Source organism: Carcharodon carcharias, chromosome 14, assembly GCF_017639515.1.
Source record: "Carcharodon carcharias isolate sCarCar2 chromosome 14, sCarCar2.pri, whole genome shotgun sequence".
Lineage (NCBI taxonomy): Eukaryota > Metazoa > Chordata > Chondrichthyes > Lamniformes > Lamnidae > Carcharodon > Carcharodon carcharias.
In genome coordinates, this window is record NC_054480.1 from 15,478,156 (window position 1) to 15,622,334 (window position 144,179).

The 144,179-nt window shown below is 44.0% G+C and overlaps 2 protein-coding genes across 3 annotated transcripts in view; both read right to left on the reverse strand.

Annotated features, from left to right (window-relative positions):
* Window positions 1-24,938: 24,938 nt before the first annotated feature.
* samhd1 (SAM domain and HD domain 1) lies at window positions 24,939-90,773 on the reverse strand. Of its 2 annotated transcripts, XM_041205457.1 has the most exons (17): window positions 90,527-90,773; window positions 86,592-86,658; window positions 84,753-84,822; window positions 83,696-83,856; window positions 79,444-79,559; window positions 63,051-63,121; window positions 61,779-61,958; window positions 60,307-60,407; window positions 54,738-54,846; window positions 50,953-51,044; window positions 50,297-50,412; window positions 48,937-49,076; window positions 43,656-43,748; window positions 40,470-40,574; window positions 39,978-40,115; window positions 35,513-35,667; window positions 24,939-25,006 (listed from the first exon to the last, which is right to left on the reverse strand). In XM_041205457.1, exons 1-16 carry the CDS (start codon window positions 90,714-90,716, stop codon window positions 35,518-35,520), a joined length of 1,899 nt encoding a protein of 632 aa, XP_041061391.1. In that variant the 5' UTR covers window positions 90,717-90,773; the 3' UTR covers window positions 24,939-25,006; window positions 35,513-35,517. The 2 variants fall into 2 exon arrangements, with proteins under 2 accessions (XP_041061391.1, XP_041061390.1); XM_041205456.1 differs by lacking the exon at window positions 24,939-25,006 and having other exon boundaries at window positions 31,717-35,667.
* A 26,140-nt stretch (window positions 90,774-116,913) lies between these two features.
* The window catches only part of gss (glutathione synthetase), a 30,406-nt gene continuing 3,140 nt past the window's right edge, over window positions 116,914-144,179 (reverse strand). Inside the window, exons 3-10 of the mRNA XM_041205423.1 lie at window positions 143,593-143,709; window positions 136,005-136,085; window positions 133,666-133,743; window positions 133,251-133,320; window positions 127,686-127,880; window positions 125,958-126,039; window positions 122,723-122,912; window positions 116,914-118,400 (exon numbers count right to left, since the gene is read on the reverse strand). Of these exons, the coding sequence (XP_041061357.1) occupies window positions 118,277-118,400; window positions 122,723-122,912; window positions 125,958-126,039; window positions 127,686-127,880; window positions 133,251-133,320; window positions 133,666-133,743; window positions 136,005-136,085; window positions 143,593-143,709 (937 nt within the window). The 3' untranslated portion in view covers window positions 116,914-118,276. The remainder of the gene's footprint in view (window positions 118,401-122,722; window positions 122,913-125,957; window positions 126,040-127,685; window positions 127,881-133,250; window positions 133,321-133,665; window positions 133,744-136,004; window positions 136,086-143,592; window positions 143,710-144,179) is intronic.

Sequence of the window (144,179 nt, forward strand, 5' to 3'; positions counted from 1 at the left end):
CCAAATTTTACTCACCAAAGGCTCTTGTGAAGCTGCTTGAGGCGCTTTGCAACATTAAAGGGGCTTCATAATTTCAAGTTGTTGTAAACTATTTTATAGAGTCTTATAACACAGAAGGAAGTCATTTGTAAAAGCTATCCAAACAGACCCACTCCTCTGTCCTCTCACCACATTCCTGCAAATATTCCCCCTTCTAATTATATTTTGAAAGTTATTATTGAATTTCCTGGTCAGGCAGTGCATGAACTGATTAAACTTTCATAATATAATAAAATAGAAACATCGAATGGTTACAGCCCAACATGTCGGTTGCAGATCTCTGATAGACAAAGCTCAGCTGGTCCCACTCCCTGGCTTTTCCCTGGAGCCCTGCAAATCTTTTCTCTCCAGATAATTATTCAATTCTGTGGGGAAAGCCACGTTTGAATCTGCCTCCACTACACGATCAGGTGGTGCATTCCAGATCCTAACCATTTGCCCTGGTAAAAAATAGTTTTTCTTCATGTCACCTCCAGTTCTTTTCCAATCACCTTAAATTGGTGTCCTCTTGTTCATGACCTTTCTGGCAAGGGGAGCAGTTTTGTCCTATTTACTCTGGCGAACCATTCAGTTTAAAATAAATAAAATAAATTCTAATGGAAGAAAGGGAGAACAAAGCCATCTTGCATCGCATCAGGTGGCCCTTCCCCTGCCATTAAATCACCCACTTAAACATGTAACCATCGTGACATAAATAGTATGCTATTTACACAAAGAGAGAGCAAAACAATTCAAGCTTGTGTAGGACAATCTCCCTGGTGTAAACCTGCTTTGCAATTCCTGAGACTATGTAAGTCCATATTGCAAAGTTGCCATTCAAAAGATCAAAATCATGTTGATTTCGAACACCTCTATCAAGCATTCTTTCAATTGCCTCAAAGGAGAACATATGTATACATATATACATATGGGGAGATGATGGCGTACTAGCATTGTTGCTGGACAGGTAATCCAGAGATCCAGAGTAAGGCTCTGGGGGCTAGGGTTCAAATTCCACCATGGCAGATGGTGGAATTTCAATTCAATAAAAATCTGGCATTAAAAGTCCAATGATGACCAGGAAACCATTGGCAATTTTTGGAAAAACCCATTTAGTTCCCTGGATGGAAACCTACTGTCCTTACCTGGTCTGGCCTATGTGTGACTCCAGACCCACAGCTCTTAAATACTCTCTGGGGATGGGCAATAAATGTTATCCTTGCTAGTGATGCCCACATCCCATAAATTAAAAAAAAGCCCAAACTTTGCCCATTTATCCATGTAAGTTCCTCATGGAACCATTCTTGTAATTTTTTTCTGCACCCTTTTTAATCCCTTTACAATCTTCTAAAAGCGTGCTGTCCAGAATTGGACACAATACTCCAGTTGCAGCCAGACCAGTGTTTTATAAAGGTTCACCATAGCCTCCTTTGATTTTGTACTCTACACCTTAATTATAAATCCCAGGATCCCATATACCTCATTAACCATTTTCTCAATCAGCTCTGCCACCTTCAGCAATTTGTGCAAATATACCCCCTAGGTCCCTCTGCTTCTGCAACACCTTCGAAATTGTTTTTATTGTGAGGGACTAAGACTTCACCCTGTATATTTTTCTTTAAAAAATATATAGAGATATGCTCATTGCTATCTCTAAAAATTTAAAACTAATCTATGTCTATCTGTGACCCTCGAATTAAAGGAGCCAACCAGCAGTATCAGGGAAACGTGCAGGTTATTATCTCTGAAGAGACGCTAGCGACACATTGTGGGCTGCACAGACCAAATTCAAAGAGAACTATACCAAGGCCATCTGCATTTCATAAACCAGGCTAGCCAACAGGATCAACTTGTCTGCTAAGATAAAGGGCCCTGCAACCTCCCTTTCAATTCTTAATAGTTTAAACATTCTACAACCTGGAGGACGCAGATGAGGGATACACATCCCTTGTCAAATCCAGAGTGGAGAGGGTGAATCATGTGTCGTGGGCCCCCTAGGTAGTGGAACCAGTAATATTGCCTTAAGTCAGCCTGCCATTTTACTATCTAACTAGCAGCCTCACAGACAAGGAGCTCTGGCCAGATTGGACATCTTGGCCCCATCTACACGGCTTCTACTAGAAATTCTGTACCATTGCCTATAGAAGTGATTCATCTATACATGGCTTATCTCATCATGTGAAGTCACCATTACCAGAAAAGTGAATTATCTAGCATTGGTTTTTAGCTCAGCAACCTCTGTGAAGGAATACCTCATTGAACTTTGACTCTGGATGCTGGAACCCATGCGAAACACCATTTCTTTTCTCTGTGTTCTCTGTAAATCTTTCTTTTCTCTATCCCTCCTTTTTTATTCATTCATGGGATGTGAGCATCGCGGGCTAGGCCAGCATTTATTGCCCATTTCTAATTGCCCTTGAGAAGGCGGTGGTGAGCTGCCTACCTGAACTGCTGCAGTCCATGTGGTGTAGGTACACCCACAGTGCTGTTTGGGAGGGAGTTCCAGGATTTTGACCCAGCGACAGTGAAGGAACGGCAATATATTTCCAAGTCAGGATGGTGAATGGCTTTGAGGGAAATTTGCAGGTGGTGGTGTTCTCATAAGTCTGCTGCCCTTGTCCTTCCAGATGGTAACCATTATGCATTTGGAAAGTGCTGTCAAAGGAGCCTTGGTGAGCTCATGCAGTGCATCTTGTAGATGGTACACCCTGCTGCTACTGTGCGTTGATGATGGAGCGAATGAACGTTTGTGGATGGGGTGCCAATCAAGCAGGCTGCTTTGCCCTAGATGGTGTCAAGCTTCTTGAGTGTTGTTGGAGCTGCACTCACCCAGGCAAGTGGAGAGTACTCCATCACACTCCTGACTTGTGTCTTGTAGATGGAGGACAGGCTTTGGGGAGTCAGGAGATGAGTGACTTGCCACAGGATTCCTAGCCTCTGACCTGCTCTTGCAGCCATAGTATTTATATGCTAGTCCAGTGCAGTTTCTGGTCAAAGGTAGCCCCCAGGATGTTGATAGTGGGGGATTCAGTGATAGTAATGCCATTGGATGTGAAGCAGCAATTGTTAGATTCTCTCTTGTTAGAGATGGTCATTGCCTGGCACTTGTGTGATGCTAATGTTACTTTCCAATTGTCATCCCAAGCCTGGATATTATCCAGGTCTTACTGCATTTGGACATGGACTGCTTCAGTATCTGAAGAGTCATGAATGGTGCTGAACGTTATGCAATCATCAGCAAACATCCCAATGTCTGACCTTATGATGGAAGTTAGATTATTGCTGCAGCAGCTGAAGATGGTTAGGCCAAGGACACTACCCTGAGGAACTCCTGTGGTGATGTCCTGGAACTGAGATGATTGAGCTCCAGCAGCCACAACCATCTTCTTTTGTGCTAGGTATGACTCCAAACAAGCAGAGAACTCCCCCCCAATTTTCATTGACTCCAGATTTGCTTGGGCTCCTTGATGTCACACTCGGTCAAATTCTGCCTTGATGTCAAGGACAGCCAATCTCATCTCACCCCAGCAGTTCAGCCCTTTTGTCCATGTCTGAACTAAAACAGTAATGGGGTCAGGAGCTGGGTGATCCTCGCTGAACCCAAACTGAGCATCAGTGAGCAGTTTATTGCTAAGTAAGTGCTGCTTGATAGCACTGTTGATGACCCCTTCCATCACTTTATTGATGATCAAGGGTAGACTGATGGGGTGGTAATTGGCCGAGTTAAATTTGTACTACTTTAGTGCACAGGACATACCTGGGCAATTTTCCACATTGCCAGGTAGATGCCGGCACTGTAGCTGCACTGGAACAGCTTGGTTAGGAGCGCGGCAAATACTGGAGCACAAGTCTTCAGTACTATTGCAGGAATATTTTTAGGGCCCATGGCTTTTGCAGTATTCAGTACCTGCAACTGTTTATTGATATCACATGGAGTAAATCAAATTGGCTGAAGACTGGCATCTGTGATGCTGGGGACCTCCAGAGAAGGCTGAGATGGATCATCCACTTACCACATCCGGCTGAAGATTGTAGCAAATGCTTCAGCCTTAGCTTTTGGACTGATGTGCTGGGCTCCCCCATCATTGGGGATGGAGATATTTTGTGGAGACTCATCCTTCAGTAAGTTGTTTCATTGTCCACCACCGCTCACAACTGAATGTGGCAGGACTGCAGAGCTTAGATCTGACCTGTTGGTTGTGGAATCTCTTAGTCCCATCTATCGCTTGCTGTTTATGTAGCCTGTGTTGTAGCTTCACCAGGTTGACACCTCATTTTTAGGTATGCCTGATGCTGCTCCTGGCATGCACCCCTGCATACGTCATTGAACCAGGGTTGATCCCCTGGCTTGATGGTAATGATAGAGCGGGCGATATGTCGGGCCATGAGGTTACAGATTGTGGTTGAGTTCAATTAGCTGCTGCTAATGTCCCTCAGTGCCTCATGATTGCCCAGGCTTGAGTAACTAGATTTGTGCAAAACCTATCCATTTAGCATAGTGCTAGTGCCACACAACAGAATGGAGGGTATCCTCAATGTGAAGGCAGGACTGCGTCTCCACAATGACTATGTGGTGGTCACTCCTGCAGATACTGTCGTGGACAGATACACCTGCGGCAGGCAGGTTGGTGAGGATGAGGTCAAGTATGTTTTTCTCTCTTGTTGGTTCCCTCAACACCTTCCGCAGACCCGGTCTAGCCATTCTGGCCTTTAGGACGCGGCCAGCTCAGTCAGTAGTGCTGCTACCGAGCCACTCTTGGTGATGGACCTTGAAGTCCCCCAACATTCTGCACCCTTGCCACTCTCAGTGCTTCCTCCAAGTGGTCTTCAACATGGAGGAGCACTGTTCATCAGCTGAGGGGGGTCAGTGTGTGGTAATCAGCAGGGAGTTTCCTTGCCCATGTTTGACCTGATGCCATGAGAATTCATGGAGTCCAGATTTGATGTCGAGGACTCCCAGGGCAATTCCCCCCTGACCTCTGTTGGGTCTGTCCTGCCGGTGGGACAGGACATACCCAGGGATGGTGATGGTGGTGTCTGGGACATTATCTGTAAGGTATGATTCCATGAGGATGACTATGTCAGACTATGTCAGGTTGCTTGACCAGTCTGTGAGACAACTCTCCCAATTTTGGCACAAGCCCACGGCTGTTAGTAAGGAGGACTTTGCAGGGTCGACAGGGCTGAGATTACTGTTGTTGTTTCCAGCGCCTAGGTCGATGTCGAGTGATTTGTCTGGATTCATTCCTTATTGACTTGTTTTTAGCAGTTTGATACAATGGATTGGCTTGCTAGGCCATTTAAGGCCAACCACATTGCTGTGGGTCTGGAGTCACATGTAGCCCAGACCAGATAAGTATGGCCCATTTCCTTCCCTAAGAGTCATCAGTGAATCAGAAGGGTTTTTACAACAATGGTTTCATGGTTATGATTAGCCTTTTAGTTCCAGGTTTATTGAATTCAAATGCCACCATCTGCCATGGTGGGATTATGAACCTGGGTCCCAGAGCATTACCCTTGATTACTAGTCCAGTGACAACAGCACTATGCCACCGCATCCCTCTTTTACTATACGAATGCAAAGGAGGCAACGTTGGGACCCCTTCTGGTATTTTAAGTGCATGCAAATAAACTAACCCTTTGAGTTCATCCTATCTCGAGTTTGCTGTGGGGTTATTAATGGAAAATTGGATTGCACCAAAACTGAGGGTTGGGAAATATACCACTGCATATAAAGAGGGAAACAAATCAAAAACACCTTTTTGTTTATGGACAATTGGTGAGAGGAGAAATTAATGCTGTTAAAATTAACCCTCTTCCTGTCCATATCATTATATTACCTTTGTTCTTCCTACCAAAGTATTTTCACTTCACAATTCTCTACAAAAATTTCCTGCCCATTCCACCAGCCTGTCTATGTCCTCTTGAAGTCTATCACTATCCTCCTCAAAACTATCGTGTGCAGAGAGAGAGTAGCGTCCGTTAAAGAGGTGAATGAAACCTGGGGACCTTAACGTGGGTAATTAGGGAATGGTTATTTCCAGTAATGGTGAATGGGGAGCAGCGGAACAGAGACTGAGGATTCTCACAGTGCACAGGAAGCTGCAACCACTGATTCTACATCACGAGCTCCAACACATATTGGAGCGAGGTACAAGAGGGCAGAGCACTGCCAGACATCGACCCACTCCTGCTCCTCCATGCTCCACAGAGCGGAAATAAAAAAAATAATTCTATACTATTTCTTCAGGACCATAGTTTTGATTGCTGTAGAACTGGAAAAACTAGTCAGAGTTTGCACAGACTTGCATATTTAACTTGATTCACCACTGATCTTTACAGTATAATGGGTTGATAAGGTAGCTATGGTAATGAGTGATGTAGACCATGATGTAACAGTGACATCAACTAGACACTCAGGAGAGAGGATCGAACAGTCTATACTCAAGAGAGAAATACCTACTCTGTCAACTATCTTATACATAGGGCAGAATTTTCTGCCTGTCAGGCGGGCAGGCCCAACCCAATCTCCAGCGGGGAGCCGATCCCCACCGGAGAAGCAGGCCCCACCGCCATTTCACGTGAGCGGACCAATTAAGGCCCGCTCAGCATGACATCCGGCGAGAATGCTGTGCGCTTCCTCTTCGGGCGGGATTGCCCAAAAGCGAGAGTGCGCTCTTGCACGCATGCACACGACAGAGCGCCCATCTCCCTGAAGCTAAGTGCTGCCTCAGGGAGATCGCTGACACTTAGAAAAATCTGAAAAATAGAGAAAAAAAAAATCCCTAACATATCCCCCTCATGTGATAATGTCACGTGAGATGGGACGTGTTCATAATTTACATGATAACTTTATTAAACTTTTTAAAACCCTACATGAAACCTCATCCCGCTGGTGGATGAGGTTTCATGTTTTTTCTATTTGCCACCGGGGCTCCTGGCCTACCCGTTAACCTTAAGGTTGGACGGGCAGGTCCTTTAATTGTATAATTGATCTTGTCAACGGCCTCAATTGGCCTTTGACAGGTCGGCAGGTGCACAGCTGATTTTGCTGCGGGCCCCCCTTCCTGAAAATTTAAATGGGCTGGGATGACATTGGAGGTTCCACGTCATTTTACGTGTCGGCGATGGCAAAATTCGGCCCATAGTGTTAACAAACCAGTTCGAAGTAACTACCAGAGTATGACTAGTCTTTCCTGATAAGGTGGGACATACAACCAGCACATGAAACAATCTTGGGCAGGCAGAGGATGCCAAAAAAAGCTAGGATCAAGAATTTGTCAGCTGTGCCACCAGTGCAGATTAGGTGGAGGACATCTCACCCAAAAATTGGAATACATTGTGCCAGCTTTACACCTAAGAAACAGGAGCAATGCATACCAACTACTACCTCTGTGCATCCAAATAATTTCCAAAGGCAATTCTCAAAACTATTGTCTGTATTTCAGTGTTAGCGCTGTGCACTTTCTGAAGTTGGTAGTGTTAGTGCTGTGTGTTTTATGAATTCAGTAGCTGCCTGACATTAATTGGGTAAAATTACACATTCCAGTATAGTACCGTCCTCCCACTGATTTGCCAATGAGACTAAGAAGCTGGCTAATTGCAATGCAGTAGTGGAAATAATGACCTCCAACAACAGGTTGTTTTAGACCTGGTAATGTGGAATGAGACAGGATTAATTAATGATCTCATAGTTAAGGATTCTCATGGTAAGAGGAATACTAACATGTGAGAATTCCACATTCAGGTTGAGGGTGAGAAATGTGGATCTGAAACTAGAGTCTTAAACTTAAAAAAAGGCAATTGCATGGGTATGAAGACAGAGTTGACTAAATTGGACTAGAAAAATAGATTAAAAAGGTAAGATGGAAGAGAAGCAGTGGGAGACATTTAAGGACATATTTCATAACTCTCAAAAAAGATATATACCATTGAGAAAGAAAGACTCTACAAGAAGTATGCACCATCCATGGCTAACTAAGGAAATTAAAGATGATTAGGAAGTTAAGGTATCAAATTGAAAGAAAAGATGTACAATGTTACAAAGATTTGTGGTAGCCAAAAGAATAGGAAAACTTTAGCAACCAGAAAAGCATAATGAAAAAAAGAGGGCGAAATTGGTGTATGAGAGAAAGCTAGCATGAAATATAAAAGCAGACAGTAAAAGATTCTTCAAGTATATAAAAAGGAAGAGAATAGCTATAGTGCAGGTTAATTCCCTTAGAGGGTGAGACTGTGGAATTAATAATCGGAAACAAGGAAACGGCAGAGACTTTGAATAAGTATTTTGCATCTGTCTTTACCGTAGAACACCCAAAAGGCATCCCAAGAATAATAGAAAATCAAGAGGCAAATGTAAGGGAGGAGCTTATAAGAATCACGATCACTAGAGAAAAAGCATTAGGAAAACTAAAGGGACTAAAGACTGACAAGTCCTCTGGACCTGATGAGCTGTATCTGAGAGCCTTAAAAGAAGCGGCTGCAGAGATAGTGGGCAGAATAACACCGAGGGATGGATGGCACACTCCTAGAAACCACATCAGTGTGGGGTCGACAAGCTTCATGCTGACTCACCCTGCAGCCATAAAGCACTGCGGGGCTGGTTAATGAGGGCAAATGGGACATCCATGCCACTACCTGGCCTCCTAAGCCATTGGATTGGCAGCACTGCAGGCAGTGTAAGTGGAAACGTAACATTGCAGAGATAGATTAAGTGAATTGGGAAAATTGAAAATGACCATAAAGGCCTTTAAGGTTAGAGGACCAGAATACAGAAGGGGAGAAGCGATGTTTCACTGCACAAAGCCCTGGTTAAGCTCAAGGCCTGGGCGGGGGGAGCACAACATGCAAAATGCGATGTTCCGTGCCCTTGGTGGGGGGACACCCGAGGCCCCAGACTTAACTCGCAGCTTTTGCTTTGCTGAAGGCCCTGCCTGTCTGTTCAGGTTGCCACGGCAAACGGCCATATTCACAGGCCGGACTGAACGCACATCCTGACTCAGGAGTTCAGTGAAAGTTGACTGCATGGTAATGAAACAAGACTCATTCTTAAGATTAGAACTGGAAATCTTACATTCCAGCACCAGATTTAAGCGCTGCTACTTTGTGATCATGATAGGTAGAAGCAAAGCACATTCCCATACAGAAGAATGCTTAGGTGGAGGCTACTTTTAATACTTTGTATTTCCATTCCTTCTTCTTTTGCTATTCTGTAACAATTCCACAAGTATTGACATTATGGAAATAATGATGCTTAAAAGTAAATCTCTGAAACCCGGCCACTGTCCCGAATTTGCCAGAGCTCCTGAACACAGCATCCTAATTGGCTGCTTCCAGGGAGACCTACCTGACAGGTGCACCAATGCCAGTGCACCCCACCCCTGGGCCTTGGCCAGCTCCCCGGCTGTGTAGTAGTGTCAAGTTTGAAGGTTGGTAAGTCTAACTTTGGGGGCAGTAATATGAGGGGGTTGAGATGAGTGGGAACAGCTTATGATGGTTTCAGCTTGAAGCTCAAGCTATTGTTGCGCCTTAACATTGTCTCTGCTTGAACCTAGCAGAATGGCAATATGAAGCTGGAGGGCAGGAGCAATACCTGGCACCAAGGTAAGTGATGAGTTGTGTATTTCCAGGCTGCACCTCAGTCGGTGGGGGTGGGGGAAGGTGTAAGGTTTGCTCATGGGGCCTGGAAGACCACACCTGTTCCTCCTGGCTCACAAGAAAACCCTCAGAAAGTTAAATATTTGAATATTTCTGAGCCTCTTTTGGCTTCTCTGTCTCTCTTTAGCACTAATTCTTAAGCAAAAAGGCAAAAGAGGTTTTATGAGTTATCTCTACTGCTTGGCACTTTTCAATGGATTTTATTAATTACTCACTTTTTAAATTTATTGCTTTGACATTGTTTATTTTGTGGTCAGCAAGCTGTTTATGTTTTCTTCATACTTTAACTTTTTTTTGAAACTTGTGTTTAATGTTGTGCCAAACCAGATCTCAGGCAACTGCTGTTAGGTTTCTTGCTCAAGGGGAATGAGATGCTCACAGGAAGTCTGATTGCCTTTTTGAGAACTGGCAAAAGGGGTTATTATTCCTCCAGTAGAAACAGGAAGTGTTGGAAATGCCCAGCACGGCCAGCGGTATCTGTGCAGAAAGAAACAGGGTTCAGTGACCCTTTGTCAGAACTAGTGCAGATCGTGAACCTGAAGCGTTGACTCTGTTTCTCTCTCCACAGATGCTGCCTGGTGTGCTGAGTATTTCCAGCGTTTTCTGTCTATATTTCAGATTTCCAGCATCTGCAGGACTTTGCTCTTTTATTATCTTTTCCATGCTGGGCATTCGTAAGTGTGGTATGTTTCAATTTAAAATGAGAAAATACTTATCAATCAATGCAAAGCAATTTTTCTGTTAAAAAAACTCACTTGTGTGGGTAGAAATAGCACATTGTTGCAGGTGAATTGGTTGATTTTAACTTACTGGAAGGTTTTGCCATTTTTAAACTTGGAAGTGAAACCAGAAGTCATGCACCAATTGAATGTCTCACTGTTAATTTAAAATATTTTCATTTGTACATGGGATTGTTGTTTGCGGTTCTTGTGAGGTTCAAGTATTTTGGGAGTTGCTGTCCAGATGTTGCATAGGGCCAGGTTCAAAGAAGCAGAGCTGGTTGCATTAAATGAACAACCAAGTTATATGCAATTGTCTGACAAAGTTGTGGTTGTCAGCATACTGAAACCTGAGCTTTCGATGGACTTTATAAATAGAGGCATAGAGTACAAAAGCCAAGAAGTTTTGCTGAACCTTTATAAAACAGTTTGACCCCTACGGTGACTATGGTTCCTAATTCTGGGCTCCTGAAGGGTGTGAAGGCTTTGTAGTGGTTTCAGAAGAGATTTACTAGAATGACTCCAAGGATGAAGGATTAAGGAGAAGTTTGTGCTGTTCTCCTTAGAATCAAGAAACCTGAGGGGATTTGATGGAGTCTATAAAATGATGAAGGGTTTAGATAAGAAAAAATAGAATCTGTTTCCAGTGGCTGAAGGATCTATAATCAGATGGCCCAGATTTAACTTCATTAAAGTTGATTGGTAAAAGAACCAAAGGTGACATGAGGAAAAGCTTTTACATGAAGAGTGGTTAGGATTTGGAATGCACACCCCCCACCACCACCCCCTTCTCCACCCCCCACCCCCCCTACATTGTGGTAAGTACAGATTCAAACTAGTGTTTTAAAGGAAATTGGATAAGTGCCTGGAGATAAAAGTGATAGAAAAAGAGCATGTGTGGGGTGAGTGGTAGGATTGACTGGATTTCTCTTCAAAAGAATTGGGGCAGACTCAGTGGGCTGAATGGCTTCCTACCGTGCTGCATTATTCTATTTGATAGGACCCAAAGTGCATCATGAGCATACAAATTAGGAGCAGGTGTAGCCCCCTTGGCCCCTCGAGCCTGCTCTGCCATTCAATCAGATCACGGCTGATCTGAATATAACCTCAACCCCACATTCCTGCCTACCCCCGATAACCTTTCACCCCCTTGTTAATCAAGAATCTATCTAGTTCTGCCTTAAAAATATTCAAAGACTCTGCTTCCACCAACTTTTGAGGAAGAGAGTTCCAAAGACTCACAATCCTCTGAGAGAAAATTTTTTTCCTCATCTCTGTCTTAAATGAGCGACCCCTTATTTTTAAACAGTGATTCCTAGTTCTAGATTCTCCCACAAGAGGAAACATCTGTCCACATCCACCCTGTCAAGACCCCTCAGGATCTTAAAGGTTTCAATTAAGTCGACTCTTACTCTTCTAGAACTCTACAACTGAAGCTGTTGAGGGTTAAAAGGGAGGATAAGGGACCCAACTCCCTACTCCAGAATGCAGAACTCAAACCCCACACTTTCGAAGATTATCAGAAACCATCAGAGATAGAGAGAAAAAAAATCGAACAAATGTAACGAAGTTGTCCCCTTGAGCCAGCTGCAAATGATGTGAGCAGGGGACGTACAGACAACATGAAACAGAGTGGGACACATTGGAGTTAATTTGTGCAGGTTCAGGTGGAATCACAGAGAGGTGTGGATCCTTTTCCAGCTCACTGTTCCTCCACAGCAAGTGATCAGGTAGGCAAAAGGAATGCTGCCATTTATTGCTAGGGGAATTAAGTATAAAAGTAGGGAAGCTTTGTTATAATTATACAGGGCATTGGTGTACCATATCTAGAGCACTGTGTACAGTTTTGGTCTCCTTACTTAAGAAAGGATATGAATGCATTAGAAGAAGTTCAGAGAAGGTTCATTCAACTGACACCTGAGATGGGTGGAGGCGGTGGGGGGGGGGGGGGAGGGGCGGCATTATCTTATGAGAAAAGGTTGGGCAGATTGGGCCTGTATCTAATGGAGTTTGGAAGCTTGAGAGGTCTGATTGAAACATAAGATCCTGAGGGGACTTGACAGGGTGAATGCCAAGAGGATGTTTCCCCTTGTGAGAGAGACTAGAACTAAGGGACGCAGTTTAAAAATAAGGAGACTTTTTTTCTCTGAGGGCTGTTAGTCTATGGAATTGTCTTCTCCAGAGAGCAGTGGAGGCTGGGTCATTGAATAGTCTTAAGGTTGAGTTAGATAGATTCTTGATTCACAAAGGATTCAAAATGTATAGTCGGGAGACAGGAGAGTAGAGTTGAGAACACAATCAGATCAGCTATGATCTTATCAAATGGCGAAGCAGCCTTGAGGGGCAGAACAGAGTACTCTTGCTCCTAATTCATACGTTCATATTGTTACGATCCCAGCTGATGTTAATTCTCGACAAGTCATATCTTGAAGTGAAACCTGGCTTGATAGATCCTAACTTTTTTTTGAAACCGTGGAGGAAAGTTACTGAACAAATTCCCAGGAGTCTGCTGATGAACTTTTAACACAAAGAATAAAATATTTATTAAACAAGAAAATGATTTATATTACACCAGACAAAAAGGCTGGATAGATCTCAATACAACAAGAAAATTATTCAAATATTCATTATTCCTTCATTCCAGCTATCTCTTTACAGACACACACATTTAAAAAGATAAGACAACTTATAATATCAATTCTATACTCTAATATTCAAGGTGAGTATGTGGTACATGTGAATCAACCAGTGAACTGTGGTCAGACACAGCACACTCCAAAGTAAATGACAGATGCGACCCAAGAAGATTTGATGGATTCCTCAACAACCCACCCCGCCCCCCACCCAGACATTCGTCAAACTGTGAGCCAACTAGTCTCACTGAAACTCTGCCTTTCTCGCGAGGGTTTCCAATCTCCACATTTGAAGAACTCACCTCGAAATTCTTCCTAAATGTCACTCCCACTCGTATGGCTTCAACAAGGGTCTACCTCCAGGGTTTCAATCTCGCCTTCTGAGACTCCTTTCCCCTGGAGCTCCAAGTACACTTAAGCTTCGCCTTCCAAGCACATTTTCAGATCTCTGGCCATGCCAAGCACAGAATTACAGAATTGTTACGGTGTAGAAGGGGGCCATTCAGCCCATCATGTCTGCACTGGCTCCCTGAGCATTTTAACTTAGAGCCAATCTCCTGCCTTTTCAGTGTAACCCTGCACATTGTTCGTATTTAAATAATCATCCAATGCCTTCATGAATGCCTCAGTTGAACCTGCCTCCACCACACTTCCAGGTAATGCATTCCAAACCCTAACTACTCGCTTTGTGAAATAGCTTTTCATCACCTCGCATTTGCTTCTTTTGCAAAACACTTTAAAACAGTGCCCTTTGGTTCTTGATCTGTTTACAAGCGGGAACATTTTCTCCCTATCTACTCTGTCCAGACCTCTCACGATTTTGAAAACTATCAAGACTCGTATTAGCCTCCTCCTCTCCAAGGAAAACGATCCCAACTTCTCCAATCTTTCCTCATAACTGAAGTGTCTGATCCATGGAACCATTCTGGTAAACCTCTTTAGCACTGCCTCCAATGCATTTGCATCCTCCCTATAGTGTGATGCCCAGAACTGTACACAATACTCCAGATGAGGTCTAACCAGTGTCCTATATAAGTGCATCATAACCTCCCTGCTCTTGTACGCTATGCCCCAATTAATGAAGCCTAGGATACTGTATGGGTTAGAAACAGTTCTCTCTACCTGTCCTGCCACCTTTAATGACTTATGTACATACACACCCAGGTCTCTCTGCTCCTGCACACCATTTAGAATAGTATCCTTTATTTTATACTATCTCTCCATGTTCTTTGTATTGAAGTGCATCACCTCACACTTCTCCACATTGAACTTCATCTGCCACTTGTCTGCCCATTCCACCAATGTTCAACGTCCTTTTGAAATTTTACACTGTCCTCCTCACAGTTTACAATTCTCCCAAGTTTTGTGTCATCTGAAAACTTTGAAATTGTCCCATTCACATCAAGATCCAAGATTTATATATATCAGGAAGAGCTAGGGTCCCAATACTGACACCTGGGGCACTCCATTACAAACCTTCTTCCAGGCCAAAAAATACCCATTTACCATGACTTCCTATTTCCTATCCCACAGCCAATTTTGTATCCAAGTTGCTACTGTCCCTTTCATACTATGACATATTGCTTTCCTCACAAGTCTGTTGTGTGGCACCGTATCGAGTGCCTTTTGGAAGTCCATATGCACCACATCAACGGCCTTACCCTCATCAACCATCTCTGTTACCTCTTCAAGAAACTACAGCAAGTTAGTTAGACACTATTTTCCTTTAACAAATCTATGTTGACTCTTTTGAATCAATTCACATTTTTCCATGTGACTATTAATTCTATCTCGAATAATTATTTCTAGAAGTTTCCCCACCACTGACATTAAACTGACTGGCCTGTAATTGTAGGGAAGGTCTTTACAACCTTTTTTGAACAAGGGTGTAATGTTTGCAATTCTCCAGTCCTCTGGCACCTCCGCCGAATCCAGGGAACATTGAAAGATTATTGCCAGTGCCTCTGCAATTTCCACTCTCACTTCCTTCAATATTCTTGGATACATCTCATCCAGTCCCGGTGCCTTATCAACTTTAATTACCAACAGTTTATCCAATACCTCCTCCTTATCAATTTTAAACCCTTCTAGTGACTGAGTTCCCTCCTCTGTCACCATGGCCTGGGCAGCATCTACCTCGTAGGTAAAGGCAGATGCAAAGTATTCATTTAACACCTCAGCCGTGCCTATGTGTAAATCCCATTTTTGGTCCCAAATTGGCCCAATTCCTCCTTTTACCACCCTTTTACTATTGATGTGCTTATAGGATACTTTGGGATTTCCTTTTATGTAAGCTGCCAGTATTTTTTCATAATCCCTCTTTGCTTCTCCTATCTGCTTTCTCACATCCCTTCTGAACCTTCTGTATTCAGCTTGGTTCTCAATTCTTTTTGCTACATGACGTCAGTTATAAGCACATTTTGTTCTTCTTTAACTTAATTTCTTTCACCTTTGTCATCCAGGGGGCTCTGGATTTGTTTGTCCTACCCTTCCCTTTTGAGGGAACATATCTGGATTGTGCCCAAACCACCTCTGCTTTGAAGGTAGCCCATTGTTCAGCTACAGTTGTAGAGATAAGCCAGGGAACTACAGGTCAGTGAGTCTCACATCAGTGGTAGGGAAACTATCGGAGAAAATTCTGAAGGAGATAATCTATCTCCACTTGGAGAGGCAAGGTTTGATCAGGGATAGTCAACATGGCTTTGTCACAGGGATTTGATTGAATTTGATTGAATTTTTTGAGGAGATGACCAGGTGTGTAGATGAGGGTAATGCAGTTGATGTAGTTTCTATGGATTTCAGTAAAGTCTTTGACAAGGTCCCACATGGGAACCTTATAAAGAAGGCAAATGCATATGGGATACAGGGTAATTTGATAAGGTGGATTCAAAATTGGTTTAGTTGTAGGAGGCAGAGGGTGATGACAGAAGGATGCTTTAGTGACTGGAAGCCAGTGTCCAGTAGTGTACCACAGGGATCTGTGCTGGGTCCCCTATTATTTGTCATTTATATAAACGACATAGATGACTATGTGTGGGTTAGGGTTAGTAAGTTTGCGGATGACGCAAAGATTAGCTGGGTGGTTAACAGTGAGGCTGAGTGTCTTGGGCTACAGGAAGATATAGACGGGATGGTCAAATGGGCAGATAAGTGGCAGATAGCATTTAACCCTGAAAAGTGTGAGGTGATACACTTTGGAAGGAGTAATTTGACAAAGAAGTATTCAATGAACGGCATGACACTAGGAAGTTCTGAGGAATAAAGGAACCTTGGCGGGTGTGTCCATAGGTCTCTGAAGGCGGAGGGGCACGTTAGTGGGATGGTTAAAAAGTCATATGGGACACTTGCCTTTATCAATCGAGGCATGGATTACAAAAGTAGGAAGGTCATGTTGGAGTTGTATAGAACATTGGTGAGTACTGTGTGCAGCTCTGGTCGCCACATTATAGGATGGATGTGATTGCACTAGAGGGGGTGCAGAGGAGATTCACCAGCATGTTGCCAGGGATGAAACATTTAAGTTATGAAGAGAGGTTGGATAGACTTGGGTTGTTTTCGTTGGAGCAGAGAAGACTGAGGGGCGACCTGATCGAGGTGTACAAGATTATGAGGGGCTTTGACGGGGTGGATAGGGAGCAGCTGTCCCCCTTAGTTGAAGGGTCAGTCACGAGGGGACATAACCTCAAGGTGAGAGGCAGGAGGTTTAGGAGGGGAATGTGAGGAAAGACTTTTTTACCCAGAGGGTGGTGACGGTCTGGAATGTGCTGTCTGGGAGGGTGGTGGAGGCAGTTTGCCTCACATCCTTTAAAAAGTACCTGGATGAGCACTTGGCACATCATAACATTCAAGGCTATGGGCCAAGTGCCGGTAAACGGGATTAGGTAGGTAGGTCAGGTGTTTCTCATGTGTCGGTGCCGAATCGATGGGCCAAAGGGCCTCTTCTGCACTATGTGACTCTGTGATATTGTTTATCCCACCAACCTTTGGTTCCAGTCCATCTGGCCCAGCTCTGTTCTTGCCTCATTGAAGTCCACTCTCCACCAGTTGATTATTCTTACTCTGGATTGACCAATGTCATGGTCCACTGTCATCCTAAACCTCATGATACAATCATCACTGTCACTTGATCTACTCGGCCCACCTCAATCCCAAAAGCTACGTCTAGCAGTGCCTCCTTTCTTGTTGGACTAGACACATACTGTTGTAGGAAATTCTCCTGAACACAATCTAGGAACACTCATCCCTCACTGCCCCTTACACTACCACTATCCCAGTCTACATGCAGGTAATCCAAGTCCCCCATTCACTCTATGATGTTTACACCTCTCTGTAATTTCCTTGCAGATTTGTCCCTCTTAATCTTTCCCACTAGCTGGTGGTCTAAATATTACACCGAGAAATATAATTGCACCCTTCTTATTCCTTAGCTCTAGCTAAATCGACTCTGAATTGTCTAACACATCCTCTTTCTTTAGTACTGCAATACTCTCCTTAACCAAAGACCCCTCTGCCTTTTTTCCCTTTCCTATCTTTTCTGAACACCTTGTAACCAGGAATATTTAACACCCAGAAATGCCTTTCCTTAAGCCAGTTCTCCATTATCGCTACAATATCATAATCCCATAAGGCAATCTGTGCCGGTAACTCCCCAATTTTATTAACGCCCCACAAGGAACTCAGTTCCAGCTCTGTTTAGATGCAACCTGTCTGGCTTGTACAGGTCCCATCTCCCCCAGAGACAGTCCCAGTATCCCAGGAATCTAAAGCCCTCCCTCCTGCACCATCATTCCAGCCACACATTCATCTGTCTTATCTTCCTATTTCTGTACTCACTTGCACGTGGCACTGGAAGTAATCTGGAGATTGCTACTTTAGAGGCCCTGCTTGTTCATTTTCTACCTAACTGCCTAAATTCCAATGGAGGACCACATCCCCCTTCCTACCTATGTCATTAGTGCCAATGTGGACCACGACCTCTGGCTCTTCACCCTCCCCCACAAGAATGTCCTGCAGCCGTTCTGTGACATCCTTGACCCTAGCACCAGGGAGGCAACAAATCATCCTGGAGTCACATTGACTGCCACAGAAATGCTTGTCTGCTCCCCGAACTAAAGAATCCCCTATCAGTACAGCCCTTCCACTTGTCTTCCTCCCCTCCTGTACAGCTGGGCCACCTGTGGTGCCACGGGCCTGGTTCTTGCCGCACTCCTCCAAGGATCCATCGGCCTCACCCATATCCAGAATGGAAAACCAGTGAGTGAGTGGGACTCCTGCACTACCTGCCTGTTTCTCTTGGGCAGCCTGGCGGTCACTCATTCCCTATCCGCCTGCTTGCCCCTAACTTGCGGTGTGACCACCTCTCTGAATGTGCTATCCACGTCGTTCTCTTCCTCACGGATGCACCTCAGTGACTCCAGCAGAGCTTAAGCTTGTGCAGTGACACTTCCTGCACATGGGCTGGTCTGGGTCACAAGAAGGGTCCATGACTCCCCCACCTGCCACAGGATGAGCATTCCACTTGGCTGAGCTGTCCTGCCATGCCTTAGCACCATAGAAATGTTACAGCGCAGAAGGAGGCCATTCGGCCCATCTTGTCCATGCCAGCCCGAGGACACCAGGTGCCCTTTCTAATCCCACCTCCCTGCACCCAGCCCATAGCCCTGCAGCTTACAGCACTTTAGGTGCAGATCCAGGTACTTTTTAAAAGAGTTTAAAGTTTCTGCCTCTACCACCAACTTGGGCAGCAAATTCCAGACACCCACTACCCTCTGCGTAAAAAAGTTGTTCCTCATGTCCCCCCTACACCTTCTGCTACTTATCTTGAATCTATGTCCCCTGGTTCTAGAATTCTCCACCAAGGGAAACAATTTTATCCTGTCCACCCTATCTATTCCCCTCATAATTTTATAATCTCTCAGCCTTTTGTTCCAAAGAAAATAACCCCAACCCATCCAATCCCTCCTCATAGCTACACTTTTCTAACATTGGCAACATTAACCTTAAACTTTTAAACCACTTTATTTACTTTAACTTTACTTACTTTAATTTACTTTAACCTTACTCTTGTACTATTAACTACGAACTGGAGATTAGCAGAAAGTAGAAATTCTTCGCCCTTACTCAAAATCTTTTCCCTCTCCTGTGCCGATAAATTCTTACTTTCCCCGTGCTTGTTTAGAAATTTACGTTTTTCAAAATACCGACTTGAAACATTAACTCTGTTTCTCTCTCCACAGGTGCTGCTCAACCTGCTGAGTTTTGCCAGCATTTTCTGTTTTTGTTTCTAAAACGAGTACACCTTTTTGATATAAAATTGAGAAATTGCTCACAAGAGTATGACACCAGACCTCCCTAGGAATTTTCTGCTAGCATGTACTGAACATGATGCTATTGAGAAGGTGTGGGTACAATTTAAACATGCTGCCTACACACCACATGTTGGGCACACTTGCAGCTTGAGTTGTGGCCAACAGATGGCCTGCTGGGTGTTCAATGTAATCACAGTTGCAAGGAAATTCTGTAGAAGTGGTGCCTTTCTGATGAAGTGTCTGTCGAGGCCCCATCTGCTCTCTTACATAGGTGTAAAACATCCATCGCTGTACTTAAGAGCAGGGAACTTCTCCTGGTGTGATGGTCAATATTTATACCTCAACCAATATTAAAACAGGTTATTAGGTCATTTATTGCACTGTCGCGGGGATTGCTTAGCTCACTTCAGTAGATAGCGAGAATGTGATGTAGAATCCAAAGGTGCGGTTTCAATCCCTGTGCTAACTGTGATAGTTCATTGAGGCCTATCTCCTCGCATTGCCCTAAGCTCAATCCTGAATAGTGCTCCTCAAGCTATACATAACCAATTGTCTCTTTAATGAAAAGAGATGACTATGGTCCTTTATGGACCACAGCTAATTACCAATTACTATCTCATTCTTGTATGTGAGATCTGCAAAGAACATTTATAGGCAAACTGAATAGCACATTACCTTCATTTGCCAACTCTACTTGAAGATCTGCAAAGAAGTAAACATAACATTGCCCGATTCCATCCCCAGGCCAGCTCATCCGCTGCTGAAGCCCTCATCCGTGCCTTTACTCCCTCAACTAGACTTGACCATTCCAATGCACTCCTGGCTAGCCTCCCATCTTCTAGCCTACATAAACTTGAGCTCATCCAAAACTCTCCTGCCAGTATCCAGACTCATGCCAAGTCCTGGTCTCCCATCACCTGCAATGGCTCACGATCCAGCAATGCCTCAATTTTATAATTCTCATCCTCGTTTTCAAATTCCTCCATGGCCGCACCCTTCCCTATCACTCTAATCTCCTCCAACCCTAAACCCTTCAAGGTCTCTGCCGTCCTACTGGCCTCTCTTATATCCTGAGTTCTGTCACTCCACCATTAGTGGCCATGCTTTCAGCTGCCTAGGGGCTAAGCTCTGGAAATTTCACCTTGCTGTCCCAATATCTCCCTGTGAAGCACTTTGGGACATTTTAAGTACTATACAAATGCAAGTTGTGCACCTGTGTAAGAATGGGTAAAAACCAATTCTAAAAAATCCTGCAGATTGATGCCACATTTATCTTATTCAAGCTCAATGCTTTTCTGAGGACTATGCAATCACTTTTGGCTTCTATTTAACCTTGGGGAGGTCTTGTGGAACAGTGGGTAGCGTCCCTACCTCTGAACCAGAGGCTCAGGGGTTCAAGTCCAACTCCAGGGCTTGACAGCCAAGGAAGATACAGTCATAACGTGGTCAGACAGGTTGAGTATCAACCTGCAAATCCTTCCAAAACATGCCAACGGCAGGCGGTACGAGCTGGAGAGATTTCTGGTCAGCCATGTGATGAAAGAAATTTGAGCCTCTTCCATCACCATCCTTAGCTCCTGACTACATCATGCATGGAAAAATGGATGTTGCCATAGCAACTCAGACTCCTCGGGGGCCTGGTTGGCTCACTTGGCTGGATGGCTGGTTTGGATCAGATTGGTGCCAAGAGCATGGGGTTCAATCTCTGTTCCAGTTGTTGTGGGTTTAGGACTTCCCTCCTTGCCCTGCCCATGGTGGAGATCATGGTGCTGTGGGTTGATCGTACCTTCAGCAGAGATCACAAGTAGAAAACTTGACTAAATAGTTTTAACCAGTACACATTGATCTGACAATTTCTCACCCTTAAAATGATATAAACATACACTGCGTTGTCAACATGTTGATACAAATTGAGGTGCCATGTAAAGTAGGGTATGAGATGGTTGACGATGTGGAGCCGATCGTTGTCCAACAGTGCAATTGGAACTCTGGGTTGAGTGTGTGTGGGAGAGTAGGAATTTGAGTTCTCAGTCAGCTTCCCATTCAGAGTTTGCGTGGTGCTAAACCGTTTTGGAGTAGAGTTGGACGATAGTTCAGAAGTGGAAGTTGGATGTCATTGTTCTTTCACGGTGCGCACTCCTCTTACAGCTTTACCATTGGCTTGAAGGTGAGTTGGAAGTATGACCAAGTCCAGACAATGCCATGAACTCTTTAAAGTGTTCAGTGGCAAACTATAGTCCGTTGTCTGAAATTACAAGGTGTGGGATTCCATATATTGCAATTATCTCCTTCAGTGATGTAATCACTGCTTCAGAAGTGTGATCTGCCATTGCTCACCTTCTATTTATCTGGAGTAGTAGTCCAATACGATCAAGAACATCATACCTCTGTATTCAAAGAGATCCATCTCAAGACGTTCCGTGGTTTTGATAGAAAGAAAGATGACATCAACAGTTCTCGTCTTCTGACGACGAATAGCACAAATAATAGCGTTTGATATCCAGTGACTTTGAGAGACCTGGCCACCAAACAGGATATTTTGCTGTGGCTCAACATTTTGTGATGCCTAAATCTCCTTGCTGCAATCATTGCAGGTATTACCATCACTGAATCCCCCACTATCAACATCCTGGGGGTTACCTTTGACCAGAAACTGAACTGGGCTAGCCACATAAATACTGCGGCTACAAGAGCAGGTCAGATACTAGGAATCCTGCGATGAGTAACTCACCTCCTGACTCCCCAAAGCCTGTCCACCATCTACAAGGCACAAGTCAGGAGTGTGATGGAATACTCTCCACTTGCCTGGATGAGTGCAACTCCCACAACACTCAAGAAGCTGGACACCACCCAGGACAAAGCAGCCCGCTTGATTGGCATCACATCCACAAACATTCACTCCCTCTACCACTGATGTACAGTAGCAGTAGTGTGTACAATCTGCAAGATGCACTGTAGGAATTCATCAAGGCTCCTTAGGCAGCACTTTCCAAACCCACAGCCAATACTATGTAGAAGGACAAGGGCAGCAAATTGATGGGAGTGCCACCACCTGGAAGTTCCCCTCCAAGTCACTCACCATCCTGACTTGGAAATACATCGCCGTTCCTTCACTGTCGCTGGGTCATAAACTTGGAACTCCCTTCCTAACAGAACTGTGGGTGTATCTACACCACATGGAGTGCAGCGATTCAAGGCAGCTCGCCACCACCTTGTCAAAGGGCAACTAGGGATGGGCAATAAATGCTGACCCAGCCAGCGAAACCCACATCCCGAGAATGAATAAAAAAAAATTTAAATCGAGCCTCAGAACTCCTGGAATGACCACTCTCTTGTCATAGATGAGTAAAACATCAACTACACTGAGGTGTCCTCTCTGATCATAGTACTGTCTGAGAATAGGATTGTGTGGCATGTGTGCTGGACACCCTTTGGCACAATACTCTTTGACCTGAGCACATTTATCATCAGATTTATGTGCAACTTTGATTTTGTTCAGTCACTCCCAGTTGCTGGGAGACTTTTGGTCATTATCGATGCAAATTCCTCTTCAACAAGGAATGCAGCACCTTGTCAGGACTTGCTACTAGGATACAGGACAAAGCATCTGCTGTTTTCCTGTCTTTGCATCAAACCTCATCATCCTCATCTGAATGACATTTTTGCTAATTCCTTAGAGTTTAAGAGTGTTATTAAGGGTTTGTCATCTGTCTCTATCTTGAAGTGGAGACCAAGAATATAATCTGCAAACTTTTCACAAGCCCATGTGGCAGCTAATGCTTCTTTCTCTTTCACTGTATATCCTCTGTTCATTCTCTGTCAGTGAACAGGATGCATAGTAAACTAGTTTACACTTTCCATCTGCCTGTATCTGAAAGAGTGCAGCTCTCAATCCTGTAGAAGGTGCACCTGCAGCAATGATAGTGGGTAGCTCTGGGGCAGTGAGCTAAAATATCAGGTGATATCAGCATTTCTTTGATTTTCTCCAAAAACTCTGTTGTGCTTCCTCCCAGCACCATGTCTTGTCTTAACAGCGGATGTGGTGGTTCACAGTTAGATTGGGCAAGAACTTTCCAAACTGGTTTACTATACCCATGAATCTTTGGAGCTGTCAGGTTGTGAGGGGTTGGAAACTCCTTGATTGCCCGTCTTCCGTGGATCAACCGATCCGGACACCAGATGCATCCACAATATGCCCAAGTAATCCAACAATTGGCTACGAGAATTCACATTTGTTGTTGAGTGAAAGTCCTGCTTCCTGTAGGCATTGCAGCACAGCTCGCACTCTAGTGTCCTGTTCTGTTTGAGTGGTTCCATGTATCAGGACTTCATCCATGTGACATGCGACCCCATCCAGTCCTCCTAGGACAGGAAGATTTCAGGCGCTGATGTAATGCCGAAACGTAAAGTGTTGAAACAAAACTTCCCAAACGGAGTAACGAAGGTGATGAGCAATTTAAAATCTTCATCAAGGGATAGTTGCCAAAAAACACTATTTGCATCTAACTTAGTGAACATTGAACTCTTTCCCAATTCTGCTCTCATCCACAAACGATGTAGGATGAACTTCACGTTCAACTGCTGTGTTCAGTTGTGTAAGATCTACCCAAATTCTGATGGTTCCATTGGGTTTTGGCACTGGGACCATCCCTGGGCATCAGCTTGTTGCTTCTGTCACAGGTGAAATAACCCCTTGCTTCAATATAGAGTCAATTTCCTTCTTTACCTTTGGCAAGAGTGGATGAGGATCTGTTCTGGGCGTAAACAGACACTGGCTTCATTTCAGGATGTAGAGTTACATGGCACACTGTCTTCAGTTTTCCTAGTCCTGTGAAAAGCTGTTGAAATTCAGCTCTGAAAATTTTAGACTGATCTTCTCAGCTTTCCAGTTCCTCTACCTGCAAGTCAGATGCAAGTTGGCACAGGCTTTCGTGCTTAAGAGTGAACAGCTCTGGTTCTGTTGTCCAGCACTCTACTAACCAGAATTCTGGAGTTGGGGCTGTCGGGTCTGTTTTTTTGATTGGAGATGTCAAACTCACTGCTGATAGTTACGAGCAGCCTCTCCTAGCTCCAGTCTCAGCCTCCACTGCTTGCAGCACCGTCTCCCCTCAGCACCGCTTAATCAATTCGCGCACTCCCACACCTCTTGTGAGACCTCAATACACAGGTGATCATCTGGGAGCTTTCTCATTGAATGAAAACACAGAAGTCACCTTACATCACAGTTAACCAGCTTATTTGATGAGCCGGCACATCCCATTTCCAGAGTGTCGGATAACAAAGATTATCCTGAGTAAGGTTTCAGTGATTTTTCTCTCTCTATATTGAAGGGTCGCAATCAGTTGCCCTATGATCTTGACTTCTATACTATATATGTATATATATATATATATATTCTTTATGGCCTCCTGGTCATGTAGTTTTTCACATGATGGCTGAAGAGTATTGTTCTCCAATCACAATTCAGCATCAGAAAGAGCTGAAACTGCTGCACCTGTGCCTAACTTAAAGCACATCTTGTTCCCTCTATTATCAGCACTCCAGTATCTTCTGCTTGGTTCCTGGATCTCTCCAGTGAAAGGCTGCTTTGATTGACAAGCCATCTGGTGACTTAAGTGGAAGGTGAAAGGGCAGCACAGGGTAGAGGTGGAGATCCGTGACAGTCAACCTCCTGGGAAGATGATGACACCAATGAACAAATGAGAAAACAAAATAGCTATCTGTTTTTGCAGGTTCAACAAGTTTCATTGTTTGCATTTGCAAGGGCTTGTTTTGACAGCTGAGGCCATTATGAATGCTTGGCTGATTTTCAAAAAACTTGTGAACATCTTATCTCAGCAAGCAGGGGATGGAGGTGCGGGTTGTTGTGTAGACAGTTTGACTGTGTTTCAAGTGGTTAAAGGAGTAACTATCTTTGATGTGGTTACTGAATATATGTTTGTTTTTACAAGATTAAATACTTGAAGGGATTTACCTTTTTTGAATGGCTCTTAAGTTTTCTTCAGTATGATGTGTTTGATTGACAGCTCAATTAGATTGTTAGCAGCTTTATGTTTTTCATCTCCTTTTCAAATACTTGGCGCCTGCAGTCTGCCCATAGTGGGTACTGGATGAGTGGCTATGGAGGATACATGGGGGCATGAAGGAGAGGGTTTAAGGGGCCTGACATTCATCATTACAACCGAGTCAATGTCCAAGTAAATGGCGGTAGATGTTCTAGCCTGCCAGCCTCACAAACTGCCCACCTCCATTGCCACTTTGGACCTGCCTCTTCAGGTGGCAGGTCCAACTCTGTCCCGCCCTGTTTCCTTGAAATGAAAATATGGCAGGCGGGGGCCTTTTCTAAAGATGACAGGTCTGGCAAATGGAGAAATTTCTTGACCTGACCATCCCAACTCCTCCACAAACATCTTACCCGTTAACTCCGCTCCTCTCTCCTCAGACGCTGCCTGACTTGCCGATTATTATATTTTTATGATGAATTAAAAAAGTGAATAATGGATACTTAATGACTAGGGGCCTGGAGGGGGGGGCAATTGCAAATGTGTTTTAATGATCCAAAGGAAATGAATCTTTTTTAATACCATTATTTCATTTTCCTGGATGCTCACAGCAACATCATGGGGATTAATCTTTTAATTCCTATAGACATTTGGACAATCTGGATACTATCATAATTACCAATGAAAGGGTACCCAATGCTCTCCCAAATTATTCCTTGGGCTTCAAATTCTGAAAAATGTGTTCAATCCCCTCTTAACTCTCAGCCTCTGAATAGAAGGGCAGCTATTTTTAAAATCCACGTTAAATTGTTGCATGTTATGCAAATACGTTAAAAAATTCACTTTCCATAGTGAAATCTTGATAAGTCAAACTTGGATGACACGAAATTCCGCTGGTGTCGATTGTGGCTCTCCTTGCAAGAGAGTGACTAAACGTAGGAGGAGACAGTTTAAAAGTAAGGGGTCTCCCATTTAAGATGGAGATGGGAATTTTTTTTCTCTGAGGTTTATGAATCTTTGGAACTCTCTTACATGGAGAGTGGTGGAGGCAGGGTCATTGAATATTTTTTAAGGCAAAGGTAGATAGATTCTTGGCTAACAAGGGAGTCTCAAAGGTTATCGTGTTTAGGTGGAATGTGGGGTTGAAGCCACAATCAGATCAGCCATATTTTTGAATGGAGCAGCAGACTTGAGGGGTCGAATGACCTGCTCCTGCTCACACCTTGTATGCTTGTACATTGTCAAACACTCCCACTGGCAGACTAGCAAATGCCATAGAACAATGCCTGTGATTAGCCAAAATTCCACAGCAGTCAATCAGGTTTCAGGGGTCAAGAAAAATAATGCCAAAATCCTTCGCAAACGGGCTGCTTTGGCAGCGCAATTGAACCAGCCTCTTCCACCAGAAGTCATGTGACCACGCCAACCAATCAGATCGGAGTGGTTAGACCTCAGAACACTCAAATATGGAAACACTGGGCGAGCCAAAGTGTGCAAGTGTGGCGAAACCAAAGTATTGTCGATCAGAGAGAAGGTGAAGTTGATAGAGTAAGTGGAAAACCTTGCTGTAAAGAGGAAAGCTAGCCTTTTTCAAATAAATGAGTAGTACGACGAGCAGTTAGTTACACTTTCGCTGATGTCCGTGACATCACAACGCTCTGCTTAACCTGAATTTCAAGGTGATTCCCCTGAGATTTGACTCACAGAGTTTACTGTAATTGGATTGCACTTTCCAACATGGAAAGTCCCATAATTAATCAGAGAGCCACCATGTGTAAGAACATCATTTATTAGCCAACTGCACACTTTACAACACAGAAAACATGCCAGAGTCTATCATTTCACAAAATCTGACCAGAATGAACAGGTTTTATAATAAAAGGCACGGTGTAGCTAAGTGCATAGATGGGAATCCCTGTTGGCAGCAATGTACAGTATTGTCACTTTCAATTCACATCACCCAGCCTACAGGAATCCTGCTAAAAATGGGTCACAAAAATACATTTACAAGTGCTGCCTCTCCAAGTCACTTGTCATTAAGCATCCATTATTCGCTTATAGCTGGATTCTAATTGAAATGAGGAAGAGGATAGTCAGTTTGGATGGAGGCACACTTCTGGAGCAGAATTAGAAGAGTATCATACTCTCCCTTTCTACATTATATAGAAGTGTCGGGGGAGCAGCACTCCCTAACCCATGATATCCATGTGCTACTCTCCCCAGTCGTAACTTTGCTTCCAGTGGTCTCCAAGTCAAGCCCAGAGCCCCACTGCTTTAAGGAGGAAATCTAGCTCTGTGCTGTTGTGTCTCTGGAAATTGGATTAGTACATTAACAAGGACCACACGCCTTCAGCTAATGACCTTGTTTCAAAATAAAGTTGGTTTTAGAGGGATACAATGGAAACAGTTAGCAAACTATTGGCTAAGGAAAACAAGAGTTAGCATATGGTTAAAATATTCAAAGAATGTAAAATAATACAACTTTCCAAAACATTGTAGTGGGTTTACTGTTATAATTTTTGATTAAGTAAGAGGCCACCCTGCTTCCTGCACTGACAGACTCAGAACAAGACATCATTGCCAAACTGAAAACTGTCTAGTTTCGTCACTTCAGAATAGATACTTAATATGACCAAATGTCAATTAACACGTGTGCGCATGTGCTGCAGCGCAGATCTGAAGTTTACTTGCTCAGTAGTAGGTGCCTGCTAGCTGGCCTCACCCCAGTATCAAGTTACACTCAATGAATATAATCACTGCACAATTGCAGGGTCCAACTGAGCATGGGGGAAGGGGGGAGAAAGGAGAAGGGACGAGAGGAGGGGGAGTGCTGATCCTGGGGTGTGCAGTGAATGCTGATACTGGGGGTGGGGCGGGGGTGTTGATTGATGGGGAGGGGGAAAAGAGGGTACAGGGGGAAAGGTATGATTGAAGACCCAGTGGCAGGCAGTGGGTAAAATATCAGTGGGGGTTTCTCAGGTAGGTACCTGGATCCAGGAGGTAGGTGTCAAGGCAGTTACCTCCCGAATCCACCATTACCTCCCAATCCACCAAGTCCTCACCACAGGGAAGCTGCTGGGTTTCTTGGCACTCAGCAAACCAGGCCAAGAGCAGTTCAAGTTAGAATCCTGAATACAGGAAATTGACACATTTGGCTCCAGAAACAGGTTTTCTTCGGCTCTCGCCTGACCCAAATCCCACTTTTATATTTGGTTGAAATTCCCTCCCTACCATCCATATGTGGGGGAAGCCAAAAACCAGGGGCCATGAGTGTAAAAGACAGTCTCCAAGGGCCAAAGGGAATAACACAGAAACTTCTCTACCCAGAGAGTGGTGAGAATGTGGAACTCTCCACCATATGGAGGCACTGAAGTGAGTAGAAGAGAATGCTAAAAACAAAGGACAAGGGAAAAGGAATAGATGGATAAGCTGAGAGTGAGTGAGGTTGGAGGTTTGTGCAGCATAAACACCAGCACAGACAAGTTGGGCAGAATGGCCTGTTTCTGTGCTGTACTTTCTACGTAATATGACCTCCCCGCTCCCAGAACAGATTCTCCACCTCTTGCTAGAAGATCAGAACTATCAACAAATGAGATTTCATAGCAGGCTCACTTTCAGAAAAAGGACAGAGGCTCCTCGTCAGGCTGGAATCAGAAATTATCACAGGTTTTTGTAGCAAAAAGGATTCTGCATAAATACATTCAGCAGAATAGGGAGGCCCCAACCCATTGCAACGCATGTAAAGTGCATTAAAGGCCTTAGGTGTGTTCCTCATAACACCTTCCCAACAAGTTCTTGTATTCAAGAGTCAAATGCTCTGAAGGAATGAAATCACTCAATAGGCTGGCAACCATTTTGTTTTATTCCCCATAAAGCACATAAAGTGCAAGTTTCCTATGCCATGAACTGCAGATTAGATCTAGATTCTCGCTATCACTCACTCAGCACTACTGCAGGATTCTTTTCCACAACTTTCAATCCAAGACATGAGGTCCTAATGTATTGTAACTGGAACACTTCCAAAGGCTGGTGCATGTAGAATATGTCTCACACCAGTCCTGGAGTGTACTGTTTATACTAAAAGTGGCGGGCAATGCCCTATTCATCATAACTGTTAAATTTACATACATTAGAGTATGGCAGTCCCTCTCATAGAGATGTAAAGTTAATCCTGTGCCCAGAGTGCCAGAGTCAGGTGATCTTGCAAATTCTGTAACACCACTGCAAGGTCTGATCGTACAGGGAAATGAAATGTTGAAATGAACTCCCCTTGGGGTTATTCATTAAGCAAGTTTGAACATCATAATCTTTTGTTGAGGATGACAAGTCCAAACATCAACCATTGATCAAGGTGTTGCTGTGAAGCTCACCTTACACTTTCTCCAAGGTTAAACAGGCCAGTAACACTCACCACCTGGACTCAGAGGAATAAAATGATTAAGTACCAGGAATAATGTAAAATTCACATTTAACCTATGACGTACCAACATAACTCGTGTGATTTGGACACAGGTCTTACTTATTTATGGGTCACAGTCCCTCTGCCAACTCAGGACCATCTTCTGGTATTATTAAACGCAAGGTATTCAGCACATCAAAAGGGCTTCAAGTATTTTTACTCAATTACTCTTCCTTCCACCAAATGTGACACAAAATGCTTGAAAGGATCAATTTATCAAAACAGCCTGAAAGTCCCCATCATCAACGGGCAACGCCTAACACGTGTTACATTTCTCTGTCCCAGTCCTTAACAGAGGCAATAAGCTGTTAATTTTAACCACATTAGCGCCTCTGTTTAGAGGAAATGGCATTAACCATTTGTACACCAGTGCTGCAAACGGTATTTTCTAACTGATGATGCCAAAGAGAAATGTTCAACCCATTTAAACTGGGTTAATTGAAACAGGCAAAACCTGATGAAAATTTCCATATTTAGAATCAGAATGTTAACAATCTTCTGAATGATTTAAACTGGATTTTCCATTTTTATTGTTCATCTTTGCCGGGGGTAATAAATCACACCAAACCTTTTCCCCGCGGATTGCCCGTTTCCACCATCATACTGATAACGTATTCTTAAGGAAGCGTTCATGGCCAATTCCTAACTGCCCTGAGAAGGTTGTCCCTGGTCCTTCTCAGGGGTTTATATCTAGTGAGGAACTTAGGGCAGAAATGAGAGCTGCCCCATGGTCACTGTCACTTGGGACACTGCCTGAGGTGAGAATTTAAAATGGCTCCTCAAGCAGACTCCAGGTAAATGTGATCTTAACCCTTGGATCGCTTTCCAGTGCACTAAACCATTTCTTGCTGGTCACAACGCCTTCCCCATTCATCAAAACTGACCAGATCCAGGCTGTCAGGAAGAGATATTAATATATATAATGTTATTGGAAATTATTATTTTTTAAATAGAGGTTTAGTCTGTGTGTGTTAATTGGATTAAAGCCAGCTAGTCTAGGTGCATTAGTGCATAGAAAGAAGTAGGTTTGAAATGGTAATTAGATAAACATGAGGGCAATTTGCATTTTTAAACAGAGCATTCAAGAGTGGGAGTGAAATCTTGCACCTAGCTAGGAGACACCAAGCGATGTTTATATTACCAATAAAATTGGTACTATGAAAGGGGTTCAAAGGGCCTGGTGATATAATAACAATTTGCATTCGAAAGGGAAGGCTAGGTATAACTTGAGAGGAGTTTGTGCGTGCAGGTCAGAGGCATGTAATATCTAAGCAGCTGTAAGCCTACAAGTGTCTGCAAAGGAACCAAATTGAAAGCTACCTCATTTTGAATTCGTAAGGTGAAAATACTTTGCCTGGTGTCTGCTTCAGTCTATTGGCTACTGTTGCGTTAGTTGGGATCAATTGGGGAATTTGTTAAAAGTTATGACAGTAGTAATTTATAGCCATGTTTACATGTTTAATTTGTTGTAAATTAATAAATGTCTCATTTAATAACCTCTCGAGAATTGGTGGTCTTAGTCCTGAATTTAGAGCTGCAACTTCAAACATACCAATTGAAAATATAGGTTATGACAGTTGTTTAAAGTTTCCCTCTGGGATTTTAAATAACTCAGCCTTTACAAAGTGCAGTGTCATAACACAGGCTTAACATTTCAATGCAAGACAACGATCACAGTATAGAGTGGCCAATGATGGTCACCCTGAGACACAGCACAACAAAAGAATGAATAAGTTAGGGGAAAGAAACCATGCTTAGGCAAGAGAGAGTTTTTAGGAGATAAGAATTCTGGTAGGCATTCGAATACCATTGCAGCTGATAAAGATTCAAAAAAGAAGAATTTCTAAAGAGTATAGAAAACGGTACCAAGTGGATAACTCTTTATGAAAGCCAACAAATTCAAGATATCAAGTCTAATACTTCTGCAAAGGATAGATTTTATTTTCAACTTTTCCCCTTTATTGCTGTATAATTAAACAGACTACGTTATACAAAATTGCAAAATGGCTATTTTAACTCCTAGTTTGTAAAATACCTGATCAGAACACAATTGGTCCCAAGTACAGCATTTAGAAGTATTTGTAAAAATATGATTAGCTAACTAATATTCTAGAACTTTTAACCATCCCTAAAAATAATGAGGGACATAAAAAAAAATGAATGACTGTGAGTTAAACTGTATACTAAAAAATTAGAAACTAGCTAATTACATGACCTGGCTTGAAGGAGATATTTCTCAGGCTGACAGCATCATGTGGTCAACAGTCAGGTCACTTTTATTATTATCCTCGTCTCCAATAAAATGGAGGAACAAAAATAACAATTCAGCACCTGGAACATGGCACTTAGCTGTCCATGGAGAGGTCAATAACAAACATTGTCTTTCTGGCATTATAGTGAATTATTTATGCATTATACTATTCCTGAATATATTCTAATATAATTATGTACAGAGAGTAAATGGAACAGTTACAGCCAGAACTCCCTCCCAAACACCACGTCCACCCACATTAACCCTTGTGCCAAGGGTAGCTATGCCATCCACTCCTGGACCTCCCTCACTGCCTCTGGGCGATGCCAGGATTCAACTGGTTTTTGCAAATGTGTTTGCCCTGAGAGGGCATGTCTTGCTTCCATACAACAACCTGCATTTATTTAGTATATCGAAAGCCACCTAAGAGACATTAATGGAAGGAGATAAGGGAACCTCTGCCCAAATGCTCCATACTACTTGCTTATTAGCAAGCTAAATCTGATTGTGATACTGATGGTACTGAATTGAAAATCCCCACTATTGTCTGTACACATGGCTAAACGTTCAAACCAGGAAAAGAGGAGGCGCCATATTGAAAATTAGATTTAATGTGTGCAGTTACATGTACGCTGCACACATAACTTACAAAATATTTAGAAGGAATAGACAGGGTAGATGCAGGTAAGATGTTTCACCTAGCTGGGGAGTCTAGAGCCAGGTGACACAATTTCAAAATAAGGGGGAGGCCACTTAGGACCAAGGTGAGGAGAAATTTCTTTAACTCAGAGGGTTGTGAATCTTTGGAATGCTCTACCCCTGAGGACTGTGGAAGCTCAGTCATCGAGTATATTTAAAGCAGAGATTGACAGATTTTGAAATACTAATCACATAAAGAGATGCAGAGATAATGTGGGAAAAAGACATTGAAGTGGATGATCAGCCATGATCATATTGAATAGCAGAGCAGGCTTGATGGGCTGAATGGCCTACTCCTGCTCCTATGTTCTTATGATTGTGTGTCGTCTTGGAACAGTACGCAGTGGAGTTAGACCAAGTTGGTCTAAGTTTCAGTTTATTCATTAGGAACAAGCTGCCTGTCAAATTCTTATCAATTGATCTGGCATGGTCTACAAGCCTGGTCTGGTATCATTAAACTGCATAGAATATGCTTGAGCTGTTCAACCAGAACACTTTCTCCCTTCTCCCACTTGGCAACAAAGCAAGAAAACAAAAGGAAGATGGTGTGGGGAATAATTCTAGCTGGTTCTGTATCATGCACACGCCCCCTTAGAAACAGACAGCAGGCAGTTCAGTGTCTTAACAAATTATACCCTTTGTCCCTAATCTAATGAATTTAGGACAAAGGCCCACAGGTTTATTTTCCTTGTAGTTGTGGAGTTACTGAATTCTGTTACCAACATTATTTATAACTTCTTTAAAATTCCCACCATTGTGTGTGTACATGGCTAAAATTTTACACAAATCAGGAAGAGGAAGGACTATATTGAAAATTAGATTCAGTGTGTGCAGATACAGGTATACTGTACATGAAAGCACATCACAGTACAATTGTTAAAACCGAAATGCATACTTTCTATTTACTCCCAGGGTCAGTAAACACCCAAGACTTTGGGGTATAAAAATATTCATCATTCCTTAAAAATACTTGGTGTCTGGTCACATTCTCTTTTAATGCCCATGGGGAAAAGGTCTTTGTGATGAGAGGTAGCTCTTACATGAAAAATCTCCACATTTGGAATAAAGATTTGTATGTGATAGGATCTTATACTTCAGGGCTAGGAATGATAAATTGTGGATTGACATTAGACTGGAACAATGTGTTCCTATTCAGGTCTCTAGAGGAAGGTTTTGGGAGTTGAGGATGCTTTCCTACACCAGCTTGGAGTTCTCAAACAATACTTAAGCCTCATTTGGCTAATGCATTACACCAATTTCCCAAATCAGAAATCAATGCTGTTCTGCAGTGGAGTTGAGAAACGTTGGCTTAATTTAAATGCACAGAAGTTACTTCCGAGACGGCTGAACGTCAAGGGACAAGAGAATATGGGAAGGGGGAAATGAGGAGTTTTTGACAAGTTTTACTGATCTGAATTTTTAAAAAAGCTTACACACTTATTCACCCTACATATATGTGTAAGTATCTCAAAGCTACATGTTCAGTCCACTGGCTTCTACAGTGCAACAGAAGCTTCTCATCTTAAGCTTATCTCAAAAAAACTCCAAGTCATAAATCACTGTAAACGTCAGGTGATTCCACCTGTAAAGTCCAGAAGGAATTCCAGTCAAAGCAAAATGCAGCTTCAAACCCCTGAAAAAGGTTACTGGTCAAACCAGGAATGTCATTTGTCCTGGGTAATCCGAGTGGTACAATACCTACAATAACTAAATGTACAAATGTGATCCTAACCTTGGCAATAGAAATACTTGCCAGAATAATGCAGCTCCTAGCAACCCTGGATTATATTCAGTGCAATGACCTGGATCTTCATCACTGGGCCATATACTGACCACTGACCTCCCACGGCAATGTTCACCAATCAGATACTAACAAGGCAATTACATTAGGAACCCAAACCACAATCAGCCTCGCTTTAATTGTGCAGGAAGAGGCACCATTACTGGCTTCATCTAATTTCCCCAAGGCTCCAGTTGACTAAAGTTGGGCATTAATTTTGTATTAAAATACTTTAAATTGAACATTGACAAGATAACATATTAAGCATTCACAACGTCGATAACACTAGCTATACTTCCTCAGATAAGCAATAATATATAGTTGCAGGATGCCATGTCCAACACTCTTCTGCCTATTTGTTCAATGATGTAAAGGCAACCAAACCTATGACAAAAGCTTCTTACGACCTTAAACGCGCACATTTCTGTGGGCAGAAGACACTAGGTCACATAATCCTTAGATTTGCACATTGATGAGAAACAGGCAACTCCCCTCCTTTCACAATGCTACATTCTGTCTTAGCAATGGAAACTTCATTGCTCCCTCCGAGCACTATTTAACCAGAAAGAAACCAAAGAAATAGCAAATAACTGGCAGGAAAAATGCTTCAATTTTAGGAGTGAATCCCATCAAAGGCCCCTCAGCAACGTTCCCATGGAAACCAGCTATGACATGTTAAGCGAAATGGAAAAAAAAATTTCCATTTCTTGCGGTTGATGCCTATTATAATGGGCAAGCAATTGCTCGCTGAAGCATTGGTTTTATCAAACCAAACATTCCTCCTTAACCGAACGGCCTTGAAGGCATTTAGATTTAGATTTATTTGCATGAAGGTTACTTTTCTTCAGTTAAATGAGAAAATATTCGGAGCCAAACAATGGTTTTAAAAGCACCAAAACATCCTGAGCTGTCCAAGTGATCCTACATCAATGCAACTCCATTATTGGAATATAACAAATCCCTTGGAATTCACAGGAAATTCTCACTCTCTCTACTTGAAAAGCTGCATCTTGGCCTTGTCACTATTGGCATGACCATGGAACCGGGGATCATCTTTGGCATCGGAGTCATCGCTGTCACTGCTGTCAGCATTCCAATCGGGCTTCAGTGGAGTTAGCTCAGGAGCAACAACATCACCATCCTGCAGACAAGGCATGAAAGCGGAAAGTGGAATTATTAACAACTGCTTTTTGTGAAGGGTGAGTAACCATCTTGCTTAAACATCGCATCTTAAAATTGCTTTTATAAAATGTTCTTGCATTTGTAAGTCATCCAGCCACCCAGTGTGAGCACAGAATCCAGGCTTGCATTAGCGGTGTCTGAGATGCCACCTTCTGAATAAGACATTAAAATTAAGGCCTTGTCTGCCCTCTCCCGTGGGTGTAAAAGATCCCATTGCACTATTTTGAAGAAAAGTTGAGTTCTTTCTAGTGACTCAGCCTGTATTTATTATAATTTTTTTTATAATATTTAGTAAATTATCTAGATGTTATCACATTGCTCTCCTTAAAGTGGCTGCCAAGTTACATACGTGACTGTACTTTAAAAGTGCTTCATTGGTTATGAAGTGATTTGCGACATGCTAGGGTCGTGAAAGGTGCTACGTAAAGTGCTTAAAAAGAAATACTTGCATTTTTTTAAAAAATTACTTTTGGGGATGGGAGCACCACAGGCAAGGTCAGCATTTGTTAATCACTCACAGTTGCCCTAGAGAAGGTGATAATGAGCCAACTTCTTGAACCAATGCAGCCCAAGTGGTGTAGGTACATTCACAGTGGTTTTTCTGTAACCGTTTGATACCACCAGTTGGCTTGTTACGCCATTCCAGAAGGCAGTTAAGTCAACCACATTACTGTGCATTTGGAGTCACCTGTTGGCCAGGCTGGGTAAAGATGGCAGATTTCCTCTCTTGAAGGACATTAGTGAACCAGATGGCTTTTTACAACAATCTGATAGTCTCATGATCAGCATTTTATCCCAGATTTATTAATTGAATTTAAATTTGAACTCATGCCTCTGGAGCATTCCTCTGGGTCTCTGAATTACTAGTCCGGTAATATTATCACCATTCTATTGCCCCTGCGCCCCCCACCTCCCCCCCAAACCCCCCGCAACCCCCCCGCCCCCCGATGCAATACATGAAAACAGTCACCGACTCCTGTTAGTTACTCATGGCTGAGCCTTCACTTAGCATGGTCATGACCAGGATCTCTGAGGGTGCAGAAGCACTCTGCTCCCACGCCCTTCAAATATTCCTTTAAGCTGTACAATTAGTTCCCCTCGAAATGAAAACAGATTAATGGAACAATTCAGTGACAAGCAGGGGGCATTCCCTTTATGAGCTATATATAGCAAAACCGCAAATTAATTTACAAAGAAAGGAAATGATTGTGCATTTATCTAGCATCTTTCACAAACAACATTAAGCTAATTAACAAATAATCTCTTGATAATGTTGGTTTAGCAGTAAATATCAGTCAGATCACCAGGAGATCTCCAATGCCATAGAATCTTTCAAGGCCACCTGATAGAGTAGACAGGGCATTGGTTTCATGCCTTATCCAAAGGGCAGCACCTCCGACAATACATCCCTCCCTCACTACTGCACTGGATAGTCAGCCAAAATAAATATTTATGATTTTATGAGACATCACGCACATAGGAAATCTCCCTTAAACACTAAATTCTTCTTTAGGAAGGGCTTTTTCTTGACCACAGCATAAACATGAGGGAATAAATATCTCTGATTACAAACACATTCTAAAAGAACACATGTAACAGTTTGAGTAATAAATATCTTCAGAAGAAATCTTTCTGCTCTGTCTTTATGGGAAGAATGTGATCACATGGAAAGAGAGCATTTAAGAGAAAGTTGCCAGGAATGGAGAGGACATCAAGGGGAGATTTAATTGAGGTGTATTAAATGATGAGTGACCTGGATAGCGTTGGCAGGAAGGGCATATTTCCCTTAGCAGTGGGTTCAATAACAAGGGGGGCTTATATTTAAAATAATCGATAGAAGGATTGGAGGAGAGCGGATGAAAAATTCTTTTCGCCCAGAGGGTAATGGTGGGGATCTGGAACTCACTGCCTGAAAGGGTGGTAGATGTAGAAACCCTCATCACATTAAAAAAGGAATTTAGATTTGCACCTGAAGTGTCTTAACCTAAGGACTACAGACTAAGAACTGGAAACGAGAATTCGGTTGAATTGATCTTTGTTGGCCAGCATGGACATGATGGGCCAAATGGCCTCCTCCTGCGCCATTAATCATCTATGTTTCTATGCTTATGGTTTCACCGAAATCCAACATTTATACTCCCCAACAAACAGCACGTGGCATTTCGCACTAGTTACTTTAGTACATCAATTACTTGCTGTTTTGTTGCTTTTCATATAACTAATAGCTAAAATTCTCCATTCCTGGCAACATTCCCATAACTCTCCTTAGTGCTCTCTTTCAGTGTGATCACATCCTTCCTGTAAAGACAGAGCAGAAAGATTTCTTCTGAAGCTATTTATTACTCAAACTGTGATATGTGCTCATTTAGAATGTGTTTGTAATCAGAGATATTTATGCCCCCACGTTTATGCTGTGGACAAGAAGAAATCTTCCTTATAGAGGAATTTATTATTTAAGGAAGATTTCTTGTCTGAGGAGCCCCATTTACCTACAACTTCAGGCATCATAGGAGAAAGGTACATAAGGTATGGGTGCTATTCGAACCAATTGTTCAACGTGTACATAATGGAAAGTGAGGGTAATAGTGAAAGAACTGGCTACAAAGGATCCATTCAGAAATGCACAATTGAACACCTGCTGCTGAAATCTATGTCCACGCTTTTGCCACCTGCGGACTAGACCATGTCAGTCCTCTCCTGATCCGCCTATTTTCCTTCACACTCCATAAACTGCAGTTTATCCAAAACTGCGTTACCCATATCATCTTTCATCCCAAGTCCCATTTACCCATCACCTCTGTACTTACTGACCTACTTTAGTACCACAATGCCTGTGTGTGTTCAACTCTCCTTGTAGTTTCACCCTCACTAACTTCCCCCACCCTCTCTGTTCCTTTAACTCTGGGCTCATGTGTATCTCCCTCATCCCACCCTTCAATCACCATTGGCAGCAAGGACTCCAGCTTTCTAAGTTCTTTGCTCTAAAATTCCCAGCCATCCGCATTTAAAACCTAACTCTTCAACCAATCTTTTGGTCATTCCTTCTAATATAATCATCTTTGTTTCAATCCCCATGAATACAACATTGTAAAGTGTCTTGGGATGCTTTTCTACATTAAAAAGGTGCTAGACAAATGCAAGCTGTCATTATTGAGTGAACTTCCCTTATCTCAGTCATTCTTCTCCTCCCCTGTCCTGCAGGTACCCAACTCACCCGAGATTCAGTCCAACAGCCTTCCAGAACCTCACCTATATCTAGGCAGAGGAGGGGATGTGGCTGGTTTTTAGAGTGGTGAGGATGATGATAATTGCCTTACCCTCTCCTCTCTCAATATCCATACACTTGCACTCACCAGTCGGGGTCACTGATAATAGGAAACTCTCGGTAATTTTTCTGCCCTTGTCTTACTGCTCATCTAACTCAGTACCAACTGGGATCAAATGTGGGACTTTATGATCACTAATTTATTGCCAAACCTCATGCTGCTTTGAGTCACTAAACCACCCAGGAAATTCCCCACCCACCAACTTACTTTTTTTAAACTGTGGGGGTGGGATACAGTTGAAATGAATAGCTAGCCCATGACATCATCCACACGAGGATTTGGGCTGTTGTGTGTGTGTCACTGGGCTGAATTTGAATAGAAGGAGATTTGCATTTATACAGCTCCTTTCACAGCTTTGTGACATCTCAAAGCGCTTCATAGCCAATTAAGTATTTTTGAAGTGTAGTCACTGTTGTAATGTAGGAAACATAGCAGCCAATTGGCACACAGCAAGCTCCCACAAATAGCAAAGTGATAATGACCAGGTAATCTGGTTTTACTGATATTTATTTAGGGACAAATATTGACCTGGACACCATGGAGAGCTCCACTGCTGTTCTTCAAAACGCTGCTTGGGAACGATAGCATTGTCCTGAGAGGGAAAATGAGACCTCAGTTTAACGTCTCTTCTGAAAGACGGTACCTCTGATAGTCCAGCACTCGCTCAGCACTACAGTGAGAGTGTCAGTCTAGATTATGTGCTCAAGTCTCTGGGGTGGGATTTGAACCCATGACCTTCTGATTCAGAGCTAACTGCTGAACTATAGCCAACATCAGAATATTGCACTGTGGTGAAAAAATGGACTACAGATCCATGACCAAACAAAAAAAAATATCCTTTAACTACTACAGTGAGGTTCAATAGTAATATTGTAGGTATGCAACATGTTCACAGAAAGAGCACAGAAACTACAACATTCCAGTGTGGCCTCTGCCTCCCTACCCTGGGTTTAGTAAAGTTCCTGTTGATGCACCATTGTACAAAGTGCTTCTTGGCCGCTTCCACACTCTGCCCATCGGTCTTCTTGCAGTACACTTGGATCAGCTGCTCTGTAAACCTCTCCGGCAGCAACCGAGACACCTGGGCGGTAGGTACATGAGAGGGAAAGTTGACAATCACATACATTAACAACAAACTGACAAGGATGAACTTTCTGGTACAATGAAGTGAGCTACTGGACAACATTACGATGAGTTAAGGATCTGTAAATGTTCTGATCCGCAAAGCTACGCAACACCTCAAGAGGGAGAGGCTGCTATGGAGCAAGTCGTAAGCAACCTCCAGATTGCTGTCCCATGCCTTCCATATAGCTGTCCATAGCAGAACGGAGAGTTGGTCTGCTCCTGCCTCTAGTTAGTGCATGATTGGAGAAAGTTGACTTTTTAAAGCCAAATCAGAAACAGAATTTGTTGCTCCTTCAGTTATTGAGGTTACCTGGTCTTTACGGATTTTAAATGCCTGGCTGGGGTTGCTCTTGCAGTAGAACCGGACCTTGTTAATGGGATTTTGTTTTTCCATCCCGTAGTCCATCTGAACAACCTAAATAAGGAGAAACAGATATTGACATTTCTAAACACTTCAATCCAGAAGATTCCCAGTACTACCGAATGTTGCTTTGCAAATAACAACTTGTATTTATATAGCACCTTTCACAACCTCAGGAAGTCCCAAAGCACTTTACAGCCAATGAAGCACTTTTTGAAGCATATTCATGGTCATAATTTGGCAACCAAGCAGCCAATTTGCACACAGCAAGCTCCCACAGGAGCAATGTGATAATGGCCAGATAACCTGTTTGAGTGCTGTTTGGTGAGGGATAAATACTGACCAGGACAACATAAATAATATTTATTAGAAAAGGGAATAGTACTAGAGGCCTTGCAGAAAGTTAATGTGGTTCTTAAATATAAAAAAAGGAGATTGAACAAGCCCAGAGAACTATAGACCAATTAGCTTACTGTCAGTGGGTGGGAAAGGTAATGGAACACTCAATCAAATATGCAATGGAAAAACAGCTAAAAACAGTTCAGCATCTCATCCTAAAGACAGTATATCTGGCAGTGTAGCACTCCCTCTCTCCGCTGGAGCGTCAGCCCACATTGTGTGCTCAAGTCTCTGGAGTGGGACTTGAACCTGCAATGGTAACTTTATGACGACAGGGGCAATAGAAATGCTGTTTGATTTAACGAGGTGTATCCTATGTGTCAGAATAACTATGAACAAAAAAAAAAACGGGGAGAAAAGAAAAGTGCGCTACCCATGACACTTCATTTCTAGCTGAGGCAAGATTTGAGAAGACACAAGATTAGAGGAAGAGGATCAAACAACATTTAAACAAGACACAATTTATGCTGGACTAAATCACGAAAGATAGCATTTTAAAATACTGCAGTATTATTTATCTTCCAGTTTTCGGAGAAGCGTGCTGCCTTGCTAGTGTTCGATTCACACTGAAGAACAGACCTCAAGCATATAGGAACAGCAGAAAGCCAATCAGTCCCACAAGCTTGTTCCACCATTCAATTATCTCATGACTGGTCGATATTTTAACCCCATCTACCCAACTTGTTTCCACCCTTACCTAACAAATTTAACACCCTTACCTAACAAAAATGTAGCAATCTCAGGTTGGAAATTTCTCCCTTAACCTCCACAGGGGCTGGGGGTGGGGGGTGTGGTGGAGAGAGGAGGTGGAGGGGTGCAGGTGGTGGGGAGAAGAAAATTCCAGGTTTCCACTGTCCTTTGTGTAAAGAAGTGCTTCCTGCCATTACCCCTGAAAGGCCTGATTGCCTGATTCTAATTTTAAGGCTACGCCTCTTAAAAAAAAATGAGAAAAGGTAAAGAGTTCTGTTAAGTTAAGTTAAAACACAACTGCTGAACTCTGCAGAGAGGGTAATGTACAAATTTCCTTGTTGGCCTCAAAGAGATGTCCCATGTCACTGGCCAATTGAAATCAATCATATGAAGGGGAATTGAAGTCCCACCTCAGTGACCCATTCCAACAACCACAATGTTTGCGAGTGCCAGCCACGCAAGGTGAATTGAGAGAAATAAATCTTCCTGGATTCCATACGTTGGGTACTTGACCAAGGTACCAGGTAGTGCCAGTACCTGTAGCGCCAGGTTCTAGCAAACAATCAATCAGAAGAGGTAGAAAATTTAAGAAAGGACGATTCGGACATACAAGGAGGAAGCAAATGTTCACTCAACGATTCAGAATGCACAACATCGTCACAAGCTTCTCTAACCACTATTAATATCAGCTCCTGAGTAAGGCAGATCAGTGGATGAAATTAAAGCACAGGCAATCTCAAAGAGAAAAAAAATCAAAGAAATTCTTCTATGGCTCAATCAGCAAACCCCAGGAGACCATGGTTACCCATGACTCATCAGATCCACTCTGAACTAAACCCAGCTCCTTACAGTGAAACTCCAGAAATGCAAAAATTTAAGCTGTGGTTGAGGCAGAATTTCAAATGCAGTTTCCTGTTCACCTACAGTAGGGTTATTAGCACCAAACTCCCACTCCATCAAGCTGTGACACTCAGTGAGTAATGGTCTTGCCTCGTGAGTTCAAGTCCCACTCTAGAGATTTGAGCACATAATCCAAACTGACATTTCAGTGCAGTACTGAATTCTCAACTGATCCAGAAACAAACTGCTTAGAGATTTACTGCTCTGATTCATCAATGACCCCATTATTAATAGTCATTTGGTAGTACCAAACTTGAGCATTGCTGAAAAAAAGTCATATTTCATCAGACCTTTTCATCTTGCACTCATCAGGACAATTCGCAAAAACACCAAATCTAAAGGGAACAACAAGTTATACTGTATGAGAAGAGTGCGCTGATTGGTTGGCAAGTCAACTCTGATTGGTAGAGGCATTGCCATGAAAAAATGCACCAGTTGATGGTGAGTGACAGTTAACTGCCAAACATTGTTTGAAATTTGACTCTGATTGGTCATTGTTGTATTGTGAATCTACCAGATGGGGGAAGGTGAACTAGATGGATCTTGATCCTTCCTAATCTAGCAATTCTGACTATAAAATCTGTTCTTTTCTAATAGTTATAATTGCAGCACCCCTGCACTGCAGCCATGTGCGTATTAGTGTGCATATGTGCTTGGGGATGGTAGGGGAGAGGTGAGGATGTTCTTGATCTTAGTTTGGACTGTACTGAAACAGTGGGATTAAGGTTCAACAGTGCACTGGTATTTTAAAGACTTGAAGTTGAACACAGCAGAATGCATAATCCAATTCACCCTGTCCTCAAATGGAGCTGAATGCTGGCAATTTATTCAGCTACATCTCAGACAAGCTAAACAGCATCTCAGCCAACGCCCACCTACACACATTACTCAGCAAAGATCAATGAGCTAAAAGAACATGAGCTGACTTTCACTCTCCTTAGCTCAGAAGTTAATCAGCGATTCGGCACAATAAAGATTTAATCAGTTGATGTCGGCACAATAAAGATTTCATTGAACAGAAGTCTTGGTTTGAAGCACTGACCTTCTGGGCTGATATGTAAGAAGCAGTGTCCATATCCCATAGCTAATTTTCACAGCAAGGGGGTGGGAAGAGCTCAAACGCATCCTTAAACATCCAATACTTACATTTACAACGAAATCTCCTGGAGTAAGTTGGACATCCAAAGGTGTCAATGGGATAGCTGCAGCGACTTGATGATTCATCTCACTGGCCTCTTCCTAAAGGAGGAAACAGATTGTGACAATCTGTACTAAAGTTGCTTTTGTACAAAAATTAGCTTGCTTTACAATAAAATATCCGTCACATCCTGATAACATAAGAAATACAATTTTGCAGATTTTCCATAATGTCAGCAAATACACCCATCAAGTACCTGAGCAAAAACAACTACTTCCATTTATATAGCACCTCTAACAAAGTAAACGTCCTAGGGTACTTCAAAGGAAAATTGTCCAATAAAATTTGACACAGCCACAAAAGGGGATATTAGGACAGATGACCAAAAAATAGTCAAAGGAGTGGGTTTTAAGGATTGTCTTAAAAGGGGAGATAGGGAGGAAATTCCACTGCTTGTGAAAAAAAAAGGTAATTTGACAATTGGTGGACAGCAGAGGACTAAAGGAAATCGGGGACGCAGAATAGGCCAGAGTTGGAGGAACACCTAGGATTGAAAGAAATTAGAGTTTCAAATGAGGAGTTGCTGGGCTAGGAGCCAATGTAAATCAGCAAGCACAAGGAGGATGGGTGAATGGGACATGGTGTGTGTTAGCATACACGCATCTGAAAAAGGTAATAAGAATTATGAGGGGTCAATGATGAAGAGAAAAGTGAAGGATGGAGCTACAGGCTGGGCACAGAACAGGAATTAAGCTGCAAAACTGCAGACACGTTGGCAGAAAATGAGAAGTGCAATTCAAGAGGTCAACAAGGAGAGTTTTGGGGAAATCAGGCTGGAAGGTAAGAAAGCAGTGGATAAAGGTTTTAGCAGCACTGGGTGGAATCAGCCCAGACTTATACTTAGTGCAGTGGCGAGTGTGAAAAAGGACATTTTACCCGCTGGCTGCAATGGCAGATTCTCGTGGCGTTTCGCTGGTGGGAAAGCTCTGATTTGCCTGTGACGCAGTGACCTCAGCATTTCCTCGCTGCGGGCGCCATATTCAATGCGCACAGCCTACTTCATGTCTACAGACCAGGACCGCTCCAGGTGACAGGTGGCCCCGAAAGCAAAGGTGACGGCAGCCCCCAAATTTAGCGACACCTCTCTGGGGCGGCTGCTGGGAGCAGAGGAAGGCCGCCATGATGTCTGCTCTGGCCGCAGAAGGTCCACCAGAGTCACGAGTCCAGCCTGGGAGGCGGTGGCAGCAGTGGTCAGTGCCAACAGAGCACAGAGGAGGTCAGCCATCCAGTGCAGGAGGAGGATGAATGCTCTCATCCGTTCCGCCAGAGTCAGTCAACCACCTCATTACTCTCAACTCGCACACTCACAAACCCATCGCACATCCACAGGGATCTCACACCTCAAGGGACAACACCACTAACTCTCACACACACCCTCACATCTCCATCAGGCTCATACCCTCTGGTGTTCACGTCATCATCCCATCCATGGCTCCGCTCACCACACAAACATTCCACTTGGTGCCATGTGTCCTGCTCACACTCTCACCACCTGTTTCCAAGCAGGCAAAGCCTGCTCACGTCAGCAGGCAGAGGTCTCAGGCCAGTGGCGGAGTGGCCCACCTAGGCCCCTCAACCACTTTGAGGAGCGTGCCATCGCGCTGACTGGTGAGAACGCGGGACCGTGCCTGCGCCGAACTCCCACGTGAGGATACTACACCAGATCATCCCTCTCCCAACGCAACTGTGAGTGCTCTCTCTCTCCTGCTTATGACTCTGCTGCCATGCACTAATTATCTCTACTCTGGTTCACAGGGAGCTCTGCCAAGTGACCGACACCCTCAGCCAGCCAGTCCCTCAGCTCCGTCCACATCCTCGCCTCCAGCCAAGAGGACACCTCCTCCATTGAAGAGCTGGAAATAAGCAGCCTGGAAAACCTGTCACACCTGCTACCAGTGCAGAGACACACACCTCGCTGGGACCTAGATCTAGAGCAGGCTCGGGTTCACAATCTGGTGGTCTCTGCACGGACGTGTGCCCGCAGCAGGAGGAGGCAAGTTCAGCCGAGCTCTCCAGCACTCGGAAGACTGTTGGGGAAGAAGCGTCCATGAGGTCCAAGAAAGGTGGTAAGCCTCTGGATTCAGACCTCCAACTCCTCGTGGAGACCCAGCAGAAGGCAGGGAAATATCACACTGAGCTGTTGGAAGCCCTCAACAGAGTGGCACGCAAGTCGGAAGAGTGTGTGCATCTCCTCTCTGATGAAGTGGTGCCCACATTTGCGCGCATGGAGGTATCCATGTAAAAGGATGGTGGATACCATGGAGACCCTGGTCCAGCAGAACACGGAGATTCACGCAGACCTGCAGTCAATCACAGTAGCCATGAGCGAGTTCTTGCAGTGGCAACGCAAGGGGGAAATGGGGCACCTCAACATCCCTCCAGGTGCTCCTTCCCCTCAAGGTCAGGCCGGGGCCCTCAGGCACCCAAAGGGAGGAGGAACACAGCTAGACACCCCTGGTCATCTACTCAGGGATCTCAGAGGCTGTCCGCTCCCTCTTGAGTTCCCTTTGCCTGTTGATCCCCTCAACCTCATCCTCTGTCACCGCAGAGGGAGGAGCCGGCCCACAGGGGGACAGCCAAAGCAAGCCAGGGCCCTCAAGGCCTCGGCTCTCCAGAGGACACACGCCAAAGTAATCAGGGGCAAGAGGGCCAACCATTGCACAGGCTATCTCTACCCCTGCTGCGGATGTCAGGGCAGCACCTAGAAGAAGTGGTAGGCCTAGAAAAGTTATGAAATTCTAATCACAAGTGGTTGCACAGGTGAACACGTTTTGTCACTTTATAATCTGAAACTATATTCACTGTCACTGAAGTAATGTATAATGATGTCTTTCAGCTTCATTCACAGGTTTCGCAAGTCCTCCCCATGCAACACCCCACTAACAGTTCAGCAGCACACAGCCGGACCACAGGTGATTCTGGAGGGAGAAGTGCCCGTGTGTGGCAGGGCCTTTTGGAGCCTGGTGCAAGCGCTCGCCCACACACATGAAGCCTTCATCAATCACACTCATCACACTTTCCTGAGCTTTTACTAAGCTGCCTGCTGGGGTTCTCTTCCAGTTGTCCACCTGAGCTGACCCACATTTCCACCCATCCACTGAACACACACCCATGCAGCACCTGTGCCCATCCAACACATGACACCGCTCACTTTCCATTTGCACGGCATGGTAGTCGTTTAAGTTTTTGATTAGCTCCCCCGGTCCTTCCCCATTCTCAGTCACCCATGCCCTTTCCCCCATCACAGTCTACACCCCTGGTATCACCTTTGACCTCCCCGCCATTAACTTACAGCCCAAACCCTCATCATTCCAGGATATCCAGGTGAACGTCCACGTTCCCTACCTTCCTGAAAATCCCAGACCAATCCACATTGATCTCCCCGGCCTCTTCTTTCCTACCCCCAGGGTCTGTGTTTGCCTCCATGTCCCCACCAACTACCCTTGCCACCTCTTCCACTAGAACCGAAGCACCCACCCTACCAGCTCCTTCTGCCCCCTCTCACACTCGCCATTCCATCCTACCACACCCACCGAGTTCACTTCCCAGAAGGAAGTCATTGACTCCACAGACCCTTCCTTTGCACGTTCACCTGGACTTTCCACATTCCCCTTACTCCCTCCTCCACCCTTGCTCTCTCCTCCCCTAGTACACCTTCGCCGCTACCCCCCCCCCACCCCCCCACAACACCAAACACCCTCCCCACCCCCCCCGATACTTCTCCCGTCCAAACTCCCTCCTCCCCGCCACCGACACCTTTGTCACCCCGCCCGACACCTTTGTCTCCCACTTACAACCTCTCAACCACCATCCCATGGTACACCTCCCTCTTCCACTCATGCCTAGACCTTCCTCGCCGCCCACTCCCAACATTTCACCGATCATCTGTACCAGCCCATGGCAAAGTCTGTGAAGCTCCGAAGCAGGCCCAAAGCATCGATGGAGAGCATGGAAGATGGTGCGAGCCCAAGGTGAGGTCCGTGAAGGTCCAAAGCCTCAGTAAAGCTGCTGCGTGAAGACCTCCCACCACCCGAGAGCTGCTTCACGGCAGAGCCGTGTGCATGAGGATCCACCCAGCACGCGATGCATGTGTCCCTCCAGGGTCTGGGCCTGCGGAGCTGCAGCATCTTCTTCTCCTTGGATGTCCGCAATCAGAGCAAAGTCCTAAAGGTTAAGTCCCGACTTCTGCACATCACACTTGTCCAAACGAGTTCCGGGCCAGCGTGTTTCTCCCCCTCCCCGCCACCCCAGCGTAACAGTAAATCAGGCATGGAGAGGGCCGATTTAGCAAGATGCAACTCGGGCTCACGCCGACCTCCAGCAGGGTTCGCACGCCCCCATGGCGGACACCATCCGATGATCCCACCGTGGTTTGTCACTGGCGTGAAACCGATTTCTGCCCCTCCGCTGAATTCTCCACCCCCCCCCCAACACCCCACCATGATGCCCATCGCCAACAGGAGCAGACGATTCCGGCCATTGGCTCCAAAGATGGAAGTAGGTGGTGAGCGAGCTCAGTTTCTGGAAGCAACCAGGCAGGGTTGCTGGAGAAAATTCTGGATTATTCTCAACTTGATGCTTGAAAGGGATCCAGACATCACAATAATAGTCAAGCGGGAGGAGTCTATTTGGGTATCATCTGGAAACGTTTGGAAACTGGCCCCATTCCCATGTCACCAAGGTTCATCCCAGAGGTGACTAGATCTCTGAAAGCAAGACAACTACCCAGCTGTTTACACAAAACAGTACATGGCATTGGGAGGGAAAAATGGTCAATACTTTCCCAATATGACTTCAGTCGGAAAAGTAGAAGAATCGTCTGCACATTGGAAAACTGAAACACTGGAAAAGATTAAGAGGAACCTTGACAACATCTTTAAAACGAGGATGGGAGTCAACAGCGTGGATGTGGGAAAACTAGTACAAATTGCGGGTCAGTCCAAAACAAGGAAGAATAAGTATAAGATAGCCATTAGCTGATTAAATTAAAAAACCAGGAGAAACGCCTTACACAGAGGATATGAAATTTGCTGCCACATGGAGTAGTTGAAGCTGACAACACTAATGTATTTAAAATGTGCATAAATGGGGGAAAAGTGAACAGAGGATAGAGGGGCAGGGAGAAGGTGGGGGATTAGATTGAGAGGAGACTCGTGTGGATTATAAATACTGGTATAAACTGGTTGTTTTGACATTGTACATGCCACATTGTTCCAGGCAAATACTTACTGGCTGAATTGTAGTTTCAGCTTCTGGTTGAGTTAAACCAATCCATTTGTACAGCTTGCGACAAATGATATTGTTCAGAATTTCCTGTGCAGGTTTCAATTCTGGTTTAGAGGAATTCAGGATTTGTTGAAAGATTTCATCTGGAACAAACAAGCAAAGCTCTGGTCAACTAAATAAATTGTTCCTTCGGCACTTCACAAACAAAAAGTAACATTGATATTTAAAAAAGGCCTTAGACCTTAATAAAATAAATCTAGAATATTTTTTGGTCCTTTCCTTCGCTTTAGGGTTTCTCATCTCCTGGTTTTGGTGCAGCCAAGTTTCACATAAGGACCAATTTCCCCAGAAATAATTGCAGGGAGAGTAAAAACAAATGTAGCTATTCTTATAAGTTTATTAATCACTGTTAGGCCCCAGTTAAGAGTATTGCGTCCGTTTCTGACCATCACACTTTCGGCAGGTGTTAAGCCCTTGGAGAGGGCACAGCGGAGATTCAATAGAATGCTATCCGGGATGAGGGGTCTTAGTTATGTGAAGGGACCACAGAAGTTGGGATTGTTCTCCATAGAGCAGAGAAAGTTAAGGAGCGATTTGATGAAGGTGTTCAAATCCATGGTGGACTTTGATGGGAGTAGATAAGGAAACTGGAAGGAGGAGAGGCAACTAGAGGAGAAAAAGATTGAAGATAATTGGCAAAATTGTTGGCATAATTATTTTAAGCAGTAACTTCTTATAACCAGGAACGCACTGCGTGAAAGAGTTGTGGAAGCAGACTCAATAGTAACTTTTGAAAGGGAATTGGATAAATACTTGAAATAAAGAAGAACCTGTATTTAGCATTTAGGCACCACTTTTCACAACTACTGGTTATCTCAAAGCACGTTACAGATTTACAGAAATGCAGTCGCTGCTGTAATGTCAGAAATGCAGCAGCCAATTTGCATCCAGCAAACTCCCACATACAGCAATGTGATAATGACCAGATAGCCCGTTTTTGTGATGTCGATTGAAGGATAAATATCAGCTAGGACACCAGGGATAGTTCACTTGCTCTTCTTCAAAATAGTGCCATGGGATGCTTTAACATCCACCTGAGCTTTAACGCATCATTGAAAGGCAACACGTCCGACAGTGCAGCACTCTTTCAGTACTGCACTGGAGTGTGAGCACTGATTTTTGTGCTCAAACCCTACAGTAAATGGGAAAACGCACAGGGCTATGGGGAAAGAGAAGGGGAATGGGACTAATTGAACAGTTTTTTTCAAAGAGAAGGGACAGGCTCGATGAGCCAAAAGGTGTCCTGGAGAGCAGGATTTAAAGAACAGCTTCAGGTCTGACTGAGTTGCACAATGATGCTCACCTGTCAGTTTGGTATAAGCTTCCATGTCATCAATTGCTGTGGAGATTGTATAAAGCTTCCCATTTGTACCGCTTATCTCGATATGTGGATCTGCCAGCACCAATGCCTCTGTGATCCTGAAGGATTAAATATTTTCAGAAATGTGTCAGCAAGGTTTTTCAAACAGGAGACCTTTTAAATTGTTTGCACAGGGATCCAGTGGCTCAGTGGGTACATTCACTATGATGGGGGGGACAGACTGAAGCCCAGGGTTGATCACTGGTCTGTCTGGAGTTTGCACAGCTGATCAGCCACAGCAGGAATGGTCTTATTATTGGCCTCTGTGTCCTTAGCATAGGGAGGGGAAGATTAAAGAAAATACAAATCAGCCAGAGTTCCTAATCTTGGCCAACAGCCAATAGACTGTTGCAGCAATGTTAACATGTCACTGTCAGTGAAAACCAGATGTGCTTGAGTTTGATGTCTCTTGAGGAGTGTCAATCAGCTGCCGCCCCTCACTGTCATGGGTTCACATTTAGAGATAAGGTGCTAGAGGACTACTGAAATAGGGACATGTGTTTCAGCATGAGTTCCTTCAGGAGAAAAGGAGAGCATTTGAGCTGGATCAAAGGAAAAAACAAGTCCTAGAGGCACAATTTCACTGCCGCTATACTCACATGCTCTCAATAATGTTGCTCACTCTATGCTGATAGGCTTTGCGATGCAAAGTGTTACGTGTGTGAAACATGTTATACAGATCACCAACCTCCTGCAAGGATAAACGGAAAACTGAATAAACTCTTGATCTTCATAGTGCATCTGCAACAAAGTCCTTGGATAGACGCCCTGGAGCAGAATTTAGCAATGGGTAATTCAGTGAAAATGTCAGTGGTGTATTAAGGATACCAGACTGAACCTTATTTATTGATCAAGATAAGTACAGAGGTGGGAGGTATTTACCCCATCCTAGAATGGTATTAAAGTCCTCTGCATTGTAAATTCCAATTGCTCCTTCAATAATTCCAGAGCTTTCACCTCCATTAATCTATTACATAGTCCATTCCACGTGTTGATTGATGAGAACCTCAGTCCTAAATTGGTCTTTTACTCATGAATGTGAGCCCATGTCCTATTTCCACATTTTAATTAAGAGTAATTTTCTTCATTTAGCTTTTCCATGCCATTTACAATGAAATACACCTCTTAAAATCACCTCCTGGTTTCATCCATTCAAGGTTGGAAAATTCAAGTATCTCCAATCTTTCCCCATAAGATTAGGTTCTGACACCAGTGATCAGCCTTCGGGATCCTTGCACAGTTGACCATTGTACATGTAGTATTAGAAAAGTTATCAATCCTTCATTGACCCATCAGAATTCAAATCCCATCAGCTTTCTTAATACAATTTGGACTCATTAGATAGTTATTCTCACACTCAACACTAAGTGCAACAATCATGGATAAACTGGTCCCATATGGACTGAAGCTACAGGTTGTGCCTGTGTACAGTAAATAACAGACAACAAACTTGCCTTTAAATAGCCTCTTTAACATCGTAAAACATCCCAAGCCACTTCACAGAAATGTGAAATTAAATTTGACACTGAGCAACATCTGAAAATATTAGAAAGCTTGGTCAGTGGTAGGTTTTAAGAAGCTAAGAAGCATCTTAGAGGAGGAAAGGTGGGGAAGTTTAAGGAAGGAATGGCAAAGTTTGGGGTCCAAGTGGCTGAAAACAAGGCTGTCAATATTGGAGCAATGAATATCAGAGAGGCGCAAGAGGGCAGAATTGATGGAACATGGAAATCTCAGAGTACTAAGGTCGGAGGAGATTACTGAGACATGAAGGGGTGAGGCCATGGAGAGATTTGAAAACAAGAATGCTTAAAATTTTAAAACCAATCTGTTGCCGGACTGGGAGCCAACAAAGGCCAATGAGCACAGGAGTAACAGATGAATGAAACTTGGTGCCGTGTGTGGTTTCTGTATTTTAATTAGGACTACGTATGTGCTCACAACACTTCAACAAATGACCAGTACCTTGCACATCAAATGCTTTCACCATGGACTTAAACTACCAGACAGGTTGATTCGATTCACTGAGAGTCATTTACAGGTAGAAGTTAGAACAGCAAGTTGTTGGCGTTCAGGCCAAATAAAAATCAACCTTCAACTAGATTACAACATCTTACATTAAGTTTAACCCTGTTCAAACAAATCATTTCAAGACTCACACAGGGTCTGGAGACAAAACTTTAGTTTGGGCATTGGAGATTAGATATTTCTGAGGGATCCTAGCACATCAACTGCCTCAAAATAGAAATTCACTAACAAGAGACTAAATCCAGGACAACAATTATACATATTCTCTGACCTGAAAGTCAGGAATTACCATCTCTATCTTTCACAATGAAATAAAATGGTCAATTAAAACTAGAATTCAAATGGAGAACCACAACATTTATATTTGTGCAACCAGTACAGAAAGCGATTGTCTTCCCTCCCTGGTGAGCTGATAAGTCATAACAGACATCTGGGATCCTTACTATAAACAATCCCTCATTAACAGTGATTCATTCCTCTGGGACACCATCTACCCCTGAATCAGGGAGTGCATATCCCACTGTCAAGAGTTGTCAGGAAGTATAGAAACCAGTTTAAACTTTCAAAACATCTTTGCAAGCTATCAACTTTGATTACAAAATATTAAAAATGGAGCATTTCAGGGTTTGCAATGAGGTGGATCGCTGAACCATTCTAGTTGTCATCAATATACTTCAGAGCAGTCATTATCAACTTAAGCCACAAGAACTACAGACAACCCCAAAAGGTTTTAAAACCATTCTCAGAATGTACCCACTATATATTAAGAACCACTAAATATAAAACAGCTTGGACAGATCAATCTAAAATCCCAGATCAGGATTCATATGGTTCATATTCTTGTCTGTAGCACCAGTTTATCATGACCTTGAAACCACTCACTGTATCTATTATTTATCTCTCTCTCTCTTTGTACATACACATCCGTTTTTTAAATATTTATTCATGGGATGTGGGCTTCGCTGGCTGGGCCAGCATTTATTGCCCATCCCTACTTGCCCTTGAGAAGGTGGTGGTAAGCTACCTTCTTGAACCGCTGCAGTCTATGTGGTGTAGGTACACCTACAGTGCTGTTAGGGGGGGAGTTCCAGGATTTTGATCCAGCAGCAATGAAGGAACAGTGACATATTTCCAAGTCAGGATGGCGAGTGGCTTGGAGGGGAACTTCCAGGTGATGATGTTCCCATCTATCTGCTGCCTTTGTCCTTCTAGATGGTAATGGTTGTGAGTTTGGAAGGTGCTGTTGAAGGAGCCTTGGTGAATTCCTGCAGTGCATCTTGTAGATGGCACACACTGCTGCTACTGTTGGTGGTGGAGGGAGTGAATGTTTGTGGATGTGGGGCCAATCAAGCAGGCTGCTTTGTCCTGGACGGTGTCAAGCTTCTTGAGTGTTGTGGGAGCTGCACTCATCCAGGCAAGTGGGAAATATTCCATCACGTTACTGACTTGTGCCTTGTAGATGGTGGACAGGCTTTGGAGAGTCAGGAGGTGAGTTACTCGTTGCAGGATTCCTAGCCTCTGACCTGCTCTTGTAGCCACAGTATTTACATGGCTAGCCCAGTTCAGTTTCCGGTCAATGGTAACCCCAAGATGCTCATAGTGGGGGATTCAGTGATGGTAATGCCTTTGAACATCAAGGGGCTATGGTTGGATTCTCTTGTTGGAGATGGTCATCGCCTGACAGTTGTGTGGCGTGAATGTTACTTACCACTTGTCAGCCCAAGCCTGGATATTGTCCAGGTCTTGCTGCATTTGGACACGGACTGCTTCAGTATCTGAGGAGTCACGAATGATGCTGAACATTTTGCAATCATCAGCGAACATCCCCACTTCTAACCTTAGGATGGAAGGAAGGATGAAGCAGCTGAAGATGGTTGGTCCTCAATAAGATCACAGCAACTTGAGGTGATAATCCAACCTAGAAGAACAAGTTAGCAGATGTATGGGAACACCATCACCTCCAACCTGGACATATATCGCCTACCTAACAGCACTGTGGGGGTACTTCCAACACATGACTGCAGCGGCTCAAGAACGAGGATATCACCACATTCTGAAGAGCAAATGCAGCCCATCCTGCCAGCTACACCCACATCCCCTGAATGAATCCTAATAAAACACAACTTGCTTTGAGGTTGTAGATCACTAATTCTGGCCCACAATTCCTTATGCTGTAAGTTTCCATGATGGGCCATGTCTTCCGAGAGGTTCCAAGAGACAGGTAGACAAAAGGGAAATAATTGGGAGTGTACAGGTGTTATAATAGATTTTAGGGTGCTTGTGCTAAGCAAAAAAATCAGCCAGGGTTTTCAAAACAAAACTGAAAAAACTCTGCATTTAATCTCACAATATATGGTACCTTATCTCGAGCGCAAATAAGCTTCTTTTTGCCAACCTCACAAACTCGAGCAAACTTGAGGAAGCGTGCAAAGTCAAAGTTGTTCCGGATTCCCAGGTGATGGCAGTCCCTTCAGAAACAAGACAAGACATCATCAATTCCAGCCTTCACATCATCTCAATTAATGTGGTGGCATGTTCCGCTGAATCACTATCTCCAAATGAAGAAACTAGTCAATGACCTATCCTTTAAAATTGTAAATAAGCTCCCCAGTAGGAAAAATGCATCCTGATTTCATTGCTAAATGTTTCAGATCTAATCATTTTACGTTTCCTTCTTCTGGGTTCCTCAGTTCAGGAACTTCCCCTTTAGGTAAGAAAATTTCAGTTGTAACTCATTATTTAATTTTGTAATTTTATGATTATATAAAATGCAAAAAGTTGGCTAGGGAAAATGTTGGGCATATTAAACATCCAGAGGAAAATCTTCATATGGAGGCATTAGCGATATTAAAAGGGGTACTTTGTATCTATCTTCTAGACAGGATTGTAATAGATAGAAGTGATGAACCCAGAAGATTATCATTACTGAAAGCTATAAATCACCTGGTCCAGGTGGAATACATCCTAGGTTGCTGAAAGAAACAAAAAAGGTAGAAATAACAGAGTGATCGGTCATAATCTTTCAATCCTCACTGGATACAAGAGTAATACTGGAGGACTGGTGAGTTTCTGATAATCATACCACAATTCAAGAAAGGGCAGAGACCATAAACCAGGTAATTACCAGCCAGTCACTGTTAGGGAGTAGAGATAGTTAGTGTACTGTTGCCTAGCAACACGGGTCCAGAGAGAGAGGCCTGACACACAAGCAGCATAGGAAGGGGACAGATAACAAGTCCCAAACTAAAGTTGGAAGCCAGCTGCCAGGAGAAACTAGCAGAGGGAACTGCAGGAAGCAGGTTCCAAAAACTAAAGAAGGAGGTCCCCAAAACCAGGAGATGGAACAGGAAAGGTCCCAAGAGGACAGTCTAGTCAGAGAAAAAACAGGAATCTGGCAAAGTCCTGTTAGTGAAGTCAAGAGTGAGAAGCAGAGGAAAGTTTCAGGCTTAAAGGGAGGAAGCTGCAGGATGTAAACTTAAAGCAAAATAGACTTGTGAGAAGCCAGAAGGTCAAAGGAGACAGCCAAAGATCTGTAACTCTTTACTACAGACATGTGAAGCAGTGGTGGTCTGTTGGCACAGTGGAGTATCTGGGAGAAGTGCATGGAAGGCAAGGCCTGAATGCAAGTGGCGATCCAGGGGAGAGGAACCCCAGAAGGAGAGTTGAAAACCCTGGAGATGAACCCTTGTGGAAGGCGCCAAGAGAATGTGTTTGGCTGTGAGAAGATTCCAAAACGGGTTCTTCGAGAGTGGAAATTGGAAATCCACGTGTGAAGGACGAAGTTCAGTGAGACCAGTTGGTTCATGGTATGACAAGCGTCTGGGGGGAGTTAATAAGGGATCCATAGCATCTGTTTGGAGTGGCATCTGTCATTTGGTTTCAGAGCATGGTGTGCCTGACCACAGGACACCTATTGGTTGACTTGGACCGTGTACTTACTGTGAACATGAAGGTATAGGATAGCTTTTGTTACTTGGGTTATCCTTACAAATCTGTGTACATCCATAAAGGTAGAGGTGTGGGTGAAGGAGTATTGTAATATAGTTAATCTTTTCTTGTTTAATAAATGTTTTATTCTTTTGTTAAAAGTACATCAGCAGGTTCTGTGACTCTGTTCAGTAGCCACCCTCCATGTTTCTAAACTAAAAATAAAAATGAGCATTTATCAAGCCAGGTTCCACCCTGGCATCTGACTTGTCCAGTAGTAACATCAGCTGAGGCCATAACATCAACCTAACACCCATGGTGGAAAAATTGCTGAAAACCCATCAGGTTCAAAAGGAACTTCTACTTGGGAAAACATGAATTAATCAAGGAGAGCCAGCGTGGATTTGTAAAAAGAAAATCAGGTCCCATTAACTTGACGGCCTTCTTTGATGAAGTAACAAAGAAGGTTGATCAGTAGATATTGTATATATGGACTTTCGGAGGCATTCCACACACAGGAGGCTTATTAAGGAGATGAAAGCCCATGAAATTAAGAGGTAAGTGGTGGGATGGATACAAACTTGGCTCAGTGACAGGAAGCAAAAGGGTGGTAGTGGATAGATGTTTTTCAGACAGGGAGGTTGTTTGCAGCAGCATTCTCCAAGGATCAGTTTGGGGTCCATTTTATCTTTTCAGTTTTTATAAATGGCCTAGGCTCGCTCAGGTGTAGAGAGCGGCATTGTAAAATTTGCAGATGATAAGAAACTTGGCAAAGTAGATGATCATGACAAGGCTGCTTCTGACGACAGACAGGATGGTGAAATGGATGGTAGTATGGTAGGTGGAATACAATGTGGAGAAATATGAAATGACACTTTTACAGAAGACAGTGCACTATAAATGGAGTGATTTTGAAAAGTGTAGATGGGAAGGGGGATTTTGCACCCACATGTACAAACCCCTAAAAAGGTCGCAGGACAATTTACTAAAAATGATCCGCCTTTCACAAATCCATGCTGGCTCTCTTTGATTAACTTGTGTCTTTCTAGATAAAAATTTCATTTTGAGCCTGAAGGTTTTCAATAATTTTCCCACCACTGATGTTAGGCTCACTGGCATGTAGTTTCCTGGTTTATAAATACAGGAACAGAATATAAAAGCAAACAGGTCACAATAGTGGTTTATAAATCACTGGTTAGGCCTCATCTGGACAATTCCCGGCTTAGGAAGTCTTAGGAAAGATGTCAAGAACTTAGAAGATAAGATTTACCAGATGTGTCCAGGGATGAGGAGCTTCAGTTATGAGGAAGGATTGGAAAAGTTGGGACTGTTCTTGGAACAGAGAAGGTTGAGATATGAACTAATAGAGATTTTCAAGGTGGTGAGAGGCTTTGAGACTTGACAGAGAAAAATTATTCTCACTGGCAAGTGGGTCAATAACCAGGGGGTCATAGATTCCAAATCATTGGCAAACAAAATCTAAAGGGGAGAGGAGGAGGATTTTTTTTCTTTGCTCCGGGTTGGCTGGAACATTCCTGAAAAGGTGATGGAAGCTGATTCCATAAAAAGGGGAGTTGGACAAGTACTTGAAGATGAGGAGCTTCCAGGGTTGTACCCAAATGGAGGGATTTTGACTTAAGCACGACTGTTATTTCAAAGAGCCCGGGCTGAATGACCTTCACCTCTGCTGAAAGTTTCTATGATCCTATGATTTAAGAAAGGGGGCAGAGAGAAACAAAGATATGGTTGACCTGTTCTGGGGAAGTTATTGGAATCTATAATTAATGACTGAGTAAGTTGAGCCCTTGTTAAAATTTGAGCTGATTCGAAGCTGCCAACGTGGCTTTGTAAACAGTAGGTCATTTCTAATGAACTTGGTTAAATATCTTGAGTAACTAAAGCAAAAGATAAGGAAATGTCTATGTATGCATTTGTGAGGATTTCCAAAGCTTCCATATTAGAGACTGTTGGTTAAAGTTAAAGCCCGACCTTGTTAAGCAGCAGGAGGCAGAGTAGGGAGAACAGGCAAGTGCTCAAATCGCAAGCAAGTGACCAGTTGTTTCCCAGAATAATCTGCGCTCGGGCCTCAAATATTCACTATACTCATTAATAACTCAGATGATGCAGTAGAGAGCTGTACATCCAAGCTTGCCATTGACAAAAGACTGATGGCATAGTAAGTAATACATACAGTAGCCTAAAATTACAAAGAGATGTTGATAGGTTAAGTCAATGGATGAAACTGTGGTAGATAAGAGGCCATCTATTCATGAGCCAAAAAGGATAGATCAGAATATTTTGTTTAAATGATGAAAAGTGAGGAACAAAGGAATTTAGGCATCCACGTACATAGATCACTAAAATGTTGAAGGAGCAAAGAAAACCCAAACAAAAGGTTAATGAAATCTTCGCTGTTAAGCTGCAATATACAAGAGGGAGGGCCAAGTTTTGCCCTGGTTCAATCACAGTTCTGGGTTCTGCAGCTTGGAAAGGATATGCCAGCCTCGGAAAGAGTATAGTGAAAATTCACCAGAATGTTATCAGGGATCAAATGGTTAAATTAGGAGACATCTTGGCTTGTGTGCCTTGGAATGTAGAAGGTTAAGGGATGATTTGATTGAAGATTTTCGGATTTTGAAAGGAATTGAGAGGGTGGATGGAAAGAAACAATTTCTGCTGGTGGAGGGAGTCTAAGACAAGAGGCCATAACCTTAAAATCAGAGCCAGGTCATACAGGAGACAAGTTAGAAAATGCTTCTTCACAAAGGGTGGTAAAAGTGTGGAACACTCATAAAAAGCAGAAGATGCTAGCTCAATTAATTTTAAATCTGTGTTCAATAGATTGATAGAGGTAAGGTACAGATCACCCAAGGTCCCACTGAATGGTAGAGCAGGCTTGAAAGGCTGAACTGTCTACTCTTGTTCCTGTGGATTCCCTCACCAGAGGAAACAGCTTTTTCTGCATTGACTTTATTCAATCCCTCTATCATACTGAACACTGATCGGATCACCTCTTAACTTTCAAGACTCAAGGGAATATAAACCAAGCATATGCAATCCTTATTCATCATCTAACTCTTTAAACTCTGGGATTATGCCAAGAAACTGTGTTCAGAATGCATCAATGGGAAAGGGTGCTGACAAACAAGATCCAAGAAGATCTCCCAGTGGCCTTGTGTAGAAGTAAACCCTGTAGATCAGATGGTCACAGGTTGGGTCATCAGTTCATGCTCAACAGCTGGTCTCAGCCAAGCCAACAGGTCAAGCAAGATTCGCCCTTCCTGGTTGTCCAGCTGGTGGGAGGCACACCTGTGCACATAGCCAATGAGCTCAATGTCAGGCCAGACTGTGATTCCCCATATAGTCAAATAGCTTTATCAACATTTACACATGTAGAGGAATCGCTACCTGAGCGAGACACCATTGCCTGTGAAAGCTGTGCCCAATCTAGAGCCAACATCTTCAGAAGCAGGAGAGAAAGAAAGGAAACTGGAACAAAAAGGTATCAACTTACAAGTCTGTTCTTTAAACACAGTACAAGTGGCCTGAACTGCCACACTTGTTTTAAATTAATTTTGGGTGGGATTTTCCGGCCCAGACACCACAGGCTTCGGTGCAGGCAGGACGGGAAAATTTGGAGAGCCGTTTCCCATCCCGCTCTCGATGATATTGCCGGTGTGCCAGAAAATCCCACTCTTTGTACTGTAACTGGGGAGCTCCTGCTGTGAAGAGACATGGATTAAAGAATGTCCATCACCTACAGGTCAGAGGGAGAGAGAGAGAGAGAGAGAGTGTGTGAGAGAGAGAGAGAGAGAGAGAGAGAGAGAGAGAGAGAGAGAGAGAGAGAGTGTGTGAGAGAGAGAGAGAGAGAGAGAGAGAGAGAGAGAGAGAGAGAGAGAGAGAGAGAGAGAGAGAGAGAGAGAGAGAGAGAGAGAGAGAGAGAGAGAGAGAGAGAGAGAATGTGAGAGAGAGAGAATGTGAGAGAGAGAGAGAAGGCTTACCTAGCAAAGTAATCCCACTTATCAACATCAATCCCATTTCTCTTATTGGCGACGATTTCATACAGAAAACATTTCTCCCTGGGCCGGCCTTTGTATGGCCACTGAAAAGACAAGATATGAGTCAGATACAAAAAGCATCTCACAGGACAGAGTCAATATTGAGAAGCATCACTTGGTCTCTTCTTTCCAATCTCCCACTGCCTTTCATTTCTGTGCCATGAATGACACGTGTAGGTGAAATATGATACCTCACCCAATCAGTTGGGCTCTACCAAACCATGCTGGGTCAGTCAGGGTATGACATGACACTGCATCTAGCAAAGACTGCAACACTTGCTCCATTTCACCCAGCCAAACCAACCACCAACCATTCCTGTCTTCAATATTCCAATTTAAGTGTCAGCCATGGCTCAGTTGGTGACATTCATGTCTCTGAGTCAGAAGGCTGTGGGTTCAAATCCCACTCCAAGACTTGAGCACAAAAATTTAGACTATCGCCCTGGTGCAGAGCTGAGTGAGTGCTGCACTGTTGGAAATGCCATCTTTTAGATACTTTTTTTTCCCCATTCTTTCACGGGATCTTGGAGTCACTTGTGAGGTCAACATTTACTGCCCATCCCTAATTGCCCTTGAGAAGATGGTGGTGAGCCGCCTTCTTGAACTGAATGGCTTTCTAGGCCATTTCAGAGGGCAGTTAAGAGTTGACCATATTGCCGTGGGTTTGGAGTCGCATGTAGGCCAGACTGGATAAGGATGGCAGATTTCCTTCCCTAAAGGACATTAACAAATCATTTGGGTTTTTATATCAACATTGCAACTGCTTTCATTGCCAAATTTTTATTTCTTTCAACCTACCCTGGCGGGATTTGACCTCTCCTTCTCTGGGTTACTGAAGCAGTAACATAACATTTGCCTTACCAAATCGCTTCATCCCAATAACTGATCGGTTAAAACAGAGGAGAGTTAGAATTGAGCCTATGGCGTTCCAGTTCTGTATGACTCAGCTCCATGAATCGTCATATTTTAAATAAAACCTACAGCACCAGCATTGGGCATAAAAACAAAACCTCTAGTATGGGTTCTAATTTTTTCTTTGTTCTTTCAGGGAATGTGGGTGTCGCTGGCAAGGCCAGCATTTGTTGCCTATCCCTAATTGCCCTTGAACTGTGGCTTGTTAGGTCATTTCAGAGAGCACTTAAGAGTCAACCCCATTGCTGTGGGTCTGGAGTCACATGTAGGCCAGACTGGGTCAGGATGGCAGATTTCCTTCCCTGAAGGACATTAGTGAACCAGTTGCGTTTCATGGTACCATTACTGAGATAGGTTCATAGTCCAGATTTACTAATTGAATTTAAATTCCACCAGCTGCCGTGGTGGGATTTTATCACCACCTCCCCAATGTTTTTTGAAGATCAGCTACCTCTCGCATACCTTCCCTCCTCCCTTTCCCTTGGTTCAACGGGATCACTTACCTCTGAGTGCCTTGTATTGCAGGCCTCATTATTGCTCTTTGCCTCAGTTATTGGCCCTCTGATCTGCTCCTTGATAAATACAAGGTCATCTGGTAACTGTAAGCCATGGCTCATCAGAACACCTTCTAGCCTATTGGATTTGATCAAGTGCTCAAACATAGACAATGAAGCATCCTCGTGCTAGATTCAAGGAGAAAGATTGGGTCAGCATTCAACGCAAGTAAATAATAGATGAAACTGAGTGTCACACACCTAAAGTTGGGGCACTCATATTTACATTGAACCCTCCCAACCTCAAGTAAAACACTCCTGAGGATTCTCAACTAGAGGCCATTAAATACAAGGCAGTCACTAATAAATCCATTAGGAAATTCAGGAGAAATTTCATTCCCAATGAATGATTAGAGTATGTGGAATTCACTATCATAAGGAGTAGTTGAGGCGAAGAGTTTAAGAATTGAAGGGTATGCTGATATATCCCGTGTTAGATAAAGGGAGAAGATGCCGGTTCATCTTGAGTATAAACACTAGCCTATTCAGTGGAGCTGAATAACTGCGCTGTCTCTCTAAGACTGTACAATGCTCTGGATTCACTAATTTTACCATAGAACAAAGGGTGTAAAAGAGGCAGATACCTAAACAGTTAGTGACCATTTACATACAGACGCGGAAGTAAGTATTCAAACAGATGAGGAGTTAAAGTTTTAACTAAACTTTGCGTAAATTTAGAACTCTATAAATCTTACCAAGCTACGAAGAACTTGCTGAACTGCCTGAAAAAGACAACTCGCTAAATGTGTAATCAGCAGCACCGGAGTAATTGATTCCTATGGCCATACCCATTGACTTGATAAGAGTGGCTGCCCAGGATAAGCGTGGACAGTGCAAGTGATGAAGAGGACGCAGTGAGAGACCTTCCCACTCCTACACTGTCCATCCTTCTAGCCAGTGTACAAATGGTGAATGTGCAAACACAGCACAAAAATAGAGGCAGTTAAATGACATTGATCCACACTCTCTGGAAACTGGGTCAGGGCTGCTTAACTCACTGAGGATGCTTGTAGCAGGAACATGGGAGGCTTTCACTGCCTCAATATCAAAGTGACATGAAGTGAGTATCAGAACCGGAAGTGACAGGATTTACTCTATTCAATTCCACTGGAAGTCTTAATCCAATTCCCAATTAATGTGGAAGGTACGATTATGACATTCAGCTCACTGCATCTTTTCTTATAACACTCGGCATTTCTAGGACCCTACAAATAGTATTACCTTCCATTTTAAACCCTTTCGAGTTAGAGGGATAAATTTTCCATCAAACAGGTGTGAAAACGGCCCATGACCTGGCAAAATGAAAGATAAAAGTGTTAAACATGCTGCATCCCTTCTACCTCAACGACAATCACCTGATCCTGAAGCGGTGTTGGAACTGCATTATTTGCTCTGCTGAAACAAGTCGTGGGATCGGCTAATGGAAAAACTGAGCCAATTCCCCACCTGATTTGCCATTTATGTCCGGACCGAACCTCAGCTAGGATTTAAAGTGACCTTTAAAAGAAATTTCCAAACCCCAATGCGAACTGGAGGGAATTCTGACTTAAGCTTTACAAACCTTGATCAGGAGTTTGCCACCTCTCGAAACCACCTCTCTGGGTCCTATAACCACTCCCAGTAAAACACTCCTTCTGTACTTATGAACGTAAAAAACATTTCAGAAACATACATAAGCATGGGATTCTGTAACAACTTAAAACCCACTGGGTGCCATTTTGAAATGAATTGTAGCTTTAATCCCTCATGGGGTTATTCTAGATCGGGCACACTTCCCTGACAACTACCCTCAGTTGAGGTTAACATAACCAGCTGCTACAGACACGTGTCTGGCTCTGAAGAGATTAGCTATTTCTCTCCCAAAGAGAATAGTTAACAGAGAATGTTACCTTCTTCCAGACAGCCATTTTTAATATGCATCAGTGTCAGGAAGATAAGTAGGTAAACATGGGGGGAGTTTTAGAGTGTAAGGTGCAATGGGAACATTTGCATTTTTACATAAACCAGACTAGCTTGAAATGTTACACCTAGCCAGGAGAAGTTAAGAAACAGTGTGTTTATTTTTTCCAAAGATTACTGGCAAAAGTGATACTATGATAGATTTTATTATTAGAGAGGTAAAAGTCCAAAGACATCATGAAATAATGGGAATTTGCATTCAAAGGGGAAAATATGTATAAAGGAGTAAAGGCTGTGTGTAAGGGCAAGCATTCTAAGTTCTAACACAAGTGTTAAAAACCCAGCACCTAAACCTCAAGCTGCTGTCTACAAGGAACTGAAGCTGACAAAAATTCACTTGGAATTCGACTGTTCAGGGTATTGTGTGTAACTTTACCTGGGTCTTTCAAAATCTACGGGCTGAATTTTGCCCTTGGCGGGGGTGCTCGGCTGGGGTGGTCGGGAAGCCAACCACCGCCCGCAATCGGCACCACACCGTGATTTCACGCTGGTGGGCCAGTTAAGGCCCACCCAGCATGAAACGTGAGTGGCAGCACTCAGCGCTGCCTGTGCAGGCAAGGGGAGGAGGGTGAATGGGCTGAATGCGAACTTCAGAGCTGCCTCAGGGAGATGAAGAGATATTTTAAAAATTAATTTTAAAAAAACGTAATGAAACATGTCCCCTCATGTGACTGTCACATGAGCAAGAACATGTTATTAATTAAATTTTAAAACTTTTATTTTATTGTGTGCTTTTGAAAAAAATGCAAAGGCCGCTTGGTCTTTTTGCCTGCACGCCAACCGTTAGGTTGGACGCGCAGTGAAAAAATTAATTTAACTGATTACTTAATGGTCTTAACAGGCCTATTAATTGTCGGCGGACGCGCTGCCGACTCCAGTGCTCGCCCGGCGACCGAACTATCACGCAACTGCGCATTGAGGTTGACACGCTCGGCCGACCTCAACGCTCATCATTTCACACTCGAGCAGGTCAGGCATGTGCCTGTCCGCCGAGCGAAAACTTCTGCCCTGTGTGTCTCACTGTTACCTTAACTGAGGTGTAACTGGTGCTTAAATTAATTAGGGGATTAGAAGTTATCATAGTAGTAATTTGTAGCTCTACGCATGCGCTCAAAATCATTTCTTCTATTAATAAAGGTTTAATTTAGTTTTGTAAGAAAGCTATAAGAATTGGTGGCCTTCTTTTTACTGAGTTTAAAGCCTGCTTCTCAAAACAAGTACAAATGGCAAACAGTTGCAGCAACTGCTTCAAGTTTCCCTCCGGGATTTGGGTGGCTTGGCATTTACCATCCACCTGCCATAACAATCAGCTAGGCTACAATTACCCAGATATTCCAAAGGTGCAGGGGTCTCCCTTTAAAAATGTATATCCCCACTTAGTTGTATACAGAGAGGGATTATTTGGAGTTGTATACAGAATACTACACGAGACATTTATATTTTACTAACTTAGTTAAAAACTTATTAAAGAACCGTGCATGCAACACTCTTTAATTGGTTAAGTACGTCACAATGTTAAAGATTATAAAAAGATGGAAAACATAATCTTATTTTCTAATACAGAATCCAATAGTTAAACCTCTATAATGCTAGCCAAAAACATATTAGAATATCCATCAAAATCTAAAGTAAGGTGTTTCCTCAAATGCCTCGAGGGGTAAGCCAGTCTGCTTAGCCAGATACTTCCCTCCACTTTACATTAGAAGTGTCTAACTATGCCTTTGGCTCTAATGAGAAGTTTATTAATTTATTTAATTTAATTTGAGGATTTCAACACGTCTGAGTTTTCAATGATAAAATTCCTATCTTTATACATTTTCTAATTGGATTAGATCATCCTTAGCATATGTGGGTATTGCCTCTCTGTGCAAGTTCCTCCCCTTTTTATTATCCTTATAAGATTCATTATTATTGGTCATTCACTATTATTGGTAATTATTCAATTGTTGAGAATTGTCTTATGAGATGGTGTTAGTTTTTATCTGGTCAACAAACATTTGTAATGTCTCCCAGTAACAACCGCTATAACTGCTGTCACAAAAGTATAATAATTCTCATAATATCACTGTGATTTATTGTAAAAGTAGGCTAATAGTGGGATTTGGATAGTTTATGTCAGTGATTTAATTACATCTCGTCACCAAGCAGACTGTAGGTTGAAGTTATCAAAAGAAGTAAGGTGGAGAAGTGTCTTTATTATGTTAATGAGTAAACATGGTTGGGGTCTTCGCATGGAAGGTGTAAATTTTTAGATAGGAGGAGGGATTTGGTTTTCAAAGGGATCTCAGTCTGTTTACAAATAGCCAGACGAGCAAGCTAAGGGACGTGTTTATTTTTCTCAAGGGTTACTGAAAATATATAGTGACAACATGAAAGATTTATATTATGAGAAAGATAAAGTTCCAAAGACATATGGACAATGGGATTTACACATTAAATGGGAGAAACATATATAAAGGAGAATGGGGCTATGTCAGGGGAAGGCATTGTAAGATCTACCAGAAGTGTGAAAAGCCTCCAGTATTTGTGCATTTAGCCTGTAGTCTACAGAAACCGAAGCTGGGAAAAGCCAGTTTGAATTCTACTGTCCAGGGTATTGTGTTTAACATGCTGGATCTGTATAAAATCTTTTTTTTTTAAAAAACTGTTGCCTTAATGTGGGTGTAACTGGAAGCCAACTTAATTAGGGGTTTTAGGAGTTATTATAATAGCAATTTGTATGTGCTTGAAATCTCTTCTTGTGTTAGTAAATGTTTAATTTAGTTTTTACAAAAGCTCTGCAATCTTGGTGGATTATTACTTTTGAATTCAGGGCACGCATCTTGAAATAAATACAAATTGCAAAATCGTTGTGCTAGTGCGATGAAGTTTCCCTCGTGGACTTGATCTGTCTGGCACACATCATCTTCAGCGTCATAACACTTCTTTTACTTGTCTCTCGCTTTCATAATCTGTATTTTTTAATAAAAGAGCTTTTAAGCTTTACACAAAAGTCAGCTTAGGGGTTTATTTTACGGTTAGGTCATCCAAAGACTAAAACATTTTTTATGGTTCAACTAAAGGTGATATGTAATGTTCCATTTAACTTGATTTAAGTGAATTGATAATAGCTCACAAAGTGGCCGTACCAGCTGGTGCTAGCCTTTAATTAATTCTCTTTTCGAACTAAAAACATCGGTGTGTGATTTTGCAGACAAATCATGACATTGATGAATGTTACTAGCCAATTATCATTCCTTTTTGATAACAATCTGTTCTGTAACAGCCTGTGGTAGGCTGCTTAGGTTCAAAAATGGTTTCTTAAAATTTCCAGTGAATTTTAAGATCATGATGTAATGCTCATTCGTTCCAAGTTCCAGAGACATCTGTGTGTCTGTGTGTAAACTTTAACCTTTTTCTGCTTCTTAAAAAAAAGTGACCACTTATTCAATTCATTTACATCAACTAAAATGTAATGTCTCAATTATATATGAATTACACCTAATAATCTACATTCCACGTCATTATATCTATATTTTATCACAAAAGTGTTAAACATACCATAAGGTTGTTTAAAAAGTTATTAAAGCCCACCCAGTGGGAAAGCAGGCCAGAGAACCTCCGAGAAGGGGTGGGGGGGCAACGGTGGGGCCTGTCCAATAGGGACCTGGCGGCCGATTCGAAAGCGGCGCAGGCTGCCCCAGGGAGACTACCCGCGTCAGGCTGCAGCAGGAACATGGCTGCGACCCAGGAAGGTGAAGCCCTGCCGAGGTGGGGGGGGGAAGACGAGGACAGTGGGGCAGTCGGCCCTGCGCTTCTCCAGCGAGCGCCTCACTGCCCTCCTGGAGGAGGCGGCTGCCAGAAGGGACACCCCTTTCCCCCAGAGACGTGAGGAGGAGGCCACCGCACCTCACCAAGGGAGGAGGTGGCAGCCCGGGTGAACAGCCACGATGTGGTGCGGTGCACTTGACTCCAGTGTTGGAAGCGCTTTACTGATCTGCTCCGCTCAGGAGAAGGGCGAGTACCAGTACGGGTTGGCATGGGTTAACGGAGACCAGTGAAGGGCTGGCCATCCCCCTGTGGACCTCAAGGGTGTTAGAATCTTAATGACACTGTCAACAACGATGCCGGAGATGGCCAAGGGGGTGAGCCCTGGCTGCTTGGACTCGGTGCCAGGTGGGTCAAGGGTCACGAGTCGGATGTGCCCTGCGAGGTGTTCCTTAGGTGGGGTTGGCCAGGTTGTAACAGCGCTGGAGGTAGAGGGTGGACTAATCAATGCTCTTCTATCCTTTCAGGAGGAGACATCCCATAACAGTATTGAGAAATCGCAGACTGACAGGGTCCCCCACACCTCCTCACCCTCTCCCAGTATGAGCAGGAGGCCTTGGAGCTCAATGGCTCCGTGCACCTCTGTCAAGAGGCCGCGATGAGGTTGGGTGTCAGACGAAGGTAAGCGTGCAGGGCACTGAGGTGAGAATTTTGGCTTGTGCAACCATTCTAGTGTAGTCTCTTCATTGATGTGAGCCTCAAACCTGGGGGTCCCCATTGACCATTGAGGGCACTTCATGATGCAGATCTCCATTGTCTCACCAGGGTTCCTGGCATGCACAGTGACTGTGTGATGACTTTAACCAATGACACGTCCTTCTTCTCCTTTCTAGGTTCACCAGCAGGTGTTCACACTCAGGACCCTGAAGGACCACCCCTGACCCTCAAGGACCACCATGCTCCCCACGCATCTGCCTCACACCCGCTCTGTCAAGCAGGCACCAGGGCAGATAGCAGCGCCTCGGTAGACATTAAATCACCATCCAATGTCTCAGTGCACATTGGTGAGGGCACTTCAAACTCGCTTGATGTGCAGGCAGAGGCAGAGAGTGCCCAGGGCGCTGGCAGTCGGAGGACTGCTGGGGACCAGGACGATACTCAGTGGAAGGCTAATGATGGGACTCTGGAGACATCCATTAGGCAGCAGATGCTGGATGCCCAGTGGGGTGTGTGGGAGGATCTGGCAGAGATCCATGACGGTATGCATACCACTGTCTCTGTTTTAGAGGAGTCCCTGCGGAGCACGACCACTGAGTTGACCCTCATGGCCAAGGGCAATACCTCATCCATGGGGAGAGTGGCGACTCCAAGGGCAGAATCAGGGGTCCTTGGGGGTGCGCTGAGACCTGCAAGCCCACACACAGGCAATGACCTCAGCTAGTCAGTGTCCGTGTGAGAGATGGATGAGACAACCAGTATGCTAGCTAGGTGCCTGTCCATCAATGGTGAGCAGGGAGGTCCAGGTCAAACTCACATTAGCGCATGAGCTGCCTGTCATCTCTGCGGGCTCCTCTCAGGGCGCTCCAGATGACGACAGCAGCTCCTCCGACCCTCTGCCAGTGACCGTGGCATCTGATGAGGCTGCGGTGACTGGGGAGATGGCAGCCGTGGCACTGGCCGCTCCCCCCCCAGGAGGGGCCAGCACAGGCTGCACTGGCCAAAGGGTGACCGCCAAGGTCATCAAGACCAACAAGGACGGCAGAGACAGCAGGCTGTCTCCAATGCCGGTGCCAGCGAGAGGGGAACAGCTAGGCACAGCACCTGCAGACGTAAGTTTAAAGCATCTTAAGCACAAGACGGGCTTGTCATGGGTGGGTATTTTGGTCCCCCATTTTGCTGAGTTTTTTTAAATGGTGTGACAATCAACACCAGTTAATGTTTAGTTCAGTGATCTGTCACTTGCAACATTAAATGACACTTGATTTTGTGTTATTGGCCTGAGTATGCTTCATTTGTTCTATAGGTGCACAGGAGGCCAGTATTTAATGATGGACAATGAAACTTCGTTGCACAGGCACTGAGTGTATTTTGGCACCTTGATGGCCACATGTGTGCAGCCGATGGCACCCTGGACGCAGGGGAACTCAGCAATCGCTGCAAAGCCTCTGGCTCGCTCAGCCTGGCTGGCCTCGTCCGTGCAGAAAGGAATGAAAGTCAATGCACACCTCAACAGATTGCAGATCCCCCACTGAGCCCTGGAAAGAGCCAGAGGCATAGAAGTTGAGGACCTCTGTGACCTTCAGAGCCACTGGCATGGGGTGTCCACCCACACAGTCAGAGCTGATCTCAGGCCCAATCATCTGACAAATGGAGTTAACGGTCTCTCTGGAGAGGTGGAGCCTCCTTTGGCATTGCACCTCAAACATATTGAGGTAGCTGCATCGCCGCCTGTAAATCCTAGTAGCAGGATAGTGGCGTATTCTGCGGCCCCTTCCGCCTTGGACTTCCTGCTGGTCCTGCATCCCTTGTGCCTGCACCTCTCCTCCCACAGGTCCCTCCCCTGGAAGCTGCATTGGGAGCCCTGGCCTCCTCTCCCTTCTGCTCCTCTGTTCCTCCTCAGAGGAGGTGCCTCCAGCGGAGACCACAATCCCCATTACCAGAGTAATGGAAGGCTGTCTGATACCTGGAAGGGTCCACACAGTCTGAATCCTCCGGGGGCCTGGAAGACACCAATGTGTCCTGAAATGAAGCCTAGAGGTGCTCAGAATGAAGCTCTGAAGCGAGATGAAGCTGTCCAGTTCAAATAAGCAACCATCAGTGCACAATCTCCAAAGCACCTCATTATTCACAATGACAACATGCTGATTCTTATCCCGCCCGTGGAGCTTTTGAAAATTGTGGCCTGCCCAGATTGCCCATGCGAGGTTTGAAAGTTGGTGGTGTAGGTTTGAGAGGCCCAGTTTGGAGGGTTAAAGAGAGATATGACTTGCTGGGGGTGTGTGGAGATGCCCCTGCTGAGATGACTGACCTCCAACAACCACAACGATCTTCCTTTACGCTAGGTATGACTCCAACCAGCGGAGAGTTTTCCCCCTAATTCCCATTGACTCCAGTTTTGCTAGTGCTCCTTGATGCCACACTTGGTCAAATGTGGCCTGATGTCAAGGGCAGAGACTCTCACCTCACCTCGGGAGTTTAGCTCTTTTGTCAAGTTTGAACCAAGGCTGTAATGAGGTCAGGAGCTGAGTGCTTCAGCCTTATCTTTTGCACTGATGTGCTGGGCTCCTCCATCATTGAGGATGGGGATTTTTCTGGAGCCTCCTCCTCCAGTGAGTTGTTTAATTGTCCATCACCATTCACAACTGGATGTGGCAGGCCTGCAGAGCTTAGGTCTGATCCGTTGGTTATGGGCTCGCTTAATTCTGTCTACAAATTGCTGCTTATGCTGTTTGGCACACCATGAACCATGAGTCACAGAAAGTTAATATGCAGGTACAGCAAGTAAGAAAGATGCCTAATAGAGTGCTATCCTTTATTACAAGAGGAATTAACATAAAAGTAAGGATGTTATGCTTTAGTTATACAGGGCATTGGTGAGACCACACCTCGAATAATATGTGCAGTTTTGGTCTCGTTATTTGAGGAAGGGTCGGAGGTGGTTCAGAGGAGGTTAACAAGATTGATACCTGGAATGAGTGGGTTGTCTAATGAGGAAAGGTTGGACAGACTGGGCTTGTTTCCACTGGAGTTTAGAAGAGTGAGTAGTGATTTGATTGAAGTATATAAGATCCTGAACGGCCTTGACAAGGGGATGTCGGAAGGTGTTTCCTCTTGTGGGTGAGTCCAGTACCAGGGGACAGTGTTTAAAAATTAGGGGTCACTCTTTTAGGACAGAGATGAGGAGAAATTTTTTCTGAGGGTTGTGTGACTTTGGAATTCTTTGCCTCAGAAGGTGGTGGAGGTGGGGTCATTGAATATTTTAAAGCAGAGGTAGATAGATTCTTGTTAGGCATGGGAATCAAATGTTATCAGGGTTAGATGGGAATGTGGAAATTGATACACAAGCTGATCAGCCATGATCATATTGAATGGCGGAGCAGGCTCAAGGGGCTGAATGGTCTACTCCTGTTCCTGTTTCTTTTGTTCTTATATTCTGATGAGGGAACTCCAGATCAACAATGTTGGAACCCTGCAAACCTTATCCTTTTTCTTTGATAAAATCTATTCTCCAGAGCCCACCTCTGCAGAGACTCTGTTTGTCCTTTGTGTGCCCGTGTACATCTGTGTGCGTGCACCTGCACATGTGCATGTGCGCATGCATACATGCTGGGTAATTTTAAAATGGATAGTTATACTTCCAGATTACATTCGTGTCACACAACTGCAAGGAAATGATCATCTCCAACAAGAGAGAATCTAACCATCGCCCCATGACATTCAATGGCATTACCATCGCTCAATCCCCCACTCTCTACATCCTGGGGGTTTCCATTCACCAGAAACCAAACTGGGCTAGCTATATAAATACTGGGGCTAAAAGCGCTGTTCAAAGACTAGAAATTCTGTGGCGAGTAACTCACGTCCTGATACCCCAAAGCCTATCCACCACCTACAAGACACAAGTAAGGAGAATGATGGAATATTCTCCATTTGACTGGATGAGTGCAGCTCCCCCAACAGTCAAGAAGCTTAACACCACCCAGGACAAAGCAACCCGCTTGACTGGCAGCCCATCCACAAACAGGTCATTCACTCTACCACCGACGCACATAAACAGCAGTGTGTACCATCTACAAGATACACTGCAGAAACTCACCAAGGCTCCTTAGACAGCATCTTCCAAACCCACGACCACTACCATCTAGAAGGACAAGGGCAGCAGACACATGGGAACACCACAGCCTGGATGTTCCCCTTCAACTTACTCATCATCTTGACTTGGAAATATATCTCTGTTCCTTCACTGTCACTGGGTCAAAATCCTGGAACTCCCTCCCTAACAGCACTGTGGGTGTATCTACACCACATGGGCTGCAGCGGTTCAAGAAGGCAGCTCACCACCACCTTCTCAAGGGCAACTAGGGATGGGCAATAAATGCTGGCCTAGACAGCGAAGCCCACATCCCATCAATTAATTAAAAAAAGTTATTGCAACTTGTTTTTTAAAAAAGTTTCATTTTATAATAAATCAATCATTGAGTTTATTGAAAGAAGCCTGGTAAAGTCTCTCTTATTCTGGGTCTAACGTTTGCAAAGGTAAATAATTGGCCATTCTAGTGAGAGAATTACACTTTTAAACTAATGGTACGACCTGCGGAGTAGTGGGACTAGATAAACTGCACACTCCTCCCATCCCGGTCATAACATACATTACAACAGTGACTACATTTCAAAAGCACTTTGCTGGTTATAAAGCTTTGAGACATGCTCTGGCAGTGAAAGGCACTATAGAAATGTAAGTCTTCCTTTTCTATATTTCTTTCTGCTGCTACATTCAGTTTAGAACTTCTTCCACAACACAAGGACTTTGGTTTCAAATTCCCTATTTGGGTGCAGCCCATCCAGCTGGTCACCATCCTTCACGTCCCAGAACCAGTCCCAATGCCCAGGAACATGTGGCCCTCCATCCTTCATTACTCTTTCAAGTGTTATGAACGGAATGGGACGAGTGCATGAACTATCAAGCCCCTCTACTCTGCTGGCCTTACCATTAACTTAAGCGTTTAATTTTCTCACCGAAATGGCCAATTGTGTATCTATACCTCTGGTGCCCAGAAGAGACAACTCTGACCAGGCTTCTTTCAAAAAAAAACTCAGAATGAATAATTATTTTAAAACAAAACTTCTTTTAACAGTTTCAAATACTGGTTAACACGCCATTGTAATCAGGAAATATAATTATCTATTTCTTCCTAAAAAAATCACCCCAAGTGTGCACGCAGACTAACAAAGGGAAAACAGATAGTGTCAGATAGGATAAAGTCTATAAAGATAAAGTCCGCAGGGTCTCGATGCTGTCGACCTGGAGTTCTCTCGTGCGAAGATGGAGTTTCCATATGGATGTGCATCCTACAAATGCCAGCTGTCCTATCATGTTAGCAAACAACTGTTTCCAAACGTTTTTTGTTTACGCTTTAAGGCTTTTTAACTGTTTAGTTCGCAATAATGACACTAAAACCCAATCACTAAAAACATTGATCAGTAAACTAAATAATTAGCTGCAGCTTACCTGTGCACTCCACACACTGTGCTGACTTCAACATGACCTAGCTTTTCTCCTCTGTTTGGTTTGTTTTGCCACTCTGGCTCTCCCACCCAACCCCTCCCTCCACACTCCCCCGCCACTCCCACCTCCCCTCCCCACCCCACCCCACCCCCATAAGTTTCCCATCCAGAACTCTGCTATTTGTACTCTATTTCACACTAAGTCCTGTTAACAAGCAGATGCAGGTCACAGGCCGCATAAGGACTGTGCTGGAGCTTTCTCTACAAGTCATCTGTGCTAATCTCACTATCCTGCTCGCTTCCCACATCCTTTAACCCTCTTTTTCCAAGAGGATTGCTTTTGAAACAATTTGTGGTATTTTTTTTTTAGACAACTGTTTGTAGCACAGGATTCCAGCTTCAGTGCAAAGTTATTTTTTCCATCTTATTATCTTAAATATGTGGCCTCCCTTAACCATTTCAACACTAAGTGGAAAGGCTGGTTTTCTGTTTTGTGGCCTTATCCCCTTGTTCCATCCTTTTAACAGTCTGTGGAACTGCATGCTCAGGTCGTCTGCATCTTAGCTGCAATGCAAATCTTACCATTTTAAGGGGAGTTTCCTTTCCCTCGAACGGCATATTTGCATCCCTTCCTGCTGGTTTATTATCTCTTCCTGCAGTCTTCCACAGCTGTTATCACAACTTGCCATTTCCCCATATTGAGGTCAAAGTTCAACACGTTTTTCAATCAGCAAACCCAGGTCGTTTGTGCATTAGAGAAAAAATAAACCCAACACAACTATCCAATCTGAGAAAATTCCTCTCACCCATGGCCATTGCTTCCTGCGCTCCAATTCTCTCTCACCCCTCATGATCACATTCTCCCTAAATTCCACAGATGGAGTGGAATAATCTGGGGGGAAGGGTGAAGGTGGGCAGGCAGACTGCATGCTACCCACCCCCCCCACCCCTCCCCACTGGCACCACATCACCACCAACCTGCTCTCCACCAACCCGCCCCACAGCCATAAAGCGTTGCGGGGCTGACTGACAAGGGCTGAGTGGGACTACACTCACCCTCTGGAGCTGCCAGCCAATCGGAATGGCCAGCAGCTCCATCAGTCCCAGCAGCGCCAGGCAGGCGACAGTGGCCACTGCCGGAACTGCAGAGGGAAAAGACGATCAAGGCTCAAGGATCTCCAGAGCAGTCAAGTCCAGGATCTTGTACCTGGAAGGTTTGGGTAGGTTAGGTAGGGGGTGTGGGGCGGGGTTGGGTTTAAGGGAGGGGAGCGGATAGGAAGGTGAGGAGGGGATTGACCAAAGTGTGGGGGGAGGGTCACCCCACGATCAGCTAAGGGCTTCCCCTGAACAGCAACTCCCTCTTCCTTCCGCCTTTAAATATTAAGGTTTAAAAAAACGGGCTTCCCACACTCACCCTGCTGCCCATGCCAAACATTTTTGGGTGTGGGCAGTGTATTATCAGGGTCGAAAGGCTTGATAGCAAGCTTGATTAACCCATAATTACTTATTTAAATATGGCATTTATATAGCACCGATAATGTAACTAAACACAACTCATGGTGCTTCATTGGGGCTGTGCAAAGCAAAATTTGATGTTGAGCCACATATTAGGATAGACTACCAAAAACTTGATCAAGGAGATAGGTTTAAGGAGGAAAGAGCAGCAGAGAATGGAAAGTTTAAGAAGGGAATTCTAGACCATGGCAGCTGAAAGCACGACTGCCAATAATGGAGCAATGAAAATTGGCAATCTTGATATCTAGGGGAGCGCAGGTATCTCAGAGGGTTCTGGGGGCTGGAGGAGATTAAAGAGATAGGGAGGGGCGAGGCCATGGAGGGATAAACTAACAAAGATGAGATTTTTTTTTAAAAATCAAGGTGTTTATTTACTTCTGATATTGTCAATGAAAATTACACACTGTTAAACATGTTGAATTATTACTTTGGGTCAGTATTTAGAGTACAGGGAGATGTTAGCATGCCAGAAATCAAGGAAACTAGTATTGAAACAGACAGGGACTCAACAAAATTAACAAACCAAATAACAGTAATGGCACTAAAGAGTTTCAAGCCCCAGGACCAGATAGTTGCCATTCCAGGGTTTTAAGTAGGTGAGAACACTGCAGATGCCCCAAATCTAATCTTCCAAAGTTCTCTTGATTAAGGAGAATCTAATTTTAGATTAGAAAGTTGCATGTCACTTCACTATGTAGTGAAAGCGAAAAAGGAAAAATCGTGGAATGGTAGACCAGTTAGCCTAACACCTGTGGTCCGGAAATGAGTAGCACCCAATATTAAAGGTAGGGTGGCTGAACATCCTCAGCTAATCAGCATGCATTAATATAAGAACATAAGAGGTAGCGGGAGAAGTAAGCTATTCGGCCCCTTAAACCCGTTCTTCCATTTAATAAGGTCATGGCTTATCTGATGTGGCCTTAACTCCACTTTCTTGCCTGTCCCCACATGACCCATGGTTCTCTTGATGATCAAAAGTCTGTCTAACTCAGCCTTGAATATAAAAACGACCCAGCCTCCACTGTTCCCTGGGAAAGAGAATTCCAAACACTAACAACCCTCAGAGGAAAAAATTCCTCCTCAACTTAGTCTTAAATGGGTGACCCATTCATCCACGAGGAGAAGCAACCTCTCAGTATCTGCCCTGTCAAGCTCCCTCAGAATCTTATATTTCAATAAGATCATCTCTCATTCTTCTAAACTCCAGTGAGTATAGGCCAAACCTCCTCAACCTTTCCTCATAAGACAACCCCTTCATCCCAGGAATCAGCCCAGTGAACCTTCTCTCAATTGCTTCCATGCAAATATGTCCCTCCTTAAGTAAGGTGAGGTCAAACTTCAAGAAGCTGACTGAGTATTTTGAAATGTGATTAAAATGGTGGACAGGGCATGTCTATGAATGTTATTCAGATAGACTTCAATAAGGCATTTGATAAAAATCACACATCAGAGGTTGTCAGCTAAAGTTGAAGCATGGAATTGAAGGCAGATTGTTGACCAGTTAGGAAATTGGCAGAGTGGAAGGAGAGAGAGAGTAAAGATAATGGGCAGATAGTCTGTATGGCAGGATATGACTAATGGAGTCTCACAACGATCTGTGTTGGAGCCTCAACTATTCACTGTATTCATTAACAACTTAGATGATGGAATGGAAAGCCACATATCCAAGTTTGCCATTGACACAAAGATAGGTCGTTTTGCAAGCAGTGGAAGCATAATCTACCAATATCTCTTTGTAATTTTAAGCGAACGGGCAAAACTGTGGCAAAGAGATTTCAATGTTGGCAAATGTGAGGCCATTCACTTTGAACCTGAAAAGGAGAGAACAGGATACCTTCCAAATGGTGAAAAGCTAGAAACAGCGGAGGTCCAAAGAGACTTAGGCCAGGATTTTTAGGAAGGTGGGGTTTCCCACCCCGACACTGGAAGAATCAGCGGAGAATGCATCCCCACAGCCATCGGCTGGGGATGGAACTTCTGCCCTGACTTGGGAGGAAGTCCCGCCTCAGAAAGTTGCCAGCTTATCTGAACTCCCGTCAGCCTGAGGCTGGATGGGAAACAGACATTGAATGGTCATTAGTTGGCTACTTAAGGGCCTCAATTGTGGCAAGGGTGGGAGAACATAAAATTCTGTCCAGGTGCTAAGATCATTACAATGTCATGAACAGGTACAGAATTTAATCAAAAGGCTAATGGAATGACCGCCTTTATATCTCGAGAATTTATATAGATTAGGGTGGAAGTCATGCTTCAGCTATACAAAGCCCTGGTTACATCACACCTGGGATGCTGTGAACAGTTCAGGGCACCACACATTTGGAAGGATATATTGGCCTTGGATGTAGATATAAAATATCACTGTAGATATAAAATAATGATATCTGAACTCCAAGAGTTAAAAATTTTGGAGGACAGTAAACAAACTAGAGCGGTATTTTCTGAAATTTAGAAAGTTACACGGTGATTTCATCGAAGTTTAAGCTATTAAGGCAAATAGATCAGATAGAGAGAAACTTTCCACTGGTTGGGGAATCTACGACTAGGGGCCTAGTCTAAAAATTAAAGTCAGACCTTTCAGGAGTGAAAGATGGAAACACTTCTCACTTAAAAGGTGACGGAATTTTGGAACACTCCTCTGCAAATGGCATCTGTCGCTAGAATTGTAAATTTTAAAATCAAAAATTGAGATAGTGTTATCCAAAGAGTTTAAGGAATATACAACAAAGACAGGAATATCGAGTTAGGTTACAGACCAGCCATGATCTCACTGAATGGTGGAACAGACTCCAGGCACCAAATGGCCTCCTCCTGTTCCTATAGTTAATCAGCAAAGGGCAGATGGGTAAACAGGACTTGGTAGCGAGGAAGGAAACAGGTAGCAGAGTTCTGGATGACCTCAAGTTTAATTTTATCTCTCTGCCAAACTTTTCAAGCGTAACCATGGCAACAATACACCTGCTGAGGCCTTACTACTGATTTATATACACTGAGCACAACTTCATTAAGTGCTGTACTCCGATTAGAGGTGCTTTCAAAGCATCGGTCCACATTAAGATAACAACAACCTGTGACAGAGATCAGATAGAAATGGTGTCAATCTCCATTTCCAGTAGTGACTTGCTGGTTACAAAATCTACCCTCTTTTGTTGGTTAAAACGAAGCATTACTTCAGTATTTTCAGACTGCAACACTCTTAACCTTCCAGACTGGGGCTGATTCCTTTTGTTTGAAAGAGGTGTCTTTACTAGTTAAATCATTAGTGTTCCTCTTATTTTGAGCCACTGTAACTCACATAGAAGGTGTGCATGGAAAGGTCGCATCATCACTGGCTTTTAAAATGACATTGTACTAAAGCTGGGGGAGTTGACTGCTTGAATTCTTGTTGCAAAAGTGCTGAACTTTTACAAACAAGGAGCAGACGCTAAGTGTTGGCTGGAAGATGAGTCCAAATTGTGGTGGGGGAAGGGGGATAACGTAAAAGGTTAACAGTGTCATATTTTGCTAACCTTGAAATCTGACCCTGTTTGGACCGCACCTTGTGTCTCATAACAGGTCAAGGCTGTCCCACTAATCAGCATTTCACAATGCTCCACAAACCCATGCAAGCAGTCACTGCAATAAAGGAGATAAACATAGTTTCACAGCTGATAAGAATACAATGATTTGATTCTACATCCCTTTTCCCTCTTCATTTAATAAAGCTACTAATTCTGACTGGGACTCTGTAGGAAGGGGTGGCCTACAGCAACTTTTGGTTATTCTTTATGTACACGACATTACAGTCAGCCCTGACAGGATATTTGACAACCAAGAAAGCATTACAGCTGATTCCCATCCTACCCTCACTTGATGTGTGAACATTCTGCCAATAGTTTGGATAGCAGCCACGTACCCTGGATGAATTTTGCTTAAGAAGCCTCCAACTGCAACCCTTGTTAAGCAAGATTGGGAATGGAATCTGGAACCTATCGGTCTGTAGAACTTACTGTTACGCCAGGTGACACCTTCACCCACTGAGCACTTTGGGGTAAGAAACTTTCATCCATGTTTTTTCTGAACCCAAATCTTGGAACAAATAAATATTATAATCTTGTATAAAAATATACACGCACACACGCGCACACACAGACACTCCTACTCTACCAGCTCCAGACTACTGTTCACTCACCCAGATCATGACAAAGTCCTGCAATCTGCACACAGAGAATGTCTCGGTGGTTAATCTGCAGTTCCGGTTGCCGTTCAGCTAGGACTTTGACTAACTGGCCTGCCAGGTATCCCACACTGCAGGGAGAAAGAGAGAATAATTTAACAAGGACACACAACTCATTGTATATTAATTGTCACAGGTTTTCTATTATATAAAATTACAATAGATTTTCTTTGTGAAAATCATCTAGTTATAGACTACTCTAGTTTTTCTAGATGCAATTTGTTGCAAATAAGGTAAACAATTGACAGCATCCCGAGTGTAATGACTGTTGAGATTCGAAGGCTTCTACACTGCCTATTACAGTCAGTTTGGAAGCTAGATCACTAAGACATCAGAGAGAGCTGCTGGTCACTTAAAAATCATTATTATACCTGACCTGACAGTTATACTCATGTTTTTGTAATGCCCTTCTAGTATAGACCTGGATCTAATTTGTTTTTTAAATATAATGATCCTTGGTTTATTGAAGTACAGAAATTATACACAAAAATGGTATAAATACAGCAAAGGATCCAACTAAAAAGCAACGCAAAAATCCAAAGCAAATGGACAGAGTCACTGCTCAATACTCAACTCCTGAAGAATGTTACCGTCCGTGAATAAAATCTCACATCTGAACCCAAATGTTACTTCTCATTTCATTTCTTACTTGGATTGGGTAAATGGAGCAAAGTTCAAACCAGCCCCATTGTGTTGCCAGGGCAGTATAACTCAGGATTAGCACCTACTTCATCTCAACAATGCTGCATTTGCTTTGAGGCCAATCTGACAGAAGGACTCTACACCACCACCAACGATAACAACCAAGACACCAGGTGCCTTCCTATTAACCATTATAACTCGATGACTGGATAGTGTTCCGTATCTGCCCACATTCAACATACAGGCATATTGAAGATAGAACCGCAACAGTTTTTTTCTATTCAGTCACAGGATGTGGGCTTCGCTAGCATCAAGTACCCATCCCTAATTGCCCTTGAGAAGGTGGTGGTGAGCTGCCTTCTTGAACCACTGCAGTCCATGTTGTGTAGGTACACCCACAGTGCTGTTAGGAAGGGAGTTCCAGGATTTTGACCCAGCGACAGTGAAGGAACGGCGATATATTTCCAAGTCAGGATCGTGAGTGACTTGGAGGGGAACTTCCAGGTGGTGGTGTTCCCATCTATCTGATGCCCTTGTCCTCATAGTTGGTAGTGGTCATGGGTTTGGAAGGTGCTGTCTAAGGAGCCTTGGTGAATTCCTGCAGTGCATCTTGTAATCGTACACACTGCTATTACTGTGCGTCAATGGCGGAGTGAATGAATGTTTGTGGATGTGGTGCCAATCAAGCGGGTTGCTTTGTCCTGGATTGTGTCAAGCTTCTTGAGTGTTGTGGGAGCTGCACTCAGCCAAGCAAGTGGGGAGTATTCCATCCCTCCTGACTTGTGCCACGTAAATGGTGGACAGGCTTTGGAGAATCAGAAGGTGAGTTACTCGTCACAGGATTCCTAGCCTCTGACCTGCTCTTGTAGCCACAGTATTTATATGGCTAGTCCAGTTCAGTTTCTGGTCAATGGTAACCCCCAGGAAGTTGATAGTGGGGGATTCGGTGATGGTAATGCAATTGAACATCAAGGGGCAATGGTTAGATTCTCTCCTGTTGGAAATGGTCATTACCTGGCACTTGTGTGGCATGAATGTTACTTGCCACTGTCAGCCCAAGGCTGGATATTGCCCAGGTTTTGCTGCACTTGGACATGGACTGCTTCAGTATCTGAGGAGTCACAAATGGTGCTGAATATTGTGCAATCATCAGTGAACATCCCCACTTCTGCCCTTATGATGGAAGGAAGGTCATTGATGAAGCAGCTGAAGATGGGCCAAGGACACTACCCTGAGGAACTCCTGCAGTGATGTCCTGGAACTGAGATGATTAACCTCCAACAACCACAACCTTCTCCCTTTGTGCTGGGCATGACTCCAACCAGCGGAGAGTTTCCCCCCGATTCAATCCAGGAGAATCAAAATACCAAACCTCAGTCAAAACCCAACATTGAGTTTGATGCAAGAACAAACTTGCGTTTATATAGAGCTTGCCACATATTGGCTTTGTGCCAAACCACAAGTGAAGGATTACTTTTAAAGACAACTTGTTGTTATAATGTAGGAAATGCAGCAGCCAATTTGCACATGGCAAGGTCCCAAATCAGCAATGAAATGACTGAGGTTTATATGACTTAGGGTTGAACAGACAGAAACTTGGCAGGGGAACTCATGCCTCTTGGGCAGGTTTTCAGTTTAACATCTCACTGAAAGACAGTATCTCCCACACTATAGCACTCCCTCAGTACAGTCCTGAAGTATCATATGAATCTACAGCACTGAAGGGGGTCATTTGGCCCATGTGCCTATGCTGGTTCTTTCAAGGATTAGTTGTGCTTGGTCCTACTTTTTGTTCATAATGCTGTTAAGTTCATCAAATTCCTTTCCAACTCCTTTCTAGAATTATGGAAGCAGCTTCCACTACCCTTTAAGTAGCGTGTTCCAGCCTGTTAACCTGGATTACATGCTCAAGCCTCTAGAATGGGATATGAACCCACAACCTTCAGGCTACAAGGTTGTGTACTACCACTAGGCCAAGCTAGTACAATGAGGATTAAATCATCTACGTGCAAACCGCTCATTGAGGTGATCTCAGTTTTCTCATCCTGTTTAACTAAACTTACGCAGCCTCAGCGAGCAAGAAATATTCCTCCAATTGTATTCTTTAGACTAAGGATTGTGCTATATTTAAATAAATTATTAGAAATGCCCACAATTGTAGAATTCTGATTCTCTCATTCACTCTAATATACCCCCCGCTGAAAAATAAGTGTGCAACAACTTGCATTCATTCACCACCCATAGTGTCATAAAAAAGGCCAAAGGCACTTCACAAGAGTGTAAATCAGACAAAATGTGACACTGGGCCACATAAGGAACAAAAGTTTGGACAAAGAGGTAGGTTTTAAGGAGGGTTTCAAAAGGAGGAAAGAGAGGTGGAGAAATTTAGGGAAGCAATTCCAGAGCATAGGACCAAGACAAATGAAGATCAATGATGGACCAATATTAGTCGGGCTTGCACAAGAGGCCAGAACTGAAGAAATGCAAGTTCTTGAAGGGTTGTAGGGCTGGAGGAGGGTGAGGGAAGAGGAAGAGGGAAGAGAGAGAGAGATCACGGAGGGATGGGTATTTTAAAATTTTAAAATGTAAGTCAGCGATCACAGGGGTAAAGGATGAACAGGGCTCTGAGATAAGATACAAGCAGCAGAGTTTTGGACCAATTGAAGTTTATAGAAAATGGAAAATCAGAGGTCGACCATGAGAGTGTTGAAATACTCAGGTCTGGATGAGCACCAGATAGGCTTATAAGGCCTATATGATGTGGCAATATGTATATTGTCGTTACAGTTGCAAGCAGCAAACTATAACTTGAAAAGCCATCAGTCATCAGCCCTCAGCAGAGAGCGCGGAGGGGAAACTCCAACACATCCAGCAGCCTTGAAGTCTAAAAGGAAACGCCATGGAACAATTCAGCTTGCTGAAACCAATCCACAGTCCTCCCCTAGGTAAAAGTCCACCAATAACCCAAAATCCATTAAAACTTTGGAGATGTCACTGAGCTAGCTCAAGAGTTCATCTCAACCCGTTTCTTACCGTCCCTCAGTACAGCACCTAAACCTAACCCTCATGCAGCCTGCTACACAACTCAGAATACACAGTGGCCAGTGAACAATGGGCCATCGAGTGGCAGTCAGAAGATATATTTTCAGTTAACTAACACAGTTCTTCACAGACAGGAACCAGCACACAATTGATAACATTGAGCCACACAGAAAGGAGAATTTCACACTCGACTCCTGTTCAGAGCTTAACGAGCACATTGCACCCAAAATATCAGAGGGAGGACGGGAGCAGTGCAATTGGACTCCATGTCTGATCACTTTTTAATAACCTCGGCTGCAGACGCACAAGTGAACACTGGGTGAGAATTTGGTACCAGCCCAGAAACCTGCCCACATTCACCACATGGGCTGGCTTTGAGAGTGGCCACTGAGGGGCAAGGAACTGGTGGGCCACACACAACTGTGAAATAGTGGAGGAAGAATTGTCAGGGTAAAATATTGAAGAGGAATTACCTCAAGCTGCTTCCAAACTTAATATCCAGAATTTCTTCACAGATCCTTACCCTATGGAGTGTTCAAATCTGTTGTGTGAAGCCCCAGGATACACAAAGTACGTCCCACCCAGCTGCTTGATGAAGCGAAGCCTCTGGAACTGTGGTGTGTCAATGATCCGGACGAGGAGTGGATGCAGCTCAATGTGTCCGTGGATTGGATCATTAAAAACCTACAGAAAAATGGAAAAATCTCACATCACCTGACAGGGTTACAAATGTGAACGTGTGCACTATATACACACATACAGATTAACTCAATTAGTCAGTTATTTGAAACCACACAATCATTATATTTGAACACACATTTTCTCAATGGAGCACAACAACATCAAGGTACATCAAGTCAACAGCACAGAAACAGATCATTCAGCCCAACTGGGCTATGCTGGTGTTTATCCTCCACATGAGTCTCCTCCACATGAGTCTCCTCCACATGAGTCTCCTCCACATGAGTCTCCTCCACATGAGTCTCCTCCACATGAGTCTCCTCCACATGAGTCTCCTCCACATGAGTCTCCTCCACATGAGTCTCCTCCACATGAGTCTCCTCCACATGAGTCTCCTCTAACCCTCTTTCTCTAACCCTATCAGCATACCATTCTATTCTTTTCTCCCTTATGTGCTTATCTAGCTTCTCCTCAAATACATCCATTCTATTTGCCTCAACCACTCTGTGGTAGGGCTTTCCACATTCTAACCATTCTGTGGCTGAAGGAGTTTCTCCTGATTTCCCGAATGGATTTACGTGTGATTCCCTACGCCTTCTTGACGTCTACCCTATTGAACCCCCTTCATAATTTTAGCGGCCTTCACCAGGTCACATCTCAGCATTATCTACAGAAAGCAAGTCCTTTCTCAGCTCCCGCCGATTGTTCCAAGAGGTTGTAACAATGCAACGGTGTGTTACAGCTCGCTCAGGGAGTCCGAGTTGCTTTAGCAACGGGCACTTTTACATGCTTGTCATAGTGTGGAGCTATGAATGGTGATGGTAGAGGCGCCAACATTCTTCCCATCACGTGCCTGACCCAGAAACTTCATTTTCCCCTTTGCAGCTGTATTCTCCTACCTTCGTATCAATAGGCTTCTGCCAGAGCACATCAATACAGTTGATCAGCTTTAATCGTTCTCCAAGAGTGCTAGAAAGAAGAAAACAAGACGGCAAAAGTCATCGCATTAGCAATCTTTGCTTACAAGAGAGAAGCTGATTAGTGGCAAATGTTGTCGCACATAATATCCATTTGGATTTGATTACGCAGAGCATTAAATTCCATCTGTTTTTCCCCTCCTCCATCCCAGCCTTCAAAATGCCATTGCTCTAGTGACCGACCAGAAATTAGAGAGCGAAATCCAGGCTCGATGCATTGCAAAAAAAACAAGTCTCAGCTACAAGAGACTGTGTCACAACACTGCATTTTCATTCCTTCATAGGGACAGGAGCAGGCCATTCAGCCCCTCGAGCCTGTTCCATCAAAGTGGATTATTACACGCCCCAGACACAAAGAGATAATGGGCACAAAGACTCTGCCTCAACCTCAACCCCTCTCCCAACATCAGCTTCTCTTCTGTAAACTTCCCCAAAAATAAGGGTGAGTTAGGAGACAGTCTTTGATCACCTCCGATCATAGCACAATTAAATAAACACTATTAAAGAAAAAGCTCAAAATAGAATAGATTCAATTTTGGGCTGAAGTAAAACAAGTCGATTAATCTGGCAGTCACTAGGAAGGTCTCTGGTATCAGGGATGGAAACAGGAAGAGAAGCGTGAAAACTGGGACTGTTTTTGTTACATTGCGATTTGATGGGGATGCTTAAAGCCATGAAGGGACAAGAGAGGATAGGTAGAAAAAATATTGCTTACCTTGGCCGAGGGGATAGGGATAGAAGAGTAAATGGAAGAGATTTATAAGAGAGCACAAGAATTTTTTTTTTGCAAAGACCCCAGAGGTATTTAGTGATTGAAGCAGAGACCTTGGCAATAAGTAAAAGTAGTGGTTGAAGGAAAGAACAAAAGGATATGGAAAAAGGGCAGACACATGTAATTAGGACTACTGATTGTGTGGAGATTAAATACGAATGGTTTGAACCAAAACAAAAATACCTGGAAAAACTCAGCAGGTCTGACAGCATCTGCAGAGAGGGATACAGTTGACGTTTCGAGTCCATATTACCCTTCATCAGAAGCTGTCAGATCTGCTGAGTTTTTCCAGGTATTTTTGTTTTTGTTCTAGATCTCCAGTGTCTGCAGTATTTTGCTTTCATCTTAATGGTTTGAACCAAATGGCTTGTAATCTGTGTTCTAATTTCTATGTTACTGCATGCATTAACAGCAATGCGATGAATGGCCCACTAGTTTTGTTTTTGAGTATAAATGGTGGCCAGGACACCAGTAGAATTCCTTCCCTTGACAAAGTGTCCTGAAAGGTTAACATCCACCTAGAACAAGGACTAATATCAGGTGTCAGCATAGCACTCCCCAAAGACTGCACTGAAGCATCAACCTGGATTATGAGGTCAAGTTTTGAGTGGGTGTTGGAATTGATAACATTCTGCCTTTTATTCAGACGTGCTACTAATTGAGTTAGGCCATCACACAGATTTTTATCATTTTATCCAGGGATGGGGAGTGGAGGGGTTGGAAGCAGAAGGGAAAAAAAGGGGGAAAAATGCTTATAGTACTTAGTTAAACTGCTAGGTATCAAAAATACTCAACTTGCAAACCTAGGTGTGCTGGTGGCGAGCACAAAACAAAAAGTTGAGAATTTCAACTTTCTACCCATTACCTGTGATCCTGGGGAAAATACCCATTGTTGACTTTGCTTAGAATTAACAATCCCCACGGAGATCAACACAGCGCCCCGGGTTCACCCAGAGAATTCCCCATTAATACATCATTGCTGCACTTACCTCACTCCTAACTGTTCCAATTCAGATTCTGTCAGATAGGGCAGAGTGATCCCAGATAGCTTTTCATCTAGGAAATGGGGACAGAGAAGTGAAACATGAAGCAATATTCAGTGGAATTCAGTTTTGCTTGTCCATCAGCCTTGACCGAGTGCCATAGGCAGATTCCAGTAATTAGAGAGGAAACAATGACATTACACTTTTTTTTTTATTTTTGAACCACAAGTAATTGATCATTAGTTTGAGCCCAAATTTTTACTCAAAAAGTTTAAGTTCATCTCCCAGCTGGTTTTCAAATCATTTGCAAAAACTCAGAAACTCTGTTGCAATGCTCAGGGAATGCCAGCTTTCACTTTGAGGGGAAAATTACTCTCATAGCACAGCTAGACAGCAGGAAAAGGTGCAGTCAGAAGCCTTCCTCAGGTGTCAGAATGATAACTCAAAGGATGTAAACTTCATTGGGAAATTACACAATATGCCATCTGGTTGCAGCTTCCCCACACCCCAACTCCTAATAGCTCAAAAATTGTGACTGTTTGATTTCAGCCAGTCGAAGGAGCAGGACAGAAAGTACAACCACTGGATTGTGACACAGCAGACATGAAATATATTTATAATAAACTGACATTAATCATCAAGCACTCTGGACACTTTGTGGAATTTTGCATTGCACAATTCCTTACTCTGTTGTGCACTGGAAAGTTATAACTAATACATCTACAATTTTCTCAACTAAAGTTAATATTCTGACACTGGAACATATATCTATTGTTTACTCCATTAGCATTCTTTCAAAACTTACAGTTAATCCGCTAAACTCTCCCCCTTGACTTAGTTAGATTCCCTTATACCACTGCTAATTTCGCCTCTTCCTCCATAAAAAAGATACAAAAATACCCACTTATCGAGTCTGCCTTTTCTTTATTATCCATTATAATCTCACCCCCATCTGTCTTTAATAGATCCAAATTTCCTTTGACTCTTCTCTTTCTCTTCATACATCAATAAAACCTTTTGGTGGCAGGTTTTTCCCCCCATGTTCTTTTCTTCCCTCACTTCATTATTTACTTTCTAGCTCTGATGCATTTTATAGCTCTCCCAGGCTACTTTTTCCTTCCATATGCGCCAGCATGTTCTATTGAGACTATCTCTTTACTTCATTTGCTGAACTATATGTGGAGCCTTTACTTTTTACATATACTGTGCTTTTTATTGCACCCAATACCTCTGGGAATATTTCCCATAGTTTGTATGTTGGTTTACCTATTAACAGGACTTCAGTAAGTCTCAAGCCGATAGAGACTTTCTTTTACCTTGTTTGCTGACCATGCCTAACTACATAATAGAGCTTTTATAGCAGCGGTTCCCAAACTGTGGGTCACAACCCCAACTGGACGTGGCAGAAACAGCAAAATGAGGTCGCAAGAAATAAAATCACATTAACCTCCCATACTGTCCCAGCAGTTATTCACTCATGGGATGTGGGTGTTGCTGGCTAGGCCTCTATTTAATGCCCATCCCTAGTTGCACTTGAGAAGGTGGTGGTGAGCTGCCTTCTTGAACCACTGCAGTCCATGTGGTGCAGGTACACCCACAGTGCTGTTAGGGAGGGAGTTCCAGAATTTTGACCCAATGACAATGAAGGAACGGTGATATATTTTCAAGTCAGGAGGGTGTGTTTGGAGGAGAACTTCCAGGTGGTGGTGTTCCCATGTGTCTGCTGTCCCTGTTCTTTGATTGGGGGCTTGGAAGGTGCTGTCTGAGGGGCCTTGGTAAGTTCCTTCAGTGCATCTTGTAATGGTACACACTGCTGCCACTGTGCATCAGTGGTAGGAGTGATCATCCGTGTATGGGGTGCCAATCAAGTGGGCTGCTTTATCCTAGGTGGTGTCCAGCTTCTTAAGTGTTGTTGGAGCTGCACTCATCCAGGCAAGTGGAGAGTATTCCATCACACTTCTGATTTATGCCTTATAGGTGGCGGACAGGCTTTGGGGAGTCAGGAGATGAGTTACTCACAACAGGATTCCTAGCCTGTGACATGTTCTTGTAGCCACAGTATTTTTATGGCTAGTCCAGTTCAGTTTCTGGTCAATGGTAACCCCAGGGTGTTGATAGTGGGGGACTCAGTGATGGTAATGCCATTGAACATCAAGGGGTGATGGTTAAATTCTCTCTTGTTGGAGATGGTCATTGCCTGGCACGAATACTAGTTGCCACTTGTCAGCCCAAGCCTGGATATTGTCCAGGTCTTGCTGCATTTGGACATGGACTGCTGCAGTATCTGAGGAGTTGCAAATTGTGCTGAACATTGTGCAATCATCAGCGAACAATCCCACATCTGACCTTATGATGGAAGGTCATTGATGAAGCTGCTAAAGATGGTTGGGCCAAGGACGCTACCCTGAGGAACTCCTGCAGCGATGTCCTGGAACTGAGAAGATTGACCTCCAACAACCTCAACCATCTTCCTTTGTTCTAGGTATGACCCCATCTAGCAGAGAGCAGGAAGTGGGAGGTAACCAATCACAAGGTGAACGCCCGGTGTTGCACATTGATAAGCTGTGGCAGCTCTGATAAGATGTGCTGCGATGTAACTATGCACCTATGTAAATACATCAGAGATTTCTCCAAGCTTCTTCTCAAGAGAGGCTTGACAGAAGCAGATAGAGATTTAGCATACAGCAGCAATCTGGTCACAAGAGCAGGGGATTTTCATATTTATATAAAAGCAAAATACTGCAGTTGCTGGAAATCTGAAATAAAAACAAAAACTCAGCAGGTCTGACAACATCTGTGGAGAGAAAGAGTTAACGTTTCTAGTCCAGAGCTGAAGAAGAGTCATGTGGACTCGGAATGCTAACTCTGTCATATTTATACATTGATCTATAATATGCAAACTTTAATAATTATATGAATGAATGTTACGGTGCTGCTCTATTGTTCATTTTGGCACTTGGGTCACACTAATTTTCTATCAAAAAGTAATTTGGAATAAGCTATTCCACAAATACAGTATGTGCTGAGCATAGCAAATATTTCTCATCATTTTCGTGTTTACCAATTATCAGTTCAGCCCAGCGGCGCACTGTGGGCGACCGAATGCCTTACTGAACCCCAGGTTCGTGTTACTTAAATCAAAAACCACACTTTGTCACCCTCCCTCTCAAGTCCTACATCAAATTTAATCCACGTTGGGAAGAGGCTCCTCCCTCACTGTCCAATCACGCAGCTCTGGGTGTGACTTTGGGGTGAGTTTTCCTTACGGCGTTCCCTTGTGCCCCGCTGTGCCGCCAGAGAACCCCCCCCCCCCACCCCGCCCCCTCCATGACACCCACCCACCCACCCGAGCCCCACTAGAGACCAGAGTTAACTCAAGAGAGGCTCAGTGTCAGAAGCCGCACGGAAAAGCATCCTCCAGTGTGTCACAGAATGGATGAAGGCCAAATATGGAGTGCACAATGTACATAACGGACTCACTGGGTTTCCAATATTAGCCACGAATGATCCGAGTGCAAATGTGGATCACGTGTAAAGGAATTGAAATGATCCAGCTCTTCCCCCATCCAGGAGGACCTCTCTCACACACTTTGCAGGGAACACTCCTGCAAGAAGGTTTATAAAATACTAACAGAACGCAACTCGCACTTTTTTTTTGGGGGGGGGGGGAGAGAGATGATGTTTCATTGACTGAAACGAAATGGCAGTGAGTGAGGCGAGGTAAATCTCAGAGGAAGTGTATCCTCGCTTCCTGTCTGCAGTTTGCTTTCTGCGAGCGATAACAGGGAAATTTGCAGAGCCCAAAGGCAAAGGGGGGGGGGGGGGGCTTCACCGGGGAGCTCCTCCAAAAGAGCCAGTACAGACAGGAGAGGGGCCGAACAGCCAGCCCCCCCACCCTCCACCCTTTCCCTGCCGCACCGTTCTTCCGATGCCGTACTTGCCTCTGAACAGCTGCTCGAACTTCTCAAACCCATGCTTCCGCAGGAAGCAGCAGACATCCTCCACATCCCAGTCCCCGTAGTTCGATTCCAACCTGACCGGGGGAACTCTCTTCTCCGGGATCATGGTGTATCTGCCGGCCCCGCTGGGGCTCCGCGATCTCGGCCGCTTTCGGCTTTCGCTCTGGCTCATCTTCCCCCCTCCAAGCTGGGCTTCTCTGTCTGTGTGTCTGCGCTGAAGCTCCAGCTCTCACTCTCACTGCTAACGTCCCCCCCCCACCACCCCCGTGTCCCTCTTTCCAGCCACTGATTGACAGGGGCAGGAGAAAGCAGGAAGCGACCCGCGCCCCCCCCTTGTCCACTCATTGCTTCATTGTATCCGTTCTCACTGTCAGTCAAACTCTCTGCCCGCCCCCTTTTTAAAGGCACAGGACGCCCTGTGTAGGCATTCCTCTTATTCTTACCTGAATTAAGGGCTGTGCTTGATTTGTCCTTCATTTTGTTGATTTGGTTTGATTGGTTTAACTCAAAAGATTCATTTCTCTTATTCTTCCCATGGGCGTTGCTGGCAAGACCAGCATTTGTTGCCCGCCCCTCATTGCCCCCCTCCTTCATTGCCCTCCCACCCCCCCCCCACTCATTGCCCCCCCTGAACTGAGGGGCTTGCTCGGTCATTTCGGAGGGCGGTTAAAGGTCAACCCCGTTACTGTGGGTCTGGAGTCACATGTAGGGCCAGACTGGGTAAGGACTGCAGATTCCCTTCCCTATAAAGGGCATTAGCAAACAAGATGGGTTTTTCATGAAAATCAGTGGTCACCGTCACTGAGATTAGGGCCGGAATTTTCCGGCCCCTCCCGCCAGCGGGATCTTACAGCCCCGCCGATGTGAACGGAGATTTCAATGGCTTCCGGCTCTGCCACATGGGTGCTGGAAAATTCCAGCCGAGCTTTATATACTCCAAATTTATTCATTGTAGTTAAATTCCACCAGCTGCCATGGTGGGATTCAAACCCCAAAGCATAGCCTGGGCTTTTAGATTACTAGTCCTGTGACATTACTGCTACGCCACCATCTCCCCAACATCATGGAACAACAGACCATTCAGCCCATCATTTCCACTTCTTTCAGATTCAACCAATTGCAGACACTTATCAATTAAAAGTTAAAAGTGTCCCCTTCTTAAAGGAGCATCACAAATGAACTGTGACAAAAGCCGAAAGAAACTTTTGACTCATCAAATGAAAATTTCATCCGGGGGTGGGGCGGTGATGATGTGCCCAAATCCCTCCAGTGTCCTCTGGTTACGGAAGTCTTCAAGGTCACCGCCAGACACCGTGTGCTGCATCTTCAGGTTGGGCTGAACGTCCCTCTCGACCTGTTAAGTGGCCACCTTGGTCGAGCCCAGGAGTCGTCCCACAAGGAGGTTCTCTGATCCCCTCCACTCCCGTCCACACTCAGTGGCCAAAGATTTGGAGCACTGGACTAAAGTGCAGTCAAAAACCAGGAGCAATCCTTTCAACTATGTAGTCCAAATAGAGGCTGCAATGTCACAAACTCCCTGTGGACATGAAAGACAGGCTCCTCCGAGCGGCAGAAATAGCACGCGTTCCGGGAGCTCATGAATCAACTTAAACATTTATTTCACGGAATTGCTGCATGCAACACCCTGCTCCCCCACCCCCATTATATCCATCTGATTAGACACACACGCACCTCATCTCCCTTCTCTCTCCGTACGCCTGTAAATCTTCCCCTTCAAGTATTTAATCAATATCCTTTGAAAGTTATTGTTGAGTTTCTTCCTCCACCCTTTCAAGGCAGTGCATTCCAGATCATAGAAAAGAAAGATTCGCATTCCCATACCACCGCCCATGCCCTCAGGACATCCCATTTACTTCACATATTACTTATTATAGCCAGTTAAGTACTTTTGAAGTGTAGTCACTGTTGTAATGAAGGAAACACAGCAGCCAGTTTGCACACAGCAAACTACCAAAAACAGCGATGTGCTAATAACTAGATAATCTGTTTTTGTGATGTTGAGGAATAAACAGTAGCCAGGATAATAAGGAGAACTCGTGTGTTCTTCAGAACAGTGCCATGGAATCTTTTACATCCACCTGAGAGGACAGGCAGTGCCTCAGTTTAATGGCTGTCCAAAAGATGGCACCTCTGACAGTGCAGTGTTCCCTCAGTACTCCACTGACGTGTCAGCTCAGTGTGTAAAAACAAATTCTCCTTATCTTCCCTGGTTCTTTTTCCAATTACCTTATTAGAAGATTGCCAAAAGATGTCATAGACAAAAGGACAAAAAGGTGTTGACAGTGGTGATATTGACTAAAATCTACCTTTTAGCCTATTTCAATTCCCCCCCACCCCACACCCACTAGGGCTATCATACCCTTGATCGTCCTGCTTTCCATCCTTAATGTCCCCTTTAGCACATTTCTTAGTTAATACCACCACCGTCGACACCTCTTTGTCCTTTTGTCTATGACATCTTTTGGCAATCTCCACCTATCATTGGCCCTCTATCCAGCTCTACCTGTCCCACCCCCAACTCCCACCCCCACCTTAAACCAGCTTATATTTCACCTCATTTCTATTTTTCCTTAGTTCTGTTGAATAGTCACACAGACTCGAAACATTAACTGTGTTCCTCTCCACAGATGCTGTCAGACCTGCTGAGTTTTTCCAGGTATTTTTATTTTTGTTTTTGTTTTGGATTTCCAGCATCTGCAGTTTTTTGCTTTTAGCTTAGTGTTTAATTGACTGCCACTTCTCTTCAAGGAATGCCTACCTTGAAGAAGTATTGCTCTTCTCTCTGACAGGATTTCCGCCTCTCTCTTTTGCCTTGTTCACCTTCATTGCTTTCCATTTATCTCCTGGTGTATCACTGGCCCTTTATCCAGCTCTACCTGTCCCATCGCCACCACGCCCCCCCCCCCCCCACTCCCTAAACCAGCTTATATTTCACCTCTCTTCTATTTTTCCTTAGTTCTGTCGAAGAGTCATATGGACTCGAAACATTAACTGTGTTCATCTCTACAGATGCTGTCAGACCTACTGAGTTTTTCCAGGTATTTTTATTTTTGTTTTTGTCCAAGTTCTGTATGGCCAAACGACGAATGACAATAGACTTTCCTAAAATAACCCATGTTGCCGCAGTAACAGTACAAACAAATAAATATACCCCATCACAACCCAGAGTTGGTTCTAATGGAATGTGTAACTCGATTCAGTCAGTGTATTCCGGCTGGAGGTGTGCAGTGGTGTATTTAAGCACTGTATGAAAACAACAAATGCCTTGCAAGAGAACAATTGGACATTTGACACCAAGCCAGATAAAGAGACATTAGGACAGGTGACCAAACTCTTGGTCAAAAGGGTAGGTCTTGACGAGTGTCTTAAAAGGAGGAGCGGGAGGTAGAGGGGCTGCAATGTTTAGGGAAGGAATTCCAGAGCTTAGGGCCCAGGCTAGCTGGAAGCCAGGCCACCAATGGTGGGGGGATAAAAATTGGAGCCCCACAAAAGACCAGAATTGGAGGAGTGCATCAATCTCGGTTACACTGTAGGGTTGGAGGACTTACAGAGATAGGGAGAGGCCCGGTGAAAGAGAAAAACACATTGCATTTATATGGCACCTTTGACAATCTCAGGACATCCAAAACGCTTCACAGCCAACGAAGTACTCTCGAAGTGTAGTCCTTGTTGTAATGTAGGAAACACGGCAGCTAATTTACAGACAGCAAGCTCCCACACACAGCCGTGTGATAGTAACTGTTTTAGTGATGTTGGTTGAGTGATACACATTTACCAAGATACCAGGGGAGCCTCCCTTACTCTTCTTCAAAATAGTACCACGGAATCCTTTACGTCTACTTGAAAGAGCAAACGGGGCCTCAGTTTAATGCCTCATTCAAACAATGGCACCTCCGACACTCTCTCAGGGCTGCACTGGAGTGTCAGCCTTGATTTTTGTGCTCAGGTCTCTGCAGTATCACTTGAACCATGACCTTCTGACTCAAGAGGTGAGGGTGCTACACACCGAGCCCTGCAAACAAATACACAACATTCACTCTCCCGAGATCAGATAACAGATAGCACTAAAATGGCCAATTTCAAACTTTGTTTTTTAATGCACTGGTTTCTATGGCAACTCGACAGCTGATGCGAGCTTTTGATGTGCAGATATTTTTGTAAACTGCCCAGATGAAACTTGAACTCACATTCTCCAGATTATTAATCCAAGACTCTAGATGACTATCCAGTAACATAACGATGACTCTACACTGTAGGAGGTGTCAAAGACTCATATATCAGAGTTAGCCACACTCAAATCAAGCTCCTTCACGTGCTGTTATGATAATATCTACCTAACATGGAAGGAAAAGGAGAACCCTGACCCTGTCAGGTGTCCTGTCAGCGTCCTCTCACCAGTCAGATGATGGTAGGAATTAGCAGTACTGCCATCAAGCAACACCTGCCCACAGCTGACCTCTTCACCAATGCCCAGCCAGCCCAGCATTTATTTGACCAGCGTTTTTTTTCTAAATACACGGCTCCAGGTACAGGCAGTGCAACCTCATGTTGAGTGCCACAGCTGTCTCTCCTCGCAGCGCTGTTGACTCCTTCTCTGCGTGTCGTTCCAGGCACACACTCTAAATCTTCCCAGTGAGCAGGACTGGCCCCTCCCCCGAAACATCAAACGACAGCCCTGCTTCTTGTGCTCAGAAATGATAATAAGCAAGCGCCAGTTTGTGCTGCAACCTGACCTCAGAACAAGCAAAAGGTAAGCATGTGAGGGTAATGGTAGATAAAGGAACAGATAAGACAGACCTCCGGATGGCCCAAAGCATTTTACAGCCAATAAAGTATGAGGGCAATTACATAATGATGATGTAACTTGGCTGGTTATTCAGAGACCTAGACTAATGCTCTGTAGACATGAGTTCAAAACCCACCACAGAAACTGGGAGAATCTGAATTCAACTAATTAGTAAACCTGAAACAAAACACTGATCTTATTACCAATCCTGAAACTACCAGATTATTGTAAAAAAAAACCCCTCTGGTTCACCAATGTCCTTTGGGGAAGGAAATCTGTCATCATTACCTGGTCTGGCCTACATGTGACTTCATACCCCCAACATTGCGTTTGACTCTTAACTGCCCTCTAAGATAGCCTAGCAAACCACTCAGTTATATCAAAGCTTTGAGGGTGTACCCCCCTTCTCAAGGGCAATTAGGGATGGGTAATAAATGCTCTGCTTGCCACCAGTACTGACGTCCAAAGACTGAATAATAAAAGCTACTTTTGAAGTCTACTTTCGCTTTATGACACTCCTGTGAAGTGTCTTGGGTGTTTTATTATCTTAAAGGTGCTAAATGTAAGTTGCATTTTTGTTATATTATCGCTGTTGTAATATCGGAAAGCCAACGGTACTTTGGGATGTCCTGAGATTGTGAGTGGTGCTATATAAATGCAAGTCCTTTCTTTCATTCAGAAACATTTTCTTCTCAATAGACACTTATTTATTATTTATTGGAGATGGAGTGGGGGGGCGGGGGGCGGTGAAAGGGCAGAACCATCCAATCAGATAATGAAGGGTTAGCTCGCTTTCTGATTGGCCATGGGAAGACAGCTCATTGTGAGGATGGACGTGTCAGCCAATCTATGGCGGGAGTGAGGCAGCGGCAGGGATTGGGGGTGGGGGCGGGGTTGGTGTACCATTTAAAGGAGGGCGGGTGACTGCGTGAAAAAAAATCTCCAGGAATGTGTCCAGCCAGAGTTGGCAACCCAGGTTTTCACGAACATTTGGTAATGAAAACTGCAGGAAAAGAAGGAAGTGGAAGAAGAAGAACCGGAAAAGAGAGCAGCATGGGGAGTTGTGCTGAACGATCTTGTGTATAGAGTTAGATTTTCAAAGTAAAAAAGTAGGCCTTTCTGTTCAATTAATAAACCTGAATGACATCTTTCAGGAGAGTTCACTTCTTACAGCCAGACTGCTGCCCCTAAATACCTCCAAGTTAGTGAAGCATCAGCTCCCAGACACATCAAGGTCTCACTTTTACTCCCGAGCTCCTCTCTGACAAAGGGTCTCACATAGGTCTAGATAAGGCCAGGCCTATTTATTTCCCACTCCCCAGCTATCTCCTAACTGCTAACCTCCCCTTGTCCTCTATCACTGGCGAAGAAAGTTTTGTTTAATATTGGTTTTTATTTCGTTTTCGCCTCTTTTGATTTCCCTCCTACTGACTCCGTTTGGAGGAGTTCCTTAAAGAGAAAATCCATTTTGAGAGCACACTCCTACCTGCAACAACTGGCTCCCTTATCTTTGGCATAGGGCAGGGGAGGAAAAAAAATCAATCAGATTTAAGTTGAGAATATGACTTTTTAGCTGCTGAGGAGCAATACTGCACTCACACACAGACAGACACACACACACACGAACACACAGGTCACGCTATTCACAAAGAGATTGGAGTGAGAGAGCTCAGTAATGGGGAGTCAGAGCTGGGGCAGAATCTTATGCTGCCCCAGTTGTTGAGTTTGGTGGCAGGGGGCATTTAATCACTCAGGAGGGTGGCGGGTAGGGGCCCAGCCACTTTCCTGCCTCCACCTGGATTAAGTTGGTGGCAGGAAGCCCATTGACGGCCTTCCCACTTACATTTGAGGCCCTTAAGTAGGGAATTTATGACCATGAGGGCCCTGTCCCACCACCACAGGTATTAGTCCAGTGGCAGGCGAGGTCTCATAACACAAAGATCATGGTAGGCAAACCCTGCTATGTTTGCTCAGTTGTGGGCTCCTAGTAGTTGTGGGGGTGGGGGGGAGGTTGGGGGGGTGTCTGCAGGTGTCCCTTGTTCAAAGGCATTCAGTGCCTGATCAAGGGGTTGGGCATTAGGGAGGGGGAGGCCTGCTGAGAGCCATCCCACTGCCCTTGCTGATGACCTGCCTCCCCCATGACACTCACCCTGTGACCCACTTCCCACCATCACCTGGGTACCTGGGTACCTTCCCGAACGGTCTTGAGTGGATGTGGTACCAGCAGCAACCATCACCCCTCTAGTGGCGCTGCTGTTTAATAGACGTGCCAGCCTCTGATTGGCTGGCTGTTCTCAGCAGGTGGGACTTCCCATCCCCAAGCTCCTTGATCCTGGGAAAAGGCTCATCGCTGGCCTCTCAAGTGCCCAAGTGAAACAAGATATGGTGGGCATTCCCTAAAGGAGGTGATGTGGGGCTCACTTCCACAGGGTTTCACCAGTGACACAGAAGGCCTGCCGAACCTAATAGTGGGGCTGCATTATCATTTTCTTTCTTAGTTTCCTGCCGGCAGCCAGGCAGGTTGAAAGGATGGTCTACTGCCAGGCAAGAGGGTCAACAGCAGGAGGTCGCAGCCAGGGACAATTGTCCCTAACAATCAAGAGAGACCGAGTCTTCCCGAGTTGTGGGGCTTGCCAGGACCCAGAAATGGTACAGGAGGGGAGAAAATATCAGAGGTGGAGGAGGATGGTAGGTGTGGGGGTCAGCCAATCGTGGGGCTGGGATGTTGAGTGGGGAGGGGGGTGCTGTTCAGACTCCGAAATTGAACTTGGTTGAAGGAGGGGAGTTGACAGGGGTGGGTGGTGGGTGCTCATTGATTGTGGCAGTGAGAAGAGGATACAATTGACCAAAGGGAAGTTGAAGGTTTTCTTGAACGGCCAGGGGAAAGCAATCCTGCTGCGCTTGACCCACAAGCAGTGCTTTTAAAAAGTCACTAATCGGCTTGATCTAGCTGCTTCAGTCTCCATTTCATTTTTGATTTCCTAAGCTTTGGGAAACCAGCGGCTGTTAACTCTACATCAGGCTCCATCTGATTTCAATAGTGTAGCAACAATAACAGTTACTTCCAGTTTAACTCTGTTTTTCTCTCCACAGATGCTGCCGGATCTGCTGAGTATTTCCAGCATTTTTCTGTTCCAGATTTCCAGTATTTGTAGTATCTTACATTTGCATTTATATAGCAACTCTAACATAGCCAAACATCCCAAGATGCTTCACAGGAATGTTTAGCGAAATTTCACTCTGAGCCACATAAGGGGATATGAGGACAGGTGAAATATCACACCTCACCATGGTGGAATGTATGCATGCTATGCAGGTTGCCACTGTGAAAATGGCAACAGGTACATTAAGAGGCAGATTGGGAATGAGCCTCCCAATTTTAATTTTTGACCCCACACAAGCATTCATCCACCCACCAACAACTCGGTGAAAGACGCTCTTTGGTCAGCCCGAGACTTGCTGGTCTTCCAGTGCAAACAGCTGTCGGTGACAGAGTGTTGTAGGCTGGCATATTCCAAGGTCCAGCACTATGTGCTGAGGGTTGCAGGAAAGCTTGGGGCAACTACCAGGACAGTTCAAAGGGGAAAGGCCACTGTCTGTAAGTCTCCGGCCATAGTCGACCGGGGAGCTGGAACCCATGTTGAACCCCTTAGGCTGCTTGCAGCAAAAAAAGTTAAAATGTAAATATACATTGTAAATACAACCTGCAGTGAGCGGGTTGGTGGAGTATCTTGTGTACTCTACTGAAAGAAACAATCTGTATTGCACTTTATGTAATGTCAAACTTGAATCTTTATGTAATGTACTTTTATAAATTTTATGAATAAAAGCATATATTTTGAAATTTAAAAAGATGCTTCCCTTGCAAATCAAATTCAAGCAGTTAACCAAAGTGTGTGTGGGCAGTGGTTATACTTCAAAAGCACTCAACTGGCTGTAAAGTCACTCGGCCCATCTGCTCTATGTCAGTGTTTATGCTCCACACAAACCTCCTCCCAACTGTCTTCGTTCTAATCCTATCAGCATGTCCTTCAAATCCTCTCTTCAGCATACGATTGTCTATATTCCCCTTGAACGCATCAATATAATTCACCTCAATAGGTCTTGTAATGCTGTAATGCTCCTATGAAGTGGCTAGGGAGCTTTATTATGATGAAGGCATAATATAAATAAAAGTTTTTATTGAGGCAGTGAGTTCCACATTCTAACCACTCTCTGGGTAAAAGATTTTCTCCTGAATTCCCTATCAGGTTTATTAATGACTATTCCACTTATTCTCTTGATATCCCACAAGTAGAAAAATCTTATATCGTCGTTGTCACCTGTTCCTAATTTTAAAGGTGATGACTGACCTGCTGAGCATTTGCTGATGTTTACTCTTTTAACCATGTCACTGAGGCAAAGTCCTGCACACTATTACCAAAATCACTCTGAAACCATTACAGTTTGGATTCTGGGAGACCAGTGGCTGTGAGACAGCCCCCGAGTTGTTGACGCTGTTAAATCCAGCTCTTTGTCATGGCAACAGATTAAAAAACCTGTGAGAAGTTGTGTCTGCCGAGCCTGTTGCTAAGATAAGTCAGCAGAATTACGAGCGTGGATAAGTGGGAAGCCAGCACACAGTTGCCAGCTTTAGCAGCATAATCACCAGCAATCAGCTCAAGGGTCCTGGAATGCAAACTGAGACAGTGTCAGTATAAGAGCAGATTATTGTATTTGTAAACACAAAGGGTTTGAGGTGCACCCTTTGCCTGTGCTGCAACCTCAGCTGTTTATGCAGGTAGCTGAGGGGAAGGGGTGAGCAGTAGATCTTGCCATACTTATATTGGCTGTTCTTAAAGTGCAATTGAATCACGCCTGGTGAGGAATCAAAGGCACTTGTGCTCAAAATGCAAGAGTTTCTGACCAGCCACCAATTGTTTACACGATTAAAATCATGATGTCACGGTTTATTGGGCAGCAGAGATCCCTGCACACCTGTACATTTCGGAGATTTGGACAACCTACAAGAGGCACCTCAAAACACTGGAGAAGCACCACCAGTAGTGCTTTCACAAGATCCTCCAAATCTGGTGGCAAGGAAGGTGGTCTAAAAGCAGAGTGCTCTCCCAGGCCAACCTGCCCAGCATCGAGGTGCTAATCACTCAAAACCAGCCCCGCTGGGCGGTACATGTCGTTCGTATACCTGACACCAGCCTCCCAAAGCAACTGCTCGACTCAGAACTCGGTCACGGCAGGAGGTTCCCATGGGGACAGTGGGAATGCTTAGGGATGTCCTCCAAGCAACCCTGAAGAGATCAAACATCCCCACCGATTCATGGGAGACCCTGGCTCGCGACTGACCAAAGTGGAGAAGGCTCAATCGGGATAGGCACCGAACACATCGCGAGACTTCGTCGGGAATGTACAGAGGCGAAGGTGAGGAGTCAGAGAGAGTGAGCAAACCGACAAACAACCCATCTACTCAAAACTTCCAGCACCAGCACCCCACATGTGACAGAGCCTGAAGGTCGCACATTGGACTTATCAGCCATCTCAGAACCCATCCAGTCAGAGTGGATGTAGGTCATTCTTGATTCCGAGGGATAGACTAAGGGGAGAGAGATTTGTTTATACAACCAAAATCCATATCACCCAGAAAAAGTATAAACCCTGGATGAACTGGATCTATGACCCAGGCATTCATTCCCTGTCTGGTGAAAACTGGTAAGGTATAGCAGAGTGAGGGGCACTTAAAATCAGGGGAACAACTTACCCCTCTGATACCACTGCCTTCCCACTGTTGACCTGCTTAGAGGTTCTGATGAACGGTCACAGACCTGAAACGTTGGCCAGGATTTTCCAGCCCCACCGTGGTAGGACCTGATGCAGGGGATGCAGCAGTTAAGCCAAAGGTCTATTGACTTGCAGTGGAACCAGATGATCCTGGTGGTAGGCAGGGCTGGAAAATCCCACCCGCTAACTCTTTTTCTCGCTCCACAGATGCTGCCAGACCTGATGAATATTTCCAACATTTTTTGTTTTTATTTCAGATTTCCAGCACCTGCAGTATTTTATGTTTGCAGATCTATCAGCTGTGTCTCAGGAGGCTAACACTCTTACACTCTGAGTCAAAAGGTTGTGCGTTCAGATCCCTCTCCAGAGACTTATGCACCAAAACCTAGGCTGATGCTTCAGTGCAGTGGTGAGGGAGTGCTGCACTGTCCAAGACTTCGCAACCCTTTGAATGAAATAATTTCTCCTCATCTCAGTTCTAAATGATCGGCCTCTTATCCTGAAACTGTGCCCCCCGTGTTTTAGATTCCCCAACCAGCAGAAACAACCTTTCAATGTCTACCCTGTCAAGCCCCTTCAGAATTTCGTAGTTTTCAATGAGATCACCTCTCATTCTTCTAAACTCCAGAGAATATAAACCCAATTTACTCAGCCTCTTATCACAGGACAACAGCCTCATCCCAGGGACCAACTTAATGAACCTTTGCTGTACTGCCTGTACTGCAATTATATCGTTTCTTAACTTTGGAGAGCAAAACTGCACACAGTATTCCAGGTGTAGTCTCACCAAAACCCTGTACAATTGTAGCAAGACTTCTTTATTCCTGTACTCCAATCCCCTTGCAATAAAGGCCAATATGCCATTTGCCTTCCTAATTGCTTGCTTACCTGCATGCTCACTTTCTGCCTACCTTGTACGAGCACACCTAAGTTTCTTTGAGCTTCAACACTTACTCCATTTGCCATCTTGTTGCCCACCCACTTAACCTGTCCACATTTCCTTGCAGCCTCTCTGTGTCCTCCCCACAGCTTACCTTTCCACCTAGTTTGGTATCATCAGCGACTGATGAGGCATTCAAAACAATTGGTCTCAATATATAGAACATCTCACATTCTACTTTCAAGCCAACAAAATCACAGGGGAGGAAAAGAGGACAGCAATTCTCCTGAGCATTTTTGGGAGCAAGACCTAGAGTTTAATTCGAAGCTTGATGGCCCGCTGTGTCCCTGATTTAAAGACCGTCAGTGAATTAGTAGACCTCGTTAAGGGACATTTTCAACCCAAGCCCTCAGTCACAATGCAGAGGTTCAGGTTCAATTCATGGAATAGAGGCCCAGGGGAGACCTTTGCTGCTTATGTGGCGAAATTAAAACAACTAATGGATTATTGAGAGTTCAATGAAATGCTGAATGACATGCTCAGGGATCGTTTGGATGTGGCGTGCAGGAAGATGCTATTCAGCGAAGATTGCTGGCTGAAGTGAATCTTGATTTTAAGAAAGCATTAGAAATAGCGCTGGTGATGGAAAGCACTGTAAGGGATTCACAAGCAATTCAAGGGCTGCAAAACTGCGCAGTTTTCCTACCTGGACGTGAACAGTCAGCCGAAAGTGGTGCAAAAAGCTGGGACTCTGCCACTATGTGGAAAACAGCTTCTGCTAATCGAAAAATGAGAGGAAACAGCTTAGCAGTAAAGTCAAAAACTAATTTTTTATCAACGTGGAGACAATCATTCTTCTAACAATTGGCAATTTTAAAAAGTAGGCTGTTATTTCTGAAATAATGAGACAGTGCGAAGCGAGATTTAAACAGGCTTCCAGACAATAATCGAAGTTCAATGAAGTCTATAGTGTGGAAGAGCCAGAAACAACCAATTCTGACATTTATTCATTATCCAACATGAATGTTGGAAAGACAGAGCCAATTATTGTCATGGTGCAAGTGAATGGTAAACCCTTAATAATACAGGTGTTTCTACCACTATAATAGCAGAACACACTTTCAGATATTTAAATAAAGGTGATCAAAAATTAAATTTGGAACAAACACCTGGCAAGTTGAAAACGTACACAGGTGTAGACATCCAGGTAAAAAGTGTCACCAGAGTAACAGTTCATTATAGACACCAAACAGCACATCTACCCGTGATGGTGTTAGAAGATAGAGGACCAAGACTTCTAGGTCAAAATTGGTTGAGGGAAATTAACCTTGATTGGCCAGTGAGCTTTCAATAGGAAGCAGGAAGAATTCCTGAGTTGGAAAAGGAACAAGGCAAGGTACTTCAGAAAGAGCCTGGAGAGTCCAAGGACCACAATAGGATGAAAGAGGAGTGTGTGGCCACTCAGCAACCTGAAGAAATGAAGACTGTCTTAAACAAGGACATGGAAGAACAGCAGAAGAAACTCAAGGAGACTCTGCTGAATGACAGAGTTCAAGTTGAAGCGAGTGAATTTCACAAAGAAAAGGAAACCTGTTGAAAGACTTTCACACACTACAAGGATCCAGCAGGTCAAAGTTTTTGCCTCTGAAAATTAACAAAGAGAAACAGGAAGAACTTAACATCACTCTAAACAAACTGAAGAACCAGTTGGCAGAGAAGACGCAGCAACCTTTAAGTTTCCAGGAGGAAGCCAACAGATACGAGAAGACAGAAGAGCTGAAGAGTCAGCTGCATGAAGCCAAAGAGGTTTTAAAAGCAAAAGTTGTAGAACTTTCCAAGATAAGAGCAGATAATGAAATCATGGGTGGCTCAATTACTGATCTCAGACAAGTTCATATTGCATCTGAGAGAAGTCTGGCCAACAGTGAAGTCAAAAAGACGGCCAAGGCTAAATTCTGTGGTAGAAAGAAGACAACATGTAGGAAGAGGATGCAGAATTACTGATGAGGCGCCATCTTCGGACAAGACTAAGTCCAATACTTCCCAGTTTGGAGGGGAAGGTGGAAAAAGCCAAAGGAACCAAAAAGCGACTTATGGTTTGCAGAGTCGTGAGTGACAATTTACTGTTGGAGCAGCAGTATATGTAATGAATTTCAGTGGAGTAACCGAAGTGGCTACCTGGTAAGGTAACTCCTGTGACTGGACCATTGTCGTACCACATGAAAGTGGAGGGCTGGATCACCCATAAGCAAGTGGATCATTTAGGGAGGAGGGAGATACCCCAACAAAATGATGCTCCACCTGTAACCATTGCTAAACCTGTGGTTCCAAGTACAGACATGCCCGATATCTCAGTCGGAGAGGAAGACACTGAACTGCCTTGTGCCTAATGAGGTACCTGATGTTAATGTGGTTCCAGAGAATGTGTTTCCTACAAAAGTATTTGAAGTCGTGGAGCTACAACATTCCGCAAGGACCAGGAAACCACTTGGAAGACTGAACTTGTAATTTCATGACCTGTGTAAATATTGTAATGTCGTGAGATAAATATCCTTGTAAATACAAAATGTACAGAAAAGTTAAAGGGGAAGGAATGCAGTAATTATAGTTTTGTTAAATGTAGGACTGTAGCTTTAAGAGTAATCCTGAGCTATAAGATCACATGATGTGTAAACCAATGTGTTAGCAGCGCAGGGAATCTCTAGGAGGGAGTTCTTCTTTAATTGTGGAGTTTGATGCACACGTGTAGTTGCTGCTATTTGTCTTGTAAATAATGTTGTTTCCATTAAGAAAAGTTGTCTGGAAGATCAACTCTATAACAGTATAGATATCTTGCAGTGTTTTAGACCCAAAAGAGATTTAGAGATAGGAATGAGCAAGAGGCCATGAAAGGATTTGAAAACAAGGGTGAGAATATGAAGGCAAGCTGTTATTTTAATCATGTGAAAGCAAAATCTTTATTTCCCTAAGGTAATGAAAAAGTTAATGCTATACAGCATAATAACTTTTGAGTGTTTTTAAAGAATCCAGTATTGATTTAGCCAGCCTGAAAATCAGATGGGCAGAGGAGAGTTGCAATTGAGAAGAATGGAGGTGGGTTAGCAGGGGTGGTGTGCAGGGGATCTAGGGTTCAGGGGTCATAGGGTAGCGCCCCAGAATGTAGGTGCTAATCACTATTAATGAGGATATGAAACTCAGCGAGGAAGGCAGAAAAGACAGCTGCAGAACCAAACTCACACAAGAAACGATCTGCCCAGATAGGCCTAAGTGGTAGGTTCAAAGTTATGCTTAATGCAATCAATGAAAGGAAACAGGGTGGGAAAGCTTAACATTAGAATTGATCAAAAAGTCTTGCATTTACATAGTGCCTTTCATGAATCAAGACATCCCAAAGCACTTTGCAACCAATGGGTTAAGCAACTCGCTAAACCTCCTTTGATTACACCTTCCAAACCCCATTCCTCTACCACTTAGGGGTAAGGACAAGAGCAGTAGCCGCATGGGAACACCACCACCTGTGAGTTCTCCTCCAAATCACACACCATCCTGACTTGGAAATACATCACTGTTCCTTCACGTTCGCTGGATCAAAATCCTGGAACTCTCTTCCTAACAGCACTGTGGGTGCACCTGCAGCATATGGACTGCAACGGTTCAAGAAGACAGCTCACCACCACCTTCTCAAGGGCAATTTGAAATGGGCAATAAATACTGGCCTTCCAGGGATGCTCACATCCTGTGAAAGAATATATTTTTAAAAACCCAGGTATTGAGACCTTGCACTGTATATAAAAAAAAAATCTTGCAATTCTCCATGCATTGAAACCAACATCTGTGCGCTAACTTGCACCAGAAGATTCGGGTTCACCAAATTCCCCATCAAAAGTTGTATTCACACCCTCCTCCAGGAGCTCAATGGACCATTAATTAGATGCAAGAAGGTTCCCCAGACACTCCTGCACCACACCACCGCCCCCACCACACCCCCGCTTTGGAAATCAGCTTGATTCTCAGAAATACAAAGACATCCTCCATGAACGCAATCTTTAAATCACGGCCACACCCATTCATGACCCTGTTGGTAATTGAAAATCCAGCCTGTGAAGCCATTGTGGCACAGAAGTAGCCATTCAGCCCATCCAGCAGCAACCTATCTATTTTTGATGTGCTACTCTTTTAGTCCCTTTTTTATCTGATTACTGGTTGAGTATGGTTCCAATGATATTAGCAAACTGCCAGCACATTGCCCAGGTCAGTGGCCATACTTTCCCAGACAGCCAGAGTTAATGGACTATTTGACCAAGAAAGGAATCAGTCTGATCCAGTTATTGCTCAGCGTTATCTATGCATATACTTTCCAGCAGTGGGGCTTGGGGGAGATGGTGGGTGCGGTGGCATTCGGAATCACTAAGCAGATTAGAAGAAAAATCTGGCTCTCTTCTTTTTCGCAATCCATAGTGGGTGAGGCAAAACACAGCAAATTCAAATTTATTTTTGGAGAAAAGTCTATTTTTTTTTAAGAAGAACAGATAATTCTGGAAACACCCAGTAGGTCAGGCAGCATCTGTGGAGAGAAACAGAGTTAAAGTTTCAGGTTGATGATTTTTTTTTCAGATTATCAGCATCTGCAGTAGTTTGCTTCTCTATTTCCATTTCTCGTGTGCATCTGTCTACAAAATCATAAATAAAAGCACAATTCTACAGAAATGGATACAGAAAATGAAAGAACGTACATTAGCAGCTTAGGGAGCAGCTGTGGAATGAAACTTAACATCTCAGGTTGTTGGCCTTTTATCAGATTAAAAGTTTTTGAGCAAGTATAGAACCAGGAAGTAAATGGGGAGGGGGACTGAATAGTATATGGGGGGGTCGGGGGGAAGGTCAATGATAGGGCGGAGGGCAGGAGCGATTAACTGACAGAAGAATGATGGTACAAGGCCAAAGGAGGCAGAAAGGGGCAAGTAAAGAAACAAAACATCAGTCTGAAGGTGGTGTAAATTGTGCAACAGAATAATAGTGGCAGCGAAGGAAGCATTGAAAATCTGGCAAAGGGGAGAGCTTTGCCCTGGTCCATGGGCAAGGTGGAGAAGGGTAGAGAGGCACAAGGATGCAGGCCACCCAGCCTGCTGTGCAACATGAAGGAGAATCCCCACCCAAGCTTCAGCCCACACTTCTCCCAGTGACTCTGATGTATGCCATCAACAACACCAACAACTTGTAATTTATACTGTGCTTTTAATGCAATAAAACATCCCAAAGACAGTTCACAGGACATTACATGATACGACACCAAGCCACAAGGAAATATGTCAGATGACCAAAAACTTGGTCATTGAGCTACATTCATTCCTTTTGTTTGCATATATAAGGATACGTTCAAATATTGCAAATTTTTGAATTACCTGGGAGCTTCGGGAGCCTATAATTTCTCCCTTGCTTTCTCCATGGCAATGCCTTGGCCAATCAGAATCCACTTGCCAACCAATAAGCATCTTTTTCTCCTGTAGTAATTGTTGTGATCATTTGAAATTTGGCATTCTTGCATTTGTCCTGATGAGTGCAAGATGAAAAGTTTCAACAAGCTCTCCTTTCAGCAATTACAAGTACAGAGGCAGTGAAAAATGGGGTGGGAGGAGAAGGACTGTGATTGGTTTAGGGCAGTATTGATTTAATAAAAAGTATGATGATGGTGATACAAGGTAAAGTGGGTGACAATGGGACAAATAAAGAGACAAATTGGGTTTGGAAGAGCTGTAAATGATAACCTGCTCTCTGAGAAAGTGCAAGCAGTGGTTGTGATGTGAAGTTGTTGAACTTGATGTGGAGGCTGGAAGGCTGCAAAGTGCCAAATCTAAAGGTGCTGCTCCTTGAGTTTCATTGGAACATGGCAGGAGGCTGGATGCTGCAAAGTGTGTCTTCACAGCTATTACTGCTTAGGATCAAGCTGAGTGTCACATATCAGAAACCCTGAGAAATCCACAAAGCAATTCCATTTATTTGAAATGGAGAACATTCCATCCCCCTGCCCCACCCTCGGAGTACACCTGGCTAGGTCTAGGGTGCTTAGATGCCAGGTGACGTCAGTCACAACTTGGGGCCCCAAAGTGTCAATACAGTTACTGGTTCAAATTATGTAATTTACCAGCATACAGTGCAGGTAAACCATCCATTGCTTATTCAGCTAAGACCACATTATTGAATGAAGCATTGACTTGTGTGGTTACCCAGAGCCAAGTAACAAATCCATGCAATAGTTTCGATGAAAAGAATGGCTGAACAGTCATGATGTCAAGTACTGTGAACACATTCAGTTATTGGACCATCAAGTTTACCAGAGTTGACTCTGTTCCAATCTGCCATCAATCAGACATGTTATCTTAGAGCCAACTCAGAGACCTTTTACTTTCAAGAAAGATCAGGAAATATTAGTACAGAGATAAAAACAAAAATACTGCAGATGCTGGAAATCCAAAACAAAAACAGAATTACTTGGAAAAACTCAGCAGGTCTGGCAGCATCGGTGGAGAAGAAAAGAGTTGACGTTTCGAGTCCTCATGACCCTTCGACAGAACTTGAGTTCGAGTCCAAGAAAGAGTTGAAATATAAGCTGGTTTAAGGTGTGTGTGTGGGGGGCGGAGAGATAGAGAGAGAGGTGGGGGGGGGGGTGTGGTTGTAGGGAAACAAGCAGTGATAGAAGCGGATCATCAAAAGATGTCAACGACAATAGTACAATAGAACACATAGGTGTTAAAGTTAAAGTTGGTGATATCTAAACGAATGTGCTAATTAAGAATGGATGGTAGGGCACTCAAGGTATAGCTCTAGTGGGGTTTTTTTCTATATAATGGAACTAGGTGGGAAAAGGAAAATCTTTATAATTTATTGGAAAAAAAAAGGGGGAAACAGAAAGGGGATGGGGATGGGGGAGGGAGCTCACGACCTAAAGTTGTTGAATTCAATATTCAGTCTGGAAGGCTGTAAAGTCCCTAGTCGGAAGATGAGGTGTTGTTCCTCCAGTTTACGTTGGGCTTCACGGGAACAATGCAGCAAGCCAAGGACAGACATGTGGGCAAGAGAGCAGGGTGGAGTGTTAAAATGGCAAGCGACAGGGAGGTTTGGGTCATTCTTGCGGACAGACCGCAGGTGTTCTGCAAAGCGGTCGCCCAGTTTACGCTTGGTCTCTCCAATGTAGAGGAGACCACATTGGGAGCAACGAATGCAGTAGACTAAGTTGGGGGAAATGCAAGTGAAATGCTGCTTCACTTGAAAGGAGTGTTTGGGTCCTTGGACGGTGAGGAGAGAGAAAGTGAAGGGGCAGGTGTTGCATCGTTTGCGTGGGCATGGGGTGGTGCCATAGGAGGGGGTTGAGGAGTAGGGGGTGATGGAGGAGTGGACCAGGGTGTCCCGGAGGGAGCGATCCCTACGGAATACCGATAAGGGGGGTGAAGGGAAGATGTGTTTGGTGGTGGCATCATGCTGGAGTTGGCGGAAATGGCGGAGGATGATCCTTTGAATGCGGAGGCTGGTGGGGTGATAAGTGAGGACAAGGGGGACCCTATCATGTTTCTGGGAGGGAGGAGAAGGCGTGAGGGCGGATGCGCGGGAGATGGGCCGGACACGGTTGAGGGCCCTGTCAACGACCGTGGGTGGAAAACCTCGGTTAAGGAAGAAGGAGGACATGTCAGAGGAACTGTTTTTGAATGTAGCATCATCGGAACAGATGCGACGGAGGCGAAGGAACTGAGAGAATGGGATGGAGTCCTTACAGGAAGCGGGGTGTGAGGAGCTGTAGTCGAGATAGCTGTGGGAGTCGGTGGGTTTGTAATGGATATTGGTGGACAGTCTATCACCAGAGATTGAGACAGAGAGGTCAAGGAAGGGAAGGGAAGGGAAGTGTCAGAGATGGACCACGTGAAAATGATGGAGGGGTGGAGATTGGAAGCAAAATTAATAAGTTTTTCCAAGTCCCGACAAGAGCATGAAGCGGCACCGAAGTAATCATCGATGTACCGGAGAAAGAGTTGTGGAAGGGGGCTGGAGTATTGCAGTCCTACTGCGGTCTGTCCGCAAGAATGACCCAAACCTCCCTGTCGCTTGCCATTTTAACACTCCACCCTGCTCTCTTGCCCACATGTCTGTCCTTGGCTTGCTGCATTGTTCCCATGAAGCCCAACGTAAACTGGAGGAACAACACCTCATCTTCCGACTAGGGACTTTACAGCCTTCCGGACTGAATATTGAATTCAACAACTTTAGGTCGTGAGCTCCCTCCCCCATCCCCACCCCCTTTCTGTTTCCCCCTTCCTTTTTTTTTTCCAATAAATTATAAAGATTTTCCTTTTCCCACCTATTTCCATTATATAAAAAAAAACCCCACTAGAGCTATACCTTGAGTGCCCTACCATCCATTCTTAATTAGCACATTCGTTTAGATATCACCAACTTTAACTTTAACACCTATGTGTTCTATTGTACTATTGTCGTTGACATCTTTTGATGATCTGCTTCTATCACTGCTTGTTTGTCCCTACAACCACACACCCCACCCCCACCTCTCTCTCTCTCTCTCTCTCTCCGCCCCCCCCCCCACACACACACCTTAAACCAGCTTATATTTCAACTCTTTCTTGGACTCGAACTCAAGTTCTGTCGAAGGGTCAGGAGGACTCGAAACGTCAACTCTTTTCTTCTCCACCGATGCTGCCAGACCTGCTGAGTTTTTCCAGGTAATTCTGTTTTTGTTTAGGAAATATTAGTACTCATTTTACTGTTTGCCCCATTATAATGCTTCCCACTGAAAGTGGGCATATGTCTTCAACTGATAATCACACTGCTTCAAAGGACCAATCAATGCTTGGAGATCTACTTGGAAATCAAATCCTAGAGTGTGAAGGGGCCATATTGGTAATGGCCATTTGTTTCCCTCTCCTCCCCTTAGCTCATCACCTCTGGCTGAGGTACAATTCCATAGTTGCCAGAACATTGACTTAAATGTTCCTCATTCAAGTATGAATGGAACAGAAGCAACTGGCTGTTCAGCTTCAAGGATCATTACAACCAAGATCGATCCCTTCCTCACCGATTGTTGCCACATTTTCTTGCAAAGGTTACTTAAATGGATAGCACCTGAAACTGAATCCCTATTGGGAGTCAATAACTAACACCGCAGACAAGATTAACTAACTCAGTACAGGCCAAGTATTGAACTTGAGATATTCTTGTTCTATGTAGCATCATCCCTGGTCAAAGGGGTGTTGGGAGGTTTTTCAATATTTTCCTCTTTAGTGCGGGTTGACAGTTAAATGGAAATAAATGGCCCTGAAGAACAAATTGAAAGTTTGTTATTTCTTTCATCTTCAGTGTGTGCCACTGTCAAGACAAGCTTTTATCGTCAATCCAGAACTATCCTCGCAGCCGTGACAAGCTCTTCTTGAACTGCTGCTGTCCTACAGTGCCATAAGATAGAGGGTTCCAGGATCTTATGCCCAATTCAGGATGGTGTTCCAATGAATTGGTTCTCTATGTCCTTGGTGGTAGAGGTCAGAGTTTGAGAGGGTGCTACTGAAGAAGCTTTGGCAAATTGCTGCAGTATTTCCTGTAGATAGTAGACTTCAGGTGCTGGTAGGGTTGGAAAGTTAGATTCGTGGATCAAATCACAATCACAGTAGGTCATTTAGCCCCAATTCTGATCTGCCACTCAGAGATTATGGCCAAACTGTATCTCACCCACCTTGGCTCTGTATCCTCTGGTATCCTTCTTTCAACCTTAAATTTAAAATAATTCATTGAGCTGGCATCAAATGCTTCATGTGCTAATGTTCCAGACTCCAACCACTCCTTGTGTGAAGTGCTTCCTAAGGTCCTTCCTGAATAGCCCAGTTGATTTGATGATTATGGCCCTTTTTCCTGGAGTCTCCAACCGATGAAAGATAGCTCTCTCTACCCACCCTATCAATTCCTTTGAAAATCCTAAAAACCTCAAAATCAAATCGCTGCCTAACCTGAAATGCTGGAATTAACCCGAATGTGCTTTGAACAATGATCAGTGTTCTATAATACAAAGATGTGACATAGAGCTCCTACTGAATGTTACATCCCAAAGTGTCGTGTAGCACTTGTTTTGTTTATCCTTCATATAAAATCTGGAATTAGGATTTTCTCCACTCATTCAGATAAACAGAATTGGTCAAACGCTTTATCCAGATGGAAAGCTCAGAAAATACTTTAGTCTTGAGGTCCAGTGTGTTAGGCTTTCCTGTAACTTTGTGACCCAGTGTGCTTGATCTGGAATTAGAAAGAGAACTAAATACAAGTCTGTTCCTCAGCACTCACCAACAGCCAAGATCGTAAATCAATTGTGTATTTATTAATAGGTCTAGAACAATTTTTCATATATATAAAATATCCAACATTTTTCATTGAGAATCTGAAACAATGCAGCCATCTACTCTGCCCCCATCCATACACATTTTCAGTTTGACCTCCAGTGGGATGCTCAGAGGCCAGCATCTAGTTATACCTACTTTATAGGGCAGAGAGCAAGCTTGATTAAAATTGTTATTTGTTTTCTTATTTGAAATTTCCATTGATTCTGTCCCACATTCTTGAGTTTTATGGTGGGTGGGGGGTGGGGGCTGGGGGTGCTTGACAGGAATATGGATAAGAAGTGGAGCAGCACTTCTTGAATTTCTCACTTACTCACAGGTGACCAGTAATGCAGCACTAAAATATCTGTAGCATTGTCACAGAAACATGTAAAGATAAATATTGAAGGCAACAGCAATCATCTTTCCATCCCAGAAGGGTGGAGGGGGCCCCCCCTCCACCTCTCTCTATCTCTATCTCTCCGCTCCCCACACACACACCTTAAACCAGCTTATATTTCAACTCTTTCTTGGACTCGAACTCAAGTTCTGTCGAAGGGTCATGAGGACTCGAAACGTCAATTCTTTTCTTCTCCGCCGATGCTGCCAGACCTGCTGAGTTTTTCCAGGTAATTCTGTTTTTGTTTTGACATAAGATGAACAATCAGTTAATTAATTACATGGTAGTGGCCAAGGGAGGATTGCTGACCAGGACAGAAGGGGACCACTAATGACTTCTTTGACTAGTGCCACGGGATCAGTAATGTCTGCCACAACAATGTCACCATCCAATGCATCATCTAAAAGGCCTTCTGTAAATCTAGTGGTGAGGGATGTGCTGCAATGACACAGTTCAACTCTAATTTACATGCTAAAAATCAGGCAGTGACTATTGTACCTGCAACTTTCAATCTATATCGCCTGGACCAATTTCCTAACCTTGAATCACATTGAATCGTTGCAGAGGTATGGTTCCAACGGCAGTGGATATCCTCCTCTATCTAAGCACGATGGGCAGTATTCACTGTGAACCTCAACAGTGAGTGTCATCAGGAGGCTACTAAACCGATGTGGTCAGCATGACTTAGTCTTATCCTAACCCTATCACCAATGACCATGTACCTCTAAGCAGGGGTTACTGGAGAGTCCGCAGCAATTTAGAGCCTGGCCAGCTTTGTCCTGTAAGATCAATCATAGCTACCCTATCACCACCCCTGCTGAGATCAGCTAACCCGATGCTGGCCTGCTGTCCAAGGCTCATTTCATCTCAAAACTACTGAGAGTGTGTGTTATTTTTGATGAGGTTAATATGTAAAGTTGTCAGGCACTCCTCTCCACCACAACCTCTATCTCACATAAGAGAGAAAGACACGTGGGTGCCAGAGTGTATTCAGCAGCCAGAAATTCAACTTAACCTCATCAGCTGCTGCCACCCTGTGGAGGAAAGACAAGCGAAGCCTGGAAGTAGGCGACTCCCCACAGCATCGCTCGTGTTCTGGGTACTTATGCAGCATTCAGATGGGAACTAAAATCAGCGCAGTTGTGAAACTGCAATGACACCATATTGACTTCATTCACATCAACCAGTCTAGGCTTCACTGTTAGAAACCGGGAGAAAAGAGAAGGCAGTGGGGGACCTGACAGAGTTCTAAGATAAATGAACGAGTTTAATAAGGTGGATATCCAGAAAATGTTTCTGCTTGTAAAGTAGAACAAAACTGGAAGTCAGAATCAAAAAGAGTTGCTAATGAATCCAAAAAGGAATTCAGGAGTAAGTTCTTTAAAAGAGTGGTGAGAATGTGAAACTCACTACCACATGGAGTATTGAGGAAAACAACAGAGATGCATTTAAGAAGCTAGATAACACTAGACAGAAGGAAGCAGAGGGTTCAGCTGTGAGGGTAAGATGAAGAGGGATGGGAGGAGGCTCATGTGAAGGGTAAACAGGCCAGTTAAATGAACATGGCCCATTTCTGTGCTTTATATGTAGGGAAAGTCAGCATGGTTTCAAGGGGAGGTCATGCCTGACAAATCTGTTAGAATTCTTTGAGGAGGTAACGAGTAGGTTAGACAAAGGAGAGCCAATGGATGTTATCTACTTGGACTTCCAGAAGGCCTTTGACAAGGTTCCGCACAGGAGGCTGCTCAGTAAGATAAGAGCCCATGGTGTTAGAGGCAAGGTACTAGCATGGATAGAAGGTTGACTGTCTGGCATGAGGCAGAGAGTGGGGATAAGGGGGTCCTTCTCAGGATGGCGGCCGGTGACTAGTGGAGTTCCGCAGGGGTCAGTGTTGGGAGCACAACTTTTCACTTTATACATTAATGATCTAGATGAAGGAACTGAGGACATCCTGGCTAAGTTTGCAGATGATACAAAGATAGGTGGAGGGACAGATAGTATTGAGGAGGCAGGGAGGCTGCAGAAGGATTTGGACAGGTTAGGAGAATGGGCAAAGAAGGTGCAGATGGAATACAAAGTGGGGAATTGTGAGGTCATGCACTTTGGTAGGAAGAATAGAGGGGTAGACTATTTTCTAAATGGGGAGAGAATTCAGAAATCTGGAATGCAAAGGGACTTGGGAGTCCTAGTCCAGGATTCTCTTAAGGTTAACTTGCAGGTTGACGCGGTAGTTAGGAAGGCAAATGCAATGTTGGCATTTATTTCGAGAGGGCTAGAGTATAAAAGCAGGGATGTGCTGCTAAGGCTTTATAAGGCTCTGGTCAGACCACATTTAGAATATTGTGAGCAATTTTGGGCCCCATATCTCAGGAAGGATGTGCTGGCCCTGGAGAGGGTCCAGAGAAGGTTCATGAGAATGATCCCAGGAATGAAAGGCTTAACATATGAGGAACGTTTGAGGACTCTGGGTCTATACTCAATGGAGTTTAGAAGGATGAGGGGGGATCTGATTGAAACTTACAGAATACTGAAAGGCCTGGATAGAGTGGACATGGGGAAGATGTTTCCATTAGTAGGAGAGACTAGGACCCAAGGGCACAACCTCAGAGTAAAGGGAAGACCTTTTAGAACAGAGATGAGGAGAAACTTCTTTAGCCAGATAGTGGTGAATCTATGGAATTCATTGCCACAGAAGGCTGTGGAGGCCTGGTCATTGAGTGTATTTAAGACCAAGATAGATAGGTTCTTGATTGGTAAGGGGATCAAAGGTTACGGGGAGAAGGCGGGAGAATGGGGTTGAGAAACTTATCAGCCATGATTGAATGGCAGGGCAGACTTGATGGACCAAATGGCCTAATTTCTGCTCCTATGTCTTATGGAAAGTTGAATTTACACAGGACTTTGGGCTATAATAGTGAATCCAGGTAAGCAGACCACACCTCAAGAAAGGTTTAAATCATTTATGGCCCACACACCCATGAGAAAATTCCTCCTCTCAACATGTGTGAATTCATGGAAGAAATCAACCAGGATGCTTAATAACTCAATCACTAAAGGCAGTGCCTAACTAAGTGACGCAAACAAGACAATAAAAACAGAAAATACTGGAAAAACACAGCAGGTCCGGCAGCAACTATGGAGAGAGAAACAGGTGCTGCCAGACTTGAGTTTTTCCAGCGTTTTGTTTTTTATTTCAGATTTCCTGCATCTGCAGAATTTTGATTTTATCTTGATGCAAACAAGGTGAGCGGTTTAGCAACTGCCGTGTGCTAGATTAGCTAATCCCACCTCAACTAGCTTAGGGGAGCAACAACTGATCTGTATCACAGAGATTGAAAAAAAAAAATTACATCCAGGGTTTCTACTCAAACAACCTCTGCTCGAAAGTGTATGAATATGCTGCAAGAGATTAGGCTTAGTTTTGATGCAATCTCCTATATAGTGCAACAGGCTGGCCACTAGAGTTGAGTAAATTAATAGAGGGTTACAGGTGCCCGTAGAACTAAAACTGAAGCCTGTCAATGACTTCACGAGAAGAGAAAATTGTATCAAAATTTCTTTCCATAAACAATTTAAAAAGATGCAGACACAGAGACTTGGGGTTGAACATACAACTACTTGAAGGTGGCAGGACAAGTTGAGCAGGTTGTTTAAGGAAGGGTGCAGTGGAGGTTCATTAGAGTGGTCTCAGAAATGAGGGGCTGCAGTTTTGTGGACAGACTAGAGAAGCTGCAAATGTTTTCCTTAGATCAGAGCAGCATAAGGGAAGATTTAATGGAGGTACCCAGAATTACGAGGGGTTGAGAAAGGGTAAATAAGGAGAAACTCTTTCCACTGGTGGGAGGGTCAGTAACCAGAGGAGACAGAATTGAAGTAATTGGCAACGATCCAGGAGAGAGATGAGGAGAGTGAGCTGGTGTGATCTGCAATGCACTGCCTGGAAAGGTGGTGGAAGTAGATTCATTAGTAAGTTTCAAAAGGGAACTAGATAAATACCTGATAGATACAATGGGCTGAATGGGTTTCTTCTACATGAGAAATAGGAGCATGAGTAGGTTGTTTGGCTCCTTGAGCTTGCTCTGCATCTATGCTTGATGATGCTATGAATTGGCTATATTGAAAATATTTAATTGTCAGCCAAGATTAATTTTAAGAATGCATGGTTATAATTTATTGCTGCTTTTGATTTGCAGTCTGAGTTTTGATGATGATGAACAGGACCCTAGAGGTGAGAAGAGCAGTCAGCAGTATATTTGCATATAAACAACTGAAGCTGACCACCTCTCCAGCCAATTATGGGGTATCTAAGTAATTACTACATCTTTATAAAATTAGATAACAGGCTGGCGCTCAAAACATTAAGTGAGAGAAACAAAGCAGACTTGTATTATGTGACAACCAGAAATCAGAGAAGCTAGACTTCACTGTCTCAGCTGGAAATTACTGACTTGCTTCTTTTCGCTGCTCTGGTTCCTCCCTTCACCTTGGGCATTTTCAAGCCTTTATATATCACCCGTAGTGGGTGCATAACTTCCACAGCTGACCAGACCACAGCAGACTGGCACATATTTGGCTAGATGTACAATTTCCAATCTGTTTCAACTAAGAAACAGCATACTTTTTTAAAAGTCCACCCTTACTTTAAACACTTCACGGTGCAACTTGAGTCACTTAATTAAATTGACTAATTTCAATTGTTTGAGTATAAAAAGCCAATTTTGAATGATTGGTTTTAGACCAAGCTATCCAGGCTGTAGAATTGATGAGTCACAAGGATTAGGGATTCACCGAAAAATAAATTAGTCTGCTAGTGAGTTACATAATAGAGGCAGAACTGTGTCAGCCGGACTTAGCTGTGTACCCAATAATATCAACTAGTTGCATAATAGGATCTTCTCTAGTGAACAGCCACCAGTAGATTCAATGTAACAAGAGAAAAGTTTAAGATCAAGTCAAACGTCGGCTGGGGGACAGGGCACTGGGACTCCATCACTCTATTTCTCCCTCAGAAATTAGGCAAGAGACATCAGAAGGAACAGAGATTTATGAATCACTCACTCACAATTTGAATTCAGCTTTTACACCAGCCCCACTCCCCTCTGAGGAAAAGACATCCTCAGTGGACTGTGGAAAGCGCAATGACACATCTGGGGGGAAGAGATGTACTTTTCAATTCTCAATGCTCTATCCCAATAATTATTTTACTCTATCCTGACACCAAAAAACTCTGTAGACAAAGACAGATACTTTATCCTCTAGCTTGGACTGTCTTTGATTCTCTTGGTCTTTTTTTGTCCAAAACTGGAAGATGATGAACCCTTCACTATATCTTTGGTGTTGAATATCCTACCTGCTGCCCACACTGCCAAAGGCTCCCCCACCCCACCCCCCAAACTTCACCTAGCTCAAGCGAGGGAATATGGTGAAAGAAAAGTTCTGTTGAACGCTGCAATTTTAATGCTGCACACTGTACACCCTGGGGCATACACTTCAGGGGATCTTTAGTTTAGGTAAGATAGGGCGTATCCAGGACTGCCACACCAGCAGACACTCCTCCGTCTGCAAACTCCGTGCTCTTTGTACGAAGCAGATGGCCAGGGCTTTCATTCATGATCATCTTCCGACACTTACTACAAGACAGAAGCACAAAGAGGGAGTTAACAAAGAAAAACAAACACAAATCACACACAAGCTTACATAGCACACTAAATTGAGTCTCACAACCACAAATTCTATATTTCATCTCATCACCACCAATATCCTTTCTTCTGAAAATGTTGACTCCTTTGTGGGACAGTACCAGGTTTATCCCTCTCTCCAAACCTTCCCAAAACTTTGCCCTGATTGGCAACTCTTCACTTGAGAACCTTGACATAACATTACCAGAGTAATCAGTTTTGCAGCCAGTCTTGTATTTAGCTGAAGTGCACACACCTGCACATGTAGAAAGTGTCAGAGCAGTAACTTTGTTTGACTTGCCACTTCCCAAAATGGTTTCTGCAGTTTCAGGTGCACACGTTGATCTGCCAAGCTGATTAGCGGAGGAGAGATGGGACTATATCTGGCCCCCAGGATGCGCCGAGTGTTATGACCCCAGCTGATGTTGTCATTGGACAAGTCAGGTCCCAGGGTAGAACCTGGCAGATGCTAACTTTTTATTTTTTGTTTAGAAATGTGGAGGGCAACTACTGAAAAGAGTCACAGAGTCTGATGTACTTTTAACAAAAGAAAAAAACATTTATTAAATAAAAGACGAACTATATTACACTACACCTTCACCCACAATCATGCCTTTACAGATTCAGAAGAATAACACGAGCTTCAAAAAATCTACCTTATACTCTAATGTTCACAGTAAGTATATAGTCCATGTAAACCAATAGGCAACCTGTGGTCACACACCACACTCCAAGATCAAGCGACAGATGCTACCCAAAGCAGATGCTATGGATCTCTCATCAACTCCCCCCAGGCGCTTGGCACACAATGAGCCAACCGGTCTCACGGAAGTCCATCTTTCTCCCACGGGTTTCCAATTTCAACACTCGAAGAACTTGCATTAGAATCTTCTCCCAAACTACTCTTTCACTTGGTCATCTTCCACAAGGATCGACCTCCAGGGCTTCAACCTCTCCTTCTGATGTTCCTTTTCCCTGGATCACCACATGCATTCAAGCTTCACCTTCCACACATTCTTCTCGGATATTCAGCCATGCCAACAGTACCGCCACTGCTTCACCGACCTATTGTTAAGAGTCACCAACCTTTGGCTGTCTCCTTGGATCTTCTGGCATCTTGCAAGCCTGCTTTGCCTCGAGTCTGCTTCGTGCAGCTTTCTCTCTTTAATTTAGAGCCTTTTCCACTGCTCCTTGCTTTCACTTCAAACTGAACAGGACCTGTTGCCGATTCCTGTTCTTGTTCCTTGACTTAACTGTCTGCCTGGGACTCTCTTTTGTTCTTTTGGGAAATCTGTTCCCTGCAATTCCCTCTCCAGCCCAGCATCCTCACCCTGTGGTAGTCACAGACCAACTGAACTCAAGCTGCTTTTCTGTTTCTGTCTCTCTGTGGATGTCCTGTTGCTAGGCAACAGCAAAGTCATTTTCTACTTATTGTTTCAACTTCCCCGGACCACTTCAAGAGTCGTAAAACCTCACTGAAATGCAGGTATACAAATAAGCCCACAGACTTGCTGACTCCATTCTCAAATGAAACCAAAAGTCCAGGCTTCACCTTGCTAACACACAAAAAATATAAGTTAAACTTAAAGCTATAGCTTATTCCCAATACTCACAATACAAATATAACTTACTTAAAACTAACTCTAGTTCCTAACACAAACACCACATTGCAACCCAATAAACCACTCTCACCACACAGTGCTTTTTGTATAATCCTCAACAAAGCAGTGGAGCATTTCTGTCCCTCTTACTGATTAGGAGTTTAATGTTAAGAGGTTTGCGGAATGTTTAAAAGGACTGTTATTGATTCTCTTTTCACTTGCACCCCAGACTGGCAGAAATAAAAGTTTTGGTTTAAAGAAAGCACTTCTTATTGCTGTGGTTCCTCACCCTGACACTTGTCACAAGAAATCACCAAAAGAGGTAGCAACAGCCCTTTGAAAACCTCTTTTCATAAACCGACCGTAACATCTACACTTTAACGTCTAAAATGGACAGGCACTTCTATTAGCCAAAAAAGCAAAGACCATTAATTAACCACTGTCACTAATGTCAATCTCAAAGTGACTGTCTTGGCATCTATGTGCTCCCTTTATTTGTGCTGAAATAATGTTGTTTACTTACTAATTCACACCTCGTTAAGGGACACTGAAGCAGAAAAATCTTAAGTAATTTGACAGCACTTGAACCTTTCTAATTCCTGTAAGCGTGTGGAGTTACAGTTAATGCTAAGTTCAGACTGTGGTAGCAAACACAACCTCAATAATTGTGTAAAATTCAATAGGGATTCACCTAGTTCTGTTGAAGGGTCATGAGGACTCGAAACGTCAACTCTTTTCTTCTCCGCCGATGCTGCCAGACCTGCTGAGTTTTTCCAGGTAATTCTGTTTTTGTTCTCAATAATTGTGTACAGGGCAGAATAGTTTTATAGTGCACCCCTGCCACACTCACTGTTGAACTGCTGTCTGGTTACTTCAACCACCAGAGAGCTGATGCATCAGCTCTAACAATACAGAATAGGGTCGTCTTTTAGAAATGACATTACACGATTCCAAGTATGGGTGCATGGGTATTGATTAAGTTCTCATTAAATTGCGAGCGTATAAACTTGGGCTGATTCCAAATACTGGGGTACGTCTAGGACACTGATTTATTCAGGGTTGTTCCTAGGTGTTGAGGCTGCTCAGGAGCGCAGCCCTTCGAACCAACGGGAGTCTGAATGTACCTGCTCCTCCAGCATCCCCGGTTCCATCCCTTCCCCCCCAACCCCCACCGCTCCCCCACAGCTCAATCGCGCTGATGTTCGAGAAGAGCCCAGGGGAGTTGGAGGGAGCGGGTGGGGGAGAGAAGGTGAGAGCGGCGTCAGAGGGAGGGCGACCTGTAAAAACTTAAGTGTTTGAAAAGAATTAAGACACTCAGCAAAGTTCTGCTCAAGGGTCATTAATTCAGAGACTGTCATTCAGCTGAAGACAAACCCAAGTGTGTGAGTTTACTTTGTGATGTCGGAAGAGGTGCAGCTTCGCAACTGTGTGTTAATGCCAAAAATATCAAGGTAAGCAGGTAGTGTGAACCCACTTTCCAAAACCAACCGTTGGGTATAACAGGCAAATCACATTAACCTGCCTCCTACAATCGGTGAGAACTGTGCGTATGCTTTCCCCATTCTGGAGGTTGAGTTCCCTAATAGAACTCATCACTTTCCAGTCTCTGCACAACTGTTCAGTTTCGACTACTGCACGAGCCCACTCCAACATATCACTGAGCCATGCTCTTTGTTTGGTTATCGTTATTAAACACAGTGGAAAAACCAACTCCAATCTTTGTGGCTCCTGAACAATACGTCCAGAGTCTACCATTGTTCTCATCAGAATCAGCCTCATCATTTCTCCCTCTTGTGCTAGTTCATGGATTCTCTCCCAAGTCAGACTCAATGTCCATCGATTACGAACACACAATACAACCACATGATGACATGCTCACTTAGAGCCTCCTAAAATGGAGTGATCCAGTTCCTGATATTGTGTTAATATAACACACACCGGGTTTCATAAAAATCCCACTTGGGGCACGAGAATTGTTGCCAACACTCCTGGGGTTAAAGTAACAGTTAAAACTTCCACTGCTGCTGCAACAAGTAGATGTTGAAAAATATTGCTTATTCAAAACGCAGCAGTGTGGACATTCTGGGGGAAAGAGGCAATTCCTCCAGATGTTGTGCTTTTTAGAAACTCTTTCATCACGAACGTGCTGAAATACGCGAGTCGAGAACTCACGTTTTTATGACGTCACCGACGTATAACGACAGGTGAATTCTTTATCCTGAGCGAAACAGGATCCAGCTTGGCTAAAAGTGGGTGAAAAGCCTGGTGTCCACCCACACAAGACTGCCACTTGGCAAGGCTCTAGATGTCTGCTCATCCCTGTGAAACCATGCCACCATCCAGTAAAAGACAGATAAAATGACCATATTTCGCAAAGCAAGATCACACAACAGCAGTGCGACGAATGACACTGGGAGACCTCCCTGCTCATCTTCAAATACCTGACCCACTGGAACATACCTATCTGATGGCTGCCTTCAGCAATACAGCCCTCAATGCTCTAATGCAGAGCAGACCTGGGGCTCCTGTCTTGGAAAAAGAGCTGGGACCCAGAGTGGCTGTGCAACCAACTGAGTCAGCACCTCCAGCAGAAAATGGCAGTGGGGGGGTGATGAGTGGGGCAAACATGATAAAGGTGGACAGAGTAAGTAAGAGATTAAGACCTTTTCTTACCTGATGTAGACTCCAAACACTCCCAACTCGACCACACACTCTGACAGCTTCAAAGCCGATCCTGGGTGCAGTAAGTAATTCTTCACTGTCTGTGGTTTGATCCTGTCCATCAGGATATAGGCTGATCTCTTTGGTCCATCCTTAATGTTTCCAAGAAGCTGCTTGAGCTCTTCTCCAAAAATGTTGTTTCCTGACAGAAACACAAACAACTAGAATTAACACACTATTTTTGGCAGGAAAAAAAAAATCAGACAACATCCGTCAACTAATGGTTTCATTGTTGGAAAGGGACAACATGTAGCAGCAGCTATAAACAAAAGGTCAAAGGGGTGTTGATGGTGGTGATACTGGCTAAAGGAGGTGTTAATGATGACATTAAGAGTAGAAAGCAGGATGAGCAAGTGACAGATGGCCCTAGTGTAGTGGGTGGGGGGGTGGCGCAATCGAAATAGGCTAAAAGGTGGGGATAAAGCAATGAATGGAAATAAATTTTAAAAATAACAATAGAAATAGGTGGGAAAAATATATAAAAATTTAGAAATATTGAAAAAAAGGGGGTGAAGATGGAGGAGAGAGTTCATGATCTGAAATTGTTGAACACAATGTTAAGTCCGGAAGGCTGTAAAGTGCCTAATCGGAAGATGAGGTGTTGTTCCTTCAGTTTGCGCTGAGCTTCACTGAAGTTCACTGAACTCGAGTCCTCATTTTTTCAATATCTTTTATTTTTTAAAGTTCTATATATGCATATACTTTTTCCCACCTATTTCTATTATTTTTAAAATTTATTTCCATTCATTGTTTTATCCCCACCTTATAGCCTATTTCGATTTTTCCACCACCCCTATACTGTCCGTCCCACCCATCCACTAGGGCCATCTGTCACTTGCTCATCCTGCTTTCTACCCTTAATGTCACCATTAGCACCTCCTTTAGCCAGTATCACCACCATCAACACCCCTTCAATCCAGCTTCACCTGTCCCACCACCCTTAACCAGTATATATTTCACCACACTTCTACTTTTCTTTAGTACGGATGAAGAGTCATACAGACTTGAAACGTTAACTCTGTCTTTCTCGCCACAGATGCTGATAGACTTGCTGAGTTTTTTCAGCAATGTTTTTGTTTTTGTTTCAGATTTCCAGCATCCGCAGTATTTTGCTTTCATTTTATGTAGCAGATGCCTTTTGCCATATAGTAAAACCCCAGGAAGTTTCACAGATTTAGCTGAGAAATGAACACGGATGAATTCAAGTTAGAAACATGGATGAAGAGGTGGATTGAGTGCAGTCTAACTCTGATTGTGTTCTAAACTTGCTGACACTTTTACCTGTCCTAACGCAGCCAGCATATCTCCTGTATTTGCATCTGGATCCATATGATATCAGGTCTAGTCCAAAATTACTTGACCCACTAGTTCAGAAAGAATGGAATGTTGCACCTAAAGGGTATGACATGGCCTACTTCAGACAGAGGCACTTCAAAGGAAAAGAGAAAATGCAAACTGAACTGTAATCTCCTGCGCTTGCAGATACAATGGAAAAATGATTACTACCTCCTGTGAGTTATATCTCAGACGGTGGGCAGGATGTGGGTTGAAAGGAAAGCAGTTTCTGGGTGAAAGACTTGTTTGTTTTGTTCCCTTCAGGAGTACACAAGAAAAGGGGTTAAAAGCCAACTGCAAGACTATTTGAGGGTGCTGGCCTGGTGTTCTGTTCTGGTGCGTGGGTGCTGTGAAGGTCACAGCTGAAGAACACCAACTGGGCATCCCTCCAGCTTGCAGGTAAAGTCTTTTCTCTGATTGCTGGAAGCAAGTCACAAGTCAGCAAAGCCACAGTTCAAAAGGAAACAGGACAACTCCCTTCAGCTAATGCGCAGAGCCAAGAATCTCCAACCCAAATGCTCAACTGCCTAAAGTCAGCTCTACCAGAATCACCCCAACTTAACAGCCCCAATGTTTCACCACTTACTCTTCATGGACAAGCCAAAGGGCTGATTCGTGTATCTTTCTAGCTTTTATTTTTGGACTCAATTTTTTGTTTCTAACCTGTGTGACGTGTGTTGCACTTTTTTTATTATATTTTCTCAGGTTTACGAACTAATAAGTTCACTCTTTGACTCAAAGCAGCCTGGTTAAATTGGCTCCTTTTAAAGCATAAGCACATTTGGACTGGGACAAGGTATCCACAAGGGAAGGGATCCTTTTTAAATTAACCTTGTTGCTGCCAACTGAGGGGCTGAATAAAGAAAGGGAACCAAGTTCACCCCTCCTCACCCGGGAGCATAACAATTTCAGGTACCTTGTCTGGGAATTTGACAAATTGAGGATCTTGACCAGATTTTAACAAATTGGGGAACCTCGCCTAGGGACCGGTCATAACACTAATCTCCTCTAGCCCCACAACCTTCCAAGATCTCTGCAGGTCTTCCAATTCTGGCCTCACTGATTTTCATATCTCTACAATTGGGGGCTGTGCTTTCAGCTGCCGAGGTCCAAAGCTCTGGAATTACCTCCCTAAATCTCTTCTTAATAGGCAATCCTTCAATATCACCAACTTTAACACCTATGTGTTCTTTTGTTCTATTGTTGTTGACATCTTTTGATGATCTGCCTCAATCACTGCTTGTTTGTCCCTACAACCAACCCCCCCCCCCCCACTTCTCTCTCTCTCTCTGCCCCCCCCCCACACAGCTTAAACCAGCTTATATTTCAACTCTTTCTTGGACTCGAACTCAAGTTCTGTCGAAGGGTCATGAGGACTCGAAACGTCAACTCTTTTCTTCTCCGCCGATGCTGCCAGACCTGCTGAGTTTTTCCAGGTAATTCTGTTTTTGTTTTGGATTTCCAGCATCTGCAGTTTTTTTGTTTTTATCCTTCAAATTTACCTGTTAGGCCAGTCCTAGTGTGCTTCACTTTCACTGTTTGATAATCGCTTCTGAGAAGTGTCTTGTGGTGTTTTGAAGTCAAAGATGTGCACGTGCAAGTTATTTTAATACTTTAATGGTGCAAACTAATGTTGAGAGCACTTTTGGAGGGAGGGAAAGAGAGAGAGGGTAGAAAGGTGCAGAGGTTCAGGGAGATGGTTTGAGGCTTTAAGGCATAATGGGTGAAGGCCCTTGGATGACAAGTGAAGAGGACGCGGGTCCTATTAGGTCCACCCCAGAGGGTAGACTGGCTTTAGTTGAATGGCTCAACTGAAAGACGGCATCTCCAACAGTGTGCACTGTCATCTTACCTCCTCCCTCTCTCTGTGGTTTCAGCACAAAGCTTTCGGGATCTTCCATTGCTTTCGTTATTATTTCATCGCCCTCTGGACCCTGTCACCAGAGAGAAAGACCGAGTTAAACTATTAATCATTTGAGGTGCAGGGTCATTTGGCTTCTTGTGGGTTAATTTTCTTCAATCTGCCATTGGGACATGGTTAAGGGACCCAAGGTCATTGATGGACCTTCAAAAAAAGGAATTGACACTAACGGTAGAATTGGTTGGAGGAAAAAAACGAGCAGTTAATATTCACACGTGCAGCTACTGGAAAACAGTTCCTGCACATAAAACCCAACTTCATCATGAGCGAGTGCTTCAGGAGTGGAAGGAATGGAGTGGAAAATTAGAGGATAAGGGATATTGGGAGAAAATCCCAGTTTGTTCTTCACACTTAGTGTATTGATCAGTGAATATAACAACTTGCTTCTCAAAGCTTCCCCCCTCCCTTATCCTCTAATTTTCTCCTCCATTCTTTCCACTCCTGAAGCACTCGCTCATGATGAACTTGGGTTTTATGTGCAGGAACTGATTTCCAGTAGCTGCACGTGTGAATATTAACTGCTCGTTCTTTTCCTCCAACCAATTCTACCGTTAGTGTCAATTTCTTTTTTGAAGGTCCATCAATGTCTTGGGTCCCCTTAACCATGTCCCATTTATACAATGAGTCCAGACTGTATTAGAAAGCTTTATGGCCCTCAAGGGACATCACTATCGAGTGTTCCTGTATTCACTAGAAGAGCACATGTGCGATTAGGGCAAAAGGCCAATAGGAACATGCTTACTGTTACTCAACTGGCGGCACAACACTGACTGTGGGCAATGATTTGATGCTAGGCCTTTCTTGATCTGCACAGACCAAGTTTGTATCCCCTTGAGTATAGAAGATTAAAGAGTGATGTAATTGAGGTGTTTATCCTGTCAGATTCTTTAAGTATCTTAGAGAGAGGGAGAGAAGGAGAGGCTATTTTCTCTGGTTGGGGTGGGGGTAAAAGGACAAGGGGGCATGACCTCAAAATTACAATTAGACCAGTCAGGAATGATGTCAAGAAGCGTTTCTTCACAGAAAGGGCAGTGAAGACCTGGAACACACTCACTGTCCAAAATGCCATCGAGGCTGAGGGTCAAACGAAAAAAGTTTTTCTTTAGGAAGGATACACAGGGATGTAAAAACAATGCAAGTAAATGGAGTTGAGCTACTGGTCATTCATAATCTAATTAAGATCAGACAAAGAACAGGCTTGAGGGGCTGAAAGGACTGCTCCCGTTCTGGTGCATGGGTCAGCTAGTCAATGCCTTAACCAGCACTGTTTAAAAAAAACTCATGCACCAATTCCTACTCTTAATATAACCTCCCTTAATGCACTCAAGATAACATTTACATTTTCACATGAGATTGATGGGAATATTTCAGTGTCACAGTTTGAAGTAAACTATTGACCGATAGCTCTTATCAATACACAGTGAAAGCTGCTGCAGTAAATGCAAAACGTGGAGTCAGTGGTCCTGATCTCATTTTACATGGCTACTTTTGTATAGCAAATCTCATACGACAAAATTATCTTTCTTTAAACATATTCCAAACCCCAATGGGTGGCAGCATTTACTATCCGTTTATCCAGCCATAAGTAACTTTCTTCCCACTCGCCAGGGGAGCAATCATTTGGAGAGTTTTGCAGCTGTAAAGTGCAACTATCTTTACCTCATCGATGCTGTACAGGCCAACAAAAGTAGCACGGATTCGTTCAGCGGACTTTGGGCACTCGGATAAGTACTTCTCCACCACTCCGCTGCGTGCAATCTCCTGTTGTACTTTCTTGGTTCCCACAAGTTGAGTGGCAATATCCGGACATTTAATTGCTTTGGAACGCTCAATCAACAATCGTGCATCCCAGCACTGAAGCAAAGAAGGAACAAAAAGTTAAATGGACACAGTGACTGTTTTTCCAACATAGCACAATAGTACGATTAATCCTGTGTGAGACCTGCATTAATCGGTTCACAAGCATTACTTCCACTTCTCGTAATTTAGAACCATTGTTACAACCGGTCCCCGGGCAAGATCCCCCAAATATGTTAACTTCCCGAAAGGGACCCCAATGTTGTTATGCTCCCGGATGAGGAGGAATGAGCCGGCTCCCCTTCTTTATTCAACCCCCTCGTTTGGTCGCAACAAGGTTAATTTAAAAGTGATCCCTTCCCCCCTGCTTGCCCCCCCCACTCCATGGAATCCTTCTCCCAGTCCAACTGTATTTAATGTTTCAGAAGGAGCCAATTGAACCAGGCTTCCTCGAGTCAAAGAGAAAGTGAGTTTATTAGTTACTAATCACTAGAGAAAAAACTAATAAAAACGCAACACACAGCCACACAGGTCAGAAATGAGAAGTTGAGTCCAAATAAAAGTTAAAAAAGATATGTGAATCAGTATTTGGCTTGTCCGTGAGGTGTAGACAGTGAAAGGTTGTGGCCGTTAAGTTGGGTGATTCCGGTACAGCTGACTTTGGCAGTTTAGCAGTTGGTTTGGAGACACTTGGTTCTACAGGTTGGCTGAAGAAGCTGTCCTATTTCCTTTTTGATTGTGGCTTTGCTGACTTGCTCCCGCATCAGAGAGAGAGAGAAAGAGGGAGCCTTTTGCCTGTAATCTGCAGGGATGCCTAGCTGACGATCTTCTACTGTGACTCCTATAGAACACTAGAACACTTGCCCACCCAGGTCAGGCCTGCAGCTCACTTTTTAACCCATTTCCTTGTGTATTCCTAGAAGGAAAAAAACAAACACGACTTTTGCCCAGAGTTCACTTTCTTTCAACTCAGACCATTTCCACATTGAGTGGAAATTTCAACAGATGGGTTTGGATGTCTGCTGAGATGTGGCAGTCTCCACTATCTCCACAGCCACAAGGGATTAAAGTTCAGTTTTTTGTCTTTCATCTCTTCTTTTCAAGTGTCTCCATCTGAAGTAGGCCTCGGCATTGTTTTAGGTGCGACATTCCATGCTCTCTCTGGACTAGTCGGTCAAGCATAATCCACAAAGGAATTTTCCATAAAGTGATTACTTTACATTCTCAGCCATCGTTTGCTCGGTGTCTTTGCTTGCATGTCTTTTTTAAAAAAGTCTTTTTCAATATGCCCGTAAGTAATTCAGGGCTATAATCCACTGACATGACACCAGAGAAAAGCCACAGTGCAGAATGAGGCCATTCAGCCCATCTTGTCTGCACCAGCCAAAGAGAGAAAAAAAAAAAATAGCCCCTCATTTTTAATCCCACTTCCCAAGCGCCTGGTCTGTAGCCTTGCAGGGTACTGCATTTCAGGTTCAGATCCAGGTACCTTTAAAATGGGTTGTGTTTCAGCCTCAACCATCAACTTTCCAGATTTTTCTCCTCAATAGCTGAGCTCCAATTGGACCCTGTACTTGGGCTTGTACGAGAGAATTTACCCTTTGTAAATGGTTGGCTCAACATTTCCATTGTCACCAAGTGAAATGATGCAGATGCAGGCTCTGATCACCAGGTGGTCCCATTGACCAGGTTTTCCACAATATACAGGAATGAGGTAACAGCATTTGATTACCATTTCCTCTAACTTGTTTCCAAATGACTCCAACTCCTTGCCCCTCCCTATTTATTAATGCCCTCCAGCCCTACAATCCTTTGAGATCTCTGCATTTCCCCAGTTCTGCCCTCTTACACTTCAGATTTTAATTGTCTCTACCACTTAGTGGTCATGCCTTCAGTTGCCTGGACCTTAAGCTCTGCAATTCCCTCCCCAAATCTCTCTTCCTCTCTATTCCCCACCTACTTTAAGATGCTCCTTAAAACCGACATCTTTAACCAAGCTTTTGTTCACCCGTCCTAATATCTCCCAATGGGCTCGATGCCAAAATTTGTTTGATAATTGCTCCTACAAAGCACCTTGGGAAGTTTTATTATGCTAAAGGTGCTATATAAACCCAAGCTGTTGTTGATGACTTACAAGCTACTGTTTGCTTTGGTTTGACGCTGATGATGGAGCCGACCAAGACTTCCAGGTCCCTCTCAACTTCATCTAAAGCTACTTCAACATAGTCCCTGATAGACATGAGCAGTGAACATCTCTAACCTGAATTTTATATGTCAGCCCTTTCATACTGTACTTAGCACATTCAGTAATTTCTACACTGCCTTGTGCGAGTTTATCGCCAGCTGCAAACATAACAAATTTGCAATGACTTTCAGAATTGAAGTCACCGATGTTATTGCTGAAAAGAAAGAGAGCTGTTGAACCTTTTCATCTTGCACTCATCAGGACAAATGCAAGAATACCAAATTTCAAAGCAAAACAATTTATACTGTACGAGAAAGGGGTGCTGATTGGTTGGCAAGTCAACTTTGATTGGTCAGAACAGTGCTTCCCCCAACCCCCTTACTCGCCACCCTCATTGCTGGATGCAGGAAGCCCTTAGAGTGTAAACAAGTGAAAACTAATTGGAAAGCCTGTTTTACTTCAATGGGTAAGTTAATCAGGAAGACCGCAAACTGGTTCCCGCTAGAACCAAAAGGCCAACTTTAACCTGCTAGCCAGTTTTCTACCTTTCATCCAATTTCTTATCCATGCCAAAATTTTGCTGTGAGATCCCATAGCCTTGAGTATCGCTACTAACTTGCCCTGCAGAATCTGATCAAACGTCTTTCAAAATTATAAGTCCACACTGTACGACTTAGCACAGACAACTCGGGTTGCCACTTTTGAAAGGGATCAAGGATTTGGTCAGATAGCGCCCTTCTCGGCTAAGTTGTTAATTAGATTGTTGCTGTACAGATAAACCTCAAGGGCCCGCTGCCATTTTGAGTGGCCTGCCCGATGGGAAGTGCTATGCGCTTCCTGTGCAGGGGTGGGGGGGGGAAAATCGCCAACGGTCAAAGTGCACTCTTTCGTGCATGTGCGTGAAAGAGCGCACTGCTCCCTGAGACTCAGTGCTGTCTCAGGGAGATTAGTGACAGGTTAAAAAAAACTTCTTAAAAATAGAAAAATAAAAACATTATTAACATGCCTCCCTCATGTGACAATGTCACACGAGATGGGACATGTTAATAAGAAGCACTGAAACTTTATTAAAGTTTTTAAACACGAACGTGAAACCTCATCCCGCCAGTGGATGAGGTTTCATGTTTTATCAGAAGCCCGCTGGGGGGCAGGGACTTTAATGATCTTAGTTATCCTGTCAATGGCCTCAATTGGGCTGATTTCGCTGTCCGCCCGCTTTCCTAAAAATTTAAATGGACCAGGATGACATCGGGGGTTCCTCCCAACGTCATCCCGCGTCATTTTCCCGTCAGTGAGCGGGGCCCGCCCCCAAATCGCTGATGGGAAAATTCTGGCCCAAGTTTATTCCAGATTGTTGAGTCCATTATTTGAATGAAAATAAAGCAAGGCTAATGTGTCTGCTGATACCAGTACCTATGTGCCCACCTCTGTCACTACCTTGTCTGTAGTTGACCGTAGCAACTTGAAAACAGTAAATGCAGGGTTAATCTGATGTGGAGGATGTTAGAGAGGAAATTTGAGAATTACTTTTGAGCAAAGAAATTGCATGAAAGCACTGGGGAAGGGGAATATCGAAGAAGAGTAGTCCAGTGAAGGAGTTACTGACCTGGTAACTATGTTGGAAGGGTAAGAAAAATGAAGAAATACTGACCATCAAAGAAAGGTTTTTATTCACACAGCGCCTTTCATAACCCATCTCTTTACAGCCAATGAACTATTTCTGACATTGAATATTGGCTGCTGCATTTCCAACATTACAAAGATGCACAAACGACAATGTGATAAGGACTGGATAATCTGTTTTTGGTGTTTAGTTGAGGTGTAAATATTGGCCTGTACACAGGGCAGAACTCCCTCGCTCTTCTTTGAAATAGTATCACAGGATCTTTTACATCCACAAGCGAGGGCGGACCAGGCCTCGGTTTAACATCTCATCCTAAGGACAGCAACTCTGACGGTACAGCACTTGGTCAGTGTGTCAATCTAGATTTTGTCCTCAAGTCTCCGGGTTGGATTTTGAACTCAGTTTTCTGACTCAGAGGGTCCTGTCAACTGAGCCAGGACTAACACCTGTCTGACAACATGCTTTCAGTCCATGAGTTTAAACAGGTGCCTTTACCAGCCAATTATATGGAATGCACAAGAGTATGTCTGACAAGGTTGAGTCTAGGATAATTTCTGAAGTTACTTTATAGTACAACTTTGCCATTAGGGGACTGTATTGCATGCCATATTCAGCAAAAGAACCAGAAACAAGAAATTCTTACACTTATGATCAGGAAAGCACTAACTGAAAATGGCTGGAAGATGATTCAATAGTAACTTGCGAAAGAATAGATGAATATCTAAGGGGGGGGAAAGGGATCAGGGGAAAAGCAAGGCAGTGGGACAAATTGGATAGCTTTTTCAAAGGACTGGCACAGGCACGATGGGTTAAATGGTCTCCTCCTGTGCTCAAATTATCTGACATCATTTCCCAGTTAGAAGGGCAGACAAGAAAGGAAAGTCTCCAACAGCAGCATTTGCAAAATAGCAAAACGGCCAATTTTTTGCACTCGTGTTATAAAAAAATCAGCAATGCTTCCTGATGAATGTGACATTTGACTGATGTCTAAAAAGGCTGCCCCGCCCCCCACCCCACACAGTTCAGCGACCCGACCAAGAGTAAAACGACGCTGTGTCTACATCCCAACGTCATTGCGCACTGGCGCATATTTTGGTCGGCGGGTGTGCTGCTGACCCTGGCGTGTGCCCGCCAACAATTAAAAGGCCTTCTAAGGCCATTAAAAAGTTAATTAAAAGAAACTTTTCGCTGCCCGTCCAATCGTACCGTTGGCGGACAGGAGTAAAGGCCAAGTGGCCATTGCATTTTTTTTGGAAACCTCATATTTCCTTTAATAACGCGTCCCTGCTCATGCGGCAGAGTCACGAGGGGACGTTTCATTCATTTTTATTTTTTTTAATTATATTTTTTCCACGTATCTTCATCTCCGAGGCAGCTCTCAGCCTCAGGGAGGTTATGTCGCACGCACTCGTGTGTGCGTGTGTGAAGGTTGCACTTGCCCCGCTCACACTCCTCCCCCGGCTGCCAGGCCTTAATTGGCCCACCCGGCGTGAAATTGCCTTCCGGGTCTGATAGCGGGCATCGCTCGGGTCACCGACTGCCCCAGCCGAGCCCACACACCAAGGGCAAAATTTCGCTCCAAGAGTCAACAGAAAGCACAAAGGAATTGCATACTCACCTCTGCATCGTGGTAATCCTCTGGATTGTATCCGGTGCGAAAGTAAACAACTGCGACTTCATACCCATCTCTGAACATTAACACAATATGGACATCATTATTACAGAACTATTCGCATCTTGAATTTTCAGGTGAGACACCTACACCTTCTTGAAATTGAATCTAATCCCGTAAATTGTGACAAGCTAAATCCAGTCAATGGGCCCAGGTTTTATGCAGCGAGAAAATCAAAAAACTCTTAAAAGTTGAGTATTTGCTCCATATAGAAATCCAACTATAAGGCACGAGGATATGGATCAAGGGTAAAGCCAATTATTTTGTCAAGATATTTAAGTCAGACCTGCAGAACAGTTGACTCAAGTCAACTAAACTAAATCCTTTATGCCAGAGTCAGGAAATGCCAAAAACAACTCACACGAAAAGTCTTTTCTCATCATCCAAAGCCCCTCTCTCGTAAACGTCCAGGGTCTGTCTCCTTATTACACGAATATTTCTGTACAGATCAAGCGAAATGAAAAAAAAACAATTAATCGATTGTCCTGCAGCTGAAACTGGAGGAGAAAAACAGACACACGCACATTTTAAAAAGGTCAGGGGACATTGCTGGAAAGAGATATGCAAATTTCACTAACAGGATGCTGCCATAAGTCTAAAAAGATGTTCTGCCTGCCAAACAATTGAGCAACACTGTGAATGAATTTCAGTGCCGGTGTGAAGCCAGGTACATAAGTTGTACGCCCCAGTGGTTGGCTGATCAAATCAAATAGCGTTTTCCTTCGGTTGTGCACAACAGGCAGAGTACAGACTGTGCTCAATCAGCCCGCGCTTGTAAAACAAAATGGCTACAGTTCGATGTGATTCTGAGATTGGGCAGCACTTGCTGAACAATCCTTAGTGCGCTAATAGCTGCACTAACAACCAATTTAAGATAATCAGTCGAGTTCATAATGTGGCTCATTTACGCTTGCTAGAAGCGAAACACATACATATACAGGGACCCGTTCTCTGCAAACAAAAGGAATATGTTCAAGCCTTGTGCCTTTACTGAAGTACACGGGGCTCTGAGTCTATAGCTCCATGTTGCTTTCTCCATGGCAACACCTCAGCCAATCAAGAGTCGACTTGCTGAATAATCAGCATCCTTTTCACCTGTAGTGTAAATTGTTGTGATCGTTTAAAATTTGGCACCCTACCACTGGCCCTGACGAGAGCAAGACAAAAAGCTTCAGCAAGTCTCTTTTCAACAATATTGGGGGAAATGAAGAAAGAAAAGCTCAAAGTACCAGTAAATGGCTAACTTTCCATTCTCTTCCACTCTCCACTTTATTTTCCATGCATTTCAGTTCCTCTGCCTTTATTATCCCTTATTATGCAGAATGGGCTAGTGGTGGGCCCTCATGCCTCAGTGCACGTTCAGATAAAGAGATGTGTAATGCACTGGATAAAACAGGATAGACCCAGGAAACACAGGGCCATAGAATGCAACAAACTGAAAAGGTATAAAAGGGTAGTTTATGAATAATCCTGAAGTGGAAACTGAAAAAGCATTCAGCCACTCAAATTTAGAATAAACTACCGATGTTTTAATTTTGCATAAATACTGCAGGGTCTGGCTTGGCCTCACCTAGAGTTGGAGAAACAGCAGATTTCTCCTTAGCAAAAAAGAGAAGGCCGAGAGGATATTTGAGAGAGGTGTTCAAAATCATGAGGGGTCTGGACAGAGTGGACAAAGAGAAACTGTTCCCATTAGTGGAAGGATCGAGAACCAGAGGGCACAGATTTAAGGTGATTGGTAAAAGAAACAAAGACATGAGTAAAATCTTTTTTTTTTAAAAACAAAGGGTGTGCCGCTGTCATTTCCAGAGCATAGGTGTTTTAACCTGTTTTATTATTATTTGACTTTAGGGCAGGCTTCTTAATACAACTGAGTTGTTGGCTGTGACATTTCAAAGGGCAGTAAAGGGTCAACCATAATGCTGTGGGTCTGGAGTCACATGTAGACGAGATTTGGTAAGGACATCAGTGAATTGGATGGGTTTTTCCGAGACTAGCATTTTATACCACATTTTTTCTTAACTAATTGAATTTAAGTTCCCATGGTGGGATTGGAACTCATGTCTCTGGAGCATTAGTCCAGGCCTCTGGATTATTAGTCCAGTAACAGTACCACTACACTACCTGCTGTTCCCTTAAGTGAGCAAAAAAAAAATGGTAGATCGAATGCAATGTTGTAAATTGTGAAGTATCCACTTACATAGGAAAAATAAAAAGCAAATTGTTTTGAATTGAGAGAGAATATGTTTTCAGTCAAAGGGTCTTGAGAGTCCTTGTACATGAATCACAAAGTTAATCCGCGGTACAGAAAAAAAATTAAGGCGGCAAATGACATGTTAGCACTTGTTACAAAGTGATTGGAGTAAAAGGGTAAAGGAGTCTTATAACAATTAAACAGGGCATTGGTGAGGCCACATCTGGAGTACTTTGCACAGTCTAGGTCTCCTTAAGAGGGGAGACATTTCCACAACAGGTTTCCCTACTCAATATTTCTATAGAAATCGTAAAAGCATTTTAAATAGTTTGAGACCTTACTAGAAATGATGAATAAAGAGAGACATATTCAGCAACTTCTGAAATGGAGTGATTGCAGTAAATCTGCCCCTATGCATTTCTCAGCAGCTATCACAATGAAAATGTGGTCAGATATTCAATGAAACTGAACCCAAACCTCACTAACCTACCCCAGTTGACACATACTTATTCCACAGCTCCATTTCCAAGCAGCGTTGGTCAAAGATATTCCTTGAGACTTTTTCAACCAGGAAGAGAACCACTGCCCTAGGTAAAAACACGGAAAAGTACAATTAGCTTAGTATCAAACAATGCGCATCAATTCGCTTCAAATTCATGTCGAACACAATGTCCTTGGTCCGAAATTGTGGACGAAAAATACCAAACCAAATATACTGACTGGGTCCCTCATTTACTCATTTATTACTACGCGGGATGCCAAGACTTGTAGCAGTCCTTTGCTGGGTTCTTTTTCAAGAATTTTGTCCGGCTGTGTTTTATTAAACGAAAAACCAGCGGTTGTATCTACAGCATACAGGACAGCTGCTGCAAAGTACCACTGGATCATGGAAATGAATTCCATTTTTATTATGCTTGATTTAAACCACGTTGTGAGGTTAACATTCCAAATGGCAGTAGTTTAGTAAATATACCATTCACTCCCAAATAAAGTTAGTTCAAAACAAAGGGGAAAGGTTTAAATATTCAAGAATAATAGTTGGTGGGTCAACTAACGTTGTGGTCCTGCTGAAATTGGGAAAGTATAAAATGCCAAAAATAAACTTTAGGTGGTTTTTGTTCTCCAAATTGCTCAATTGACCATCGTGAGCACCCATCTGAGCTTGTTCAGCAGCAAGCTCCGGGCTCCATTCACTGTGAGTTTGCTGATGTCGGCCAGAGTTGAGTTTAGAATTTTAAGTTGGACCTCAGCCTCCCATGCAGAAGAAGAAGAAATTCATCCAGGGTTTCCACTCCAGATTGCCAACTAGTGTTATTGTTGGATGTGCAAAGAAAGAAAGCTTGCATATATGAACTTGATGGCCCTGGAGAGGGTCCAGAGGAGGTTCACAAGAATGATCCCAGGAATGAAAGGCTTAACATATGAGGAACGTTTGAGGACTCTGGGTCTATACTCGATGGAGTTTAGAAGGATGAGGGGGGATCTGATTGAAACTTACAGAATACTGAAAGGCCTGGATAGAGTGGACATGGGGAAGATGTTTCCATTAGTAGGAGAGACTAAGACCCGAGGGCACAGCCTCAGAGGAATGGGAAGACCTTTCATAACAGAGATGAGGAGAAACTTCTTTAGCCAGAGAGTGGTGAATCTATGGAATTCATTGCCACAGTAGGCTGTGGAGGCCAGGTCATTGAGTGTATTTAAGACCGAGGTTGATAGGTTCTTGATTGGTAAGGGGATCAAAGGTTACAGGGAGAAGGCGGGAGAATGGGGTTGAGAAACTTATCAGCCATGATTGAATGGCGGAGCAGACTCAATGGGCCGAATGGCCTATTTTCTGCTCCTATGTCTTATGGTCTTCTGTGCTGTAATGACTGAATTTATATAACACCGCCCATTATGTCCCAAAGAGCTTCACTGCCAGTGAAATGTGGTCACATCAACTTGCATTTATACAGCACCTTGAACATAAAGTACCCAAGACACCTTACAAGCACTAACAAAATGTTTGACAGACAGCTACTGTTGGTAATGTAGGAGACAGCAGCCAGGTTGTGCAGTGAGCTCCCACAAACAACAATATGATAATGGCCCAATAATCTGTTTCAGAATGTTGTTTGAAGTGGATCTGGACTTCCCTGATCCACTTTGGAATAGTGCTTTTAAATTTGCCTGAGAACGTATAAGTGGTCTTGGTTTAGGGTCTCAACTGAAAGGTGACACCTCGAACACTGAAATGCAGCACCAAGGGAGTGCTGCACTTTAAGCTTTCTGCTCAAGTCACTGGAATGGGACCTGAACCCACTACCTGTTGACTCAGAGGCGAGTCTACTGACTCAGCCGTGACTGACATCACTATCAACGGGAAATACCAGAGATTGGGTAATCCTAAAATTAGGCTCGACTTAAATTTGCAGATGATACAAAAATAGGTGGGAAGGCAAGTGGTGAGGATGACACAAAGAGTCTTACAGAGGAATATAGACAGGTTAAGTGAGTGGGTAAAAAAGTGACAGATGGAAAATAATGTGGGAAAATCTGAGGTTATGCACTTTGGCAGGAAGAATAGAGAAAGACTTCAGAAGGCTGCAGCATAGAGGGATTTGGGAGTCCTTGTGCACGAATTCCAAAAAGCTAACATACAAGTTCAGCAGGTAATAGGGAAGGCAAATGGAATGCTGGCCTTTATTTCAAGGGAATGGAGTTTAAAAATAGGGAAGTCTTGCTAAAACTATACAAGACACTAGTTAGACCACACCTAGAATACTGTGAATAGTTTTGGTCCCCTTATCTAAGGAAAAATATACTGTCATTGGAGGCAGTCCAGAGAAGGTTCACTAGGCTGATTCCACATATGGAGGGATTTTCTTAAGAGGAGAGGTTGAGTAGGTTGGGCCTGTACTCATTGGAATTTAGAAGAATTAGAGGTGACCTTACATATGACACTTAAGATTATCAGGGGGCTTGACAGGGTAGATGCTGAGAGGTTGTTTCCCCTTGTGGGAGCGTCTAAAACCAGAGAGCATAATCTCAGAGTGAGGAGTCGCCCATTTAAAATGGAGATGAAGTGGAATTTCTTCTCTCAGAGGGTAGTTAATCTATGGAACTCTTTACTGCAGAGGGCTGTAGAGGCTGGGTCATTAAGTAGATTCAAGGCAGGGATAGACAGATTTTTAATCAGTAAAGGAATCAAGGGTTATGGGGAAAAGGCAGGAAAGTGGAGTTGAGGATTAATCAGGTCAGCCATGATCTCATTGAATGGCGGAGTAGACTTGATGCGCCGAATTACCTACTTCTGCTCCATCTTATGGCTTACATGACCAAATATCCTCCCAACATGTTATCTGGGTTGATACCAGAAATGGATACTGGGCAAGGCACTAAAGACCAGCAATACACATGGAACTAAACTCAAGCAACAGGCAAAGCTTTGAGGAGAAACTTAGAGATAACATGCATTTGAAAGACACAGATGCCCAATACAAAATTTTCCAAACATCAGTTGACCGATTTACTGATTCTAGCGTCATGATAATGAAGGGGAAACACCAAATTGCATCTGGAAATATTGAACTTTAAAAGTAAGGCCGGAGGTATTTTTAAAAATGCACACAAGCTACTGGCTGGAATGCTGCTGGGTGACTCCCTCAGAGGTAATGGAGCCCCACTCTGTTGCCAGACAAGGTACTTGTAAAGACTTGCAGAAACAAATTCCTCCCTCCAAACAAGACAATGGGACATAATGGGATATAAGTGGCAGCTCATCAAGAAATCCTACGAGCAATGCCCAGAAAGATTTGTGAATTCACTTCCCACTTGGAATATACAAGGAAGAGATTAAAAGCAATCCGAAAAGCTGCCCTGATGTCTGTCTGTTGGTGGCTGTATTGAGAGGAGAGCAAGTGCTGGCCTCCGGCCTGGGTATTCTGCTGCGGGGAGGCAACTTCACCGTCTCCGAGATTAAGGAGGTGGTGGGCGGGCGCCTCCTCGTAGCAGACGTAATGCCCCACTCCGGTTAATTAACGTCTACGCCCCGTCACAAAAGGGTGAGCAGCTGGCGATCTTTCAGCAGCTCCCACTGCTGCTGGCGACCTCCAGGCCGGTCATTCTGGGCGGTGATCTCAACTGCATCATCGATGCGGCTGGACGATCCGGCAGGGCCGACAGTAGATTGGGCGCTATGCCCAGATCCCTGATGGAAACAGTTAAGGATGCCAAGCTGCACGACGTCTCCAGCAACCCTGCAGATGGAGCGCAGCGTAGATACACCTGGTCGCGGCCAGGCGGGTCCATCCATTCCAGGATAGATTTCCCATGCGTTCGCAGTCAGATCCACCGATGTCAAGCCGGTGTTCTTCTCTGACCACTGCCTCCTACTGGCTGACTGTCACTTAGAGGAAGACCAGAGAGTTGGCAGGGGGCATGGAAGCTAAATGTGCAACTGCTGACCCCAGAGAACAGTGAGGAGCTCAAGAGGGATTATAGAGGTTGGAGAACCGTGTAACCCCTCTTTGAGTCACTGACACACTGGTGGGAAGCGATCAAGGGAAACATCAAGAGGTTTTTCATCCTCAAAGGCGTCCAGAAAACTAGAAAAGAACAGGGGGAAATGTCCCGACTCCAGAAAGACATGCAGAACCTGCTCCGGCTGCAGTCGATGAGGGTCGATGTCAAGGAGGAACTCCAAGAGGTGAAGAGCCAGCAAGCCTCACTCTTTGCCTCGGTGGCTTCCAAGATCATCTTCAGTTCCAGAGTCCGCTCCATGGAGCAGGATGAGACGTGCTCACGTTTCTTCTTCCAAAAGGTACACAGAGAGAGCTCTGTGATCAGCAGCCTGAAGGAAGAAGATGGCTCAGTAAAGCCATTGCAATCTGACATTTTGAGGATCAGCAAATCCTTTTATGCCAGATTGTATGAGGTGAAGCCCAAAGACAGCACGGCCTCCCAGTCCTTCCTGTCCTCTTATCACCGAGGTCATAGATGACAGTACATAGGAGAGTCTGGACAAACCGCTAACTCCAGACAAACTGACTAAGGCCCTTGAGTCCTTCGAGAAGAGTAAAACTCCCGGAAGCGACGGCTTGCCGGCGGAGTTGTATTCGGCTCTGTGGGACTGGATCAGCCCGGTCCTGCTAGAAGTGTACGAGAGCATGCTCCTGGCCAGCAGCATGTCAGAATCCACGAGGAAAGGCATCATCACCCTCACCTACAAGCACAAGGGGGAAAGGGAGGCAATTAGAAATTGGTGACCCATTTCACTGTTGAATGTGGACTATAAGGTTCTGTCCAAGGTCATCGCCAATCGGGTCAAGTCCGCTCTGGAATTGGTGATCCACCCTTACCAGACCTGCGCTGTGCCTGGCAGGAAGATCTCTGACAGCCTTGCACTACTCAGGGATACAATTGCCTATGTGCAGGACAGGGGTGCGGACACCTGCCTCATCAGCTTGGATCGAGAGAAGGCCTTTGACAGAATATCGCACACCTACATGGTGGATGTACTCTCCAAAATGGGGTTTGGGGAGGGAATTCACAATTGGATCCAACTGCTCTACACTAACAGTAGCGCAGTCTCAAATAATGGGTGGGAATCAGATAACTTTCCGATTAAATCTGGAGTCAGGCAAGGCTGCCCTCTCTCCCCTGTCCTGTTTGTGTGTTGTGTAGAACCCTTTGCTGAGTCCATCAGGAAGGATCCAGGCATAAGAGGAGTGACGATCCCAGGCAGTGGAGGCACTCAGGTCAAAGCCTCCTTGTATACGGATGATGTCATCGTCTTCTGCTCGGATCCGCTGTCGGTGCGCAGACTGATCCACATCTGTGACCAGTTTCAACTGGTCTCTGGAGCCAAGGTAAATCGTGGGAAGAGCAAGGTCATGTTCTTTGGGAACTGGGCTGACCAATCCTTTGTCCCCTTCACTGTCAGGGTTGACGGCCTGAAGGTGCTGGGGATATGGTTCGGAGGGACCGGGGCACGCGTTAGAAACTGAAAGGAGCGAGTGTCTATGGTGCAGAGAAAACTGGGCATGTGGGAGTGACGCTCCCTCTCCATTGCAGGTAAGAACCTGGTCATCAGGTGTGAGGCACTCTCGCTGTTGCTGCACGTGGCGCAGGTCTGGCCCATTCCAGACTCCTGCGCGATGGCGATCACCCGAGCCATCTTCCACTTTATCTGGAGGTCGAAAATGGATCATGTCCACAGGGACGCGATGTACAAGCCTCTAAATAAGGGGGGGAAAAACGTGCTCAACATCGCCCTCATACTGATGGCCACCTTTGTGTGCGGCTGCATCCAGCTGTGCATAGATCCTCGGTACGCAGACACCAAGTGTCACTACGTGCTGAGGTTCTACCTGTCCCCGGTGTTGTGAAGGATGGGCCTGGCCACGCTGCCGCGGAACGCTCCCAGTAGTTGGACCGTGCCGTACCACCTGTCCCTCGTGGGAAAATTTATGCAGAGAAACACCTTTGACCACAAGTCCATCAGGCAGTGGTCAGCACGTAACGTCTTAGAGGCCCTGGGGAAAAGGAGGTTGGATCCTGTGGGATGGTTCCCCGAGCAGACTGTCAGTCGTTTGGCAGAATGCCTCATCACCAGAACTTTCCAACAAGCACCAAGATGTAGCTTGGCTGATGGTGAGAAAGGCCCTCCCGGTCAGATCCTTCCTACACGCCAGGAGTCTCACCCCCTCTGCACGTTGCCCTCGAGGTGGCTGTGGTGGGGACGAGACCGTTGTTCACCTCCTTGTAGATTGTGTCTTTGCAAAGAAGGTCTGGAGAGAGATGCAGTGGTTTCTGTCGAGGTTCATCCCGAGCAGTTCTGTGACACAGGACTCTGTGCTCTATGGGCTGTTCCCGGGGATACACACCGAGACAAACATCAACTGCAGCTGGAGGATCATCAACTCGGTGAAAGATGCTCTTTGGTCTGCCTGAAACTTCCAACGCAAAGAGTTGTCCCCGACCGAGTGTTGCAGACTGGCACATTCCAAAGTCCGGGACTACGTGCTGAGGGACGCACTAAAGCTTGGGACAGCTGCCGCAAAGCGCAATGGGGAAAGGTCGCTGTCTAAGACCTTTCTGCCGTAGTGCATCGAGGGGCTGGGAACTGTTGAGAGACCCTCGGTGCTGTACAGCTCACAATGAATATACACATTGAGTACTAATTGTATTATAATTGTATTGAAGCACCTCAAGAATGCAACATGATGTATGTTGATAACTCCAATTCCATTGTCTGTAATGACCATATTGAAATGATTGTAATATTCACTGATTGCATTGATGCACCTCATGATCCATGTGTAAAAGTCGAAACCGATTGTACTCTTTGTGATGGTGATTTTGAAATGTTTTGTAATGTTCTTCCAAATATTTTATGAATAAAGTATATTTCTCAAAAAAAAAGTGTTGGAAGTTTGACTCAGAAGTAACAGTCACAGACAGTGCCTCTGCAAATGGCCACTTTACAGGTATCCCAATCTCTCTCTTTCTCTACCGAATTCAACACTATTGGAACCTCAAAGCCGATTATTCGCAACCAGAGTCAACTCTACTGGAACCTCGAATCACAACAGCTGCATTGTTCAATCATCTACTCCCCACGAGCCAAGGACTGTTCTGTATACCTTTTTTAAAAATATACATATAGATTCACTTACTTCAAGCTACATTCTTACTCTTAATCTGTATGACCGTATACGCATGTGTTTTATCCTTTCTTGATTTTAGTAGTTTAACTCATGAAAGTCTGATCAAATTGGTTCCTTCAAAACCAGAACAGTTGGGCCTGGGAAAAAGGGATCGTGAAAGGGATTTTTTTTTTTTAAGATTAAATCTCATTGTGACCAACAAGGGCGGGGTGCGGGGGGGTTTGCTAAATAAAGACAGGGAGTCAGTCCATCCCTCCTCATCTGGGGCATCAAAATATGGGGGTGTCCCAGCCAGATGCTGACAGTTTGAGGGGTCTCGTCTGGATCGACCACTTTGGGGAACCTCACCTGGGGAGGCGTCGGAACACTAAATGAGATTCTTTCTCCTCTGTCCATCCCAAATACCAGTTACCAGTCTGGCTAGAGTTCGAAAGTTACTTACTCTGATGACCCATACATTTGACAGGCTTTTGCAATTCCTTCAGAAATTCCTTTTATTGCATTGTTAGTTAAGATCTTAGCTGCTTCATCAGATTTTCCCCAGAAGTTCAGGACATGCCTGCATGAAATAAGGAAACAAAAAGACACCATAAAAGTTCCACTGCCTCACTGAGTTAATTAAAAACTAGGTAACACTTAAGTGGTACACAATAAATGGGAATATACTAAAAGGGGTAGATGAAGTGAGAGATCTTGGCGTACAAGTACACAGGTCCCTGAAGGCAGCAGTTCAAGTTGACAAGGTTGTAAAGAAGGCATATGGAATGCTCTCCCTCATTGGCAGAGGTATAGAATATAAAAGTAAGGATATAATGTTGGAATTGTGTAAAACACTGGTGAGGCCACAACTGGAGTATTGTGTGCAGTTCTGGTCACCACATTACAGGAAAGGCGTAACAGCTCTGGAGAAAGTGCAGAGGAGGTTTACAAGAATGATGCCAGGGTTAGAAAAGTGTAGCTACGAGGAGAGATTGGATCGGTTGGGGTTATTTTCCTTAGAACAAAGGCGGCTGAGAGGTGACTTGATTG

Bases quoted from the DNA above. Each gene is read 5' to 3' on its own strand.
- samhd1 (XM_041205457.1), bottom strand. From the start codon at position 90,716: ATGAGCCAGAGCGAAAGCCGAAAGCGGCCGAGATCGCGGAGCCCCAGC. The intron at 79,560-83,695 runs GTAAGGATCTGT...TTCTCCCTGCAG, and splicing joins AGATTTGAACACTCCATAGG to TGTGGGATACCTGGCAGGCC. The intron at 35,668-39,977 runs GTAGGGAGGCAG...CCTTGTCTGCAG, and splicing joins GGAACTTTACTAAACCCAGG to GATGGTGATGTTGTTGCTCC.